This window comes from Camelus dromedarius, chromosome 11 (assembly GCF_036321535.1).
Source record: "Camelus dromedarius isolate mCamDro1 chromosome 11, mCamDro1.pat, whole genome shotgun sequence".
In the NCBI taxonomy this organism is placed as follows: domain Eukaryota; kingdom Metazoa; phylum Chordata; class Mammalia; order Artiodactyla; family Camelidae; genus Camelus; species Camelus dromedarius.
Window position 1 is genome coordinate 3,276,639 of NC_087446.1, and position 111,493 is coordinate 3,388,131.

A 111,493-nucleotide genomic window follows, 5' to 3' on the forward strand; every position below is an offset into this window, starting at 1 on the left:
GGACTCGGGGGGTGTTGGGGGCAGGGGGATGTGGGCTCTGAGTTAAAGTCCCGCCCAGGCTGGCTAGGTGGGACCAAGGGCAGCTGGAAGCAACACCCCTCCCCACATCTCGATCACTCATAATCCCACCCCAGCAAGTCTTGGGTCCTGGGGACTAAGCGCTTCACAGTTCTGTCCGCTCGCCCAGAAGTGGCACCCTCGAAGGCGTCCAGGACTGTAAACCGTGGAGCAGGACAGGAGCCTGGCCAGGACCGCGGTTAGGCATAAGGTCACCGTCCTGCCTTCTCAGGACAGGGCTTCAGCACAGCAGTCTGCGGGCCCAGGGGCCCACTCACCTGGGACGGTGCTAAATCAGACCACTCCGGTGTGTGAGGCACTGCGGTGGTTCTGACCTCGCGCTCTGGGCACTCAAGATGAATACTGAGCCGAGTACTGCGGAGGAGAGGGCGCAGACTGAGGGGGACCAGGGTTGGTGGGAGAGAGTCGGCAGGGAACCCCTGGGGTGGAAGCCTTCCACAGAGCCAAGGAATCTCCCTCAACATCCTCCTATCTGTCTCCACCATGGTGCTTAGCCAAATGGCTTCTGTAGGAGGTCATCCAAGCCATCCCCCTGCATCTGGCCAGGACTGTCTGTCTGTCCCTGCCCTGTCCTTACTCTGAGTAAGCGCAGCGGTACTGACAGGTGGGAGTGACCGTAGGAGCTGGAGGAGGGCTCCGATCGAGGTCTGTGGGGTTGGCAGCGATGCCTGGGCTAAGAGTGTGGCCCTGGGGGACCCCATGTGAGGAGGGGAAGCATGCCCAGAACAGCGATGGGGGTGGGTGGTCTCTCACTCCCTCACTAGAAACTGGAAGCCGAGTGGCTACCACAGCCTGAATCGGCCATTCCCCGTCTCCCCACCCTCGCCCTCGAGGGCGCAGAGGAGCGGCCGACCACTCCGCAGGTGTCTCTTCCGTGCCACCCCCTCCCCGGCGCCCCCTCCCACAAGAACCCAACTCCCTCCCTCCTCCCAGTCCAAGGGAGGCGAACGGAAGGGAGTTGGCCTGGGGAGGGGGGTCCCGGGGGATAGATGCGTTTGTGTGTCACGGGGGAGGGAGGAGAAAAGGGAGGGGAGAGCCCGGGAGCGAGGGAGAGAGAGCGTGCGGCGAGCGAGGAGGGCGGGCGGGAGGCGGATCCTCCTACCTGGGGCGCGCTCGCTCGCTCGCAGCTCGCTTGCCGGGGCCGCGAGTCACCTGGGGAGTCCGACAAGTGCGGACACATTGGCCGCTGCAGCGCTCGGCGAGGCGCGCACGGCCCCAGGCGGCTGCGCCCAGTGGAGGCAGTGCCCGCGCGCCCGCCGCGCTCGCGCCTCGGCCCCCGCCAGCGCTGGTGGGGCCCCGCGGTTACTCAGCCCGGCTCCGAGGTTGCGGCCCCGGGCCCAGGTCACTCCCCCAGGCGCACGCGGCGGCGGCGGCGGCGGCGGCCAGGGCTCACCATGGTGGCAGCGCGCGCCGAGTGCCCGCGCGTCGCCGGCCGCCGGAGCCGCAACGCTGGCTGAGAGCTGTCCACGGAAGCCCCCCTCTCCTGCCCGTTCCCCGCTAGGCCCACGCGTCCCTTCCGGCCGCTGCTGTCTATGGCGCAGACCCCCTCCCTGGATCATGCACAGAAACTTTCGCAAGTGGATTTTCTACGTGTTTCTCTGCTTTGGCGTTCTTTACGTGAAGCTCGGGTGAGTAGCCTCGTGGGCAGAGGCCGCTGCCCGGGATCAGAGCAGCCGGCAGGAGTCGCCTCCAGGGGACATGGGGACGGGAGGGGGACATAGGTGGATCTCTGGGATCCGGGACTGGCCTGTGTGTTGGACCCTCGTCCCGGTCCGGCAGAGACGCGGCTGAGCTCTTTGAGCCGCGGGTACTACGCAGGGGCACGCGGCCCACGGCTGGAGGAGGGAGAGCAGGACGCGCGGGCGGTCAGGCTCGCGGGTAGCGGCGAGCGTGCCCGGCGCGTACTTTCACCTGTTTGGGCTCCAGGCCCCGGGGGTGGGACGCGCCTTCCCTCCCCCGGGCTGCGCTGGGCGCTGAGCCCGGGCCGAGCGCTCGCCGCCTGGAGGGCGCGCCGGGGCGGGGGGCGGGGGGCTTGGGGCGGCCGAGGGCCTGGGGCGGGGGCGGGGGGCGCGCACCCGGGCAGCGAACGCGCAGGCCTGGGCACTCGCCATGGCCCTTCGTCTCTATCCATCACCCGGACGTGTTGAAATTATCTTGACAACTCGTCCGGCTGGCTCGGGATGGGCCGCGCGGCCGGCCGGGCTGCTTCGGGCTCCGTCCGGGCCCCGCGCCCCCGCCCGCCCGGGGCCCTCGGCCCGGCCCCCTCTCGCCGCGCTCCCCCTTTGCGCGGCCCGGCGGGCGGGCGGGCGCCCGGCGGGCCGCGCTCGCTGCTCGCTGCTGTAGCTGCTCCGAGTCGTATTTCCACATTCCTGAACCCAGCCGAGTCCTTACCTGTTGAGCTGCGATCTCCTTTAGACGGAATCTGTCTCGGCCTCGCTCGAAGTGGGATGGGGGGGGGAGCAGTGTGACCGTGGGGGGGTTTGGTGCACCCCGCCCGGGGCGCCCTCGGCTCTGGGGCTCCGATGCACCCTGCGCGCCTGCTATGAACTGCCAGCGGCGGGAAGGCAGGCGGGTCCCGGCCTGGGAGCAACGCCGGCGAACAGCCCCGAGGGCTGGCCGCACCAGTGCCGCTGGAGACGGGCCTCCCAGGCTGAGAGGTAGAAGCCAACCTGAGAATAATTTCATCCATCGCCACTCCACCCATCGCCTCCTCCGCCATTTTACAGATGGAGAAACTGAGGCCCAGGGCAGTCAGGGACTGAGGCCAGTGGCCTCAGAGACAGGGCTGGAAGCTCCCTGTCCTAGCCTCAACTCTGCAGGCCTGGGCGGGCGTGTCTGTGGCTGCTGGTGGCTCTGTTTATTGTGGGTCTGTGTGTAGGCTATGTCCCTGGGTGTTTGTTTATGGGAGGTGAGGGTGCAGTGCGTTGAGTCGGCTGGCGGGGGTGGGGTTGGGGAAGGAGGCACTGTTTTCCAGACTCTCCAGTAGCCCCTGCGGGTACTCTGCCTGGGCTCCCTAAAGCAGTAGGCAACACCTAATGAGGTTTGCTCTCTGCTGACTGGGCCTTGCTGTCTTCCGGCAGCCCTGGAGGTAAGTGCTTTTACTCTTTCCATTTTAAGTATTAGGAAAGATGGAGCAAAGATGTGGACAAGTCAGTTGTCCACAAGAGTAAGTGGCAGAGCTGAGACTTCCACCACGGACCCCTCTTCCTGTGGGAAGTGCTCTATGAATCAGCTCCTGCCTCCCCAGCCCCAAGTAGCAGAAGGAGCTGAAGGCTGGGGCCCAGCCCGGACTCCAAAGGCTGGGACCAGGGCTCGAGGTCCAGGTGACCACAGGCAGGTTCCCCCTCTCCGCCCCTTCCTGAGCCTCCCATTCTCCTCTGCAAATGTGACCGCAGCTCTGGCCACCCTAAACAGGAGGGTGGCCAGTGTCTGAGTAGAGAGGAGCCCAGTGGGTGCGACTCAGCCTGTGCACCTGGGCACCTGTGCCAGCCTCTCTGGGAGTGTGTGAGACAGCCTGACAGTGGCCCTGGCTCTATCTCTGTCCCCACCAAGGAGCCCTGAAGGGGGACTCCTCTCCCTGGCCTGCCTCCTAAAACACATACTCTCCCATGCCTAGGAGGAGAGAAGACGTGATCTCCAAACCCCCCTGTGGAACCACATCCCGGAAAGCCAGAGAGCCGTTCTGATCTGCTAAGAGGAGGGGAGAGGAGGGAGGGGCTCAGCCCCTGCCAGGACCACATTGCTGGTTCCCGTATGGCAGTGAAGGGGCCTGCTTTCTTTGCAAGTCATCTTGGCTGCACAAGGTAGGGAGGAGGGGCAGAGGAGCCCAAACGTGACTCAAGAGGTTAAGTGACCTAGAAGCCCAGTGCATCAAGGACAAGTTTTGGGGGGTCCAGCCTCCCCTGGCTCCTCACTGGGTGGCCTTGGGGGAGCTCTATAACCTCCCAGCCCACCTTCCCTCATCTGGAAAATGGGGTAATTACACTTCCTTCACTGGGTACTGGGCAGGTTGTTAGTTCGGGGCCTTTGCTCTGGGGGTGGAGGCTGTCCCAGTAAAGTTAAATCTCTCTGTTGTTAATGATATCACAGCGACTGCAGGCACCTGGGGACTCCTCCAGACAGTGTACTACGAACCCCAGGAGCTGGGATTTGGGGGACATAAAAGTTCAAAGCAAATATCTGAGATATATGTGTTGGGGGAATATTCTGTGATCACAGCCCTCCCCCCCCAGTCCACACCCACACCCCTCTGTTTATGAACATAGGGAGGTGCTCCCCCCTCCTCACCTCTGCACATGCAGCCACCACACATGCACGTGCCCCTCAGCCCGGGCGCCAGTGCAGATGTGCAGCCCAGGGGTGAGCTCCTGGGTGGGCAGGAACGGAGAACTCAGCCCTTGAAATCCTTTGGCGGATGCGGGCTTCAAGAGTGGATGCGCCTCTGATTTGGGGCAATTTCAAAACAAATGGCTGTGAGGAGTCACAGTTCCTCGCTTTGGAACTGAGCAGCCTCCAAGCCGCAGCCCTGGAGGAGGCCAAGCCAGGGCTGGGAGGAGCCATCTGGAGTCTGAGCACCCTCTGCCCAGTGGAACTGGGGTCATAAAGCCCCAGGACCAGCCTTGCTCCATGCCTGCCTCCTGCTCTTGGGGCCAGGAAAGGCAGAAGGGCCCATAGGGGCCTAAGAGGCCCCCTCCTCCTGGCCACTGGGGAGAAGTCTTCACGTCAGGTCTAGAAGCCTGGAAATCTACTCTCTCTGGGACCACTGGCCGTACTGCACAGACCTCTTTTCTTGTATCATCTACTCTATTTGTGCCTTAACTCCTGACTAAGGGTCTGTCTACACTGCACCCGAGGGACATTCATGTGCAGCCAGGCTCGGCAGACAGTAAGAGGTGGGACTCAAAATCTGTGTTTTGGGCCTAAAAAACTCACTGGAAGGAGGCTTGTTTGGAGAAAGTGTGTTCTTGTGGATCCACTCCTCCCCACATCTATCCCAAACAATCCCTCAAAGGAGAGCAAAAGAAGTGAAGGGGAAGCCAGAGTTGGGGGCCTCTGTGCCCTTGTTGGAGGTGCCTTCCCACTGTCAGCCTCTCCGAAGAGACTCAGAGGCAGGACCCTGCAGAGACACCAGTGGTCTTGTGCACAGGTGAGCCGTACCTTGCTGGGCCTGGTTGGTTATGGCAGTGAGTGCATGTGACACACAGCCAGTCTCACCCAGGGGCGCGCGCAGAGGCGCAGAAAACACATTGCATTTGTGCGCACACACCTGACCCCTCACAGACGCGCCCACGCTCCCACAGGCACACACAGGCACATGCAGGCACGCGCATGCACACGGGAGCACACATGTGGAGCATATTCCCCAGGAGCCGTGCACGCCCCCGTGCGGTTCCCCCGCAGTGCCTCCCCCAAGGTGCACCCTCCGAAGCAGGCCAGATCGGTGTGGCTCGCTGAAGTTGGTTGGGGTGGGGGCTGTTGTCTCAGCCAAGGCAGTTTGGGCAAGCCCTGGAGGCGGCTCCCGCCGCCGCACGCTTCGGTCAGCCTCCCCTTTAAAAAACCCGCCCGCGGAGGAGGCGGATGTAGGGGTGGCCCGTCCAATGGCAGCTGCGCGCCTCAGGAGACTTGAAGACGTGAGCCAGAGTGAGCGACAGAGCCGGTTCCGACCGACCGACGGACGAGGGGCCAGACGGCGGCCGAGGCGCACCAGCTACCCACTGCCCACTCTCCCGCCCGGCACTCCAGTCCCAGCGCCCACCGCAGCCCCAGCCCCAGCCCCATCCCCAGCGAGATGCACGGCCTTGGTTGTTGGGCACGGGTGACCACCGCGCCGGAGCCCGCGCGTCCGGGTCCCTAGCGCCTCGTGCCGCCGCCCTATCTTGGGGAGGGACACGGAGACCCCAGCCTCAGCTGGCCCAGGTGCTCTGCCCAAGGGGCCTGCCCAGCCCCGCTAGGAGCGTCGGCCCACCATGCTCCTGCTGTCACCGCGCAGCGCGCTCCTCTCCATCTATTGCCCGCAGATCTTTCTCATCCTGTCCAGCGGCAGCTACCTGTGAGTGCCGCGGACCACACGCGTGGGGGGCGGGCGGTGGGGGGCACCCTCCCCGGCCTCCAGCTCTGGAACTGGGCGAGCAGGGAACGCGGGGTAGTGAGGTCCCTGGGCGGGGCGCTGGGTGTCCGGCGGGCACGGGAGAGGGGGTACTTTGGGTCTCCTCGCCGGCCTAAGCGGCCACTGTTGAGGAATTAGGGGATTGGCCGAGGCAGTGAGAAGTTCTGGCTTTGAGCTCAGAAAAAGGGTGTCCCGCTAGAGGCCTGACAGTCCCCATAGACCTGGCTGTGCGCACCGAGCGCGAGGGCCCGAGGGCGCGCGGGCAGCGCGGAGATTCCCTGCGCGTTCCAGCCGAGTCCTAGACCCACGGGATCCCCCTCCCTGTATAAATAAACGCGGCCCGCATTCGAGAGAGCTAAACGCGCACGCCGGCTCTCCCGCGTACACACTGGCACACACGTGCCCGCTGCCTTCCACCAGTCAGAGCCCCAGCTGCCTTCCGAGGTTGCTGCGGCTTTGCGCGCCTTCCCGCCGAGCTGAGCGGCCTGCCTCTCGCCCCGGCAGGCTCCTCACCTGGGGCGAGGGGGGCGCACAAGCGCGCGCGGGCGGCCGGCCGAGGTGTGCCCAGGTGTCCCAGCTAAGGCAGCGCGAGGAGCGCGGGCGCGCGTGTGCGTCGGCTCGGGCCGTGCCCGGGGGGCTCGGGGAAGCTCCGGGCAGGGCCCGACCGGGCCCAGAGAGCCGAGGGGCGCGTCGGCGCAGCGGTGGCTTCGCCCGATTCCTAATGGGACTCATATGCTCTGGCCTCCGATTTAAAAAGAAGTTTGATTTATGGAACCGCCGTTTGGGGGAATTTAAGCTGGATGCTACTGATTAAACCTCAGAACCAGTTCTTCCTCCCCTTCTCTCCCCTCCCCCTCCCCTTCCTTTACACGCGGGCCACGTCCGGGGTCGCCTAACGCGGCCAGAGGGGGCAGCCGCTGCCTTCCCGCTCCCTGTGCCATCCCCTCCCCCCTGCGCGGCCGCAGTCCTAATAAATCGTCGCGCCCCCACCCCCTTTTAATAGAGACGCAGCCAATTTCTCCTCCAGCTCCTAGGAAATTACTATCCTACCAGTTTTCCTTCTATAAATAGTCGCGCATCTTGAAACAAAAGTTCGCAACCGCAGCCAGATGCTGCGAGGCCCGCGGTTTCCCGGGCTGTGGGACATAATTACAAGGTCCGGGCGCAGAGAGCGCTCCAGGCCCGGCGGGCAGCCCCGGCTGGCTGCGGAGGCATCGCCTGGGGTAGGGGCGGGGGGCAGGCCGCCGGGGCAGGGCGCGGAGCCGGGCGGGGACCGCCTGATCATTGGGGACGCAGGCTAGGAAAGTGCCAGGCCAGAGTCCTGCTTCTGGCGTCCCTCCTGGAGGGAAACGGCTCAACCCAGGAGGTCTTGAGACCTCAAACTGGTTCTCAGAGGTCGGAGGCTGAGGTCGGGAAGCCTCCCCCTCCCCAGAATCCCCAGGTTCTCAACCTGAATCTTTGCTAGAGAATCAGCAGCTCCTCTGCTTAAGAAACCACTCTGGGAGCCAGCTGGCTGAGGTTTGGCATTCATGGTGTGTGTGTGTGTGGGGGGGGGTGGTCCAAGGGTGGGAAACCAGGAGTTCTCCTGGGGTGGTTGGAGCAAGAATCACAGAGGAGGTGGGCACCGGGCTCAGGAGCCGCTGAGAGGGGGTCCCAGGGCAGCAGTGAGGGGCTCTGGGGCAGGTGGCGGGCAATATACCTCCAAGGGCCCCCAAGTTTTCCTTAGGGGTTGGCACCCCAAATTCAGGCCTGCAGGGACTACCATCTGAGCCCACATAAGCTCACTCCTCCAGTGTGCGCCGCCAGCTTTGTTGGCAGAAATTCTCCAAAGGCAATCGCTTTCCCAAACGTTGCTGGGCCAGTGTGGGGGTCTGGAGTGGGTGATGGAGGGGGAAGACAGACTCTGCCCCCTGCCTTGCCTTCAGCAACCCCTGCCCCAGTGCCAGTCCAGCCTGACCTTCAGCCCCAGGGGAGGAAAGTGCTGATTCCAGCTTTTCCTGAGCAGAAACGAACTCTGATGTTCTGAGAGTGAGCAAGGGAGGCCCCCAGACTCTCTGGGGTTTCCCTGCTTGCTGGTGGGCACGGGGCTAACAAAGTGTGTAAGATGCCACGGGTGGGAGCAGGGCCCCAGCGATGCCGGTGAAAGGGAGCGTGGTAAGAAGATCCTACTGAGGCCTGAGTGCAGGTGAGGCAGCCAGTGCAGTGTGCTTTGCTCACTGTTGGGGATCCCCGGTAAGCACCCCCTAGGAAGGCAATAATGCTCCAGAGGGTGGGCCCTGTGGAATCTGAGGATGCTGGGGCAGGAGGGGCCCTGGGCGGAGGCTTCTTTCTGCTCCAGAGAACTTTCCAGAAGGCATCCATTGCTGGGATCACAAACACGGGCGGACAATTGATCCTGCCCCTTTCATCTGGGCTGCTCTCCCAGCTCCCTGTCCTGGGCTGTGGTCCGTGCACAGCGAATCCCAGATGCATGCCTGGGCCCCTGCCACTGATCGGGTCGGACGGGTGTGCTGGCCTGGAAGAGCCCTGAGCTCCTGCCGGACTCTGAGCTTGGCCCGGCAGGCCATTTGGGGCAGCTCTGGCCAGTGCTGCTCTGTTGTCAGAGCAGGAGATCTTAGGGCCAGTGGGGGTCAGCCAGGGCTGAAGGGAGGGCAGGTGGGGGACCGCAGGCCAGGAAGAGGGCCTGTGGTGTGGGGTCAGCTGGTATGGGGGCCTGGCGGAGGTCTTGTGCCAGGACAAGCCCGACCTACTGTCCTGGGCAGGTCCCTTCCGGTCCTGGCCCCCCTCTCCCAGATGTGGGGGTTGGCTGCAATGATCCCCCCAGATCTTCCGGTACGAGTTTCTCATGGTGACCGCCCGCTCTGGGGAGCCGAGTGAGTCATGGTGACGGGGCAGTTACTCACCGACCACCTGGCTGTGGTGGGTGAGGGGCGCTCACCACTGCCTTGCCAAGGCTGGGCCTCTTCCCGGCTCTGCCGCTGTGGCTTTATTGGTGGTGCCAACCGCAGTCCCAGAAGCCCTGTGGGCATGACCTTGGTGGGGGGGTGCTGAATCAGGCCCACTCCCATGGCATCACAGCCCGTGTGGGTGCAGAAGGGGGCCACTGGCTCAGGCGTGGACAGGTCACCCTTGGGAGGAGCAGTTCCCAGCCTAGGAGACTGTGACTGCCCAAGTGTGGGAGAAATTCTGCTGTGTGGTCTCGGAAAGGTCCCTGGGCCTCTCTGGGCCTCTGTCTCCTCTTTGGTCACTTGGGGATGAAGAGCCTTCCACCGCGGGCTCAGGTCAGGCCCACACACCGTTGGGATTCAAAGGCACGTGTGGCTCTGTAGAGTGGTGTGCACACGGGCGGTCAGAGCTGGGGAACCTGGCAAAATCTCAACCCCTCAAGGGACCCCTAGCTCAAGATGTACGGACAGAGCTGCGCTAATCACAGCGGCCTCCAAGGAATCGTTGCTCTGTGAGTGAGACTCGTCAACCGCTGGTTAGAGGGGGAAAGGCTGTATTTTGGATATGATTCTCTCAACCCTCTGTGTGTGGGGCAGGCGGGCTGGGGTGGGGATGGGAAGGTGGGGCCCCGCATCCTTCCTCCTAGGGTTGCAGTAGACTCTGCAGTGATATAGATATATACATTTTTTATTTTATATTTTATTGAAGTGTAGTTGCTTTACAATGTTAGTTTCAGGCCCATGGCAAAGCAGTTCGGTTATATGTGTGTGTATATATATATATGTATATATATGTGTATATATATGCACACATGTTTTCAGATTCTTTTCCATTGTAGCTTATTACAAGAAATTGAACCTCGTTCTCTGTCTGCAGCTATACACTGAGGCCCGCAGGAGGAGGACCGGTTTCCCAACCAGGTTTCCCCTCCGTCCTTGTGAGGCCAAGCGAGGGGCCTGATGGTGACCCAGATCCTAGGCTCATGTCCCTGTCCTCCTTTTACTGCCTGGGTGCGTCCTGTAACCTCGGCTGTGTCCTCTGTAGGGTGGGTGCCATGGGAACATGCGCCTTCTGGGCGGCGGGGGTGTGAGAATTCAACAAGTAGGCGCTGAGGTGGGCCCAGCGGGTGCTTCACATACAGGAAGCGCTCAGAAGGTGGGGTCACTGTCAGCTATTAGGAACAGGGAGGCTGGCCACCAGTGATGGAGGGAGGTCCTGTGGCTGTGCTTGTTCAGGAGAGAATGATGAACTCTCTAGGGTATCTTGAAGGGCTTCCTGGAGGAGGTGACACCTAAACAGGGTTTTGAAGGATGGGTAGGAGATGCCCAGACTCAACAGGGGCTTGAGAGAGAGACTCACCGAAGAAGGAACAATACTCACCATCAAACACATTCACCCAGGGAGATTCACAGCATCTTGCTGAGGCAGGCAGACAAGAATGCTGGGGTCCAGTGGAGAGGCCATCTCCTCAGGTCACCCAGAGCCCAGGGTAGCAGATCTCCTGGCTCTGGGACCACCTCCACTGCCTGTGGTGGCCTGATAGGGAGAGGCACCCCGGGGCCCTGGGGCCTCAGGGCCGGTACAGGCAGCTGCTGGAGGGGCTCTGGACAGGGGAGGTTACCACGAAGGGAGGTGAGTTTTGAGGCCCTGGCTGCACATTATTTCCTTTGGCTTCTCTGGCGGACACTGTGGATACAGGCCTAGAAGGTCACTCTCCCTGCCTCTCCCCCCACCCCACTGTGTCCCCCAGAACTCTGTGCCAGCCTAGGGGATCAGGGGGCCAGGGTTGCTCAGCCTGCGGGAAGCCCAGACCCCTGCTGGGGATCTGGACCAATGCTGTCATCCGACTACCCTGGGTAGACCCTGAGGGTAGAGGCAGGAGAGGGGATGAGGTGGGATGGAGGTCTTGACTGGGGAGACGCAGACCCTCTGTCAGCTCAGGGCTGGGGGTACCCAGAACCCGGCCCCTCTGTGCAGCCTGCGGCCAATCCTCTAACCTCTTGGGGCTTCTCTCCTCCTGGGGCAGATGGAGGGGCTTCAGCTGGCTCCTCTGAAACCTCCATTTTGTGTGGCCCGGGGTCCGGCTCAGATAGGGCTCACCCCCCTCCCCCAGCAAGGGGACAGGAGGCCGGGCGCCCTCCCTTGTCAGATGAAACCCCGGCCCAGGGCTCCCTGAGCCTGATGAAAGGGTCATTGTGTGGCTCGGGCTGCCCGCTGGCCAAGGACAAAACCACCATTTGTCCTCCTTCTCTGGCTCGGGGCTGGGGCCTCCCCTCTGGCTGGTCGGCGGGGTGGGGGTGGGCACAGGTGCGCTCCCTCATCCCTTTCTCCATCTTCCCTGTCTCCATCACACAGCTGTTCCACTGGCCTAGGCCCCCTCCCCATCCTGCCTCCCACCCAGGGCATCCTGTCCCTCTGAGTAGGGAGCCCGAGGCCTGGGCCAGCCCTGCTGTTGGCAGGGAGGCAGTGAGCTCTCCGGCCCTGGAGGCATACAAGCAGATGCAGGGGTGAAGGCCAGAGATGATGGGGAAAAGCCTCACCTAGAAGGAAGCCAGCACTCGTGGTCCTTGGTGCAAGGCAGCCATGTGGTATGGTTGGCCTGCTCCATGGATGAGGATGCTGAGGTCCCGAGCAGGTCATCCCACAGCCTCAGCAGCTGAGCACAGAGCAGGGCTTGGAACCCTGCCCACTGATGCCTCTCCTAGCCTCAGGCTGGAGCAGGTGGCCTCTGAGGCACTGGGGATGCCAGAAGGGCTGTCTGTGAATGGAAGACACTGAAATTCTGCAGCCTCCAAGTAGTCACTCCTTCCGTAGACTCTAAAACCTGCCAGCTGCCCGGAGAGGGACCCAGGATGGAGGGGGACACCACCCTGCCTAGCAAGCAGCTCCCTGGCATCAGCTGTGGTCTGGATGAGCCCAAGTCATGAGCCCCTGGCAATCCCTTCCCAGTAACCCCTATGGGCCTCCATCGCTTTCCCGAACCACCCGCATGGCCATCCCTGCTACCAACGCTTCTCCACGTGCCTCCCAGACCAGAGGTATTCCTTGTGCAGGAAAGTCCTGCTGCTGGGCCCAGCTGGAGCTGTGAAGCAGCCAGGCCCCTGGAGGGCAGGAGCCTCGGGAAAGGGTGGCCGGCGTCTGGGCTCACCCTCTGGGTGGCATGCGGCTTGCTGCCAGGGTGCTGAGGGGTCCGGCCCTCACTGTCCCAAGTCACAAGACAGGTGAGACCCTTTCAGATGGTAATTCTTCCAGAAAGTACCGCCTGCCCCTGGGATCCTGACTGGGGACTTTGCCTTCCGCATCTGTGGGACCAGGTCCTCCTGGAAAGGGTTTCTCTTGCGGGGTGGTTACGTGCCTACATCCGGGGTCAGCTTTGCATCTCCTTCCCCCTGGGCTGCCAGCAAAGAGGAGCTAAGCAAAGGCCACCCACCTGGGAGGTGGGGGAGCAAGAAGCATGAGGGCCAGGGCACCGGTTAACTCCCCAGGGCACGCTCAAGGGGGCTGAGCCCAGACCCGGACCTGGGTCTGCTGACTCTTCCATCCCCGCTGCCTCTCAGGCCGTCCTGCTGACGCGCATTCCTCCCTCCAGCCAACTCCAACACCCTTGAATTCGCTGCCTGTAACCTCACAGGGATGGAGAAACCAGCTAACCCAGCTGGTTAGGGTTGTGTTGACCAGGAGTCATGAGGCTCCAAGTAAGGGCTTTCTCAAACTCAGGGGCTGCCTCCACATTTAGATTTGGGGTCAGAGAGGCAAATTTCCCAGTGGGTGTGGGGCATACCAAGAGGCCCTCAGACTCCTGCCACGGGTCCCTTCCTGCCCTGGGCCCTGATCTGTCTCCCCTGAGACCAGCTTGAGCAGAGAGGAGGCGGCCCCAGCTGGGCAGACTGTGACCTCTGTCAGGTCAGCATGAGTATGGTGCCATATGCCATGGATTTGAGGCAACCTTGTGAGCAATCCTCCCCTTCTCTGGACCTCAGTTTCTCCATCTGGGTGATGGGCCTAGAGGCTCAGGGGCCCTCCTTCTCTCCCCTGCGCTGTCCGCAGCGGCCTGAGCTTGCATCCCCTGCAGCCCTTGTGCGAGGTGAACAAGGCCAGTTGTGTGCGCAGGTGTAATTGGTAAACTTTCCTTTCTCATTCTTATGCAAAGCCCTGTGGTACCTATGGCAGGAACCCTAATCCATCTGCAGTGAAGGTGGACCAGGGAAGTCCTCCCTCAGAAGATGACCTCTGACCTGGGTCCTAAAGAATGTGCTGGAGGGAAGGCATTCCTGGCAGAGGGATGACGGGGAGGATGGAGGGGGGCTGGGGGAACTGGGAGTGGGTAGAGCTGGTTAGAGTTGGGCGGGGCGGTGGGAGGTGAGGTCGGAGTGGTGGTGGGGGCAGCTGCCCCAGGTCTGGGGAGCCCTGGGGGTGGGTCGAGCAGGGCAGGGATGAGCAGCTCCATCCAGAGCTAAGGAAAGACCCTGGGTGCAGGGAGGACAATGGGATGAGGGGAGGAGGCTGGTCCTGCCGGCCTCAGATGGAGGGGTTGCAGAGGGGAGGGGACGGACTTTCCAAGGCAGGATCTGCAAGACTGATGGGAGGCAGAGTGTGGGAGGGGAGCCCTGTCAGCACCCAAGCTCCAAGAGGCCAGGCCTGTGGTTGCGAGATTGACCGCTGCCCCCCTGCACTCCTCCAGCCCCGGCATCCAGCATAGCCCTCCGCTCTCAGCTGCTTCCCAGCAAAGCATGTCGGATGGTCAGACGGCTGCTCGTGTGTCTGGGGCCCAGTGAGGCCCACTGACTTGTCCAGGGCCCACCGCCCAGTGGTGGCAGAGGCCGCCAGGCCCCAGGTGTGTTGGTGCAGGTGGGCACAGGGGGTGGTCTCGGGGGCTGGATGACTGCCAGGCTCTCCTGGCTCCCTAGTCTTTCCACGGTGACTGGCCAGGAGTGCTGGGAGTTTCCAGGTGCTTCTGACACGCCCCCTCCAGAAGCAACTAGATCTGTCACCCGTCTTCCCGGGCCAGTCCTGTGTCCTCCGTGCCTCAGATTGGGCCCTGCAGTGGGCTGAAGTGCTGGCTTGGCCGCCCCCATGGACCACGCCCCTGGCACTTCCCTGACAGGGCTGTCACCCTTCATGGTGGCCCTGCCCCAGGGTGGAGCATGGTGTGTAGCATGCCCAGGGTCCCAGGGTGAGCCTGCTGAGCCTCAGGTCCATGAAATAGGCTAGGATGCCAGGCGGCCGAGTGTGCATGGGGAGCCCTGGGCTGGCGGTGCAGCCTGGTGTCGTGGTGCACTGGACAGGGAATTGGCAGCCTTGGACTCTGGTCACTCACCCTGTTCCCACTAGTTCAGAGCACACAGGGCAGGGGGAACCCCAGGGACACCGGCCTGGACGTGCTACATCAGGGCTGTGTTGGACAGTGTCTGGGGAGGGGTGCTTGGCTCAGGGCTGAGCGCTGCCCAGGGCCTCCCACCTGTTCTCTGTCTCAGACCCCGCCTGGCTGGCTGTGCGGTTAGGCAGGACATCACTCCAGGCCGCAGCTCGGGGTACTATGTAGGGGCTGGTCACCTGCCTCCCCAAGCCAGCCCAGCTCCTTTATTTCCTGCAGCAAGGCAGGCTATGAGTCTGATGACGCCATCGCTTGGGGAAGTCCCCCTCGATGTCTAGCTTCCATCCCGAGAAGTGGGCTGTGGAGGGGAGGCTCTAGCTGGCCCCCGGGCCACCGCAGGTTGCTTTCCCAGCCCATCCCAGAGACCAAGGGATTGCAGTCAAGTCTGAGTGTGAGCCTAGAGCTGCCCCTGGCCTGCCTTCTGTGGTGGAGACTCCTGCAGGGAGGAAGAGGGGGAGGTGGGAGGACGGCAGTGGGCAGTGGAAGAGTGAGGAAACTGACCAGCCTGGGGCAGAGCCGGAAGTGGGAGAAAGGCCTCAGAGCCCGGGCCTGCTCTTGGCTCTGGCAGCGCGTCCCTGCCAGGTGGCTGTCTGGCTGTGGACAAGGCACTGCTCCTGTCCTTTAACGGGGCGGGCTGGCCTCGGAAAGCAAGGATGGTGCTCAGGCCTGGGCCACCTTGGGCAAGCCCTGGGGACCCCTGCGCCCAGGGGGGTATTCTGAAGATACTGGCCCCAGGAAGCACTCACCTTGGATGGGTCATCACAGCCAGGCTAACGGGGCTGGGTGGGGTGGGGTGGGGGGATGGAGTGGGTTGCTCCGGGGGAGAGTGAACACCCTGTCCTGCAAGGCATCCAAGCTGAGGCAGTTGGTTTGGGAAGCCGTGGTGGCCCAGGAATTCTTGGAGGGAGCAGCCCAGAGCAATGGGACGCTTAAAAAGGAGGTGGGTGGTGAGGGCACTGCGCCCAGGGGATCTGGCCCAGGGGGGTCCCCTGCTTCGGTGAGAGCAGAGGGTGGGGCTGCAGAACTGGGGAGAGCCTGCGTGGGGCTGGGCTCTGCTCCAGCTCACACTTCGCTCTGAGGTGCTGAGTGGCGGAGGCAGGCCCCTGTCCTCGTCTGTTCCTGAAGAGGGACCCTCCAGCATGTACGCCTGAGGCTCAGTGCTGGGGCCAGGAGCTTGGCCCTGCAGTCTCCACAGAGCTGGTGGCTCAGTGTCCACTGTCCACAGGGGCTTGGCCCCATGCCTCACACCATGTCCAGAGTGGCCAGGAAGGCCGAGGCACTGGCAAAGCCACTAGGCGCCCGGACTCCCAGCCTGGCCACGGGCCAGCAGGGCCTGCCAGCTTCCTCCCACCTGCTCCGCCCGCCTGTCTGTCCATCCGTCTGTCCTGAGGTTTCAGACTGGCATCCTGGTCATCCAAGCCTGTAAGATGCCCCCATATTCCAACAGATCTGGGGCTTTGGGGCGGAGGCCAAGGCCGGGGCTGGGGGTCTGCTCCTTGCTTGGACCTCAGCTCACCACGTGGCTGTAGGTGCCATGGCCCCTCTGGGCATTGGTGTCCCCACCTGTACTGTGGGGAGTGAGGAGAAAACTCAGGGGTGAGGTCTAGGGAAGGTCAGGGTGCAGCAGAAGATGCAAAAGTGTGGTCGTGGCCTGGCCAGACAGGTGTTGCTCAGTCTCAGCCCCTAAAAGCCGCCTCAGAAGCCCGGCATAGACGTGACCATGCTGAGTGGGAGGAGGGGAAAAAAGAGGAGAGACCTGGGTGGGCTTCTTGGAGGAGGAGACACCAAGCTGGGCCTTGAATCTTGCCTGGCTCCTGGGGGTGGGGCAGTGCGCCCCTGGAGGGGGAATTGCTGGTCCAGTGTGGCCAGAACCCAGGAGTAAGATGATGGACCCTAAATGCCCAGCAGAGGTCTGGAAGTTTCTGAGGGTCAGAGGTCAATGTCCTGAGGTTTGAGGGTCACAATGACTGGGTGAGGTTCCAATTTCACAGATTTGGCAGAGGTGGGGGCTGGATGGATCCCCCGGCCCCCTGTGCTCCCTCAGCCATGAGCTCCCTGCACCAGTGCTCATCCACCTTGCGTGGCCTCAGCCCTGCCCAAACCCCCTGCCCACCACCTGCTTTCTCCCAGGCTGCCCGGTTTCTCTTCAGGGTGGGGTCCTGGGATGCCAGGCCAGGAATGCCAGCTATGTGGGGAGGGCGGGCGGGCGGGTGGACAGCCGCCCGCCCCGGGCCCAGGGAGCAGGCTGACTCTCCGCTCTCTTCCTGGGAACACTGCGGGGCCAGCAGAGCAGAGCAGTGGCCTGGAAAGATTGCAGCGGGCGGGACCACAGTGCGGGGAGCCAGCCCGCAGGAGCCGCCACCCCAGCAGGGTGCACCTGATAGATGGGCAAACTGAGGCTCCTGAAGCCAGTGGGAGTCAACGGCTGAGCAGAACCCGAACACAGGACCCCAAACCCAGAGACCCTCTTTAGGATACAGCTCCAGGTACCTAGATTGTCTCCTCCGCCCCTCGCTGTGGAGGTGGGAACCTGAGGCCCTGGCGGGGCAGGAGGGCCTGCGAGGTGGCCTCATTTCCCAGCTGGGCCCCTTCCTGCCTCCAGGCCTTTCTCCAGGCCACTTGGGACACCCTCCTCCCTGCCTACTGCCATGAAGCTCCCTTCTGGATCTCTGCTCAAGGCCTCAGTTTCCTCATCTGTAAAGGGGGCTGGAAAGGCCCATCCTGAAGAGGCCCCGTGGAGATGAGGTGGGACAGGGTCGGGGATGCGGCTAGGAAGGGTGGTCTTTTTGGCTTGTTGTCCCCCTCAAGTGCGGGCCCTGTGACTGGGCAGGGGAGGGACAGTTCAGACGGCCAGGGCAGTCTGCGATCAGGCTTGCCCTCTGCACACTCTCCCCACCCCGTTGTCCCATGAGGTTCAGGTACCTCCTGGCCATTTGCCAACCAAGGGCTGATTGTGTCCTATTTTCAGATGAGAAAACTGAGTCTCAGAACAGCCTTGGAGTGGCCTTCCTGAGTCTGGGGATGTCCCCAAGCTGCACACTCCCCGCCCCCAGGCTGGCCTGGAACCCCAGCAGGGGAAGAAGATGAGCAGATTCAAGAAAGCAGAGCAGGGACAGGTGGCCTGTGTGCCAGGAGGCCCTACGTCGGCTGCATCAGCCCTTCTGTTCCATTCTGTCCTGATCTGTCTGACAGGAGGGGGCTGTGGGGACCCAAGCCCTGGCACTGCGATCGCCCCAGGGGTCTGCAGTGGCCCCAGACCTGGAGGACGTTCTTAGCCCCATCTGACAAGCAGGAGCACTGGGACCGCCATTAACCCCTGCCCCTACCCTGCCCCACGGGACCCTGCGGGGCTTCAGAGCCGAAGAGCCTCCTCTGGCCCGTCTGTGGCTGGAAAGTTCTGGGCCAACTCCTGCCCACCAGAGGGAGAGGCTGGCAGGGACAGAGCCTTGGGTGGGCGTAGGGGCCAGGTGCTGCCTCCCAGGTATTTGTCGAGTTACTTCCTGGACAAGTGGACCCAGGCTTGCCTCCCTGGCTGATCACAGATAATTAGAACATTCTTCAAATATTTTGCCCGAGGATGCCCGAGAAGGAAGAACTGCGAAGTGCCCGGGGCCAGGAGCGTGGGCTGGAGGAGCTCTGGGCAGCTGGGCAGCCGGGGCCAAGCCAGGGATGGCGGCCTGGAGGGAGGCTGGAGATCTGGCCCAGTTCAGCCACCTGTCCCCACCTCCCAGGGAGCTGGGGCTGGGGTGGGAGGCTATGTCCAAGGTTGGCTCAGGGCCCTCTGGCTACTGGGCAATGTTGGGGACCCCGACTCTGGGGAGCCTACGGCTGGTGGTGGTAGACAGACCCGGACCCAGACGGCATCAGGAAAAGCCTGAGGGGGCCAAGCACAGAGTCCCGGCTCCCTGGGGGGCCAGTGGGTGGGAAGGCCTCCCTGAGGAGGGTCTCTGCCCTGGGGAGACCAGCAGGCCTGGGAGGAGGACCTGGAGAGAACACAGAGTGAGTGATGTAGGGAGTGTCAGAGTGAGTAATAAGGGGCGTGCCTGGGGCCAGCCTCATGACTGACACCAACCCAGGACCAATGAGGAGCAGCCTGGCAGGCCTGACTCAGGCGGCGAGGCCACACCCTGCTGGTGTTGGGGCGGGGCCAAGGGGCAGGCTGGGGGTGGGGGTGGCCCCAGAGGCAGGGGTCGGGGTGGGCTGCCTCTGGGGAAGTCCTCTCTCATCACTGCTCACCTTCCCAAGGGTGGTGCAAGCTTCTGCCCCAGGAGGAAGGCAGGGGTCAGATGTCCCCCAGTGACCCTCTCCTGGCTCCTGCGGCTCTGGGAGGGGTCTGGGGTGTTGAGGCCCAGCAGGCTGGGTCACAAGGCCTGGGTTCCGGAAAGTACTTGGATCCTAGTCTCCCCCATGGAGTGCTGCCCTGGTCCTAGCCTCGGGAACGTTTCCAGGATTCTGTGGTTGGTTAGGGGCAGGGGCTGCTCCAGCCCAGCACTGGGAGTGGGGTGGGCTGCATGAGAGCTGGTGCTCGGTCCAGTGAGAGGGAGCTCTGGGCCAGGCTGGGGAGCAAGGCTGTGGTCCCTGCCAGGGTGGGCCGTTCGCCCTCTGCTGGGCATCTCTGTCCCCGGCTGTGGTTTGTGGGGTGGATTGCTGGGGAATTCGTAGGAGAGAGGACATGCTGAGGTGGAGGTGCTGACTCCCGCGGCCGCATCCGTGGCTATACTTGAAGGCTCCGTGGACAGATCAGATGGCCCGAGGCTTCCTCCGGGTCTAAGAGGCTGTTCCGCTACGTGGACCTGGGCTGGCAATGACGCCATTTCTCTCTGGCGTTCTAAGCAGAAAGACACAGTTTGTCTTGTCACTGGTGGTGCCTGTGGATCAAAACCCTCTTGAGGGTACTTTGGGTGGCTACACCCCCATAATCCCAGCCCCTTGCCTGCCTCCTGGGACCTGAAGTGCTAGGCTCTCGTAAGAAGCTGGCATTTTCTCAGCAATATTACAGTGTGAATGAAAGCTGATTTTTATTGACCTGTACCAGTCTAAGAGCAAGTGGGGTGCACGTGTGGCCCCAGCCCCACAGAGGATGTCCTGCATGAGCTGGGGTCACCGCCCCTGGGAGGCCCCAGCAGTTGTGTCGAAGCCATGTCTCCATGCGTCCCACTGGCTCACCTGTCCATCTGTCACTTGTCTGGCTGTTCCATGGTGACCACTGAGGGTCAGCCGGGCCAGGCCAGGGCACTGACCAGTCTGGGTCCAGGAGGTGCGGGTCCTGGTCTCTGCTCCCTCCCTCCATGAGCTGCTTGGCAGGTAGCTGGACCTTTTGGACCTTTTCAGTTCTTATTCTAAGGAATAACAACAATAAGAATAATTATTGTTGTAACATCTGCCTTCCCACTGACGGGACCCCTGAGCCCAGGATCTAGCATACAGTAGGTGCTCACTCCGCCTTGAGTTTAACAGCATGAGGGATTTAGGTTAGATTCCTAGCTGTAGGGGCAGGTTTTGGCGGGGGGTTAGCTCCTGAACAAAGCAGGGTGTCCCACGCAGAGACAGGAGGACAGGATGGCTCTAATCCTGAGCATAGTTCCTCCAACTGACTGTCTCAGGTCCTCAGGGTCCCTGACTCTCGGGTGCCCCAAAAGTTCCCCACGGGTGCTGGGAGGGGGAGGCTGCCCCAGGAGCCCCCAGCCTGGGTCTCAGTAGGAGTGGGGCTTGGCCTAGACAGGAGTCCAAGCTAGAGTGGCCACAGGCCAGAGCTCTGACCCCTCCCAGGCTCAGGCCCAACTGGGAGGAGGCCACCTGATGGGGCCTGGCCCCACCGGGGGGCCCAGCTCTTCTGGACAGAGGACAGCGAGCAGGTGGGCAGTTTTGCCCACTGGCTCAAGTGCTGGGCTGGGGGCAGGCTAAGACCAGGATGGCACTGCCTGGCACAGTGCCACCCATGAAGGGCTCCCTCCACCCCCACAGTCCTCAGGGTCTCCTGTGCGCACCCCCCTCACTGCCTGGGAGCTGCCGAGGCAGCCTGTCTCTGCCATATGGCATTCCCAGAGGACCAAGGTGTGGTCCTCTGGCTGGGCTGCCAACATCTGTGGACAGAGTCCAGCTAGGGCTGGAGGGCGGCAGACAGGCAGGGGACAGCTCTCAGCAGATCCAGGCTGTGCTCTGGCCCAGCCCAGTTCTGCCTGCAGGGGGCGCCCCCCTTCCCCCGCCTTCCGCAGCCACAGCGGACCCCACCCACCCATGCTGCAGAAGGGGTCAGCACCCCTCGAGGCCGGGCACACAAAGCACACAGGAGTGATTTTTAGTGTTCACGTTGCATTTCTTCAGTGTGCTTTCTTTATTTTACTTTTTGTACGGAAGCTTGGAGTTTTCGTTCTTGCCTTGTCCTGCCAGCCCTGTAAAGTTCTGTATTGAAACAGTTTACATTTTGTCGAGGAATAACTTGCATCACGCGCAGGAATCTCAAGTGGGCCCTGACGCATGTTTACATACGTGGGCACCCATGTCACGACTACCCAGCTAGGGAGAGGGAACATTCTGGCACCCAGCAGGCTCCCTGGTGCCCTCTCTCCATCAGTGCCTCCCACCCAAGGGTAACTCCATTCTGGTTTTTATCTAGCTGAGTTCTGCTTGATCTGGAGCTTCTTCTACGTGGTAACATCCATGTTTTCCTGTCTTTTGCTCAACACAGGGTCTGGGAGAGTCATGTGTGTAAGCGGTTTGCGTCCCGCTGTGGGAATGTACCACAGATTTTCTGTCATTCTCCCGGTGATGGAACCGAGGTTCTTGTTTTCGGGTTGAGCTGGAGACACGCATGCATGTCCTTTGGCAAATGTAAGCGCTTGCTTCTGCTGGATGTATAGACCCCAGAGTGAAATTGCTGGCTCGGAGGGAAGAAAGAGCTGGCCCAGGGATGAAGCCCCTGGTGGTGATGGGGACCCCCACTGGCTTCAGAACTGCCTGTTGAAGCGCTCGTGCCCCAGATAGACATAGCTGGTCCCTGATCCCCACAAGGAGGCTGGATCCCAGGGGCTCAGTGAATGAGAGTCAGTGATGGGTCTCCAGTCTCAGGCCATGAGGGTTACCAGTGGCCACCATCGATGAGCTCTCCCCACAGGCCAGCTACGAAGTGCCCTGTACTTGGAATCATGCATTCCTCCTGGCAGCTCTGTGATGCATCATGGTTATTATTTTTTTCTTTTTTTTGTGGGGCCAGGGGGTAGGTAATTTGGTGTATGTGTGTATGTATGCATGTTACTTATTTTAATGGAGGTACTGGGGATTGAACCCAGGACCTCGTGCATGCTAAGCACTCACTCTACCACTGAACTATAACCTCCCCCATCATGGCTATTATTACTCCCACTTTATAGATGCGGAAACTGAGGCACAGAGAGGTTAAGAAACTTGCCTGAGGTCTCAGAGCCAGGAAAAGGCAGAGCCGGGGTCCCAGCTCAGCCGGCCCGCACCGACACTCCGGTTCCTAACCCCCCCGCAGGGCTGCCAGTGGGGGCTTGTACCCGGCTGATGCTGCAGCAAAGGCCCCGCTCCCTTGGCCACGTCTCTGCCCATCTGTTGCCTGGCAGTGGTCACCTGCCCCTTACCCTCACTGGAACCCCCTTGTCCTGGAGGCAGCCTCATCCACTGGACCCCTCTGGCAGGTGGAAAGATCTTCCCATTGCTCAGAGGCACCTGCCTCCTCGCACCATGCCGGCTCAGACCCGGTGCGTGCAACATGGCCGTGAAGCGCTCCTTGCTGGGCCTCTGGTCTGAGACGGGAGGGTCCGGTCCTCAGCCCTCAGCGGGTGGGGACGAGGCAGCAGCTTGTCTGCAGCACCTGAAACCCTCGTCCTCCAAGCTCCCTTTGTGGGACTGGCCCAGGCCAGCGGTGAGGAAAGTTCCAGACTTTCAGCTTTGCCCACACCTCCTGGCATCTTGCCTGTGTCCTGAGGCCCCTGAATAGCGCGGGGGGGATGAGCCGCAGCAGAATTTTCCATGGAGAAAGTCAGTGACAGAAACACGAGCTCCCCGCTTGGCTTCCCTGTGCTTGGGGACATGCAGGGCCTCGCTGCCGGCCTCTCCTGGGGCACCTGGGGTGAGAGCTGGGCCCACCCCGTGAGACAGCTCGCGGAGAGCACCCCTAGCATGTCCTCACCCCCAAACTGCCGGTTACCCCGGAACACCGCCTGGTCCGCCCTCCTCTGCCCTCCAGAGCAGCAGTGATGTAGTCATACTGTGTTACCCCTTTCCTACACTGATGTTCCCTAATGCCGGCCAGCCGCGGGCCCTGGCATCTGCAGCCCCCTCTCCTCCAGACAGGAGGAACAGCGTGGGCAGGTCCCAGGCGGTGGCAGGGCCAGGCCCGCACAGGGAGGGCAGAGGGCAGACTAGCCGGGCATGTGTGGGGCTGTCAGGGGGGATGGACACGGCGCCAAGATTGGTTGTCAGACCTCAGAAGCCAGCACTGGAAGCTGTCCATAAACCTGGACGAAGGAGCAAGTGATCTGGAGGATTCTGATCAAGGGAACCATGTCAGCTTGTGTTTTGAGCTGTGTTTTGTGCTGTGCCCTGAGCCACGGGGCTGCTTCCACCGGGGTTCTGGAAGCAGGGACCTGGCTGTGTGGCCTGGGGCAGGTCCACTAGCCTTTCTGAGCTCCAGTCTGCGCACTTGCAACGTGGAAATGGCCAGGCTCATCTTGCCTGGAGAGGCCTGAGACACAGCAGAGGAGCGTGTCGTCCAAGACCGGTGCTCAGAAGGGGAGTATCTGGTACCTTTAGGGGGAAAATCCTCAGGTTCTAAGGGAGACAAGTTTGAAGTCATTTCTGAATTATCAACCATACCTGCTTGTTTATGCTCCTGACTGTCTTCTCTGAAGCCTTTGCTTCACCTCTAATCCATGTGCTAGCATGCTGGAGCCGGGCTGGGGGCTCCAGCCCCCTACTCCATAGGCACCCTCGCCCTGGGGAAGCATTAAGTGAGTAAAAGCAGGGTGTCTGTGGGCAAGGCCCCTCTTGTCCCCTTCCACCCATCCCACCTATGCCTGAGAGTATGGAAGTCCTGTATATAGACAGAATTTTTAAAATCTGTGTTTCAAATTCATTTAACACAAAATTCGCCACTTTAACCACGTTCAAGGATATAATTTTGTGGTGTTAAGTACATTCACAATGTTGTGTGACCATCACCTCTCCCTGATTCTGTAGCTTTTCCGTCACACCAGTTGGAAATTCCACACCTATTAAGCAGTGACTCCCCACTCCCCCTCCCCCAACCCCTGGCAACCACTAGTCTGTCCCTGTCTCTGCAGATTCACCTTTGCTGGGCATTTCATATATGAGGAATCAGACAAGATGTGGCCTTTTGTGTCTGGCTTCTTTCACTGAACATAATGTTTCTGGGGTTCATCCATGTAGCATATCTTTGGACTTCATTCCTTTTTATGACCAAGTAATATTCCATTATCTGGGTAGACCACATTCTGTTTAGCCACTCATCCGTTGAGGGACATCTGGGTTATTTCCTCTTTTGGGCTATTGTGATTAGTGCTGCTATGAACATTTGTGTACAGGTTTTTGTTTGAACACCTGCCTTCGTTCTTTCGGATATACACCTAGAAATGGGATTCCTGGGTCCTATGGTCATTCTGTGTTTACCTTTTTGAGTTGGACTTTTCCAACTCTTGCCCACAGCGGCTGGACCATTTTACAATTCCACCAGCAATGCACAAGGGTTCCAGTTTCCCCACATCCTTGACAACGTGTGCTATTTTCTGTTGTTTTGATCACAGCCGTCCTAGTGGCTCTGCGGTGGCACCTCTCTGTGTTTCTGATTTGTGTTTCCCTAATGAGTGATGTTTAGAATCTTTTCCGTGATCACTGGCCATTTGTCCCTTTGAAGAAATATCTAAGGCCTTCACCTATTTTTAAATTGGACTGTCTTCTTGTGACTGAGTTGCAGAAGCTCTTTTAGACATAATCCCTGAGTGTTTACTCATTCGTTCATTCATCCATCCTGTCCACACACACTCATAGTTGGCTGCACGAGGCAGCCCGAGGCCCCAGGGTCAGCTCAGAGCTGGCACTGCCCTTGAGGTTTCTGTGGGCTGGTGGGGGAGCTGGGTGTGGAACAATGACAGTGAGACCAGGGGTGACAAGTGTCCACTGTGCATGTCCTCAGTGCCTGGAGGCTTGAACTTGGCCCTGGAAGGGAAGGAGAGTTTGTCAGACAGAAAAAGGGAGGGAGGGAGGCCTCCCAGGCAGAGGGACAAGCATAAGCAGAGGCGCGGCTTGTCAGGCCAGTCCCAAGAGGCCTCCAGGTTGAGGAAAGGAGCTGGGGGGGCTACGGGCGGGCTCTGAGCGGGATGGGAGGGGGCCTGCCTGGAGGAGGGAGACCAGAGCTGCAATAATCTGTTTCTGCCCCTAGGTCCGTCCCAAATCCCACTGGGGCTCCCCCATGGCCCAGTTTGTCTGAACTCTTGCCCCCAGGAGCAGGGGCTCTTACGCTGGCACCGGGGCTTTGCAGCCTAGAGCCTGCTGGAAGAATCTGGGAACGTGCTTTTAGCCTCGGGGCTCCCGCCCGAGGCCTGGAGGCTGGTGCCCGGCAGGGTTCCCATCCATCTCATTTCCCCGGGTTGGTTTTCTGAGCATCTACAATTACTTGGGGCTGAATTCCCCAGATCCCAGCCCCACCCGGCCAGATGCTCTTCCTCCACGCCAGCCTTGGGCATTTCTGCCCATTGTGCCCGTGGGAGGCCCGGGGGGGTCTTGGCCAGATTAGTGGGCGGGGCGGGCGGGCCACGGGGATTGAGTGTCACCGCGGCGTTCTGGTCGCAGCACGTGCTGTGGGCTCATGCCACACGGGGACTTTCCCATCTGGCTGTGGGTGCTCGGCTGCCCTGGAAAAACACTGACTCGTTTCTCTCAAGAAAAGGGTTGGCAGGCCGTGGGCAGAAGGAGGGAGCTCACTGAGCCAGGAGGCTGGGGCCTGGGCATCAGCTTTGGGGAGCCCCTCGTGGCCTCCCCACTCCCACCTTTTGCCCCCTGGTCTGTTGTTTGAAGCCAGACGCTATCTTGAAACCCACCTCATACCCGTAGCTCTTCAGGAACCAGCACCCCCCACCTCTTAGCTTACTGCCCCATCTCCTCTGGTGCTTAAAACCAATTGGTGCAGCTTCTGTGGGAAACCGTCTGGCAGTTCCTCAAAAAGCACAACCACCACGGGACCCAGCAATTCCACTCCTAGATACCTGCCCCGAAGAACTTAAAACAGGGGCTCAAAAACTTGTGTGCATGTGTTCACGGCAACATCATTCACAAAAGCCAAAAGGTGGAACCAACCCAAATGTCCATCAGTGATGAATGGACACAGAGAATGTGGTCTCTCCAGACAATGGAATATTACTTGGCCATAAAAAAGAAGGAAGTGCTGATTCATGAAACAACATGGGTGAACCTTGAGCGCACCATACTAAGTGAAAAGAGCCAGGCACAAAAGGTCACATGTTGTATGATTCCATTTATAAAAAATGTCCAGAACAGGCAAACCCACAGGCACAGAAGGCAGATTAGTGGTCGCCAGGGGCTGGGGGAGGAGGAGAGGGAAGTGACTGCTAAGGGGTATGGGGTTTCCTCCTGGGGAAGTGACAGCGCCTCGGAACTTGGCAGAGGTGGTGTTTGAACAACACTGTGAATGTACCCGGTGCTGTAGAACTTCACAGTGGTTACCATTCTGCTATGTGGATTTCACCTCCTTAAACAAACAAAGAACCACGCCGATAACACCCAGGTAAAGAGGGAGTGAGCCCAGCCTGTGCCCTCCTGCCTGGGGCCTCAGCTCCCGGAGGTTACCAGGAGGTTAATCACAGGGCACCCTCAGGGGACCGCATGAGGATGTGATGTTGCAATAAAGCATCCTGCTGAGTCCAGCACACAGTAGGTGCTCAGTTTGCGTCAGCCCTGCTTCCTCCCCTGAGGGCACCCAGTCATCCAGAAACTAGTGAGTATTAAGAGTCATCCGCACGCGTATCGCTTTCTCCCTGCGGCTCTCTGGTCTGAGACTGTGCGGCGATGGTGGTGGGAACCAGTGTTTGTACCCCACGTCACAGGTGTGAAAACTGAGGCTCAGAGAGGCAGAGTGTCTTCCCAAGGTCACACATGGGCTGTGGCTGGAGTCAGGACCTGGTGGGCATGGCTCCCAGTCTGGCCCAGGCAGCCCTGGGGAGCGGAGACCCAGGGGTTGCCAAGTGATGGAAAAGCCTCAGTTGTCTGGGAGTTGGGATGTGCTACTTGGGGGGGGGCAGCTGTGGACAGTTCCAGGTTAATGGTTGTCAAATCCCGGAAGGGTCTGTGTATCTGATTCCGAAGCGTGGAGAGCCATGGTTCTTGCATTCCATGGAACTGTTTGTTGATTCATGGTTCTTGCAATCGTGTTCTTGTGATTTTGAGGCTGAGAGAGGGCAGGTGTGTGTGCCTTTTCAAGCCAGAATCATGCATGTGGGTCAGTGGAACGTGGCCCCTGGAGGGCAGGGATCTGCGCTGTGTTCCCTGGAGGGCAGAGCTTGGCACGTGGTGGGCTCCTGGAACACGTTTGCAGACGGAGACCAACTAGGGGAGGAGGGGTCCTGCCCAGCCGTCTCACCTCCTCCGTGCCCTCCTCCCTGCAGAGCGCTGTCGTCCGTCGTGGCCTTGGGAGCCAACATCATCTGCAACAAGATCCCCGGCTTGGCCCCACGGCAGCGCGCCATCTGCCAGAGCCGGCCCGATGCCATCATCGTGATCGGGGAGGGGGCCCAGATGGGCATCAACGAGTGCCAGTACCAGTTCCGCTTCGGACGCTGGAACTGCTCTGCCCTCGGCGAGAAGACCGTCTTTGGGCAAGAGCTCCGAGTAGGTAAGGGAGCCTCTGGGCTCGCGGGGACCCTGCCGTCGGGGCTCTGGGTGCTGGGGGCCGGGCCACCCATCTGCCCACGGAGGGCCAGGCCAGGCTGCCCACACTCCCTTTTCTGCAACCGCTGGACGATGTCTTTGCTGTCGTTGCACTTCTCTGGGCCTGGCCTGCTGGACTCCCAGGACCCCAGGGAAACCCCGACCTGGCCTGGCCCTCTGGGACCCCGTCACGTCTGGGACAAGGGAGGTGTCGACAGGAGCCAGTCTGCGTGAATGGACAAGGGCCCTTGCTCTGGACTGTCGGGCTGGGGGACACCGTCCCGGTGTGGACGTGAGCGGGCAGGGTAGCAGTGGGCAGGGCGGGGCGGCGTTAGAGCACCTCGGCGTCAGGCTTTGTCTCTCTGTGTCTCTGTGTCTGTGTCTGGAAATGGGGTAAGAGTAACAGCTCCTGCAGGGTGACTGGTGCCCGGTCCCCAGGGAGTGCTGCATAAGTGTGGCTGCGGCTCCGAGAGTGGAAAGGATTCTGGGCAGAGGGAACGGTGTGAGCAAAGGCACGAGCGACGCTGTGGTGGGACGCCTCGGGGCAGCGAGGAGTCTGGCTGGCTGCGGGCGGGGTGGGTGGGGTGCACAGAGGGAGTCGGGACCAGGGAAGTGGGTGGGCCTCCATTTCCATGGGCGGTGGCAGCCACCAGAACACATCAACAGGGCGGCAAGATTTCTGCTGGCTGTGCCCCGCTGGGCTTTGCACAGCGCCTGGGCCACACGCCCCATTCCCTGTCCTCACGGCCCTGGGGAAGGCTTCATAGCGCCCATTTTCCAGGGAAGGAGACTGAGGACTTAGAGGGAAATTGGGACTTACTGAGTCTGACCTGCGTGGAAGCCACTGTGTGGCCTTCAGGGCCTCAGTTTCCTCATTTGTAACAGGAGTTCTGCTCCAGCAGGCCTCCATCTGGGTCCCCAGGGCCTGTATGCAGTAGGTGCCTAGTCAACGGCTGTTGCGAGAGTGAGAGCGGGGCGGGTGAAAGATCCTGCCCCTCCAGGCCGCTGTGAGGGTCAGAGGGTGGAGAGTGGTGACAGGGCCCAGCACCGGGCGTGCAGGGGGTGCCCTGTTACCCCGACACCAACCTGCGGGCACAGGTGGGCCTCCAAACGTGTGGGTACAATGTGTCCTTCCGTTCCCAGAGGGCCAGGGAGCCTGCCTGCCGAGCAGAGCCACAGCTGCCGGGACGCAGGCCAGGGCTGAGCTCCTCAGGGCTTGGAACGCCTGCGTGGGGCTGGGGGAGGCACAGGGGGAAGCCCCCAGGGGCCCCTTTGCGGTGAGCAGCCTGTGGGTGGCACCTGGCACAGCCAGGACAGTGGCACCGCCCCCTCCCTGGGGCCCCACCACCCAAGTGCAGCTTCCTCCCTCCAGGTGCCAGCGGGAGAGGGTGGGGCTGCCTGCCCCCTCCACCGCAGTTGGGAGGGTGTCGGCACCTGTGCCCGCTCCATGCCAGGTGCCCACTTGCCTGCATGGTGCCCACCCCCCCTGCAAGACTCCGGGGCTCCGAGGCAGCTGTGAGCATCCCCACTGCGCGGCTGTGGACGCTGAGGCCAGGGAAGTTGTGTGGTTGCCCGTGGCCCCACGGTGGAGCTGGGTTCATATCCAGTCTCCTCCCCGTTTTGGGTAGCCCTCACTGCCTCACTGTGCAAAGGAGGGCGGGCAGGGGAAATGGTCCCGTGGCCTGAAGAGAGGTGTGAGATCGCCCTTCATGCAGGACCTTGAGACCTAGGCGGTGAGGGAGACCTGGCTGCTCTGAGCCTCTCCTCAGGGTCAGGCCCCAGGCAGGGAGGTTCAGCAACAGCGCCTCAGTAAATGCCAGGCTCCTATGAACCCTCCAAAAACCAGAGGAGCAGCGTTGGCCCTCCTGCCAGTTACCGGCCCCCAGATAGCGAACACAGGTCACTTTTTCTGAGCATCCCTTGGTGCTATAAGGATCTCGGCTCCCGTCTCACCGCTGTTCCTTCTTGGAGACCAGCCCTCTGCCCACAGGGTTGCGGAGGTATAAAGCCCCCTTGTGCAGGAAGGCGGGGCTGCACTGTGATGCTCCTCGCGGGCTCCCCGCGGGGTCGGGCATCTCAGGCTCTGCTTCACCCAAGACACCCCCTCTCACTTGCATGAGCATTTCAGGGGCAAACTTTTCCACAGAGACGGCCACACCCACTGTCCCCGTCCTTCATTTTCTTCCTCCCACCACCCTCGTTCAGGCTGTTCGTGACCTTCGTGTGGCCCACTGAGCCCTCCTCCTTGGCCGGGCCCCAGCCGGCCTGGGCCTCCTCTCTGGTTGCTCCTCCCGGCCCCGCCCCAGTCAGCTCTCCCCTGGGGCCGAGGCCAGCGCGGCCACCCCCCGTGGACCACTTGTCAAGCTCACCCATGGGAGCCTCTGGCTTGACATGCTCAGCATCTTACTGCTTAAATCTCCGTCCTCAGCCTTCCCCACTGGCCTGCCCACCCAGTCGTCTCAGCAGAAACCCGATGTTTCTCCTCCTGTCCATCCTTCCACTCTCTCTCCTGGCCACCGCAGGGCCTGCCTCACTGGCCCTCCTCTGGCAGCTATCAATTCCTTCCTCCGACTCCTTCCCAGTCCCGACCATGCTGTGTCACTCCCTTCCTCCAAAACCTGCAGTAGCTCCCTATTGCCCAGGATAAAGTTTTTAGCTTGAAGTCTGAGTAGCTCCTGCCATACCTCACCCCTGCCTCCCGCCATCCCTTTCAAAGCTAGGGCTTCAGTCACAGCCAACCTTCCCCTTCCCTGAGCTTGCCGGCTCGTTCCCTCCTGGGGACTTTGCTCCTGTTGCTTCTCACCCCGGGAGGCCCTTCCCCTCTGCTCTGCTTATTCACATCTGAGTTCCCCTCTGGGCAGGCAGGGGAATGCCTTTTTCAGCCCTCCTGGCTTTTTCTTGTCGACAACCAGGCTGAAGTCACATCGTGGTGCCTCATCCTCCCGGGGTCTCTCAGCCCCACACCAGCTCTGCACCTGCCAAAGCCCCCCCCCCCCCTGCGCTCTGCCCCCCGGGGTCTCCCGACCGGCATGAAGCCCTCCCTGGCTCCTCACTACCATCTGAGGAGGGCCCCGCTCTCCGCTAGGAGGGCTCTGGCTGCAGGCTGAGCTGGGCTGGGTCCTGTAGGCAGCAGGAGTCCCGCTGGGTGCTGTGATGGTGGTCTGAGCGTGCACCTTGCCCTCCCTGGGCTCAGCTGCTGGGAGTCACAAGCAGGAAGTGGGGCCGAGCTGTGAGGCCGGCCCACGTCAGAGGCATGCGGGTGCCCCGGGCACGGGATAGGAGCTGGGCCATGAGCTGGCAGGCAGCCGGGGGCACTCGTGGGAGCAGCCACTCGAGCGGTGCCAATTAATGATTGGCCCTGAGAGGGGGGATGGCCTGGGTGTGTGGGACAGGCCCCCTTCAGGCCTTGCCTGTGACCTTGGACCATGCCTAAATCTTGAGAGCTGAAGGGAAATGCTATAAAGGCTCAAATCAGTCCCTGTGCATGGTTCCAGCTCCTTTTCCTGCACCTGTGCTGTTGCTTGCATGCCTCCAGGGATGGGGAGCTTACTACTCCATGTAAGACAGACCTTTCTCGTGACGACCCTGCGCTAGCTTTGCTCTGGCTCTGGTGCTCTGTTTCTTTCGGGGAGTTGAGGCCCACCCTAGGTCCCCTCTCCACCATCATTGTCCCCCCTCACGCTTGGCAGCCTCCACCCTCTGGCCACCCGAGCCCACCCCAGGCCTATTTCCTCATCTACAGAGCAAGGCTGGGCCACCCTGGCCCCTCCTACCTGTCTCTTCTGTAACCTGGAACTGAGCTTGTGGGGAGGGGGTGCATGGATGTGTCCCTGACTCAGCTGTCTTCTTCCATGGGGTGGGGGAGGAGGCAGGGAAGACAGGAGAGTCGGGGGTGAACCTCATATTCCAAGGACAACTCAGGGCCCCCGGGGACCCCGAGCAAGGCAGGACTTTCTAACAGTCACCGTAAAAGAGTCAGGACTCTTGTCGAGGGTTTCGTGATGGTGTGATGTGTAAGCTGAGACCCTAGGGAGGATCAGAGTAACCCAGACCAGGCTGAGAGCAAGGAAGGGGGCTCCAGGTGGAGGGAACAGCATGTGCCAAAGCCCAGAGGCCAGAAAACGGACGGGATTTTCCAGGAACGGGAGGGGAGTGTCCAGAGCAAACCATAGGGAGGGGAGACATGAAGCTGGAGAAGGGGTCAGGGCTGGAAGGCTGTGAGCGCTGAGAAGGCCTGGAAGGCACAGATGGCTCTGAGCAGGAGAGGGGCTTCCTTCCGCTTGCTGCCCCACCCCCGCCCGAGCCCAGCTCCCAGGCACCGGGCATGGGGACCACGGCCGTGTGCGCTTGGGCCCCTGCCCCCAACCCGAGCTGACATGGAACGCTGAGTCCTGCCCATCATGTGCCACTTGGACATGACCAGGCATAGGGGCCGCGCCTAATCCAGCCTCACATGGCTGCCTGGGCTGGCGGCGGCACCACTGTCTCTGCTCCCATCTGCTTTGGGGGTGAGATTTGCATTGGGAGCGATCCCTGAGCAGCGGGAGCTCCGCAGAGGGCACCAGTTTCTGGACAATCTGAGGGAGCAGTCTGAGAGGGGAGGGTCTGGAGGCTTCCAGACCGGCCACTGGTGGGTTCTTGGAAGAGAAAAGGCAGCTCCCGGGCCCTGTGCACCTGCTGTGTGCCCAGCCCCTGCCCAGCTTTGCAGACCAGGCACAGGGAGGTGCAGCATTACTCCCCAGGAGGGACAAGGGCTCTGTCCCATTTGGAAACACAGCTGGGGGCACTTAAAATATGGTGCGTGTAGGCTGAGAGGAGCCATGAGTGTAAGACACACAACAGTTTTCAGCAACTTGGAAGGAAAAAAGCAAGTCAAAGATCTCTTTAATGATTTTTACACTGAGATGCTGAAATGGTAATATTTGGGTATCTTGGCTAAAGAAAATGTTACCAAAATTATCACCCATCTTTATGTGGCTACTAGAAAATTTGAAATGACCTATGTGACTCGTGTAAGACGTCCATTGGTGGCACTGTTCTCAAAGGGGTCAGGAGCTGCCCGGAGTCACCTTGCTCAGAGGCTGAGTGGATGTTGGAACCCAGATCCAACTGTCTCCTCCCAGGACACTGTCCTCTGGCTCAGCTGAGGGCAGAGGGTCACTGGCGATGTCAGTGCGGAGTGTGAGGGTGGCTCCCTTTGGCGGACCCTGTTACTGTTCACCAGGCTGTATGGGCAGGCCTGGTGCGGCGGGTGGGGAGAAGGCCACCAAACCCTGCACTTGGAGCCTTGTCCCCAGGATGTCCTGGGTGAGCTGACGGCACTGGCCTGGGAGGCCGGGCTGGGCCCTGGCTCTGGGGGCTGCTGTCTGTCTTGGTCACTCCCGACCCCCACCCCAGCCCGGAGGCCCAGCCTGAGGCAGCAGGACAACATTTCCAGGCTCGAAGCTTAGTGTCCAGGCAGCTAGGACATGAGGGACAGGGGCCTCGAATGTCAGGGTGGGAAGGACTTTCCTGAGCAGGGCCACCCAAGCCCACCCCTGGTTTGGGTGCGACGAGGCCCTGGTCACCCCAGGTGGGCACTGGCCCCTGCACCAGAAGGCCAGCTTGCTCCCGGAGCGCCCGTTCAGGAGGGGATCAGGCTCTGGCCCTCCCGGGGGGCCCGCTGGGGGCTTGGGCTGGGCGGTTGATTCTTCCACACGGCCCCTTGGAGGCTGCCTGGAACTCGTCCAGGATGGGAATTTTCCACCCTCCCGGGCAGGGCCGGGACAGACAGGACAGACTGTGGGGTGGGGACGGGGCCTGGGAGGGGCGAGGGCACTGCTGGGGGAGCAGACCCCACTGGGCCAGCTGCCTGAGGCCCCCGGTGTGACCTTGGGCGCAGCCGCACATTCTAGCAGGGCTGAGGCTGGGCCGGGCTCCACCGGGACTTGGGGTCTGTCCTTAGAATAGCAGTAGGAAGGCCCTCTGCTTCCTCAGCCCTCGCACTGGGGTTCTGCCCCGGGCTCCATGGACAAGGGGTCCAGGACTCTGGGCTCTGGTCCATGGAACAGGACACAGATCACACGGTGGGCGGGCTCCACCTTCACCTCCAAGGGCAAAGCCTGGCTGGGACCTGAGCCTGTTTCCATGGGGAACCCCTCCTGCGACCAATTTTGGGAGCACCGTTTCTCCCAAGGCTGCTGTGGCCAGGCCTGTCACAAACATCCTTATTCCAGGTCCCAGTGTCCACCCATCATATATGGGGAGACTGAGGCTCACAGAAGGCTGACTGGCCCAAGGTCACACATGAGTAAGGACTAGAGATTCAAACCCGCAGTTCAGCCCTGTGCGCTGGCAGGGGTCCAGGTGCCAGGTAGGGGCAGCCACTGGGGGGGCGGGGCTCTGGGTCCACTGTGTCCCTCCTCACAGACAGTTATTGGTTTTGCCACCAGCCCTGACGAGGGAGGGAGCGTTCCGAGGGCCGGCTGCTTGGGGCTGCCCTCCCTCATGAGAGGCTGCTGGAAGCCAGGGCCGAAGGAGAGGCCTTCCCAGCCTCCCCAGAGCCACAGGGCAGTGCTGGAAGCTTCTAGAAGGACAGTCCAGCTTGGGACGCAGACCCCTGGGCTCCGGCCATGCTGCCCCTTGATTCTTGGACCTCGGCTAGGCTTTGCCCACTCCAGACCAGGGCCCCCGAGCCCAGCAGGACCACGACCCACTGGAGGGCTGCTGGGCAGCGTGTGAGGGCCCCGCTGGGTCAGAACAAAGGCTGCGGGTGCGGGTGTGCCGGCGTGTTTGGACCTGGCGTGACTGTTTCCGATGCTCTGTTTATGACAACGGCAGGGAAGAGCTTAGCATGGAGACACTGACTCAGCCGGGGCCCAGCTCGGGTAGGGGCTGGGGTGGGGTGGGAGAGAGCCAGCGGGACTGAGAGGGACAGAGGGACGCAGAGAGGCAGGAACTGAGAGGGAAGGACAGAGACATGCAGAAAGAGGGGCGGAGGGAGCGCAGCACACACACATGCACATGGCACACGGCACACACACACACGTGCGCACACACACACACACACACACGGCGCACACACAGGCCTCCGCCCACCACTGGCCCGCCCAGCCCAGGGTCCGGGCCTCTCTGGGATGGGTAATAAAAGCAGCGCCCGCGCACTGAGTGTTTCCTGCGTGCCAGCCCCTCTGAGCCTCCCCCTCGCCGCCCTGGCCCCGGCCAGGTGGGCCATGTGCTTACCTCCCTTCGGCAGGTACACAAACAGGCACAGGGGTGCAAGGTAGCCTGTCCAGCCGTCACTCAGCAGAGCCTGGATGGGACCCAGGTGGTCCAGGCCAGGTCCCCACCCAGAGCCCTGGGTCAGGCTGGCAGGGGGTGAGGCGGGGCGGGGCCTCTGGGCTTCCGATCTTTCCAGTGCACAGACAGGGATCTGATGCATCTCTGGGCTTGCTGGCTTCCCCTGCTCCTGCCTACCCCCTCTCCCAGGGCTCCCCAGCCTGAGCCCCGTGTGTGCTGGGAGGCAGCTCAGGCAGAGGGTACTTGCCCAGGCCCTGTTGCAGAGCCACGGGTGGGGCGTGGGCAGCTCCAAGGAGGACATGGGCACTGTACCCACTCCACTGAGTGACACCAGGGGCCCCTGGTGTGGCCTGGGGTGTCTCTTGGCCTTCCTGGCCTCCATCTCTCCACCTATAAGTGGTTGAGGGGTGCGCAGCACTCCCCCACCCCCTTCTAAGCTGTGGGGGCCTGAGGGCCGGGTGGGGTGGGGGTGGGGGGCTCAAGGAGCCCACTAGCCGGCAGCGTCCCACTGGCTGGGCCTCAGGCCTGTCTCATGTCCCTACCCCACTTCAGCCCCAGCAGCCCCATTCTGATCTGCTCCTTGGGGAGAGCCTTCTGGCAAAAGCTCCCATTAAAAAGGTTTGGAACCCACTACGCTGGGCTCACTCCCATGTTATGTGGGGAAACCGAGACTTGGGAGAGTGAAGGATGGGGCCCAGTCCCCCTGGAGCCCCAGCTCCATCTGCCCCTGCTGTCCCTGCCTCCCTTCTGTTGCCCCCTGGGCACCCCGAACTACCATGGCCAAGGGAGTTCCTGGGTCCCCCCAACCTGACCCTCTCCCTCCTCTCTTGGTGACACCCCCACCAGCTGCCCAGGCCCCACTTAAGGCATACTTTTGGGCTTGTCTTTCCCTAAACCTCCTCACCCAGTCCACCTGCTAGTCTCATTGGTTCCACCCTCAGACTGTGTCCCAAGCCTGGCCACTCACCTCCTCCCCTGGGAGGCCATCAGCATTTCTCACCCAGCCTCTTCAACAGCCTCCCTGTGGGTCCCCCTGCTTCCACCACCCCCTACTGTCAGCCAGAGGGTCCTTTCCAATGTCAGCCAAAGCAGCACCCTCCAGGGGCTCTTCATCTTTGTAGAATAAAATCTAAAATCCTCCCCATAGGCTCCCAAAGACGACCCAGTGTGACTCTCCTGCATCAAACCACACATGCCCAGCTCATTCCCTCCTCAGGGCCTTAGCATTGCTGTTCCCTCTGCCTGAACACTGTTCCCTGCACCCTTACATGGCTCACTTTTGTCATTCAGGACCTGCCTTCAGCATCCTTCTTATGAAGGGCCTGCACTGGTCACCCTCCACCCAAGTCCCTCCCTACAGCCTCCCTGTCCTGCTGACCCCTCCATGGTTCTGACTGAGGCCCTCTGCCTGCACTCCCTGTGAGCCTCCTCCCAGTCCATTAGTCCCCTGGGCTGTGATATGTCAGTCTTGCCCTGCTGTGTGCTTGGCCTTGGGCTTGAGGATGGATAGGTGCCACGGCCTCACCCCTGGGACTCTGGGGTTGGCCAGGAGGGCTATGCATGGTGCTATGCATGGTGCTGGGGAGACGTGGATGGTAACAGGGGAGTGTGGGAAGGAAGAGGAGGTGAGCAGGTTGCCTGGGTCCCAGGCCTGGTCAGTGAGGTCGGACACAGACCATGCAGTTTCCCTGTTCTGGTGGGTGGGTGGGTGGCCCAAGCATAGGCTCTGGGGTCCTGGGTCAGACCCCAGCTCTGTGGTTAGCCTGCCATGTGACCTCAGGCCAGTCACTTGCTTCCTCTGAGCCAAGCATTCTCACTGTGCTGTGGGGCCCCATGAGGGTCTAAATAGAGTAGGACAAGTTGTATGGAATTCCCTAAAACCATGAGATGCTGTGTTTTTATAACTGCTTTTATTGAGAGATAGTTCACATACCATACAACTGATACATTTAAGTGCACAGTTCAGAGATTGTTAGTGTAGTCACAGGTTGTGCGACCATCACCGTAGTCAGTTTCACAATATTCTCATCACCCCCCAAAGTCCTCTGCCCCGTGGCTATCTTCCTCCAGTCCCCCTTGTCCTTGGCAATACTCATTTGTTTTCTGTCTCTGTGGATTTATCTATTCTGGACATTTCACATCAGTGGAATCATACAATACGTAGCCTTTTGTGTTTAGCATCTTTCACTGAGCACATTTTCAAGGTTCGTCCGTGTCGTACGTAGCCAGTGTCAGGACTCCGTTCCTTTGCATGGCTGAATAGTGTTTCATTGTGTAGAGACACCATGCTGTCTTTATCCATTCATTCACCCGCTGATGGGCATTTGGGTTGTTTCCACCTTGTGGCTCTTGTGACTGATGATGCTGTGAGTATTCACGTACAGGTTGCTGTGTGGGCACGTGTTCACGTCTGTTGGGTATATACCTAGAAGGGGGATTGCCGGCTTAAATAGTAACTCTGTATTTAATGTTTTGAGGAACTGCCAAACTGTTTCCGTAGTGGCTGCATGACTGACATCCCACCAGCAGTGTGTGAGGGTTCTGGTGCTCCATGTCCTTGTCAACACTTGCTACTGTCCCTCTTTTCAGTTTAGCCACCGTTTTAGTGGGAATGAGGTGCTAGCTCATCATGGTTTTGATCTGCATTTCCTCGGGGGTCAACAATGTTGAGCATCTTTTGGTGGGCTCAGGGGCCATTTTTATACCTTCTTTGGAGAAACGTCTATTCAGATCCTCCGCCCATTTTTAGTTTGGTTATTTGCCTTTTTACTGGTGAATTGTAGAAAAGTCTGCTTTTTTTTTTAAAGAGGGACAAGTCCACGTTGGCAGAGAGGCAGGTTTGACAGCATGAGCTGTGTTGGCCACAAGCCCGGGCACACACACAGGTGCACACCACATACAGGTGCACACCACACAGGTGCACACCACACACAGGTGCACGCACACAGGGGCACACACACAGGGGCACACACACAGGTGCACACCACACACAGGTGCACACACACAGGTGCACACACACAGGTGCACACACACACACAGGTGCACACCACACACAGGTGCACGCACACAGGGGCACACACACAGGGGCACACACACAGGTGCACACCACACACAGGTGCACACACACAGGGGCACACACACAGGTGCACACCACACACAGGTGCACGCACACAGGGGCACACACACAGGTGCACACACACACAGGTGCACACACACAGGGGCACACACACAGGGGCACGCACACAGGGGCACACACACAGGGGCACACACAGGTGCACGCACACAGGGGCACGCACACAGGGGCACGCACACAGGTGCGCACACACAGGGGCGCACACACAGGGGTGCACACACAGGTGCGCACACACAGGTGCACACCACACACAGGTGCACGCACACAGGTGCACACCACACACAGGGGCACACACACAGGTGCACACCACACACAGGGGCACACACACAGGTGCACACACTTGCTCAACTCATGGGAGCTGCATTTCTACGCAAGTCCAGGTACATGCCCAGGGACACATGCATAGCGACGCATGGGTGACCAAACCTGTGTACACCCGCAAAGAGCCCATGTGTGGTGTGTGTCACACGTGTGGACATGAAGCTCAGTTCAGCAACCCTGTGTGCTGGGGTCAGGCCTGCCTCCCAGGACCGCGGCCGTATCGGAGCAATTATCCTCACTTTGCAAAGTGGGGACGTTGAGACACGGAAATTCTCCTTAGCTGGTCCAAGGTCACCCTACCCCACTCCACCCCACCCCACCCCAATTTTAGGGACTGGACTTGAACTTGAGGTCTCAGTCTCTGAGCCCCATCTCTGGGACTGTGTGTAGCGCCGAGACCTATGATCTCACCTCAATCATTTCAGAATGTCAGGCCTGGGCTCCCCCACTTCCTGGGCTGCTGTGTGATCTTAGGCAGCATGCTGTCCCTCTCTGGACCTCAGACTCCTTGTAGGGTAGCACAGGATGGTCCCTGAGACCCTCTCCAGCACTGAGATTCCAGATTCCCAGTTCTCCTACTCAGAGGGAACCAAGTGCCTTTCTCACCTTGCCTCCCCAGGTCTGCAGTTAATCAGGTCGCTATGAGCACAATTAGGTCTTTTTGTGGCTTTCTAAAAATAGTGCGCCAGCTGCTGTGGATGCTAGGAAGTGGTAAGTAGCTTTGAGTGGACAGTGGGGGTTGGTGCCTGGGGCCTGGGAAGGGTGGGCACAGCCCCCTGTTCTTCCCTGGGAGGGTGAGGGGAGCCCTGTTCTGCTCAGGCCCCTGTGTTGATCGGGGGCCACATTTGTCCCCTCTAAGAACTGCTCACAAAGATCTGCCTGGTCCCCAGCATCCCCTCGAGGTCAGAGTGAGGGGATGGCAGGGTGGGCTAGACCCTGCTGTCCCAGGCAGGACCCCTGTCCCTGGGTCTCGGGTCAGGTGGGCACAGAGCAGGGCAGGGGGCTGTCCTCAGTGGGGGCTTAAGTTTGAATACCTAATAGAAAAGAGATCAGAGCTAGATGGTCACTGAGTGGCCAGTGCCTCGGTTTACCCATGGGGCAGTGGTCTTGGAGGGCTCTGCTGCTCCAGATTTGTCCAGAATATGCATGACGGGGTGCAGCTGGACAGGCTGCCTGGGAGGACGCTTCGGATGGCACGGAGAGATGCCCGGGCCTGTCCTAAGAGCCCTGCATGGTGCCTGGTCATCCCTGGCCAGCCAGGCCCACTTGACATTTGGTGACAGTGAGGATGATGCCTGTTTGTCCTGTTTGCTCTTAGAGTTGCTCCTGGGGCCATGGGGCAAATGGGGAAACAGGCTCAGAGAGGGTCTGTAACTTGCTTGGGGCCACACAGCAGCTGTGAGACTACAAGTCCGGGGCCTTCCCAAAACCTTGGGCCAGGGGGCCTCTGTGGCTAATGGAGCCCATCTTGACCTGCTGGGCGCCAGACACAGACTGCCCTAGAAGCAGTGGGGCCTCAGTCAGGGCCAGTGCACCCAGGGACCCGCTCAGGGCTTAGGAGGGCCGTGGACTGGGGAGGCCATTGTGTGGCCTGCCTGTCTGTCTGTGACATTTTCCAGGGAGACGCGGGGCACTGCTGCTGGGTCTGCTGTCTGAGGGTGCACGTCCCTGCTGGGAGAGGCTCTGGTTCCCAGAGGGGCCCCTAGGCCTCCCAGACCAACGTGTGCCCCCAGAGCGCTGCTGGCCCTGCACAAACCATCCCTGCTGCCTTCACCCAACTCCCCAGCCCCATCACCAGACACATCTGGAGCAGTGCCGAGCTCAAGTGGCCGTTACCGCCCGGAGCAAACCACTTCCTGCCTCTGAGGCTCTGTGTTCCCACCTGTGAGATGGGTCTCATTTAGAGGAACTATTCCATGGAGTGCTCAGGGAGATAAGAGAAGGTGATGCATGTAGTGTGTCCAGCCCCAGCCCTGCTCTTGTGTGGGCTCAAGGAATGATGCTGCGGGGCAGGGGTACACAAAGAATCAGACATGGAGCCTACCCACCACCCCTGCAGCCCACCGGGCACCTGGCAAGAGCCCAGAGGAGGGCGCTTCACCTCAGTGGGGCTTCTGGGAGCAGGGAGCTTCCCTGCTGCATTCAGAGCCTCGGTGAGCTGCAGACACGTGGGAATGCAGGCAGGGGGTCCAGGCAGAGAGCGGGCCAGCGCCCATCAGAGCGGGCGGTGGGAACCAGGCTGCCCTCTATCCCAGAAGAGCGGTGTGTGCAGGAGGTGGCGGCACCTGCCTACAGGCGGACCAGCTACTGGACCTGGCAGAGCCAGGCTCAGGGAGTGAGTGGCGGGTGGGATGGGTGGGGTCAGGCCTCTGGGGCTGGAGGGCATCTCGGAGGCCCAGGGAGCCATCGACGTTTGCTGGGCAAGGCCCACGGGTTCAAGGGGCTTCTTTCTAAATCTAAACACTCACTCATTCTCGCCCCGGAGGACATGTAGGTGACTTGTGGGGGCTGCAAGACAGCCCCAGTGGTGATTTTGGCAGGGGACCGTCTCCTCCCTCCATGCCCGGGCGCACTGTGACCCGGCGAAGTGGGGAAGCCCTCTGAGCCAGCATTCAGTTCTATGAAACGGGGCCCCGGGAACCCCTGGATCCAGGACCCACCGCTGTCCTCACTGATTCTCCCCAAACTACGACTCTCACTGCTCGCCTCCCCCTCGTCTCCATGGTGAGACGAGAGGGTGTGGCTTATTAAAGCTAAATAAAAAGGGAATTAGCGGGAGTGGCAGCCCAGTGAGTGACTCATGAGTAACTGGGTCTGAGCTGGGCATGGGCAGAAACCCTGTGGGAGCAGAAAGGATGGGAGGGAGGGCTTTGTGAAGTGCCCTCCAAACTCCCGGCCTGACCCTGTGCCTGCTGGCCTGCCTGCGGGGCTGGAGGATGAAGGGCGTGGGAGTCCCCCATCTGGCTGCCGCTGGGGAGGACGGGCATTCAGGGGAGAAGAGGGTCGCAGGTGGTGGTGGGTCCCGGGCCTCTGAGGGCACGCCCCCATCGCCCTGGCTGAGGCAGGGCTTGGTTTGGGACTTTTAGCTCCATCCGCCTGGCCCCTTGGTGTGAATTCACAACTGGTGGAGATTTCTAACCCCTTCTGGGGGCCTAGCTTGTGACACGCCCACTCGGAGGCTAGCTCCGCCTCTCCAGGGCTCCCAACCAGCCTTCACCTGCCGGTTAGCGCCCCGCCACTGCACACCTCAGGTCCATGGATGGTCCAAATGCAGCATCTCCTTCCCGAGGGGGCCGTGCACACCTCTTCTCCTGTCTCCTCCTGCCCAAGGTCACTTAGCTGCAAAGGGGCCAAACCGGGGGTCAGGGAGGCCTCCGATGACCTGCACCCCAGGCCCCAAGCCCCTCCCTCTGCCTCGCTGGGCTTTGATTCCACTGCCTGGGTTCAAATCCTGCTTCAGCCACTAACACCTAGTTTCATACTTTCTGTGTGCCTCAGTGTCCTCATCTGAAAGAGGGGACTGAGAATGAAACTTGTATTGCATGATTGTCGGGACAGTTCAGTGAGAACAGGTGTTAAGGGTCAGAGAGCTGCTGGCACTGTGAGAGCAGGGGGCTGGCAGCGGTGATGACACTATAGGCATGGCTTTGCCTGTCTGCTTTCTAGATAGTCCCAGGGTCCCCATCCCTCATGCAGCCAGACTTAGGTCCAAATCCCATAGCCTCTTGCCCCAGCACCCACACAGAAAGTGCCATCTGCTTCACAGGACATCTCTGGCCACCCACAATCTGGCGCCCTTGGACTTCAGCCACCTCTTTTCCTATCCCGTGATCTCATACTTCCAGCACCAGCAACACCAAACTGTTTCACACCGCTGCACCATTGCTCCTGCCTCATGTGCCCCAGGAGCAAGCACCACCACACACATACCATATACATATACGTATACACACACTGTACACACTCACATGCTAAGTCACACACTCACAGGGAGTTAACTCACACTTCTCATTAAGACTTACTTGAAGAAAAAAAAAAGACTTACTTGAAGGTGTCACCTCCTACAGGAAGCCTTCCTTGACTCTACCCCCCCAGAGAGGGAGGTCCAGGCATCCTTTGAGGTTCCATGGTTCTCCGTGCCCCTTCTTGCAGAGCTCTGTGGTCACCTCCTTTCCTCGACACCACCGCCTCCCTGCTCATGCATGCCCGTGTGTAAGCTTGTCGGCTGGCCCTGCTGGGCTTGGAGTTCAATAACCCACTTCCCACCATACTCTCCCTGTCCCTGTGTCTGGCTGGTGCTCCCAGCTGGTGGCCTCAACAGCCCAGGGACCAGGACTCCTCTGTGCTCCTCCAAGAGCCACCCACTGCACTAAGAGACGGCTTCTTACCGGGTGGTGCCCGCGGAGTGGGTCCCATGCTGTGGGCAGGTCCCCAGGCCGGGAGGCGGGAGTGTGGGCTGAAGGGCCCATCGGGGAGGGGAGACTGGACGTGCAGCCAGGCCCTGAGAAGGCAGTGCCGCCCTGTGCCCTTTGCAGACCCTGGTCTTTCTGGGGAGGAAGGAATGCCCAACACCAACCCCCCCCCCCAGCTCTTTCCAGAGGATGGAAGTTTCCAGGAAACCACAGCCCCCTCTGTGACAGCAGAGGCCAGCCAAAGCGTCCTCTGCCCTGGGCCCCAGAGACCAGTGGGTCTCACCCTAAATGGGAGAGACATCGAGAACAGGGACCCCAGATAAATGACCCCCCAGGGAACAAGGACCCCACTGAGGGTGAGGCTCCCACCCTGGGGAATAAGGACCTCCCTGAGGGTGAGCCCCCAACCCTGGGGAATGGGGACTCCATCAAGGTGAGCCCCCTTCAGCCAATTGGTGGGTGAGGAGGGGGACCTTAGGACACAGTCAGAGCCCAGCACTGGGCTGGGCATGCAGTTGGTGCTCAGTGGATATTTGTGGAATGACCCTCAACCATCTCTCAATCTGGGGGAATCACGCTGGTCCCCAATAACAGGGAACAACAGCCAAGCACACAGAAGGGCCTGTTGGCATTTGTGGGGCACAAGCACAGAGCTTGTGCAAGGCTAGGGTCTTGGGTTTCCAATGGCCCCTCCCGAGACCGACTGGGCCATGTCCCGCTATTGCTGAGGGCGGTGGGATTCCCTCAGCAGAGCTTGGCTTTGGTCCAGCTGCCATCTCTGAGCTCCGTACCCACAGTGGCAGGTGCTGGGAACCACACAGACCTGGCCGTGGTCTGCAGGAAGCCTCTGTGCTCGTGGGCAAGGCAAGAGGGGCCCGAGAGACAGGGGCCAGGATGGCAGGATGCATAGGCTGGGGGCTGTGGAAAATAAAGAATGAGAGCTGGACCCGTCCGTCCAAGGGGCCCCTGGCCCACGTGGAGCCAGGAAGTACCAGGGGAAGGGCTTAGCAGGCACACAGCGTCAAGAGCAGTGGGAGAGCTAGGTCTGCCACGGAGGCAGGCCAGGTAGCCCGTCTTTCATCTGGCTGGTGGGCGGGGAAGGCTGCCTGGAGGAGGAGGCATTGGCATTGGCCTTGGAAGGCTGTTCAAATTTGGGCATGGAGGGGAAGAAAATTCCACCAAAAAGATCAGGAAGCTTCCAGGAACATGCGAGCAGCACTGGAATTTGAGTTGTTTTGGGTGGAGGATGGGGAGAGAGGGCTGGGGGTTCCAGCCAGGCATGGACTTCAGGCTTGGACTGCAGACTTTCCCTTTCCACCTCAGGCGGAGGAGAGCGAGGGAAAGTTGGGGGGAGGGGGCTGGCCAGGGATTAGAACTGCAGTCTGAAGCCACCTGGATGGTGGCTGGGGGGTGAGGGAGGCAGGGAAGAATGGCTCCTAAGCCTGGCAGTTCAGAGGCCCCTGAAGCAGGCAGGGGTGTGGGAGAAGGGAGATTCAGGAGGCCCAGCCGGGTGATGGAGTGATTGGTTAGAAAGAGAGAGACAGCTACAAAGAGCCCGTGGTTTGCTCTGAGTGGCGGGGATCCTGCCTGGCTCCTGGCTAGTGGGTGCGGAGCCCCCAAAGGGGTCAGCACAAGTGGCTGGTGCGTGAAGAGCAGCACTGGGAGGCTGGCAGAGGTGCGGGCACCAAACATCCCCTCCCAGGGCCCCCCGCTGCTGTCTCCCAGGAGGAAACTGGGCCCCTCCAGCCCAGGCTCCTGGGACAGGAAGAGAAGTGTCTTATGTGCCGGTGGCAGGGCCGTGGCATTCATTGAGTGCCCACTGTACACTGTGTTCACCACAGCCCTGCAAGGTGGGTTCCATTAGCCTCATTTTGCTGAGTCAGAAGCTCAGAGAGGGCACGTGCTGAGCCCAGGGTCACACAGCCGGCCGGCAGCAGGACCAGGGCCCAGCACTGGGTCCTCTGAGCCCACCGGGTAGAGACTGCGGGGCTTCACCGTCTGCACCGTCCCCTCCCCACAGGGAGCCGTGAGGCGGCCTTCACGTACGCCATCACCGCAGCCGGCGTGGCCCACGCCGTCACCGCCGCCTGCAGCCAGGGCAACCTGAGCAACTGCGGGTGCGATCGCGAGAAGCAGGGCTACTACAACCAGGCCGAGGGCTGGAAGTGGGGCGGCTGCTCCGCCGACGTGCGCTACGGCATCGACTTCTCCCGCCGTTTCGTGGACGCCCGCGAGATCAAGAAAAACGCCAGGCGCCTGATGAACCTGCACAACAACGAGGCCGGCAGGAAGGTAGGGCAGGCGCTGGGCGTGGCGTGGAGGTGATGGGCGGGGCGGGGCGGGGCATGGCGGGCGCTGGGCGGGGCGTGGCAATGCTGGGCGGGGCGGGGCGGGGCGGGGCGGGACTCGGAGGGGCAGGCCTGTGTCAGGTGTGACTGCAGCATCACCCAGGGAGGGTCTTGACCTCTCTGAGATTTGGGCACCTCTCCTAGCAGAGGGAATTGGTGAACTGAACCCAGAAGGTGCGGAATGGGTGATGCTGAGCACAGTCCTTCACCTCTGTCTGTCCCAGCAGCTCTAAGAGGGGGGCCTTACTGTTCCCATTACAAAGATTCGAAAACGAAGGCTGGGAGTGATGAAATAGTATGCCTGCGGCCCCCAGCTGGTGGGCAGCAGAGATGAGATAGGGACCCTATTTACACACAGAATGGGAGCAGGACCTGGCCGGGGACAAAGAGTTGGGGGAGGCCCCTGGACCACAGTCCATGTCTCTGCTTTGGTTCTAGAGGTGCCGTGACAATACACCGGGAAGGGCTTCCCGGAGGAGGCGGCCTTTGGCTCGAATTGCCATGAGACTGGAAGAAGGGGTGTTCCCAGGAAACAGGAGCAGCCTGAGGAATGGTGGAAACTGAATGGGGGTCTTAGGGAGCATCCGGCTTCATGCATGAGGTGGGATGCAGTGTGGTGCCATGATAATGGAGGACATTCAAGCCGAGACACACTGGGGAAGAAGTCGGGGCGAGCCCAGCTCCGCCTCAGGGAGATGAGGGCCCCAGATACTGGGCTGGGAGGAGAGGCCGCCAAGGCGGCAAGATGGCCAGAGATAGGGCAGCCAGCTGAGCGGAACGCCTCTGGGTCTGATTTTCCAGCCTGAGGGGCTGCACCGGGGCTCCAGGGCCTGAGGGGCCCTGCAGGCACGGGGCAGACTTGCCTTTCTGAGCAAAGAGGAGGTGAAGGTGCCCTCTGTCCCCAGGCCCACAGCTGAGCTCATTTACTCAGCCAACGCTCCCTACTCTTTCTGCGTGCCAGGCGTTATGCTGGGCACCGGGGACAGGGAGGAGTAAGACATAGCCCTGGCCGTGGGAGCTCTCCAGCACCGACTGGGTCCACATGAGGGGAGCAGGGCCATACCCAGGGACGGCAAGAGCCCAGGGACCTGAGGGAGGGGTAACAGCAGCTTCCTGGAGGCAGTGAATGTCCAGGTGAAGGACATACCAGAGCTGTGAAGGGCAGAGGCAAAGAGAGCTGACACTTGCGAGGTGGGGGGTGGGGGGGGCACGAGGGGTGGGTGTGACAAGGCTTGAGAAGCAAGCAGGGGCCGGTCCAGAATGGGCCTTGAACACCAGGCCAAGGATTTGGCTTCATCTTATAGATATGGAGTTTGCCTTGCAGCAGGTGGTTATTAAATTATTGTCAAATGAAGAAATGGGTGACCGTCTTTGCTTGCAAGGAGCTCACAGACAGCATGTAGGCCTCCTTCTCTAGACACAGGCGAATAGTCATCTGTGTCTGAGAGGGCAGAGGAAGGAGAGATTCACTTACACAGAGGCGCCAGGAGGGCTCCCTGGAGGAGGAGGAGGAGGTGCGTCTAAACTCTCAGCTCAACCGTGGAGCTTTGAGTCTGTGCAGTGGCTTAGGTCCTGAGCAGGGGCTTTCCCACAGCCCCGGGAGGATGGTCTCTCGGACCCCATTTTACATGTGGGGACTCGGTCGGGGGGAGTGTCTGGCAGTTGACAGGTGGTAAAAAGGCACAGGGAAATGGAGACAAGCAGGGTCGGGCCCTGGGGAGACAGGAGGCATGAGAACAAGGCAGCTGGTGATGGGGCCCGGGCCTGTTCAGGGGGACGAGGATGGAGGAGCGTCAACGCGTTGGGGGTTTTGGACTGGGGCGAAGCCATGAGCTGAGGAGAAGCAGACTGTCGGGGGGCAGTGGGGGAGCCGCTGGGCAGTGCGAGGGCCTGCAGGGACAGGGCAGCCACAGGAAAGGCCTATAAAGTGGACAGCAGCCAGTGCTGTCCCCGATTGTCCGTGGGGGGCCCTGGCTGGCCCTGTCCTTCTCCTGAGTCAGTCTCCTCACCTGCACAGCGGCTGTAATGCCCCTTCCCCCAGTGTCCCTCCGATAGCCCCAAACCCATGGAGCTGCGGAGCACACGTGTGGTCTGAGTTTTTGGAAAATGCCAATGGTGGTGGCCACACAGTGACCCTGGGGGCCAGGGTCCTCCCAGAATCACGGTGCTTATTTTGTCACGGCGGTGGACATGGGGTGGGTGTGACTTTTGAGGTTTCCTAGAGAAGTGAGTACCAGGGCACCCTGGCCCCGTGACAGCGCGGCCAGGCCTGCCCCCGCCCCCACCACATCCTCAGGGCCACGGAGTTTACCAAGTCAGGTGGAGAGGAAGCCGATGTTGCCACGATGAAGTCCCACAAACCAGGTGGCTTAAAGCAGGAAAAATTCATTCTTTTTTTTTTTTTTTTAACATTTTTTATTGATTTATAATCATTTTACAATGTTGTGTCAAATTCCAGTGCTCAGCACAATTTTTCAGTCATTCATGGACATGTACACACTCATTGTCACATTTTTTTCTCCATGAGTTATCATAACATTTTGTGTATATTTCCCTGTGCTATACAGTGTAATCTTGTTTATCTATTCTACAATTTTGAAATCCCAGTCTATCCCTTCCCACCCTCCACCCCCCTGGCAACCACAAGTCTGTATTCTCTGTCTGTGAGTCTATTTCTGTCCTGTATTTACTCTTTGTTTTTGTTTGTTTGTTTGTTTTTGTTTTTGTTTTTTAGATTCCACATATGAGCGATCTCATATGGTATTTTCTTTCTCTTTCTGGCTTACTTCACTTAGAATGACATTCTCCAGGAGCATCCATGTTGCTGCAAATGGCGTTATGTTGTCGGTTTTTATGGCTGAGTAGTATTCCATTGTATAAATATACCACATCTTCTTTATCCAGTCACCTGTTGATGGACACTTAGGCTGTTTCCATGTTTTGGCTATTGTAAATAGTGCTGCTATGAACATTGGTGTGCAGGTGTCATCCTGAAGTAGACTTCCTTCTGGATACAAGCCCAGGAGTGGGATTCCTGGGTCATATGGTAAGTCTATTCCTAGGGGGAACCCTCCTACACTGCTGATGGGAATGCAGTTTGGTGCAGCCACTATGGAAAACAGTGTGGAGATTCCTCAAAAGACTAGGAATAGATTCATTCTTTCCTAGAGCCAGAAGTCCTAAGTTAAGGTGTCAGCAGGGCTGAGCTCCCTCCGAAGGCTTCAGCGGGAGGATCTTTCCTTGTCCCTTCCAGCTCCTGGGGACAGCAGGCACTCCTTGGCTTGTGGCTGCATCATCTCTGTCTTCATGTGGCCTCCTCCTCTGTGTCTGTGTTCCCTCCTCTTCTGTCTCTTATAAGGACATGTGTCCTTGGATATGGGACCCACCCTGACCCAAGGGGATCTCATCTCGAGTCTTACCTTAATCACATCTGCAAAGTCCCTACTTCCCAATAAGGTCACGTTCTGAGCTTCTGAGTGGACAGGAGTTTTCAGGGGAATGCTCTTCAGCCCACCCCAGACTGGCACACGGCCTACCTGGTGGGCCAGGGGCAGACAGTCTGAGCGTGGAGAGCTGCTCAACTCTGGGCTCCCGTGGGACTCTGGTCCAGCAACCTGGTGACTCCCCCTAACTTGGTCATAACTGAACACTGTTCCCAGAGTGGGGGCATTTCTTATCCTGGAAAGAACCCCAGTCGGCCCTTTCTAGGGCTCTCCCACCTACCCCTCCACCACTTCCTAGGGCGATGGGGCAGGGGCGAGGCCCAGGGGAGGGCCCTGCTCAGGCACCAGTTCCTCTGGGCAGGGTGGGTCACTCTGCACCCGCCCAGGTGGTCTCCTGGAGCAGCAGGACTGGCGCCACCGGCGCTGTTGCTCTGATCATGAGGGGGCCGGAGATGGAAACAGTGCATTCTTGAATCGTGTGATCACTTCCCAGGAGAGGCTCAGACCTGGGGGACCCAGCCAAGCGAGGATTCAGTCCCTTGCTCTGCAAATGGCTGCCCAGTTGGCTTCATCTGCTGACTGTCACTGGCCTGGCCACACAGATCTGACTGTGCAGGGAAGGGGTGGAGGAAAGGGGTTCAGGGCAGGAGCAGAGCGGGGTGGGGGCAGCTGTTCAGGCGGCCCAAGTGCGCACACCAATGTCAGTTAAGCCTGGACCACGTGGCCTGCACAGACGCCAGCCTGAACACAACACTCCTGCCAGGTCTCTGGCCATCACCGCCCATCTGAGGAGGAACCTTCTAAGCCAGCGGTATGGGTGGGGTGAACTGCTCCCCAGGCTAGGGGCTTGGAGAGGGTTATCCATCTAGCCAGCTCCTGGCCAGGAACATCCATGACAGGTGATGTGGCCAGAACAGAGGAAGCTTCCAAGCCTTGAAGGGCAGATTCAGGGAGGGAGGGGCTTTCGGGGGAGAGGATGGTCCTAGCAAAGATGAATATGGGACAGGGTTGAGGGAGAAGAGCGACAGCTAACTGGGATGAACAGGAATGGGGACGGGGGCAGGAGGCAGAGAAGGGGCCCAGATATGCTTTTCTAGGGTGGGAGGTCCTACCCTTCACCCTGACCCACAGACCAGGCTCTTGGCCAGGGCCCTCGACCCAAATACCCCGCAGCACAGTCACCAAGCCCTGAATATTCCCCAAACCTGGCCCCCTTTCCCTCCTCCGGACATTGGGGCCCACCACACCTTGGCTCTCCACTGGTGAAGCCTCAGCCTTTCCTCTCCTCTGTCCTCCCTCCTCCCCAGCTTCTCCAGACTCCACCCCAGGACATCATCCAGGTGCAGAGAACCTCCCCCCCCAGAACTCCAGGCTGCCAGCCTCAGGGCCCACCCAGCACCCACATCACGCTCATTTGAGCCAAATCTTCCCTTCGTGATGATGGTGACAGCTCTCTGGACCTTGCTCATGCTGTACCCCTTCTGGCACACCCCCCCTCTTTCTCTAATGAGCTCCTACTCCTCCATCAACACGTAGTGCAGGCACCACCTCCTCCAGGCAGCCTCCCCCTGGGCAGGATCAGGCTCTCCCGGGTTCCCACAACCCCTGCACTTTGGGCAGTTTCCTTCTCTGTTTCCCACTTGGACTGTGAGCTCCAGACATCCTCTCCTTGGTCCAGGGGCCCATGCAGTCAGGGCTGGGAAATTGATTGGGGGAGTAGTTGATCCCCTGGGATGTTTCTCTCTCTTTTTCTTTCATTCGTTCATTCATTCATTCATTCATTCATTCACCGAGGGTTAGGGCTGGGGTTCTGGGCAAAGGGGCAGAGGGTGTCCAAGCCCCTGTAGAGCTGGCTGTCAAAGTGAGGCCAGCGGGAGCCTCGACAGCTGACAAATGGCCCTTGTGCAGCCGTGGGGCAGCAGCTAATGATTCCCCATCTTTAATCAGCCCTGGCTGGCAGGGCCTTTTCGATCCGGGTAAATGAGTGCCTGGGGTCAGGGCTGGCTCTGGGAATTGGCCTTCCGGGGCCAAGGAGGGAGGCCCAAGGAAAACACACGGCTGCACCCATCCCTGGCCCTTGGGGAGCCGGGGAGAAAGAACAACACTGGTCGGAGGGCGGCTTCCCGGCAGACGGCACGCCCGGGCCTCACTGACCCATGCCCTCACCTCCCGCCCGCCCCCTCTCTGTCCTTCAGCAAAGGTGCACAGAGCTCCATGTGCATGCTGGACTTCCGCTGAACGGCCACTTATTAAGTGCCAACTGCGTGCCAGGGCCTACACCAGGCATGAGGGTGGGGAGTGGGAGAGACGGGGGTGGGGGATGTGCACGTATTAAGCGCCTGCTGTTGCTGGGCTGGGTACCACGGAGAGGTGCCTCCCTGAGCCAGGATGGGTGCACACACTGACTTCGCCACCTGCTGCTCTGTGAGCTGCAGCAAGTCCCACTGCCCTCTGAGCCTCAGTTTCCTCATTAGGCCATCGACCCGCAGCTCCCTGAAGGGTGATGGGAATGTAGCGAAACACATTTGAGAAATGTACACCATGCTCTGCCAAGTACTGGCTTCTCACTGACCCTCACGAAGCCCTCTGTGTAGGGACCTATGGTCAGCAGCCCCATTGAACGGGTAAGGATACAGGCTCAGGGGGGAGGAAACACTGATGCCTGGTCACACAGTGGGAAGAGGGGAGTGGGCTCCAGGTCAGGTGGAGATGGGGGCGGGAGGGAGCTGGGAGGCCCCAGGCCCCCCACCCAGACTGAGCCTGCCCTGCGGCCCGCAGGTCCTGGAGGAGCGCATGAAGCTGGAGTGTAAGTGCCACGGTGTGTCGGGCTCCTGCACCACCAAGACCTGCTGGACCACGCTGCCCAAGTTCCGCGAGGTGGGCCACCTGCTGAAGGAGAAGTACAACGTGGCGGTGCAGGTGGAGGTGGTGCGGGCCAGCCGCCTGCGGCAGCCCACCTTCCTGCGCATCAAACAGCTGCGCAGCTACCAGAAGCCCATGGAGACGGACCTGGTGTACATCGAGAAGTCGCCCAACTACTGCGAGGAGGACGCGGCCACCGGCAGCGTGGGCACGCAGGGCCGCCTCTGCAACCGCACCTCCCCCGGCGCCGACGGCTGCGACACCATGTGCTGCGGCCGCGGCTACAACACCCACCAGTACACCAAGGTCTGGCAGTGCAACTGCAAGTTCCACTGGTGCTGCTTCGTCAAGTGCAACACGTGCAGCGAGCGCACCGAGGTCTTCACCTGCAAGTGAGCGCCTCCGCCCCGCCTCGCCCGCGGCCCCGCCCACTCCCCCCGCGGCCCCGCCCCGCGGCGCTTTGCACATCTGCTCCCGGCCACTGGGCTGTGGGCAGAGGTGGGTGGAGAAGGTGGGAGCCCCCGGCGCTGGAGGGCTCCCACGGGCCGATCACCCTCTCTCTGCCCTCTAGGGCCTCCCTCCTGCCATTCCTGTCCCTTGCCATGGCGGAACAGTGCCCATCACCTGGCCGAGAGGGGGCATGGGTGTCCCGGGACCCGCCCAGTGAATTTTTTTCTTTTCTCGGGGAAAGTGAACCTCAAGGACACACACATACCCCGGAAAGCAAAGCGACAAGACTCTGAGTGTTCTCCTCCCCCACCTGGTGGTATGGACACAGAAAAACTGCTTCCCAGGCTGCATCAGTCGCTGGGCTCTGGGGTGGTCTGGGCAGATGTTGACAAAAATTATTTATGTTTTCTTAGTATCAGAAGAGGATTTTAGCATTAAGGCGTAGCCGGTCCTAATTCCGTACTCTGTTGGCTCATCCCCTGGCCACCCTCTGCTTCCTGTTCTGGCCTCTGGGTACCCGTGGAAGCATCTCTGTGTATGACTCTGTCCCAGGGGGAGGTGGCAGTGCATGTGGTCCCCAGGTGAGCTGGGCAGGGGCTTGGTGGCCGACATGACCCAAGACAGCCTCTGAGGAGCACCATGGACAGGGATCTCTGGCCCTCTCTTCCCTTCTTTTTGAAATTCATATCTAACAAATCAAAATGTCACCCACGTCAGGTTTCAGGGGTCCTGCATCCCCTCCCTAATGCTGTTGCCCTTCCAAACCCCTCACTGGCCTGGCACCCCCTAGTTTACGAGCCCCCTCCCACCCTGGAGCCAGTCGGACCCCCAGGACAGTGCTGTGCCGAGGCAAGCTGGTGGAATGGGGGATAGTTCAGGGTGTTTGCCTTATTTGACAAATGCAGACAGTGAGGCCCAGAATGGCTCAAGCATGAGCCAGAGATCCCCAAGGCCGTGAGTGGAGGCTCCTGCCTTGGCTCAGGCTTACTGACCCCTATCCCAGGGCTCCTGATCTTGAAGGATGTGCTCTGGGGATGCCCAGGTGAGAGGCAGCCCCCAGGCCTTGAAAGATCTGGCCACGCCCCCTCTGCTGCCAGCCTCACTGGGGTCCACGCCCCCTCGAGGTGCCTTTGAGGGTTTCTCTGGTGGTCTCCTTACCCAGTCCTGGTCCTCTCGTCCTGATCCAGATGCTGAGGAGACTCAGATCCAGGGTGTCTGCTCTGCCGGGGTCCCACTTGCTGTCCCAGCAGATACCTGCCCTCCAGACTTCCCCACCACCACAGCCCGCATACCATGCAGACCCTCCCTTGGAGTCTGAATCACCCCACAACCTGGGGGACAGGCATGGAAAGAGGTCCTGCTTGGTTCTAGACCGTGTGTGGGTTGGGAGAGCTTGGGAGCCTGGAAACTCCGGGCTGGACGTCTCTGCCAATGCTCCCACTCTCCTTGGGGTGACTGAGGCGCAGAGAGAGTGACATGTCCAGGGCCAGAAACGATGGTGTGCAGCCGGCTTATGGTGCACCCTGCACTGCCCACACACTCGTCCCCGCCCTGAATTTAGGGTATTTTCTCACAGAAGCCCATGGAAATGTGTCCTCAAGCTAGTGATCAGTCAAGTGGGCTGGACGTTAGCCTGGGTGACTGACACTGGGCCCTGGACCTGGCGTCCATCCTGCCTGCATTGATGATGCCAGGACACTCCACAAGCTGCTGTCCTGGGAGCTTCCAGGCCACTGTGAATGCCCCCCGGTCCCCTTTCCCCCAACCTTGGGTCCTAGGACACCCCTGCCTAGCATCCTCTGCCAAGGAAACTGGTTAACTTATATTGTTATATAGCGTCGAAATGTCTATAGTGTCTTTTAAATTATTGTGACCTACACTGGGTACTGGGGGCGGGGGGGAATGGCCGAGCTGTTCCCGAGCCAGGTCCCTCCTTCTGCTTGAAACAGACCCTTGGACCCTTGGTGGCCCCTGATGCCACCAAGTCATCCCACTGTCCCTCGGCCACCAGGTGCCCCTGCCAATACCCCACCCTCCCTGCAGAGTGTGCCAGCAGCAGCCCTTCCTTTGGGTAGGGGTGAGGGTGAGGGTGGCACTGTGGCCCAGGTGGGATGGTGGTGGCCGAGGCGCTGCGTGTCCCTGCAGTGTCCCTGCAGTGTCCCACTCCAGGAGACCTGGCGGGTTTCTGACGGGCTGTGTCTGGCCTCCCCGGGAGGGGAGCGCTCAGCTCCAATAAAGCTGGAACCAGAGGAGTGAGTGTGTGTGGAGCCCCCGCGATTTCCCTGCAGCGCTTGCCCCTGGGAGGGGGGACACAGGAGCTACCCCTCCAGGACAGCCCCCCACCCTCCTCAGCCCTCATGTGGCTCCCACCCTTCAGACTTCCTCTCCCCTCTCTGTGGGCTGGGCTGGGCCGTGCTGATGGTCCCTTCTACCCCGCCCCCCCCCTTTCCCAGGTCCCATGGGTGGGGGGGAGGGGGCACAGGGGAATCTTGTCCCACCTGCCCCCAGCTACTCGTGGGGGCTGGGTCCAGATTCTGAGGCCTCCTTAGACAGCCTGTGTCAAGATGCAGGGACAGGAGGGCCTTGGCCTGGTGCCATGGGGCTGAGTGGGGGCTGCTCTCAGGAGAAGGGGGAGCCCAGGGGTAGGCGAACCGCAGCCTGGAGGCCCCAGCCCCAGCTGTCTCCCTCTGTGCCTCCCTTCCCCTTCTGACCCCAGCTGGGCTCTGGCCTCAGGGTCCCTGTGGGTCTGTCCCAGTGTGGCTGGTGGGTTTTGACTCAAGTGCCCCCCCGGGGCGCTCCTTGCCCTCTCCAGGTATGGGAAGGCAGCCTGAGGCTCCTGGGAGCTCAGAGGCCCCTGACTGGCCACCAGGCCTCGCTGCTTCTCCCCAGAGGCCAGGCCTACGCCTGTGGTAACTGTGTGAGCAGGGAGGATGAATGGCATTCCTGCCGAGGGCCGGAAGGCATGCGGCGGGGCCGGTTTGGCCACTGCCCACTGTCCCGGCTGCCTGGCATCGGGCGGAACCGCTGATCAAACAGCCCCTGTCTGCCTGGGCACCCACGGAGCCTGGCCCCAAACCCAGGTCTCGGCAGAGGGGCCACCAGGCGGGCTTTTGGAGGAAGACGCACCCTTCCAGGCTGTGGTGTGGGGGAGATGGACGAGAGCCCAGGGCTTGGAGGCCAGGTCCTGCCCGTCCCTGACACCCAGGCACCACAGCCTCTGCTGCGGCCCTCTCCACGTGTGGCCTCAGTTTTTGGGAGCAGGAGGTGGCTGGGGCCAGGACTCGGTGGTCGACAGGGTTGGTGGGGCCTGAGCCAGGCGGGGGGCGGTAGTTTGGCAGGAGGCCCCTGTTCCCCGCGAGACAGTAAGCAAATCCGCGGTGGTGGCTGCAGCGGAACGCCAGGGTCCGGCTACTCCCACAGGGCCAGGAATGAGGAAAGAGCTCCGAGAATGCCCCGGCCCCAGTGCCCAGACTGCACTTATTTCTTGGCCACGGTTCAACTCCAGCCCCGGCCTCCTGGGGCTGCCTAGCACATCCACCAAGGGGCCCAGCCCGAGACGTTGAGTCTACACTGCCTGGCCCGTCCTGGGGGCCCACCTGACCCCCCAGCCCTCTGAGGCTAATATTTCAGAAGCATTTCCCCAGGCGGCCCTGCACCCCTAACATGGTGGCTCATTCCCCCAGAGTGTCACCTGGGCCCCTCGGCTCCCAGCTGGCCCCAGGCACGCCAGGTGCCTTCCTGCCTCTCTGAATTTGCCCAGGATGCACCTTCTCCAGACTCGCCTTCCCACCGCGCTCCAAGAGAGCATAGGATCCCCAAGGCAGGAGGGGGTCACGCAGGCTTCCCTGGTAGGATGTGGGGATGCTAGCATGGAGAGCCCATTCATTCATTCACTTGTTCATTCACTCATTCAGCCTCACTGGAGGCCAGGCCCTGGTCTGGCCTCTGGGGACAGGGGGTGTTCATGGCCCCTCCAGAGGCTCCAGATCTCCTTCCCACTCCTGCCCTATGCAGGCAGCCCCTTCTGGGGGTGCAGCTGCTGACTGAGGCAGCCTGGGAGACAAGAGAATGCTTTGGACCTGCTCTTCCGCATCTCTGAGCCTCAACTTCCCCTCTGTATAATGGGCACAGGGGAGTAAGCTCTGTCCGGCCAGGCCCAGGTTCCCTCTTTCTCCATCTGGCCACACTCTGCTCTCAGGCTGAGCTTTTGCATCGGGGGGCTCCCACCCTGTCCCCACACAGGGCTACCCAGGCTGTCCACTCAGCTGCTGTCTGGTGGCCAGAGCTCACAGGTGGCCCTGTGGCTGTGGTGGGCAGATGCTCTCTCCTTGCTGTGGCCTTCAAAGTTCTTCCTGACCCTCTGCCTCATCTCCTACAGCCAACCTCTACCGAGCCCCCACGCTTAGCCCCCAGCCCTGCCGGCAAGCCTCCCCTCCCCCGAGCAGCCCATCTCACACCACCCCCCCCAGCCTCTGCTCCTGCTGCGCCTTCTGCCTGGGACGCCCTGTCCTCCCCCCTCTTTCCCCTAATGCCCACCTTCCCCAGCAAGCTCACCGGGGCTCCTGCCCTCCCTCACCCTCTGTCCTGGCTCTCATCCTCACGTGCAGAGGTCCCACTGCAGTGACTGCCCTGCCCCTGCCTCCAGCAGGCTGAGGGCCCCTGGAGGTGAGCAGGGAGCACCACCCCCCACCACGCCACTCACCGGGTCCGGTCCACGGGCACCCACAACCTGCACAACACCCCTTCCCCAGATAGGTCAGTGCTAACACTATTTTATAGATGGGAAAACCCAGGCACAGAGAAGAAAAGATTCTGTTTAAGGTCATGCAGCTGGTGAGAAGCAGAACCAGGATTTGAATTCAGGCCTTCTGGTGTCTTCCTTCTACCCAAGTCAGAGCCCTCCTCCCACGAGGGGAAACGACGGCCCCAGGGGTCTGTCCGAGGCTGCACAAAGATGAGTGGGCAGAGGCCACCAAGGTGGATCTTGGGGAGGGGTGATAGCAACACTTACCTTCTACCAAAGGCAGAACAGGGAAGACGGGGTTAAACATCGGCAGGTGGATCTGGGTTAGACACCTGGCTGAATTTCATGACTCCCAGTGCTCGAAGGTGGGGAGGGGGTCAGGAGGACGGGGTTGTGGGCCTGGTGAAGGGAAGAGGGGACGGTGATCTGGTTTGATCAGGCCTGGGGCGGCTGGAGCTGTGGTTCAGGGGGCCTGAGGGGCCCAGGACGGGGAGGAGAGGCGAGTGAGTGCTAGCGCTCCTGGCCCCCAGGCAAACGGGGAAAGTGGTCCCCTGAGCAGAACAGCCAGTGCCGTTCGTGGGAGGCAGCCCTGGGGCAAGACCCCCAGGAGCCAGGACGCTCAGCTGGACGTCAGCTTGGGTCTCCCCCCCGCCACCGGTACTGTCCTCCCCTCCTCTCCCTCTGACCTTGTGCCCACCTTCCTTCTCTGTGATGCCACCTCCCTGCTCAGCAGGCCCCTGGGCTTGCAGGACCTGGGGACTCAGAGCTGCCTGCCTGGGCATCCGGGACTCATAGGTCTTGGGGTGTCGCAGGCCTGGCACCCATGGCGGTGCCCAGCAGAGGCCTGAGAGGTGGGCAGCTGATCCACCGAAGTCCCTGGTGAGGGGGGGTTCAGGGCCCGCCTGCAGCTTGCCCAGGGGGAACACTGCTTCTAGGGTGTCAGGGGCGAGCTGCGCTCAGGCCAGAACGGCGTGGCCTGTTCCCCTGGCTGGCTCGTCCTCTTCTGGTCTGGACTCCATGCCCCTCTGAGCACAGCTGCCGTCCTTGGCCACCTGGGACACTGGAGAACGGAAAGCCCTCGCAGCCTCACAAGGAAGCCGCCCAGATGCGGGCAAGGCCGGCCCAGGATCAGGAGTCCTCTTACTCCACCTGCAGGCAGAGGCCGGTGGCTGGCAGGGCGGCCAGGGCTGGGCTGCCCTCCGGGAGCTGGACACAGGCGGCCTTGCTCGTCCCCCACAGGAGGCCAGCCCACCCACCCTGCAGCCCGAGGGTGGCCTCTAGGAGCCCAGTCCTTCTGGACTAGCCCAGTGGGAGGGAGTGTCTTGCGGGCAACACTGGGCAAGACCCCTGTGAAGGCGTCTCCAGCGTCTGCAGCTCTGGAAGCCCCCTGCCTGAGCTGCTGGGGCTGGGCTGCAGCGGGGGCCATTCTGCTGCCCCGCCATGTGCTGCACTTCACAGCCCCAGAGCGGGTGGGGGGCTTTGCCCAAGTCCCTCCCCTGGCTTCTGGCTCAAACCCTCACTTCCGGCTCCTGAGACCCCCTTTTCCACCCAACAGGTTGGGAGAGCACATCTGTCCATCCCCACATTCCTTCTTTCCCTCATCCATCACCACTGATCGCCTCGGGGCCCAGAGCTTGGCTGGGCATGGCAGAGCCCCAGAGCTGAATTTGCAGTGAGGTCCTCCCTTCATAGCCCCAGGCCAGGATGGGGGACAGAGTGATGAATAACAAGTCCCTTAGTGTCCTCCCACCCCTGTCATACCCAAGGCTGCCATGGAGGGAGAAGGGGCTGGGAGCTCAGAAGGGCAGGGAACTGACCTTGCAGGAACATGGGCGGTCAGCAAAGCTTCCTGGAGGAGCTGGCATCTGGGCTGATGAATTAAAGAAAAGGAAGGAAAGAGGAGGGTGGGGAAGGAGGCATGAGGGAAAGAGCTGCCTCTGGCTCAGGAATGGAGGAGAGTGGGGGTCTGGGCTTGGACTGGGGGTCAGCTGGAGGGACACGGAGCACGGAGTTTGCAGGGAGCTGGGTTGTGTGTCATGGGGAGAGAGGAGCTTGGAGAGCTGCCCCATGGCTGACAAGGTTCCAGAGGGTTCTGGAAGGATAGAAGGGAACTTTGCACTGGAGCCTTGTAGAAAAGTCTCTCAAACAAGAGTCATCAGGATGGGAGGGGTGTGGGGAGGAGGGCTGGGCACTGGGGCCCTTCCTGAAGCTGCTCCTCCCCGTCTCCACCCCTCCACTGGGCCTGGTGGCCAGCGCTGTCAGTTGTCCTACTTGGCTGGCTGCTCCTAGGGTCCTCCTAGGGTCCTGGTGGGCACTGAGCTGGCCGCCTGGGCTCCCCACACCTCCCCCTTTGAGTTCCCAAGGCCAATGCCGGAACATTGATCTCCTTGTAAGCCAGTCTGGGGAGGGGTCGCCCTGCCCACTGAGGAAGTGGGGATGGCCTTGTCGATGGGTCCTGACAAAGAAAGGGTGGCTAATGCCTGCTTCCCCTCCTGGGTTCCCAGGGAAGGAGGATCGATTAAATCTCAACACAAACACTCTAGGAGAGGGAGGGCAGCAGGCGGCGACAGATCTGAGTCACCAGGACTGTCTCCAGGCGCTGGGAGTGTGCCCACTGCTGGGAGGGGCACTCCCTCATCTCACTCAAGTGGAAGGGCCTGCGGGCCATCAGGGTCTGCAGTGCGACTCCTCGAGGAGACTTTGGGGGCAGCCCTAGGAGGTCCAGTGGGGGGCAGGCCTCCGGCCACACTAGAAGGACTTTCTCACTGCCTCAGCTCCTGGAAGGAGGGAGTTCCCTGTCACTAGGGAATTCAAGCATGGTTTGATCTCTATGTGATAAAGAAGGAGGTGTGTAGCCCCCATAGTGTTCTGATTCCATGATTCTCAGATGCTGAGAGTCTGCACTTTCTGTCTAGGGTTCTGGAAGTCTTGGTTCTATGGTCGGAAGAGGTCACAGTTCTGGGCCAGGGTCCTGGGTTGGGTGCGGATGGGTGGTGTTGGGCTCTGGGAAGGCTGCCTTGCCCAGGCCCTCTTCTCCTGTGCCTGACCCTGGAGTTTCCTCTGGAGGCGAGAAGCACTGTGTCTCACCCTTATTCTTTTGCTCCATAAATATTATTGTACACCTCCCATGTTAGGCAGCAGGGATGCAGCAGAAGTCTTGCCCATGGGAGCTGACAGTTTGGAGAGACATAAGAAAACAAGCATCTATTAGAAATGCAATAAACATCATAAACCATAAAGTATTTGGCATGGAAGAAGGTAATCAGGGCTAAGGAAGAGCCAAGGGAAGTTATGTAAGATGGGCGGGTGGTCAGAGTGGACCACAGTGAGACGGATGAGCTACCACTTTAAGGAGACAAGGGAGGAAGCCATAGAGGATGTTCCAGGCAGAGGGACCAGCCAGGCCAGAGGCCCGGAGGGGAGAGAATGGTTGGTGGGTTAGGGGAGCTGCAAGAGGCCGGAACAGAGTGAGGGTGTGAGGGCAGAGGACAAGTGGGAAGACAGGCAGCAGGCTGGGGCGCCCATGGGCCACCGTGAGGACTTGGGCATCCACCCGGTGACAGGCACTAGAGGTTTTCTGCAGACAGTGCCGAAGTCCGCCTTCATCTCTGACAGGATTGAATAGGATCTCTCTGCTGCTGTGCAGGGAAAGGTAAGGGATGGGGGTGGTAACAAGGTGATGGGTCAGGAGGCTACTGTATCCGTCCGGGAGAGCTGCAGTTGTGGGAGAAGCCGTGGATTCTGGGTGTAGTTTTGTAGTTGATCAGGCCCTAGACAGTAACCCTGGGGAGGAGAGGGCTGGAGAAGGCCCAGGAGTGCCTGGCCAGGCTGGGCACCCAGCTGCCCCTCAGGTGCAGGGGGCAGGGATTTGCCCCAGGGCACACAGGGTTGGGGAGGGACCAGGACACAGGCCGGCCTCCTGCTCAGCAGACCTGGCCCTTCTTCACCCCTGTGGCCTGTGGGTGGAGTGGGTGGCTGGCTGATCCTTTGCTTTGTGACCTTGGCCCACAGTGCCTCTGGAAGACAGGACAAGAGTGCCTGCCTAGGGGCTGTGAGGAGGGTCCAGGGAGATGGCCTGTGATGCTCAGAAGACATTGTCAGCCTTTCCTTCCTCCTCACCCACACCGTCCAGTCCAACTGAGGGGCAGAGGGTAGATGTGCCCCCCAGGCTGGCAGCCAAACAAGGACACCAGGAAATCCCTCTGACACTCACCTTGCCAGTCCTCCCTTCTCTAGGGCGGCTCGTGGGTGGGGTAGGGGATGCTGTAGGGGTTGGTGGGATATGCTGTAGGGGTGGGTGGGATATGCTGTAGGGGTGGGTGGGCCCCTCGGGTGGACCCCTCCCCTCCCCATCCTCTCTGCCCTCCCCCTCGAAGGCATACGTCTCCCTGGGGAATTCTCCCTGCGGACCGACCCTTGCCAGCCCCAACCAGAGCAGGCCCCACTGGCTCTGGAAAGATACCAGGGCCCCCACCCTGGTGTGCCCACAGCTCCTTACAATGTACAAATTTCCCTGTGACCATTATCTGGCTCAGCTCAGGCCTCAGGAGCCCCTGTCCCCATCTCCTTCTCATCTTTGGGGGTCCCCCTCAGCTGGTGCCCTTCCCCCTCTCTGGTTCCTTCAAGGGCCCCTCACCCCTTGCTGGCCTCTGACTGAGGCTGGGCCTCAGCGGCCCCAGGGGTCCTTTCTGTCTCCCTCCTCCAGGTTCTCATGGTCACAAGGTGTCTATGACTCCGAATCTCTGCCTCCCTGGCCAGGGTGGCCATCCACCTCCTTGACCCCCCCACCCCGGCTCCTGCAGGTGGCACCCAGTGTCTCCCCCAAACTGCCCCTCCCCACTGACTCCCCAGGGCCACTGGGCTCCTCCTCACAGTCTGGCAGACCCCCTGCCTGAGGACCCCCAGTTTCACACCACAACTATACCCCTGGAACGCTGCCCAGGGCAGCCGGTGCAGCCAGGGCTCCAGGCCACCTGGCGGCACCCCCCATCGCTTCACAGACCCCTTGAACCCACCGATCACATTTTCCAGATTTGCCCTCCACCCTCACCCATCTCCACAGCCCCTCCCTCACCCCTCCTTCGGGGCCCTGCTCCCTCTGTTACTCCCCCTCCCCCACTGGCCCCTGCCACCTCAGCTGGGACGTGGCTTCTTCCAGGACCCCCTGGTTGTGTTAGTGTTGTCTCTTTGTGTGTTGGTGAGGGGGGGTTATTATCGCCATTGGGTGAAGGGGGGCCGGGACGGTGTCCGAGCCCCTCTGGGGGCCCCCGCCCCTGATGTGGCCCCTGGCCTGGCCGGCCCAGCGCTGACCTGCCTCCCGCGCAGCCGTAATGGGCACCTTAATCCTATAATCGTTTTCTGATACCTCTGTGCTCCCGTCACCGGCAGTTAAGTCAGAACTTGGCACAAGACCCGGAGCGCCAGGCCAGGCCGGGCACAACTGGGCGGGCGGGGCAGGGATCCCCGGGGGGACGGGAGATGAGCCTATTTTTAGCCTTGAGGAGAAAACTAAACCCCAACACACACAACAGGCAACACAAATATTTGTTTTTATTCTTAAAAGGGCTCGGGTGGCGGGTTTGGGGCCTGCCGCACACGCTGGGCTGAGCCACGCCAGCTCAGAGGAAGCCTCGCCTGTCCCCACACGCCCCAGCCAGCACTCCTTCCGCGGCCCCCACCCTGAGATCCGGAGCCTCCCAGGTCCCCACCAACCAGCGCAGTCCCCTCCTGAGCGGGAACCGGGGAGCTCGCAGCTTCCCACCTCCAGCCTCCTGTCCAGGCGCCACGCCCCTCTCCCTGCTGCAGCCGCAGGCCTCCTGGGAGCACTTCCTCTGTGGATGTCTTCCCTGCTCGGGACCCCCTGGCACCTCAGGCTGGCCCTCCATCAGCTAGGTGGGGGTCAGATGTCCTCATCTGGGGGTTCCACCCTGCTCTGGTTGGCTCCTGCGCTGTTTCCCAGGCATGAGGAACACACTCCGAGGTGCTCACACCCCAGGGGAGGTGCAGGGACGTCTGCGCTGCACTGAGGATGCCGCCCAGGCTTCCTCGGGGGCTGGGAAGGGGGCAGGGCCCTCTTTCCTGGGGCTGCTCGAATGACCACAATTGGTGGCTTCACCCAATACACATTTAGCCTCTCACACTTCTGAACCCAGAAGTTCAAAGTCGAGGTGTGGGCAGTGCTGCCTGCCTCGCAGGGTCTAGGGGAGGATGCCTCCTGGCTGTTCCCATGCCTGGTGGCTGCCCGCATCCCTGGCTTGTGGCCACGTCACACCGGCTTTGTTGGCCAGCGTCTCCCCACCTCTCTGCTCCGTCTTCACATGGCCTGCTCCCACGTGTGTGTCCCAGCCCCTCCGCTCCCTCCCAGGACACCTGTGACGGCGTTTAGGGCCCACAGTCAATACAGGATAGTCTCCCATCTCGAGATCCTTCCCTTAATCACATGTACTGTTTAAGGAAACATTTATGAGCTCGACACTAGGACCTGGACATCTCTGAGGCCACTATTCAGCCCGCTACACTGGACTCCTCAACGCCTCCCAGAGGCAGCTCCTTCTGAGGAGAGGGCAGAGCGTCAGGCACACAAGGCGGAGCACGGCTGCTGCAGCCAGAATTTGGGTTTTGGGGGAGAAGCGCAGAGGTGACGACTGCGTCCCAGGCCACCAGGTGTGACTGCTGGCTGGCTGGCTGGCGAGGACCACCCTGGGGTGGAGCGGGCCTGGCAACTCGGCTCACGCTCGCGGGCTGTGCGCCAACCAACAAGCTCTTGCCTGAGGCTGGTCGGGGTCACCATGGTCCCCGGCTCTGAGGGCCCTCCGTCCTGAGCGCCAGCAGAGTCTTGGTGAGGCATGAATGTCCAATAAACAGAGGCTTTTACCACTCTCCTGACTCTGCTCTGTCCCTGCCCAGCCCTTCCTGCCCAGGACTGTCTGGTTGACCTCCGTCTTCCTCAGGGGCTGCCCAAGACCCCTGGAATCCCTCCTGTGCTCCGATCTGCCTCTGGGGCAGGGGACGTGCCCTCTGCCTGGGATGGTCTCCTGAAGACCTGAATGGCTGCCCTGTTGCTTTGAGTCTCAGCTTGGCGGTCACCAGCTGAGAGAGACCCTCCCAGGCTCCAAACTGCAGAGGCTACCCAGTCACTGTCTGTCCTGTCCCCAGACCTGGCTCGTCCCCAGGCTTCCAGTTGGTTCTTCCGGCACGTATGCCCCAGGGAGGGGACCACTGCTGGCTTGTCACCACCGCGGCCCAGGAATACAGTGATGTTTGTTGACCCGATCAATGGATGGATATTTTCCAGATGTTGGTTCAATGAGAAAATGCCACGAATACCAGAAAACAGCAATACCCAAAAGCAAAAGCAAAACGGCGAGCGGGCCAAACCAGACCATTCCAGCAGCGCTGGGACACAGTCCGCCCCTCCCCCCGGGCCCAGGCCTTGGCTGGGTTCAGGTTACTACAAGACTAGGAGTTCAGGTGGGGCTTTTGTCCAGCGAGTGCATCTGTTGGGCTCCCACTGTATGCCCGACTGCCCTGTGAACAGAGTGCTGGTTCCAGGGACACTCCCGGGCTGGGGGACCCTGACGAGGCCCTCAGCCTGTCCTCAGGGTCCAGGGGATCTTTCTGGGAGAGGAAACGTGGCTGGACATTGTTCTGTCATGTCCGGGAGCCAAGCACACCCTAGGGCTCAGCGATTACTTTTGAATCAAATCAAATAGAATACTGAGGCGAGATCTCGCCACACAGAACTACAGGGAGTGTTTGAATCCCAAACCCTCTTCCCCGACAGCCAGCGTGTTTGCAGGGAGAAGGGTGTGGGGCCTGAACCACTGGTGTGGCTGACTTGAGGGCGGCCACAGAACCAGCAGTACTTTCCCACTTACACGGTATTTCCAGGTGGGGGCAGAGAAGGGAGGACACTGGGATGTGTCCCCTGTGGCTCTGGGCTCAGGGCGGGGGCTCCTCCGACCCACCTCTGTAGAGCAGCTCTGCTGTGACGGGTTTTACAAGCTGGGGTTCCACAGAAGGCTTAGTTTGGCAAAAGGGCTCTGCTACTCAGAATGTTGGAGCACCACGGAGTGAGTCCTGCCCCGCAATTTCACGGAGGGTGTGTGAGGCTCAGAGAGGGATGTCATCTGCCACGGGCCAGACAGGCTGCACGGGTGCCCTGGCCCCTGGGCTCCCCCTAAACAAAGGCTCCCAGAAGCTGGGCTCTTAGCTTCTGCAAACCCATGGGGCGGCCTGCGATGGAGCAGCCCAGCACCCGTCCCATCAGCCTGCACTTGGCCTGGGACCCTGAGGGTAAGTCCCTGCCAAAAGCCAAAACCAGGAGGTTTTGTGCTCAAAGGTTCCTAAGTGCAACTCACATGAAAGACAAGCCCCAGAAATGCTCGGGAGCCTCTAAGCATGCTGATTAGTCACTGAGGTCGTGGGTCGGGGCAGGCGGCACAAGGGAGCTTTGCTACTGGGTGCAGGCTGGCTCACCTGGGGTGGCGGGGGTGATCCACCTGCCGGTTCCCGGGAGGCCTGGTGCTCTGTCGCCCCGTGGAGAGGGGAGGTCTGGACAGAGCCAGGCAAGTCAGCGAGTCCACCTGTGCCCCATGGGGGAGCCTCGAGGTGGATGGCTCTCAGGAGGCAATGGTGCACCCTGCCAGCCAACATCACCATGACCCTAGACCTCTTGCTTGAACCCTGCTGGGTGAGAAAGGCTTGGTCCTGCCTGATCGAGCTGCCCAGGGAGGAGACCAGACCAAGATCCAGGGCCCAGAGAGAAGGTCCGGGGGAGGCAGTGCAGTGGGACTCAGAGGGCCAACTTCAGATTTCTGAGGCTGAATTCAACTTTTGAGATCTGACTGGCAAAGATGGGGAGGGGCTTCCAGAGCCAAGGCCAAGGGCTGGAAAGCTCAGGGAGCTCAGAGCAGGCAAGGAGAGCACTGGAGGCCAGTAGGGGTTGGGTCCAGAGTGTGCAGGTGCCAAGCTTGGACCACCGACTCTGCTTCCACCAAGAAATGCGACAACCCCCCGGCACGGCTGATGACGTCGGGGTGTCCGATCCGGGGGACACTCTCAGGCCTCTGACCCTGGGCTCTAAGGGCGTCGGCCACAGCTGGTTTCAGCTTTGTCAGGGAGATCTGTCCCCTGTGGGCACATAGCCAGCACCTGCCCCCAGGCCTCCCAAAGGTAGCGAGTGAAAGAATGAACTATGGATGGCTGCACAGAGGGATGAGTGAGTGATGGATGGAAGAGAGAGGGAAGGAATTGGTAAGGGAAGGGTGGGTGAAGCAGGAATGAATGGATGCGGGAACTCCCACCGGGCAGACCGCCTGAGCCGGACAGGGGAGCCCCACACCACACCCAAGCAGGCTGTGCTGGCGGCCAGACAAGGGTCAGCCCAGGCCTCCATCCCCAGGGCCTTGATGGCCACTGGGTGTTTGAACACCCCAGCAGATCCCTGGGTCCTGCAGGACCTGTAAACATGACACAAGTGCCTATTCTCAAACCCATGGTACCTCAGACCCCTTCCTTCTTGGTGCCACTGCTCCCTCGGCCCCACAGGCTCACTGGTCCTTGCCCAAGGTGACCTTCCAGTCCTCTCCGCTGGGAAAATGCTTGCACATCCTATAAGAGCGGTTCATCAGTCACCTCTTCCAGGAAGCCCCAGGTGCTATGCAGACAAAGGCAGGAGCAGGGGCTTTGGGTGGTAAGCCACTGCCACCTCACCCCAGTGCTGTGCCCTCCTCCCGCCAGGACCAGCCCCAGGGGCTCCCCCAGCATCAGGCCAGGGTGGGACGGCGTGGCCTCTCTTGGAGCCTGTGTCCTCCTCACCACCTGGGGCTAGGGCTGGGCAGCATACCTCTCCCGGCCTCGGTCTCCTCCTCTGTAAAGTGAGGTTTGTCTCACCTCTCACTCTGTGAGGACTAGAAGGCCCGTGTGGAGAAGCCGGCCAGGTGCACAGAAAGCGCTTGGCCCCGTGTTCGCTGCTCAAAAATGGCAGCTGTGAGCAGGGCAGTTAGTCACGAGGCGTGCTGAACCTGGGGTGTGAGTGAGCCCGTCCAGGCTTGAGTCGGCCCATTGGAAGCGCCCTCCTCCTCCCGGCACCAGACCTGCTGCCCTCGGCGCTGACAGCTCCCAGCCTCATCCCGGTCTGGGCCCCTTGGGGACAGGTTCCCGTCAGCCTCGGGTCCGTGCACACCCATGGGCCTTTTCTTCATCTGTTAGTGGGGCTTGTGCCCACCCTGCAGGTGACGTCAGGGTCCCATGAGGTCCTAATTGCCTGGGGTGATGGCTGCTGCAGGAGTGGCATTTGCAGAATGAGACGTGGTTTGATCTCTGTGTCCTCAAGCCATTCCCCTTGAAGCAGTGAACACTCTCTGACGTTCTGGGTGCTCAGTAGGGCTGGGGGCTGGGGGGGACTCACTGACTCTTGCCCCTCAACCCTCGGGTCTGGTGGGGCCCAGGAAGTGGCCCTGCTGTCTCAATCTGGGAGAGCCCCTGTGTGACTTCACGGCCGTCACAGCCATGACCTCACTCCTGCAATCCGCTGGGGCTCCCGCCTTTTACCAGGGATGCCTCGGAGCTCGGAGGGGCCTGGAGAGCAGCGCTGGTGGGCCTCTGGCCTCAGCACAGAATCTCCCCTCTGGGGCCTCAGCTTCCCTGTCTGCGGGCGGATAATCCCAGGCCCTGGGAAGATGCCCCAGACCCTCTGCTTGGGCCCAGGAGAGTGACCCTGGGGTTTTCACTGGTTGCCCCACCCTTGGGGTAATTGAGAAAGCGGCTTCCTTTTAATTAAAGCTCTGCAAAGGGCCTGGGCTCCCCAGGAAAGGAAAAGTGGAGACGCAGAGTAATTAGCCGGACAAAAGGCAAGTCCTCTTAGCACCTCCCTGGGCGACTGCAGGTTAATTGGTTGATGCGCCTGCCACCCGCCCTGGCCAGACACCGGCTTTCGCCAGCTTTCCCCAGCCTCCCGCCGCTCGCTGACCCCGAGGCCACACCTGCCCGCTGTCCAGCGTGGGAACCCAGCAGGGACTCCAGTTGCCCTCTGATCCGCCTGGCCCCGCCAAACCCTCTGCTCGGCCTCCGGCCCCTCCCTCATCACCCCTCAGAGCCGGGGTGAGCAGTTCTGGCTGGCCTCCCTGGAGCTCCCTTGGCCCTGGATAAGCGTCCCACACTGCCCCAAAGGCACGCTTCCCTGTGGCCCTGTTCCAGCCGCAGCAGACCTCTGAACCTTTGCCCCCGCCGCTCCCTCTGCCTGGCACGCCCCCTCCCGGCTGACACCCCCCAGCCCCGACCCCTGGATGCCACCTCCTCCTGGGGCAGGACCAGCGGAGCCTCTCCTGAGACCAGCCTCAAGGTGGACAGCCGCCCATAGGGCTGTCACAGTGGGCAGCCTTGCAGGCCACACACCCCAGCTCTCCAGCTCGTCCCTGTCCTAATCTGTCCCCAGGCAAGGTTGGGGTCCTGTCCTAGGACTCAGAGTTCAGCACGCAGTAGGCATGGAGGGACGGCCAGGTGCCCAGCCTTTAATGCAGTTGTAGTGATGAGGAGGGAGCCCGCTCAGAGAGACTGGGAGGTTATCCATGGACAGAAGGAAGGAGGGAGGGAGGTGGGGAGAAAGGCGGAGGAGGGAGGGAGGGGATTTGGAGCCAGATGACCCGGCTGTGGCACCTCGGGACCCTCAGACCCCTGACTGGGCCAGGCCCAATGGGAGGTCCATGCCATTTCCACCTTCGTTAAAAATCATTCTGAAAAGTCCATTTTCCTGCCCTGCCACGTGAGGCCTTTTGCTGGCTGTGGCCCCCGGTTGGATCCCAGAGCCGCAGGCACTATCGCCACGGCCCACATCTGTGGACAGAACGAGAGTGTCCGGACCTGCCGCTGGTTCAGGCAACAAGGCCACGGAGGCCGGGGGAGGTCAGGGCCGATGGTCACCAGCCAGCCTCGGAAAAGCTGGGCTGCGGCGGGAGGGGTGAGTCCCCCGCCTGTCGTGCTGGTGCAGTGAAGAGTGTGGGGCCCAGGGAGGGGTGGGCCTGGCCTGAGGTCACTGCAGGACTCCCCGGGGCAGCCCTGGGCCCCTTCTTGCTGCCCCCGCCCCGGTGGACGGTGAGTCAGCCCCACAGCTTGGTCTGAGGCCACGGGCTGCGGTGGTGTTTCCAGTTGCGGAGAGGGGAGGACAGCTGTTTGTTTTTCTTGCCCTTAAGGGAGGTGGCGGGGGCGGGGACCGAGGGAGCTGACCCCGCTGGTTCTCACACTGGTGCCGGCTCCACAGGAGCCCCCGAAGGAGAGGGAGGCCTCAGAGACAAGCCGCTGGGGGCTTGTGGGGCCGGGGCCTCCCTGCCGCACTCCTGGGGCAGCCGGCCAAAGCCAATCCACAGGCCAGTTCCTGGAGCGGGATGTTGGGGTTTCCGAGGTCGGGAAGGAGTTGCCAAAGCTCAATTCATGATGTCACCGGCCCAGCCCCAGCCCTGGCCCAGGCCCCGGCCCTGCCACTGCCTCTCAGGAGACAAGGGGCACCCTGGCGTCCATGCAGAGCCTCTGCGGTGCCCAGGGAGGATTCAAGTGCCTGGCCCAGGGCAGCCCTGGGCAGCCCTGCCCCTCGACACCCAGATCCCCGCTGCTGGCGCCGCCAGCCCTGGGAGCCCCTGGGGGATGGGAACCGAATCTCCCTGTCCCTGGGCCTGGCCTCAGTGGCATCGAGGGGGTGTTTCCCGAACCAAGAGAACATCCTTCCAAGATGCAGTGATTCACCCATGCTGGGAGGCTCTCCCAAGGACAGCTGACCCTCCTCCGGGCGGGCCTAGAGCTTGGCCCCCAAAGAGACCCCCGCCCGGCCCAGAGCCCAAAGTGCTGGGCAGGGGGCGAGCCGTCTGCACGAGATGTCCCTTCCCCAGCCTCCCAAGTCCAGGACCCCTCCCGGTGGGGAGCATATGGACGGGAGGAGCCACCTTCCTTCTCCTTTTCTGGGATTTCCAGTTTTCCGCCGCAAACACTATTTTTTCTGGAACTTTTAAATGAAGTATAACCCACAGGAAAGTGGACACAGAAGTGAACAGCTCGACGAATTTTCACAAACCAAAGCCTGCATATAAGCGGCTCCAGATCAGAAGCAGAACGTGGCAGCTCCCGGGGCCCCTGGAGCTCCTCCTGGCCATGGTGCCCCCAGGGCCGCAGCCCTCACCCCCCGCCGGCTCTGTACCTCCCAGGGATGGGTCGCACAGCCTGTCCCCTCGGCTGTATGGCTTCTGTGTTGACTGTGTTTGTAAGGGAAGGTGACCGCGTGAGGTGAGGGATCTGTGAGTTAGCTGGAGGGCGGTAATCATCGCACAGAGTGTCCATTATCAAAGCCTCGAGTTGTGCCTTTTAAATACACACACTTTTTTAGTGTCAGTTGTATCTCAGTCGAGCTGGAAACAAAAGGGTGCATCAATAAACAAAAATTGGGAGCGCCGTCCATGCTCTTGTGTGTGGCTGTAACTCATGCCACTATTTTTTTTTTAATGGACTTTTTTAGAGCAGTTTTGGTTTATTCAAAAAATTGAGGAAAAAGTTCAGAGCTCCCATATATTCCAGCCCCTCTACAGTTCCCCTGTCACTAACATCTCCCATTAGTGGGGTGCACTTCCCAAAGCTGATGAGCCAACATTGACACCTTTTTATTCATAAAGTCCCTAGTTTACATTAGGGTTTACGCAGTGTTACACATTCTGTAGGTTCTGACAAATGTATAGTGACACGCACCCGCCATGCCAGTATCACACAGAGCAGCTTCACTGCCCTAAAAATCCTCTGCGCTCCGCCTGTTCACCCCTCCCTCCCCCAACCCCTGGCAACCACTGCTCTTCTACTGTCTGCATAGTTTTGCCTTTTCCCAAATGTCCTAGGTTTGGAATCATACAGTATATAGCCTTTTCAGACTGGCTTCTTTCACTTGGCAAAATGCATTTAAGTCTCCTGCATATATTTTCATGGCTTGATAGCTTATTTCTTTTTAGCGCTGAATAATATTCCATTGTCTGGATGTATCACAGTTGGTTTATCCATTCACCTGTCGAAGGATATCTTGGCTGCTTCCAAGTTTTGACAATTATGAATAAAGCTGCTAGGAACATCCACATGCAAGTTTTTATGGGACATAAGTTTTTTACTTCTTTGGGTAAATGCCAAGGAGAGTGAACACTGGAATGTATGCTAAGAGTATGTTTAGGGGAGGGTATAGCTCAGTAGTAGAGTGTGTGCTTAGCATGCACAAGGTCCTAGGTTCAATCCCCAGTATCTCCGCTAAAAAAATGAGTAAATAAATAAAGAAACCTAATTACCTCCCCACTTCAAAAAATAAATAAAATTACAAAAAAAAATTTTTAAAAAGACACTCTCAAGAATCTTATTAAATGGAGAGGCTATAGTTCAGTGATAGAGCATGTGCTTAGCATGCACAAGGTCCTGGGTTCAATCCCTACTATGTCCACTAAAATAAATAAATAAATAAAAATAATCACCCCCACCCCAGCAAAATCTTCAAAAAAAAAAAAAAGTGCATTTAATTTTGTCAGAAAGCACCAAACGCTCTTTCAAAGTGTCTGCACCATTCTGCTTTCTCAGCTGCCATGAACAGCAGTTCCTGTTGCACCACATCCTCGCCAGCATTCGACGTTGTCTGTTCTGGAGTTTCAGCGCTCTAATACGTGTCTATTGGTATCTCACTGTTGTTTGAAGTTGCATTTCCCTGGTTATCTATGGTGATGAGCATCTTTTCATATGCTCATTTGTCATCTTGGGTGAGGTAGCTTTTCGGACCTTTTGCCCATTTCTCAATTGAGTTGTTCACTTTCTTATTGTTGAGTTTTAAGAGTTCTTTGCTTAGTGAGGACCCCAGGCCCTTATCAGACGTGTTTTGCAGGAATTCTCTCCCAGTCCGTGGCTTGTCTCTTCATTCTCTTGACAGTGTCTCTCACAGAGAAGTGTTTGATTTTAATGAAGTCCAGCTAACCAGTTATTTCCTCCTGGATCACACCTTTGGTGCCATATCTAAGCAGTCATCACCATGATCGAGATCACCTAGGTTTCTCCTGTGTTGCTTTCTAGAAGCGTTATAGTTTTACATTTAGGCCTAAGATCCATTTTGAGTTAATTTTTGTGAAGGGTGTAAGGCCTGGATCTAGATTCTTCTCTTGCATGTGGATGACCAGCTATCCCAGCGCTGTCTGTTGAAGAGACTTATCTTTGTTCCATTGTGTTGCCTTTGCTCCTTTGTCAAAGGTCCGGTGCCTGTACTTACGTGGGTCTCTTTCTGGGCTCTGTGTTCTGCCCCACTGGTCTGTGTGTCTGTCCTTTCGCCGATACCGCACTGTCCAGACAACCGTAGCTGGACAGCCTCGTGTGTTGTGTGTTACTGTAGCTTTCTAGTAAGTCTTGTGTAACTTCCTGTTAATTCAGAAAAATGGCAAATACTCTTTGTAAGCGGCACCACAGTAGGAAGGGCTGCCTGCAGTGGCCCCACTGTCTGGGGTGTCTGCTCAGCTCAGCTGGCAGTGCCAGGCCCCAGTGGGCCCCTGGGTGGCAGGGCAGGTGGGGGAGGGGCACCTGTCCTCCCCTCCCCATTGTCCGTGAGTTTGGCTCTGTTTCTCAGGCTTGTGGTGAGTGTGTGTCTGTTGGGGGAGTGGGGAGGGGGGAATTCCTTGCTGCGGGTTGACCATTAACCACTTTATCAGCCAGACCAGGCTGGTGGCAGCCAGGGTGGGGGTCCTTCTTCCCCCAAGGCGGACATCTCCTGCTGCTGGTTTCCCGCAGCCACCCTAGAGAGAAGCCCCCATCAGCGCTACTGCAGGCTCGGGGTGGGGGGCGTGGGGAGGAGGGGAGCTGAGTCCCTGTGGGACCTTGAGCAGGTCACCCCCACTCTGAGCCCCTGTGCCCTCATCTGTAAATTGGGTCTCAGCCCTGCCCAGAGAGAGAGTGAGGCCAGGTCAGGCAATGGGCAGAAAGCCCTCTGCAAACTATAAAGTGCCAAGTGAAGGTTAAGGTCGGCTGGAGCATGGGCATGGGCCAGGCAGCACCGTGTGGTGGTGGGCCAGGAGGGGAGCTTTCCAGGCACCTCTGTCCCTAATTCACAGGTGTCTCCCTTCCTCCCGAGGGACAAGGGACTTGACATGCCAGGCACGCAGGGCACAGCTGGTCACGGGGGCCGCAGACCCCGGTCTTCCTGCCTCCTGGCCCCAGCTCTCTCCCAGGCCAAGCCATCCACCTGGGAAGAGCTGTTGCTGAGCAGAAGGAGGAAGGAGTGTATCCTGGCACCCCAGGAATGCCAGACCCTGGAGTTTGGACTCCATTCTCTGGGCAATGGGGAGCCACAGAAGGTTCCTGAGCTTGGAGGAGGAGGGTGGTTGGAGGGAGATCCCCCTGGGGGGCCCTCCAGATCTCTGTAATTTACAGGCCCCTCTTAGAGCATCTGTTCACTTGCCTAAGAGACAGCCATCCGAGGCTGGAGCGAGGCTTCACCAAGCCAGGGGCGTGAGACTCCTGGTGGGTGTGAGACCCCTTGGTTGGGCGCTGGGCACACGGTAGGTGGAGAATCAGCGCTGGTTCCTCTCTAGCCCTGGGCGCCAGGCCTTGTCCCTAAGTGGGGGCTGCAGGGCTCTCGGTGACTGTGGGCAACTCCTCATTTTACAGACCCGGAGATGAAGCCCAGGCCAGCCCAGGGCCGAGTCCCCTCCCCACTAAAGTGTAGGCTGGCTCATAGTAGGCCTGGCAGAATCACTTGTCAGGTCCAATGAGCCAACCCAGGCTCGAGGAGGACATTAAGAACTGGCCAAACCAGTCGTGGGTGTGGGTTTAACGACCAGCAGGTGTTCCTTCACTTTTTAGCAGAAGCTGCGCCCTCCCTGCCTCTGAGGCTGGTGGCCAGGCACAGCCCCGCAGGGGTCTGGTCAGACATGGGCCTCCCTCTGCCCACGGGCCCCGGCCTCTCCTCGTCCCCTCTCTCCAGTCTCCCCACCCTCATCCCCCAGCCCCATGAGGAAGAGCCATCATCAGCCCTTGTCCCAAGGAGGGTGTCTCCCCTCAGCACTGGGGACCTGGGGGCCACTTGGTTAGGCGGCTGCCCACCCTGGGGTCTCCGGCAGGCCAGTTACTTCTCTCTGGGCCTGTTTCCCTCTTTGTAAAATAGAATTGGGAGGACACAGCTCTTCCAAAACCCAGTGTGACAAGCCCCCATGACTCCCACGTTGGCCAGTCGTGTGCCAGCGTCCCCCAAGGGCAGGGGCTGCTCTGCCTGCCAGTAGGAGAAAGAGGCAGCCCTGGGGGAAGGCAGAGCCCCGGAGGATGGGGGGCTGAGAACCCCCGGCTCAGCGCTCGCTCCCCCAGCCTGCAGCCCCAGGGGCTCTTCAGGCCCTGCTCCGAGGCCTCTGTGGCCCAGCTGTAACACGAGGGTGCACGGACCAGCCCCTGCTCCACCTGACCCGTCCTGGGCCATGTGGCAGCAGGCCTGGCACCGCCCTCAGGGCGATAAGCCTTGTCCAGCCTCTCTCCCGGGTCTGCAATATGGAACTTCCCCTGAGCCTCGGGGGCTGAGCTCAGCATCCTGGGAGAGAAGGGTGGAGGCAGGACTGGTCCTCTGGTGCCAGGAGGCTCCTCCTCTGTGGCCTTCAGAAGTCTCTCTGTCTCCCTCCAGGCCCAACGCAGGGAGAGAGGTTGCTGACTTCCCTGCTGCGCGGACCACGGCTCTCTGCCCACACCAAACCCCCCACCCACCATGGCCCTGTCTGACCTGAGACTCCATCTGGGTCCTCGCTTCCCTCCTCTGCCAGGCTGACTCCTGCTCACCGTCTGAGACAAAGCTCCTGCTCCCTTCCTCTGGGAAGCCCTCCCTGCTTCTTCTCTGGTCAGGGCCCCGATGACGGAGACGTAGGGGTCCTGGAGCCCAGCCTGAAGGTCAAGAGGGCTTCCTGGAGAAGGTGATGAGGGAGCAGAAGCTTGTCAAGAGGAGACAAGGAGGAGTTATTGGAGAAGGAGGGCCAGGTGGGCCTGTCGGAGGGCCCTTGCTGCCCCAGGAGATTTACTGGTTTACGTTGTTGTGGCCCCTTTGGACTGGGAGTCCCTGAGGGCAGAGGCTGAGCTGAAAGCACTCCAAGGGCCCAGCGCGCACACAGTAGATGCCAGGCCCACCGGCTGCATGGCGGGTGAACGAGGGGGGCAAGAGTGAGTCAGACGTTCTGGGAGCCCCTCTCCAGTGGCCCATGCCCTCTGGGGGGCCTGCGGGGCACAGGGAGTCACGTGAGCTATGGAAGGTGGACCTGACAACCGGCCACTCACGTCTCTGGACAGGGTAGCTTAGTGGTCAAGAAAGTGCGCTCTGGAGTCCCCACTGGTTCAAAGCTCGGCTCTACCCCTCCCTCCCACTGAGACTGTGACCTCAGTTCTGAGCTTTGCAAGAGGAGAGGAAGCCACAGCAGGGCTGGGCTTGAGGACCGGACAGTCGACATAGGGGAAGCGGTAGGAGCAGGGCTGGCACAGCTGGGACAGGGCTGCTTGGCCATCGTGTTGCAGACTTTCACACAGTGAGGTTGTCGGGTTCCGTGGCAGGGCTGGCTGGAGGGCTATGCGACCCCAAGTGCCCATTCTCAGGCGACATCAGGAGCAGATCCAGACAGTCCAGTCCTGGGTGAAGCCTCCAGACCCCTCATTCCTGGGCACTGCCCGAGAGGAGGGACAGAGACCCCAGGGGAGGGCGGAGACCCCAGGGGAGGGACAAGAACCCCAAGGAGGGACAGAGACCCCAGGGGAGTGTAAAGGACCCCAGGCATCCATGGACAGAGCAGGGCGAGGGACCGTCCAGGCCCTGGGAGGAGCAGAGGGGCCAGCTGGTGGCAGAGTGAATGTGGGGCTGGGGCCCGGGCAGCCAGCCAAATTTGGGGAACAAGTAATTTATCATCCAAACAAGGACAGTTTTTGAAAGGGCTGGGGTAGGCACTAAAAATCATTTAAATTATCAGTTGTTTGAACTAACAAATTAGTTTTCTTTTAATGGTGGTTCTATAAAATAGTTATATTCAAAAACTTACAAAAAATCCAATTATTTCTGAAATAATTTCAGTAAATTATATCAGGGAACATTAAGACCCATTAAAAAAAAATTAAGCCTCTCTCATTTATTGATTATGAACACTGAAGAAGTAACATATGTAGAGTGTCGATTCTTAGGCACATCTTTGAGTCCCATCTGTTTCTGTCTGTTCCTGGAATTTATCTCCGCAGTGCATTTTAAAAAATATAGTCTTACTATTTCTAAGGTTTATTTCCATCAATTTTCCAATAATCTTCAAAGCTGCATATGATATGACTGTGTTGATATCTTCAATCAATGCTTCTCTGCAAATCAACAACATTTTAGTTGAGAAGACTCTCTCTCTGCAGGGCTGGGGGCACCCGGTAAACTCAGGGAGAATTCTGCAAACAAAGGAAGTTCTAAATTCTAATATTTTGCATTGAAATGTGTAAATATTTCGGCTCGTTTTTACAAGCACTGTTCAAAGAAGTTGTCTCTATGTATGACTCTTCTCAGTGATGCCGCCAATCACGTGGGCTTTCCTTTTCCACCCCATTTCCATCCCGAATATAAATGTACCCAATTAATAATAGGAACTCCATCAACAGATGCTTCCCACATGTCAAGCTACTCCAGCGGGTAATTGTACGATTCCAGAATGAACTCTTGTCACCTTCGGCTCCCTCACGGGTGAATGCGATCAGCTCCTCCCTCGCTTTTGTCAGGATGAATTTTAATGTCTTCAGGTTTGCAAGTTGCGTTTTGACTCCTTGCAATTCTGTAAAGGCTTCCAACATGGAAGATTTTTGGTGCTGTATTTGTTGAAATATTTGATTAAGGATTTCTGACAATTTTTTTTTCTTTTTTTAACAAATTGCAAGTGAAATCTAGCAAACTCACTTCCCAAACACTGGTGAACATTGTAGGTCTCTTGGGCTGATTCAGGAAGCAAGGCTCCGGGGGGCTTGGTGCTGAGGGCGAGGGGGACCGCGTGTGCTCTGTGGGCAGGGGCGCTCCGTATGCGATGCCATGTCAACACAGGGCACGTGTGAAAGCACACATGAAGGCTGGTCACTGCAGCTCCTGACTCATGGCTTGGGGCAATTACGAATTCTATGTGCACCCCAGCCAAGTGCATCTCGACTCCATGGGTTTGTGACTATAGTAGGAATGTAGCTTTTACTACTGGAATCTGTATCATTATGATCCCAGCAAAAAAAATCACCTTGTCTTCTTGCTGAACTTCTAGCTGAATTTACATGCATGCCCACAATTGTGTCACCCAAGTCACCTTGTCAGAATTAACTTCTGAAAGTTTTACCTTGATCGCATAAATGCAATGGGATGTCTACTGTTGGACAGAGTGATCTGTTGGCCATGTTGGGGGAGCGAGGATGGTCGGCCCCCAGGTGTCCCAAGTCAGGGCGGCTACAGCCCCAACCACAGGACTCGCGCCAGCGGCTCTGATAACCCACTTCTATGCCCTGCCCAGGCCAGTCAGGTCTGGGGGACCAGAGGCTGAGAGGTGGGCCCCGTGCAGACCCCTGGGCTACTTTCACTGACTCATCGCCACCCGCGGATCAGAGCACAGTGCTAGGACTTAGAGAGCAGTGGGAAAACTGAGGCTTTGAGTGTGTGGGTGCCTCACACAAGATGAGTGAGGACAGAGCCCAGGGTCTGGCCACACCTGCCTCCTGGGGCGGGGGGAGGGCAAGGGCACGCCCTGAACTGCTGCCCGTGGGGAAGGGGGCCTGCAGGGTTCTGCTGGGAGCTGATGGCTCCTTGGGGACGTCCCAGCTCCTAAGCCACTTCTCCCACAGCCTGGCACGCCACCATCATGGCTCCACACTCACGGCTCTGTGCTCTGGGCTGTGTTTCCCTGAACCTCCAAGACCACTGAGCCCTTTTGTGGTCCAGCTCATGTGCCTCCACAGTTGGGGAACCACTGGGCAGTCCCCACATTCGACACCATGCGGTGAGAGCACTTGGAGGCCTGGCCCAGCAGAGGGCCCGGTCCACGGGGTAGCTTCTGGGTTTCTCACCGGTGGAGTGCCACTGTCCCGCTGTTCAGCCTCCAGCTGTGCCCTGCCCCCTGCCTCAGTTTCCCCACTTGTACAATGAGGTCACTGACCTGCAGGATGCCCCTTTCCCGCTGCCAGGAGCTGCTGCCCTGGGGCCTTGGGCACATAGTGCAGGAAGGGACAGGGTCCTGGGAGGGTCTGCCGAGCCCGGGGGCTGCTCACAACACTTCAGACCCTGTGGGGCCCAGGTCCTGCCCACCTCAGCCCCCAGACCACAGCTGCCCAAGGCCAGGCCCAGACGGGGAGGCCTAGGAGCGGGTGGGAGAACCAGCCCCCACGGTGCTCAGAGAGGCTTCTTCAGGCACAGGTGGCTCTTGGGAGGCTGCTTCGCATGCTGAGGGTCACTCCATCCAGATCTTGGGGCCCTGTGTCAGCCCTCCTCTTCTCTGGGCCTCAGTCTCTCTGTCTAGAAACAAGAGCCACAAAGGTTTCCTGGATAGCCCAGCAGATGAGATGGCTACTATGGGTGCAGTGACCGGGCCTCAAAGTCCCCAGGGCCCAGGCTGTGGCGGGGGAGGCAGAGGGGTTAGTGCCCATTTCAGAGATGGGGAAACTGCGGTCATGAGAGCAAGGGAGGGGCTGGGGCTAGAGCAGGCCTGGAGGCCCTCAGCATCCCAAGGTCCCCCACTGGAGGAGGCACTCACTTCTCAACATCTGTCAACTGTATGATGGTGCAGGTCTGCCGGGTGCCGGGGACCAGCAGCAAGAAAGACAGACCAGTGAGCAGGGGCCACCCAGACTTGCCACTCCATTGTGGGGGCGGGAAATAAACCAAAGAGGAAGTGTCGCTCTCGGGGGCCCACAGAGCAGCTGAGGCAGGAGGGACCGATCACCACTGGAGCACAAGGGGACCCATGCGAAGCTTATGATCATCTCCTGCTGGCCAAGGCTGGGGAGCCGGGGAGACTGAGGGTGCAGGGAGGAAGCGAGGAGCAGGGGCTGCTGCAGCCTCCAGGGGCCAGACGGTGGTGGCTGGGACCAGGTGATGGGGTGGGAACTGGGAGCAGTCGATTCCAGACCCCTCTTAAAGGTAGAGCCAATAGAACTTGCTGATGGATGGACTGTGGGGTGAGAGAAAGAGGAGGCAGGGAGGTCTGAGGTTTTGGTCTGAGCCCTTGGGAAGAAGGAGGCCTGTTTGCTGAGTGAGACGGGGAGGGCTGGAGTCAGAGCAGGGGAGGATGGTGAGTTCAGGGGTGAGGTCCTCACCTGAGAAACGAACGTGGTCTGGGGCTGATGGGGTCACGAGGGAGGAAGTGTCGGATGTAACCCTCCGGGCCCAGCGCCATCTCCCTTTCTCTCTATGGCAGCCTGAGTACTGGATGCGTCCTAACCCCTCTCCTCTGCTCCCTTGTGTGCGGGGCCGGCACTGTCGCGCTGTCTGCTGGGCACAGAGAGGCCTGTGGGTGTAGGTAAGGGCTGACATCCTCAAGCCCGCAAAGTTTAGCCCCGATTTTTGCAGATTAGAAACTCAGCTGCGGCCAGTGAGAGGGAGCAGCTTGCCCAGAGACCCATGTCAGGTAACAGGGAGAACGCCCACTACTGCCCTGCGGACCCTGGTCTGCGGTTGGGAGGGCCTCACCCCTGTTCCAGGGGGATCGGGGCCCGGGGTGGAGGTAACGAGCCCCAGGCCTCAGGGCCAGCGCTGGGGTGTGGACGGGGCTGTTGGGGGCCAAAGCCGCCGCGTCTCCAGGGCTGGCGCCGCCCCGGGGGCCTGTGGGAATCTCCTCTCCAGAGAGCCCTGCGAGGCCGCTCGGGGCGGGGCTGCTGGGTCCAGCTGATGGAGGCGAAAGGGCCGCGTGCTTTTTGTGGTTGAATTATCCAAACACTGAATCGCTCTATCGGCCCGGGCGGCTGTGAACGGGCCGGCTTTGTGCAGCCTGAGAACAGCGGGGCGTGCAGGGCAGACAAAGCGGGCGCTGACGCGGCCTTTTCCATGGTCCGGCAGAGAAAGAAAGGGCTGGCGGACAAAGCCCACGGAGTCAACGGGGCGGGGGCCGGGGCCCAGGCTTTAGTCACGGGGGGCGGGGGGCGGCGGGAGGGGCGCGGGGCCCCCACCAGAGCCTCCCACCAGCCGGCCCTGCCCAGAGTGGTCAGGTTGGGGACAAAATGGCAGGAGCCGACCTGCCCCTGGCCCTCTCCGTCCTGGGAACGGGACGGCTCTCAGGGCTGCGAGGTCACCCCCAGAGGAGGCCTGACAGGGACGCCGACAGATCTCCCAGGCTCCCACTGCCATCAGCAGCCACCCAGTCGGCCCCAAGGCCTGGCCGTGCATGCTGGACATAGTGGGGCTGGTCTCCCCGCGCCCGGGCGGGCAAGGCCTCCCAGCTCAGCAGCCAGCACCCCCTCAGGGGAGCCCAGCCAGCAATGGGCCAAAACTGACCTCTTAAAAAGAATGTGTGCGTGGGGCGGGCAGGGTAGGGGGAGTGACTGTCTTCAGGGCTGCAGCCCTTAGGGGCTGGGTGACAGGCACACGGAGCTGGGGCTGAGAACCCCCTTGACCTCACCATTCTGTTTTCCGGATCCCAGCTCTGCCCCAGGTATGAGTGGCCATAGAATGACCACAGGCCGAACGCCAGGCCTGTGGGGATTAGAGCGAGGCCTGAGATGCAGGAAAAGCCAGGCAGACGGAGTGCCTGCAAGCGGAGGGGACCCCAGCGGGAAGTATGACCTGCAGAGCCAAGCCCAGCTCAGCCGCCTCTGGCCTGGCTCCCCAGGGTGTGCCTCAGGGTCTGAGACTGTGCCCTGGGCCCAAGACAAGCAGGCAGCCCCCACATCTGTGCCCGTGGTCCCGGAGCCTCAGGGAGCCTCAACCCAAGGTCAGGAAGACGTCGGGGCAAGGAAGGTGCTTCCCCCTTAGGCCGAGGGCATCTTCAAGGGAAGGAGGAGCAGACAGGGACAGAAGGAAGGAGGGGCTCTGGAAGGTGGGTCCGCGTGGGCCCGGCAGAGGGCAGGGGTTCCCACAAGCACTGAGGTCACAGAGGTGGGAGGTTGGCATTTGACTAGAAATGAGCGTGCAGGGTGACCGGCTCCTCCCTGCATTTTAAGCAGCTTTCTCGAGGCTGTCCTGAGAAGGAGCTGGAATGGGGAGGCCCAGTCCTGATCAGGGCAGGCCAGTGGGAGGCGGCAGCGGATGGTTCAGGATTGCATGTAGTCGAGGTGGGAGATGGTGGTGGTGGCAGCAGGCAGTCAGGGTGAGCTGGGAGGAGAGTGGAGCCCCGGGCCAGTAGAGGGACTGTCCCACTATGGAGGGGGGTCCAGACACCAGAAGGATACGTCCTGGAAAAAGGGGCCTGAGCTCCCAGGCCTCAGACAGCCCCTTCACACACCAGGATTACATCACCGGCTCCTCAGAACTGCCCGTGGGCGTTGCTTCATTTATACCCACAGAAACTGAGGCTGGGAGGGCCTGGGAGAACCAGGGACAGGCCCAGGACCAAGGTGGGCCCTATTCACCAAACCTGATGGCTCCCTTGACTAATCCCAGCCCACAGTTGACCCTGAGAACCCCATGCCTCTGCAGGAGTGCTTGCACTGTCCCTGTAGGTGGGGCGGGCTCACCCCAGCACAGAGCCCACCTGGGGACCCAGGGAGCACATTGGACACCGGTGTGTGGCCTGCTGAGAAGGCCCCTGGGCCTTGGCCAGGGTTGGTGTCATCCCCCTTGAGGCAGAGCAGGGCCCTGAAACCAGGAGGTGGAGCCCCCAGCCTCACCCGGCCTGCACAGCCCTCTGAAGCCTGCCCCAGCTCCCATCTGGGTCCCATCAGCTTTGCCCTCGGCCAAGAGCGTGTGGTGTCCGTGGGAGTATGAGAAACAGCCACAGGGGCCCGGCCTGCTGCCGACAGGCCTGGCTTCGCCCCAGCTGGGAGGGCGCATTTCTGATGAGGAAGCAACTCGGCTGATCCGTCCCCCGTCAGGTGGTGCCCGCCCGTCCCTGGCCACCAGGCTCCGGCCACGGTCTTCCGCCAGGATGTGACTAAAAGCCTGACCGAGGTCTGTGGGGCGCCAGGAGGGCACAGCCGGGCACTCAGAAGGTCAGGAGTGAATGGGTGTGAGTTTGTGTGTGTGCATACGTGTGTGTGTGTGTGTGTGTGTGTGTGTTTGTGTGTGTAGATCAGGGCCAGCCAGGCGCCTCCACCGCAGAACAGGCCCTGAGAGGCCTGTCTGGGTTCCAGCCCCCGCCAGACCCTGGCGGCCCCCTTTGGGCAGCCCTGGGTTCAGGTCTCTGGTTCTGTGGAGTTTCTGCATCATTTGGCAACTGAGCCTCCACTTTCCCAACTGGAAAGTGACAAGTGACAAGTGACATTGATGATACACACTCTGCAAGCCTGCTGTGAACAGCCGGAAATGACGTCATCTATACAAATCCCCTAGCTTAGCTCTTGGTCTGTAGCAAGTGCTCAGTGAATGGTACCTTGCCCTCCAAATAGTCCAGAACCTTCAGGGACTTGGCCAAGGGTATCAGAGACACCTTCTATGAGGAGGCAGGGAGGAGACCTCAGCATGCTTCACGGCCTCTGCCTAGGCTCTGGATATCCCACCGGACTCAGCAAACTTTCCCAAGGTCTTGCAACAGACCAGGCCTTGGATCCAGGGTCCAGGGCTAAGGATCCCAAGATGATCAGAACATGGTCCCTGCCCTTGAAGTCTGACCGGCCCCCAGCACCAACCTCACTGCATACAGGTGCAGTCAAGGAGGGCATCATGGAAGAGGAAGCATTTGCGCTAAATGTATAGAATGGGCACACGTCAGCCTGGCTGATGAAAGAGGGGAGAGCGTGCCCGGAGCGGGACCAGCATGGGCAAAGTCCTGGAGGAGAGACAGCACATCACGTCCACATGTGGGATGGAGTGACCTGCAGGGAAGAAGCAGGAAGGAGGGTGAGGTGGGTCAGGCGGGGCAAGGGGTTACACAAGGCCCATGTGGAAGATGGGCTCTGGAGTCCTCTGTGCCCACTCCTTCCCTTCCAACCCCGTGTGCCCGCTGGGAGAGGTCTGACGGCAACCCCCCCACCCTGAAGCAGAGTCTCCCGGGGCCTCCTCTGTGGACAGTGTGGGCAGACATGTGAGTCCACAGGTGCTGGGTGCACGCAGGGAGCAGAGCTACCCTGGACGAGGAGGCACCTGGCCCTGCACGCCTGTGAGTTGGGTCCCCTCTGTCCCCTTCGAGGTGGGGGATTGACTATTGCTCCCCGACTCTGCAGATGGTCCAGCTGCTGGAGGCTGGGACCCGTGGCGGGCGCTCAGCTAAGCCTGCCGGCCCGGAGCCGCCTGGGGATGGCATTTGTGTTGTGGACGATGAGGGTGGAGGGAGTGTAAATTCCCAAAAGCTCTCTAATGTGTTTGGAGAGAACAAGTGAGCGGCCCGGAATGCTCGGTCACTGCTGGTCACCGCTGGGCGCGGCCTTTGTTTCCCGGCCTTTGGGAGCTGGAGTCTGGGGGTCGGGGGCCTCATCATAGTCAGCAGAATTGGGCAGATCCTGTCCAGACTGGAGGCGGGGTCTCCCCTGGGCTTCCCTCCCCCACCCCTGGGCGGGTCCCCCAATTCACATCAGTGGTGGGCTGACAAGCAGGGAGACCTAGAGGCCGATGGTGGTGGCAGTGGGGACAGTTGGGGACAGAGGGGACACCCTGCAGGATGAGCATGAGGAGCGGGGGGAGCAGGAGACTGAGGGGCCCTGGAGCAGGGCAGTGGGCAGCACTCACTGCCTGCACAAGCCTCACCCCTTGTGCAGTGAACACAAGGGAGGCCCCGGGGTCTGTGGTTTACCAGGGTCTTCTGGGTGGGGGCCAGTCTGGCTCAAGAGCCCTGTCCTGGCCCTCCACACCATGACATAAGGTTGGGAACAACATCGTAACTTGTTCTAGGTTGTTTTCACTTCTATAACATGTTCTGCTCCCTCCAACACCTCCCATAGCTCCCCATGGCCCACAGAATGCAGAGGACATGAGCCTGGTGTCTGCTTCCCACACTGTTCCTGAACATGGCACGGCCGCGCCTTTCCCTGCTGTTCCTGCAGCGCGAGGGCCTTATACAGTGTGTCCCCCATCAGGACCCCACCGCTCTCTCCAGGGCTTAGCTGAGTGCCAAGGCATCCCCAGGCCTCCCCAGGCCCTGGCCCCGATATGCACTCATTTGAGCCTTTAATGGCCCCGGCCGTCAGGCGTCTCACTCCTCCAGGCTCGTCGAGGAAGGAGATTGCTGTTCACCTGCGTCCAGCATCTGGCCCTGGTGACCCAGGCTTGGCCAGTGATCAGGCGCTGCTTTGGGAGCTGGCTTTGGGAGTCTCGCTGGACTGTGAAGCAATGTGGGCCGGACCTCAGGCTGGGCAGGCGTTGGTATCAGGAGTTCCCTCTTGACCGAAGCAAAAGCTGTCAAACCCAAGGACACGGAGGAACCCGGTTAGCGGTCATGACGCCACACTCCCTGTCTGCCTCAAGTGACGCCTCCAAGCTTGGAATTATGGTTCCCAAATATGTACTTACTTGGGTTTGCTTTTGTAAAGGTTAGGATTTAAGCATCACCCGATAACACACACATGCCCAGCGACATCTGAAATTACAGAGCAGTGGGTCCCAGGGTCTGGCGGGTGCCCACGGCGGGGGGAGGAAGTACCCCTGGCTACGGGCCGCTCAGCCCAGGGAGGGGCCAGTCTGAGCAGCACCACATACCTGGGCCATCGCGGGTGAGCTCTAGGGGCTAGCTCACCAGGACGACGGAGGGCTTTCAGGGCACCCTGAGGGCAGGAGGGAGGCGCCCCGGGCTGCACCCACAGGCTATGACAGCAAGTCTTCTGTACCTGAACACAGACACTGGCCCGACACCCCGCCCAGTGCCTGGTGCAGAGTAGGGGTTCTGGAGATCTCTTAGGAGTTTGGATTTCCGACACTTGTCAGCTCTGGGGCCCCAGGCAAGTTTCTTAGCCTCTCTGTGCCTCAGTTTATCATCTGTAAAATAGGGATAAGGCTGTTGCAGGTGAGGGAAGGTGTGCACAGACCAACCCCAGTACCCATTGGCGGCAATGCCAGGAGATCTGGGGGCCAGAACAGCTCAGAGCAGGGCGAAGGCAGCGAGCCCAGGCCTGCACGTCCTAGCACAGGGCCTGGCGTGTCCCACATGCCCAGTAACGGCGGTGATGAGTATTATCATCAACAACTTTATTATTCTTGGCCACCTGAAGACCACCAGCAGGAGCGAGGGAGGCAGGGCAGCGTGGGCAACGTCAGGGGAGCGCTCTGCCGCCGTGGATGTGGGGGCTGCAGGAATAAGTAGGGGGCTGTGGGGAGGAGCCCTGGTGATGAGGCCGTGCCTGGAACACGGGAAGGTGCCATTCCTCCCTCCCCTCTGCCAATGGAACAGGGCCTAGGTTCTGCCTCTGGAAAGCCAGGCTCCCCAGGTCGAAGCCAGGCCCCCAGCACTGGCTCCCACCCCCACGCGCGCCAGCCGCCTCCCTCCCCTCTTCCGTTCCCGGGCCTCCCTGCCTGCCCTGCCCTCGCCCCTCGGGCACCCTCTCCCTCCTCATCCACCAGCTTCAAGGAACCTGCCCTTTCACTCGCAGCTGTGGGTCTTTGGGAAAGTTAGTTAGCCTCTCTGTTCCCGTGTTTCTGTTACTCACGGTAATGCTGTCTCCCCCAGTACCTGAACCCCCAGGCTCCCTGGGCCTCCTTGGCCACTTTGGCCAACTTGTTGAACACAAGGTGTGTGCTGGTCAGTCTGTCGGCCCCTGGTCTGAGAGCTACCCCAGCCCAGGAACCCGAACAAGGGGTAGTCCCGGAACTGGTGTTGGCCCCCAACACCCTCAGCCGCCAGAGCAGGGGGGCCCTTCCCGGGATCAGGAGGGTGGGCTGTGTTTGGAGGAGGTTTGCCAGCTTTCAGTGTCCGGTGTTTCCTCATCTTAGTTGAACCTCTGGGAGCAGCCTGACCTTCCCTGCCCTGTGGGCTGTACAACACGGGCCTGGGGGGAGTCAAGAGGCCAGTGGCCCGGCCTCGGCAGGAGCCTCACCCTGGGCTGTCCTGGCAGTGAGTCAGGGTGGAGGTGACCGTTCACTTGGGTTCACTAGCCTGTCTTGGGCAGTTCTGGTCACAGTCTGCAATGGACGGATCCCTGTAAGGGGTGACAGACACCAGGGAGGTCTGGCCTGGGGGTGGACGGTTTCCACGGCCGCAGGCCCTGGGAGGATGGGGCTGGCTGGAGCCTTGGCAGCTGGGTGGTCCAGGTTCCCCATCCTGAGGATGTGCTAGTGCGAGGCTGAGCACAGGGACACACAAGAGACAGGCGTAGAGCCGGGGAGCAGGGGAAGCCTGGTTCAATTCCTGGCCTAGAAGCCATGGGGCTGCGTGAAGCTGGAGGCCTCCCTGAGCCTCAGTTTCCATCTCTAATGGACTCCCACGGAGCCCTTGTGGTTATCATCACCGTTGTTCCTGCGTCACACCTACTGCCATCGTCCCCCGGGAGTGCGGCACCCAGGAACACCAGCTGGGGACATCCCAGTGGTCTGGAAGGTCACTCGAGCCATCTTGGGATGGCAGCTGAGGGGGCAGCTGGGAGCTGCCCGGCGGTCAAGTTTAAGCAGAGGCTTCCCTCGCTTCACTGGCTTCGGCACGAGAAACCCAAACCCAAACAAAACACAACACCAGCCCCCACCAGGGCCTTTGTGTCTGCAGAGACTTCCCCGCACTGGGACATCTGTGGCTGCCCCGGCAGGGGACACAGGGAGAACAAGGCCCACGCTCTGAATGGGGTCTCAGGGCGTCTGCACTCAGCAGGGGCCCCCTTGGCCCCCAGGACCCCGGGCTGCCTCAAGCACTCTCTCCCCGGGGTGGTCCCCGGCCCTTGCCATCCCCAGCACCTGCCATCGCCCCTGAGGGATGCCCAGGGGCCTGTGGGTATTGTCCACAGGCCACCTGTCCGGTCCCGGGCGGGCACCAGGGTCACGACGGCTCCGGCTCATTCACACGGGCCTGAAAGGAGGCCCTTCCAGGCAGCTGCCCCCCTCCTCGGCCGCATCGGAACTGCGCAGGGGGAGGGGCCGGGCAGAGTCAAACAGTATTTTTTCTGTTCTCTCCTGCACAAACGGAATTCAATTAAGAAAGAAGAAAGCCAGCCAAATAGTGCTTTAAAAAAATCCTGCAGGAGAGAAATGTCTTCCCGTGTCCTTAGCAGATCAGTGAGATCCATGGTTCCTGTGCACTTTCCTCCCCAAACACACAGGGCACAGCCAGCGAGTTCTCTCCCGCACCCCCGGGGCCAGGCGGTAGAGCTCCCCCAGCCTCTACCCACTTCCTGCCCCACAAGCCCTGGTGCGAAAGCAACACTGTCTCTGAGAAGAGGGGCGGCCAGCAAACCAGGCCAAGTCTGCCCCCTCCCAGTGTCGGACCCAGGGCAGGTCACAGGTGTCACTGGGCTCTGAGTGAAGACAGCTTCTCTCCAGCGCTCAGCTGCCTCCTCCACTCCACCTCCAGGACTTGGTCACTGCCCAGAGCTGCCAAAAGCCGGCAGGGATGGCCTGGGGCCTGGGCCCAGGAAGTCAACGCAGGTGGCTGGATCCACGGGGCCTGCCTTCCCCAATGGCCTCTGTCACCAGGTCCCTTCCAGGCTGTTCCCAGGGCCCCAAGAAGCCATCACTCCTATACAGTCACCACAGTGTCAGGAGGTGGCTGTACCTGTCCCCCCACCCCAAGGAAGCGACCCAGAGCCACCCCAGAGCTGTTCTGCTGGCCACGCGCCTCCTTGCCTGGGCGCGGCCCTCCTGGGGAGAGGACTGACGGCTCCTCAGAACGTCCGGCCTCATTCCTAGAGGCTGCGCGTCCCCGACACTTACTCTGTCTGTAGTGTCAATGATTTTCAGAATATCAATACGAAACCCAATGAGAAACCGATCAGCCCTTTCAAACAAGAGCCCCGGGGAGGAGGCAAAGGCCATCTGTGACCCTGTGTTGTGGGAAGACCACGGAGCCAGAGCCCAGGTGTCTGGGTTCTAGTCACGGTCCCCCCACCGTGCCTTCCCCCCAGGCTCAGTGCAGTTCAGCAGGTCCTTGACGAGTTACCCGATCTGGGAAGCAGGCAGGTTGGGGCCAAGCCCCTGAGCGCTGGGAGAAGACAGGGCACAGCAGTGGGGAGAGCCCCCCCCCCCAGCCTGCTGGCAGAGTGGTGGTCTGCACGCCAGCTGCTCTGCGCCTTTGTACGGGTTCTTTCCTCCTCCAGGGGTACCACCTGCTGGTCTCCCCAGCCCCACCCCAGCTCCTCTGCCGTCTCTTCTAGAAGGGGCCCATTTTGCCCCAAGTCCCCTGGCACTGTGACCTCCCCAAGGCTGCAAGCTCCCTGAAGGTGGCAGCCCCTCCTGTACCACCCATGGGCCCCCAGCCCCGGCACAGAGCTGGCACAGGGAAGGGCCTTGGTGAATCTTCGCTCCTGCCCGATGACAGCCATGTCTTCTCAGCTGTGTGGCGCGTGTCCTCGAGCACCTCCCCTGCGTTTGCCTCTGCGGTCTCCCCAAGGATGCTCCTGCAGTGCACAGCACTGAGGTGGCAACCCCTAGGGATGAGCAGGGGCCAGGACCCAGCCACAGAGCGCAGCTGGCCGGGCGGTGCGAGCGCCACCTCCCCCCGCCCTCCCCGCAGCCCATTCTGCAGATGCAGCCGGTCCAAGGTTGCCCAGCTGGAAGGGACAGAAAACACCCGGGCATTTCAGCAGAGCATCGGCTCAAGTTCCTTTCCCTTTGATGTTCTGAATCAGAGAGCGACTCGGCTGCTGGTGACTGTCTCACAGGTTGCCTTAGCACTAATTAGTGCTAATTAGAATCTGATCCACTCGCCAAGGCGATCTGTCCTGCTGGGGCAGGCGGGATCCCAGAAGCACGTCTGTTCTCGAAGAGAGTGGAGCCTTTTCTGTAAAAAGACCCTGTGGGTTGCTTTGCTGGGGCAGGGGCGGGATGTCTTTGTGCCTCAGTGCTGGCTTTGAGGAAGTCACTGTTAGAAGTGATTCTGTTCAAACGTGTCTGACATATTCCAAGGGGAGATAAGACAAATGCACACCTTTGAAAGATGGGCGAGGAGGGCCGGCGGCAAGGCCGGCCAAGCGTCATCTGCAGCATTTTGTGCAGAGGCACCAACGGGGCTCCACGGGCCAGGGTTGCCATGGGAACATTCTCCGAGTGGAAGGGAACGGCAGCACCCTGAGTCTTCCCTCCCTCCCTCCCTCCCTCCGCCTGGGGCTCACTCCGGAGCTGAGCCGGGTGGCCACAGACATTTGCATGGCCCTTGCAAGGCCTGGAGAGGGAGCTGGAGTTGGCAGAAAGAGGTCCCCTGAAGCCTGGAACTGGCAGAGGGCAAACAGTAGGTGAGGACGTGGCTGGAAACTCCTGCCAGCCACAGTAACGCGTGATTAACAGGCACGATGCCACCCAACCTTCACAGCGGGTCCTGGAGGTCGGCGCTAGTGTCTCCGCTTGACAGGTGGGCTAGGAAGAGGCAGGGTCAGTGACAGACCAGTGCCCAGAGCTGCATCCTGTCGCGGGGGTGAGCCGAGGTGAATTCCAAAATCACGCTGGGTATTGGGTGATTATGGCTACCACTCTCGGCACCCCTCCCAGCGGCTGAACTTCTCCAGTGTCTTGGAGTCCGTTTATAGGTGGGGGGTTGAGGGGGAGCAGGGGAGGGGGCTCACCTAAGGCTAAAACCCAGACTGAGCAATGCGTTTGCTTCCTGCTGCCTCTGCTACGGTTGAGCCGGGGCACTTACTTTCTGAGGCTTTCATAGAAAATACCCACCTGCACGTACGCCCCCTTTGTCTCCACTGACAGGTGGGTGAGCGCCGAGGCCACGGACACGGAGCCTCAGGACTGCAGGTCCAGTGCGGGGGGGCAGAGCCTCAGGGGGCCCGGGGCACACGCGCTGACCGGGTGCGCCGGCCCGCGGGTCGGCAGGAGCGCAGCTCCCAGGGGGCTTCTCCAGGAGCACCCTTAAGCTTCTCTCCCTGGGCGGGGGTCCCGTGTGTGCACATGGGGTGGGGCTGGGGGTCTGACTGTGCTGGCCTCGCCAGCCACAGGCAGACCCTCCTGGGTCGGGGAGGATTCCACTTGGCCAGTTCCCGACCGAGGCCACTCTGCAGAAAGGAGGGAGTGAAAGGTCAGAACCTCGGGGTGTCCGAGGATCCCAGGACGGTGGTTCAGATTCTGGGTCAGCTGCTCAGCATCAGGTACCTCTGTGCTGTGGCCTGGGGAGGAAAGGGCCTCACTTCTGGAACATTCCTCTTGCTCTTTTTTTTTTTTAAAGCAGCTTTGTTGAGGTATAATTGTTGGACAACGGACTGCATGTGTTTAAAGTGTAAAATTTGGTAAGTTTTGACACACGTATGCATCCTTGAAACTACCACCTCGAAATCAAGATAATGAACAAATCCATTATCCCCCGAGGTGTCTCTTTGTAATCAGTCCCTCCCTCCGGCTCCTCTCACCCCCACCCTGTCCCCGGGCAACCCCTGATCCCCTTTCTGCCACTCTAAATTAGTTTGTATTTCCTAGAATTTTAGATACATAGAATCATACAGTGTGTTCTTTTGTCTGGGTTCGTATGCTCAGTCCAATGATTTCAAGATTCACCTACGTTGTGGGGCAAGTTGACAGTACATTCCTTCTATTGCTCAGTGTCTACACCATAGTTTGTTTTTCCATTCACGGGTTGATGGACATCTAGGTCCTGTCCAGTTTGAGGTGACAGATAAAGCTGCTGTATTCACAGCTCATCTCCAGGCCTCTGCGTAGAGGTGTGTTTTCATTCCCTTTGGGTAAACACAAGGGTGAGATGACTGCATCCTATGGTAGGTGTGTGCTTAACTTTTTAAGAAACTGCCAAACTGTTTCCCAAAGTGCTTGTACCATCTTACATCCGTCGCTGCCAGCAGTGGACTAGAGTTCCAGGTCCTCCACATCCTTGACAGTACTTGCTAGTGTCGGTTTTCCCAGCTGCTGCCACTCCAACAGAGGTACAGGGTATCTCACTGGGATCTCGCGTTGTTTATTTCCCTAATGAATAATGATCTGAGCAACTTTCCACGTGTTTATCTGCTCTTCGTGTATCTTCTTTGGTGAGATGCGGCTCAAATCTTCTGCCCACTTAAAAATTGGGTCGTTTGTATTATTATTGGGTTTTGAGAAGTCTTTTTATATTCTGGATACAAGTTCTTTACCAGATATGTGCTTTAAAATGATCGTCTGTCTGTCTGTGGCTTGTCTTTTTATTCCTCATAACAAGGTCTTTCAAAGAGCAAAAAAAAAAAAAAAAATCTTAATTTTTGTAAAGTAAGACTTACCAATTTGTCTCTTAATGAATCATGCTTTTGGTGCCATAGCTAAGAAATCTCTGACCAAGCCAAGATCACAAAGGTCTTCTTTTAAAGTGTTATAGTGTTAGGCTTTCCACTGAAGTCTGTGGTCCGTTTTGAGTTACTTTTTGTCTGCAGGGCCAGGATGGGTTGCCCCGCAGTTTTTTTGGTTTTATTTTTGCAAACAAATATTCAAATGTTCCAACACCACTTGTTAAAAAGACTATCATATTTCTTATATCATATAATATACTGTATTTCTCCACTGACTTGCCTTTGTACTTTGTCAAAAATCACTTACCCACATATGTGTGGGTCTACATCTGGCCTCTCCATCTTGTTCCATTGATCCATTTATCTTGTCTTCACATCAGTGCCACACTCTCTTGATTACAAAAGCTCTCTAATAATTCTTAAAATTATACGTTGTGAGTCCTCCAGTTTTGCTTGTTTTTGTAGTTGTTTTGGCTCTTCTAGGTTCTCTACATTTCCATATGAATGTTGGAGTCACATTTTTCACAAAAAAAGCCTGCTGGAAATCTGATTGGGATTGTATTGAATCTATGGGTCAATTTTGGGGAAAAATGGTGTCTTCACAATGTTGAGTCTTCTAACCCATGAACAGCATATACCTCTCCTTTTATGTAGCTCTTTAATTTCTGTCAACAATGTTTTGTAGTTTTCAGGGTACAGGTTCTTTATATCTTTTGTTAGACTAATTCTTAAGGATTTCATATTTTTTTGGATACTATTGTAAATAAAATTGTAAAGTTTTAATTTCTGATTATTTGTTGCTGGTATATGGAAATACAATTGATTTATGTGTATTGATCTTGTTCCTGCAAACTGGTTAAACTCAACTGGAAAACATGCAATCTTCCATCATTAATATGGTGTTAGCTGTGGAGTTTTGTGGATGCCTTTTCTCAGGTTGAGAAAGTTCCTTCTACTTCTAGTTTGCTAAGAGTTTTTACCAAGAATGGATGTAGATTTTGTCCAATGCATTTTCTGCATCTATTGAGATGATCATTTTTTTTTTTTTTTAGTTTGTTAATACAGTGAATTACATTGATTAATGTTCTGGTATTAAACCAACCTTGCACTCCTTAGATGAACCTCACTTCGTTCAACCCTCACGTTGGTCAGGATGTATTATCCTTTTTATATATTGTTTATATATCTTCAACCTGTTAAAGAACTTAGAATCCTTGATCTATGTTCATGAGAGATCCTGTTCTGTAGTTGTTTTGTCACTTCTTTGCCTGATTTTCGTATCATGGAATAAACTGAGAAATATATCACCTTCTTTAATATTTTGAAAGTTTCTGTGGAATTCCTTAAGTGTTTCATGGAATTCACTACTGAAGACACCTGGACCTGGAGTTTTCTTTGTGTAATTTCAATCTCTTTAAAAGAGTAAAGTATACTCAGGTTAGCTATTTCTTCTTGAGTGAGCTTTGGAAGTTCGTGTTTTTCAAATAATTTGATAGTTTAATCTAAGTTTTTGAGTTGATAGGCTTAAAGTTGTTCATAATATTCCTTAGTATCCTCTTAAGGTTTGCAGAGTCTGTAGTAAAGGCACCTTTCTCATTTCTGATTTTGGTAAGTAGCGTCTTCTCTCTTTCTTTCCCAAATTAGTCTGGGTAGAGTTTTATCACTTTTATTTATCTTTGGTTTTATTTTTGCCCCTCTATTATTTTTCTCTTTCCTATTTCATTGAATTTTCACTTTGCTCTTTATTGTTTCCCTTCTTTAGCTTACTTTGGATTTAATTTGCTCTTCTTCTAGTTTCTTAAGGTGGAACTGAGGAAATTGATTTGAAATCATTCTTCTCTCTAATATAGGCGTGTAGTGTCTAAAGCTGAGTTAATCTCTGTTTAGCAACATCTCACAAATTCTATGTTGTTTTCATTTTCATTCAGTTTAAAATATTTTCTAATTTTACTTTTGATTTCTTCTTTGACTGATAGAGTATAAATTGTTTAGTTTCCAAATATTTGAGGATTGTCTAGATAACTTTATATTACTGATTTCCATTATGACCAGAGAACACACTTTGTGTAACTTGAATCCTTTTATATGTTATGAGTCAGAATATAGTCCATCTTGGTAAATGTTCCATGTGAACCTGAAAAGAATGTTTATTCTGCTTTTGTTGAGTGGAGTGCTCTATACCTTTTACCTGGGTCACGTTGACTAATAATGTTGCTCAAATCTTCTCATCTTTACTGATTTCATCTACTTGTTCTACTAATATTGAGAGAGCAATATTTAAATTTCCCTCCATAATTGTGACCTATTTCTTCCTTCAGTTCTATCATGTTTTGCTTCGTATATTTTGAAGCTCTGTTATTAGGTAACTTTAAGATCATTACATCCTCTTATTAATTGCCATCTTTATCATGATGAAGTGCCTTTTTTTTTTACCCCCGGTAATACTCTTTCCTTTGAAATTAACTTTGACTGTGTAGCTACTCCAGCGTTCTTTCGGCCACGGTTATCATGGTGTATCTTTTTCTATCCCTTTACTTTTGACCTATTTGTGTCTCTACATGTAGGGTGCATTTCTTGCAGGCAGTATATAGTTGGACCTTGACTTTTTAATCTAATCTAATAATCTCTGACCTTTAATTGGGGTGTTTAGGCTATTTATATTTAATGTGATTATTAATACATTAGGTCTCTTTGTTTTCTGTTTTTTGGTCCCATCTGTTCTTTTTCCCCCTTCTTTTACTGCCTTCTTTTGGATTACCTTTTATTATTCCATTTTATCTCTTTAGTTGTGTCTCTTTGTTGAGTTATTTCAGTGGTTGCTTTAGGGCTTACAGTATAATCTTTAACTTATCAGAGCCCACCTACAGGTGACATGACGCCACTCCAGCTGCTACAGTACAATGATAAGACAGTGCACTTCCATCTTCCCCCTCCTGACCTCTATGCTACTGCCATCTGTTTTGCTTATAAATGTTTTGAACCGTCAATTATTTTAATTTAATTAATTAATCTTTACAATTAATTTAATCTTTAAAAAATTGAGGTGAAATTCACATAACAAAATTAACCATTTTAAAGTCAATTCAGTGGCATTTAGTACATTCATAATGCTGTTTAACTGTCATCTCTACTGAGTTTCAAAACATTTCCATCCCTCCAAAATTTACCTTTTGGGGCACTAGATATTATTGTATCCCAACAAATTTCCTTGAACTGTGATCTGGGACGCAGCTAGGCTACTTGGAACCAGTTTGATGCTTTTGGGTCTTGTTTTCATGATACATTAGGTGGCTCTGGGTAAGTACTCCGTCCAGGGTTAATCATTCTCCACTTCTGAGGCAAGATCATATGAATACACCACCCTCTTCCCCCAAATGTCTCCCTCACCAGAATCACAAATTTTTCCAGTCTGGCTGCTGGAAAGAGGCATTGTTCCCAGCCCCGTGAGAGCAGTGGGCAGTTTCCTTTAATCCCTTAGGGTGATTCTCGCACACACACGTGGTGCTCAGTCCTCTGGGAACAGTTGAGGGGGCCCGATGCACATCTCCGGGTTCTCTCTAGGTAGCTCCCTCTTCTCTGATGCTGAGTCCTGACCACTCCAGCCACCTTGGCCTTCCTGGACCCTCGGCTCCACCCTCGCCACTCAGGGTGTCTCCCGGGCTCTGCCTGGGCCCCCTTCCCTGTGCTGTGCCCCGGGAGCTCTCAAGGCAGAGAGCTGGCAACACTGTGCGGCTCACTTTGTTGTTTTGGTATTTTTTTGTCTCGGGGATCATTTCATTTCATTTCATTGCCTGATGTTGAGTGTCTTGAAACTGCTATTTAATACAGTCTGTCTGGTTCTTTTGGTTGTTTCACGTGGTGGTAAAAATAGACTGTTACTTCATCTTGGCCGGAGGCAGAGGCACTCGCTCTTTTTAAACCAAGCATTGGCCACCTCCTCCTTGCTGGGTGTGTGACCCCACACAAAGCTGGACAAAATGCCAGTCCTCTCCTGACTACGAGTCCTCCCCACGCCTCCCAAAGGACAGCAAGTTTAGGGGGTCAGGGAAGAGGAGAGGGAAAACTTAGAGACAGAGATTTCAGCAGAAAAAGACAGAACTGCGATTTGACACAGGTTGCTGGGTCCCTGGGCTGGTCAGGCAAGGACCCCTGACCTAGACCGAGGCAAGCCAGCCAGAAACAGCCTCCTGGTAAGGATGCTCAGGGCCTTTGTTTTTGCAGACAACAAATGGTGCTCACCGAGAGATCCGAGAACCGCAAGTTCTGGTTCCACTTGGGGATCGGAGAGCAGTTTTCCTCTGAGTTGGAGAAACAGACTTGATTGATGACATACCAAAGAAGAATCGGGGTGGGAGAGGTCAGGAGGAAGGTGAGATCCAGCCTACCAGGTGGGGGCAAAATAAAATAACAGCCCGTCGAGCGGCTCATTGCAGTTCAGGGAGCATCGAGCTGAGCCTCGAGTCACGGGGACAGCGGCCACAGCCGTCACCACCCTGGTTCTCAAGAGCCACTGTGCTTCGGGCATGTCCCACTGCTTATCTTGTCTGAGCCACACAGCCACCAGTGGGGACACTTCTCTCCACGCCCTCTCGGGGGAGGTAGCTCCTGAGGCTGGTGCTTGTCCCGGGAAGTGGGGCTCTCCCTCACCAAGACCAAACTAGGCACGGCAGAGCAACGCTGCCCTCGGAATCAGGAGTAAAAGGTGATGCGAACCACATCCTCCCTCTGGGCAGGGTCCCTGCCTGTGATGTCAGATGCTGGACAAGACAGTCTGGACAGGGAGGGCCTACCAGTGCTGGCTCTCTGGGGTCCAGTCTGACACCTGGGCCACGATAAGTCTTAGCCAAGTTGAGGACTCCTGGCTCCCGAACCAGTGGCAGTGCCAACAAGTGCACGCGCAGGCACGTGTGCGCAGGCACGTGTGCGCAGGCACGTGCGTGCGCGCATGCGTGTGGTAGTGGGGACTCCCAGAGGTCTGAGTCTAAGCCTGAGACTGTGGCCGCGGAATCTCCCCAGCCTGCATCTGTCAGAAGAATGTGGCAGCCGGGGTTAAGCTGGGAGCTAATCTGGCTTTGATGCTGACCCACTGAGCGTCCAGGGCGCTAGGGTCAGGACCACCTGCTCTGGTCCTGGGTGAAACGCTGAGTGTGAATCTAGCTCACTCAACCTGACCTGAAGCCTCTTGAAGGCTGAAGGGTGGGGGCCAGGGCTTCCCTGGGAGCTGAGAGAACTTGCCCCCACACCTTCCTGCTGGGACTCCTGGCTCTGAGCAAGGGGCAAAGGGCCTTCCTTGTGCGTTTCCCTCAATGGACATTCATTGGGCACCTGCCATGTGCCAGTGCGGTTCTGGGCACAGGGTTTGGAGCGGTGAGCAGACAGGGAGAAATCCTTGCTCTCGTGAATCTGACAATACATGAAATCCACACTGGGCTGGCTAGATAGCTGTAAGCTGAGACAAACACAAAGCAGGGAAGGAGCAGGGCTGTGTGGAGAAGAGGCCGAGAAGGTGACACTTTAGCATAGACTAGGAGAGGGTGAGGGAGTGAGCTAGGGAGACAGCTGGAGGAGGAGTGCCTAGGCAAAGGGAATGTCAGGTGCAAAGGCACTGAGGCAGGAGAGAGCCTGGCTGGCTTAAGGAGCATCGCGGAGCCTGTGGAGCTGCAGGAGAGCTTCAGGAAGGGAAGCCAGAGGAGAGAAGCCCTGCCAACCCTGGTGCTGGCTGTGCTCTGAGCAACAGGAACAGAAGGATGATGTGAGCAGGCAGTCACGACACCCCTGGAGAACAACGATGGTTCGTGGTGGCTCAGACTAGAAGGTGGTGAGAAGTCGCCAGGTTGGGGACACATCTGGAAGGTGGAACTACAGGGTTTGCTGACAGACTCAATGCAGGTTTTGAGAGAAAAAAGGCAGCCAAGGATGACTCTGGAGATTTTGAGCTGAGTCCCTGGGAGGATAAAGCTGTCGTTTCCTGCGTTTGGGAATCTGGGGGCAGGAGGTCAGGGCCGCCGTGGGTGCGTGCATCTGGGAGACTCCTGCCCGCCCCCTGAGTGCGACACCCAGCAGGCAGCGGGGTGCAGCGCCCCGGGGCCGGCGGCCTGGGCCGGGCGTGTTTGGGGGTTGTCAGGGTAGTACTGGTATTCAAAGCCCTGAAACTGGGTGGATTTCCAAGGAGTGAGTAGATGCAGGAGAGAGAAACTCCACCAGCTCCGCCCTGGAGACGTCCAGGGTTTCTGGGCTGGGAGAGGAAGAGCCAGCAAGGGAGGTGGCCAGAGGGTGGGGAGGGAGGGGCAGGGCTGGGAACCCCGGCCGCCTCTGAGGAGGAGAGAGAAGCCCACCACGGAGGGGGACTTCTGTGAAGGCCTTCCGTGGCCTTGGTAGGGGGTTTCTGGTTGCTGCTGTTTCAGAGCTGGGACGGGAGACTCCGAGCTGACAGAGGGGGGAGCACGGGGTAGCGTCCGGGACGGGAAGGGTGCAGGTGGCGGCAGCGGGGCAGAGACACTAAGGCGGCAGGGGCACGGTGGCGCCTGGGCTACCCGCGAAGGGAAGCTGCTGCCACGGAGAGGGCAGGAGGCTGGACTCGCCGGGCTGGGGTTATGCGAGCAAAGAACTCCCTCTGGGAGAGGGGCCGGGGTGAGGGCGTGGGGGAGGTGACGAAAAGGAAGGGCTCTCGGAGGCGAGGCTGCGGAAGTGCGGCCGCGGTTCTGGGGGAGCTGGGGCCGCGGGGAGGAGGCGGGAGGCGTGGGCTTCGGGGCCCCGGGGGGCCAGGGCCTCGCTGGGCGGGGACACGCCCCAGGCGGCCCGCGGACGGCAAAGGCCGAGCGGAGCCCCTGGAGCCCCTGTCTGTGCCTCAGTCGCCTCGTCTGTAAAACGGAACCCGACCCCAGAGACTGCCGAGGGGTGAGTGCGGCGGGAAGGGCCGGTCCCCGGGCGCTGCGCGGGCGTCACAAGCCCTGGAGGAGCGTCAGCGCTGCCGCCGAGCAGGGCCTCGCGCCGGGGTGGGGGGTGGGGGTGGGTGCCGAGAGCTCCCGCGGAAGCGCAGGCGCGCGGGCGGGGCGGAGGCTGCGGGGGGGGGGGGGGGCGGGGTCCGGGGGGGGCGGGGTCCGGGCGGGGAGCTGGGGGTCCGGGCGCCCGGAGGGCGGGCGGCTCCCTTCCTGCGCGGCTCCCCCAGAGGGCAGTGCAGCATCGCCTCTCGCCCCGCGCACTCCTCGCGGCGCGGAAGCTGGCTCTTTCTGGAATCCCTCCACCTGCCGGGGTTGGATTCTACTCCGAAAGCTCCCGTTTTTCTCCATTCCGGGGTCCCTAGCTCCGGATTTAAAGCATCCAGGGCCCAGCGCGGCCCTGAGCTGCTCTGTGCATGTTGTCTGACGGAGCGTCACAGCAGCCCCGTGAGGTCCGTACTGCGATCACCTCCGTTTTACAGGGAAGGAAACTGAAGCCCCGAGAGGTCAAGCAACTTGCCCAAGGCCACACAGCTAGGAAGGAAAGGGCTGAGGTTCAAATCAAGGAGGATTTGCTCCCAGAGCTGGGGTTCCAATCCCCCCACTCTGCTGTAGGCATGCACATGCTCCCTGTTACTGAAACGGGGTCCCTGTCCCCGCTCCCACCTACCTGCTTGTTTCCTTCTTGGCCCTGGCACCATCGGTAATCTTGTAATCTTTATTTGTAGTGGGCTTTACAGCCAGCCCCGCCCCCCGGCCATCAGCTGCAAGACAGGGACCTGGTCTGTCTGCGCAGGGCAGCCTGTGACCACCGCTGACCGTGGTCGGGGCTCACACCCTGGACCGGCTGACGGCACGTGTTCACAGGAGGAGAGACCCGCACTCCTGGCACACACAGGGCTCCCTCGTCCTTTGGATCTGCCCCTCCTGCCTCAAGCCACCACTGCTGCGCTGGAAGTTGGAGATGCAAGGATTCCACCAGGAGGGTGCAGCGCTCACACCTTTCCAGGCCAAACGTCGTGCTCCTGGGAGCCCAGCCCCTGACAAGTGGGAAGAGAGCCATGGGTGGCCCGGGACCACTGTGTCACGTCCACGTCCTCGCCATGTCTCTGGCTCCCCCACGACCCCTGCCCTTCCTCTGGGTGGTGGCTGGTCCCCTCCATGGTCCAACTCCCAATGGGGCCCTGCGCCCTGGCAGAGGGCAAGAAGTGAGTGTGCTCGGTTCCACGTGCCCCCCAGAGGCTCAGGGCCAGCTGGGAGAAGGGAGAGGGGAGAGGGGCAGGGACCCCTGGGAAGAAGCAGAAGAAAACAGAAGGCGAGGCTGGGGGAGGGGGAGGAAAGCAGCTGGAAGGACAGAGCGCTCCGGAGAGGGAGAGGTGAGCGCGAGGAGGCACTGAGGGCCTCAGCAGCTTGGCTCCTGAGTGGATTTATTATTTACAGGATATTAATTGCTAGGAACAGATTGCAGCTGTAAACCCTCTAAGTGCCAGCTAAACGCCTCAGAGCACACCCTATCCGTGTAGGACTGGGAACAAAGCCCCACGTAAACACCTCCTGAGGTGTGGAATCTCTGGGTGACTCAGGGACCGCACATCCAGATACCGGAGTTGTGAAACCTGAATCCCTGAGTAGGCTGTGCAACTGTCTCCCGGCCCATGACAGTGGAATGTTGACTTACTGAGCGTGAGTCATCGGCAGCAGCACCTCGGAAAATACCCAAGTCACCCCAATTACTGCTTTATCAACGGCCACCATCGCTCCATAACCCAACCCAGTGAAACTGGAGAAAAGGCCAGCTGAGCCTGGCCGGGGGCATCTAGCCCTTGGCGCAGATGGTCTTCCTGGCAGGAGCCTCCACCGTCATGCCAAGCCACAGGCCCTGTGTGGTCGATGTGTGCAAGGTGTCGGCCCCATTTCACAGCCATGGACACTGAGGCCCACTGGGGCCAAGGGAGAGAACACCGAAAGAGGAAGGCTGTCTGGAAGAGGCAGTGGCCTCAGACAGCCCAGGGTGGGAGGGTGTGGGGGCAGAGTTGCAGTCAGCCACATGTCACCCTCTTGGCACAAGGATGGTGACCACCCGTGGGGGTTCTACTCAGTGTGGGCACCTGCCAATGACGACACTTGAGTTATATCACCCACCTTAGCCAGTAGGTGCCCCATTTCTGTTTCAAAGATGGAGAAACTCAGGCACAAGGAGATTGTCGCTTGCCTAGGGTCACTCAGCTAACAGGCAGCAGCCCTGGGTCAGACCAGCCCTAACTGACTCCAAGTCCACCCTCCTTCCAGGATGACCCGCTGCCTTTCTGTCCTGACGTGAAGGTGGAAAAGCTGAGCAAAGGAACATCCCTGTCTTAGCGGATCCGCACCAGTGCTTGCGTACACGCGCGCGCGCACACGCACACACACACACACACACACAGCCGTGCGCATCCGCAAAGATGTGCCCTGGGAGCATCTGCACGGCCTCCTGCCTCCAAGCCTCTGCAGGCGGCGAGCTGGGCCTGGCCTCGGAGAGCCGGGAGGCTGACTACGGCGGGCCCACCCACGAGCCAGGAGCTCTCCATGCTCTTAATCAGTAAGATATGTTTCTGGAAGAAAAACCACATCAGCATTTTTATTTTCAAGTTCAGACAAGGTTTTTTTTTTTTTTCCCCTTCCCAATTTTCCCTTCGCATGGGTGAGGCTAATCCTCTTGCCTTGACTGGCAGGTCTTTAGACCTCGTCGTGCACGGAAAGGAGCAAAGAATCAGTGACAACAGCACAGGGACTTCTCTCCTTCCTCCCTTTCCCAGATCTCAGTAAGAACAGTCTGTAATTACGATGCAGAACGTTTAAAAAGTGAGAGCGAATCTGCAGTGGGCCCGGCAAACACCTGGGACGTTCGAGGAGGGCTCTGGCCCTTCCCCTGTTTACCCTACAGATTCTCACCTCTCTTCCCAGGGATGTGCCCCGTGGGCTGGGGACAGGTGGTCCACAGGTAGACACCCCCCGCCCCGGGAGCGGGGAGGGGAAAGCTCGACACCAGCCCGACCTTGGGAGAAAGATGAACCAGGATAATAAAAGCAGAGGTAAACGGGGTGGGGAAGCGGGGAGTGGGAAGGCGAGGGAGCTGGGGCGTTCCCGGAGGGCCCAGGTGTGGGCCAGGGCTCCCAGAGAAACCGCACAAGCAAAGAAAATGAAGATCGGGAAAAAGCCTCTCTTTCAAGAGTAGGGAAGACTAACCATGGTTACAGAGTAAATATTAGAATTTCCTCCGCTGCTTCGTGCGTTTCGGAATATATTCAAACTAAAAGTCTCTGCTTCTGGAACTGAGCCTGACTTATACTTAATAAAAGCGGTGCCGGGGGAGGGGGGCAAGTTCCTCGCAGTGAGTTTGTTGGGTATATGTTTGGAAGCAGCCCCTTCACCTGGGGCAGAACTAACCAGGTGAAGACAGAAAGGCAGCTGCAGGCAGAGCTCCTAGCGTGTGTAACTCCCCGAGGTGACACAGAAAATCCAGTCCGGCGGGGGTTCTTCTGGGATACTCAGCAGGGTGACTCTTCTTTGTGGGGCCCGTTCCAGGCATTGCTGGGTGTTTGACACCCCGGTTCCTGCCCAGTAAATGTGAAGGGACATCCCTTAGTGGTTGCCAACGACTCAGGCTCCCACGCGTTCCCCAGCGCCCCCTGGTGGGGGTAGAGGGTACTGCCAGCTGAGGATGTGGGGGGGATCAGGTGTGTGTTTGTGTGTGTGTGCGCGCGCGCGTGTGCGTGTGGTGGGGAGGCAGGGAGTCGCGAAGGATGGTGGCTAGAAATGAGGGTGTGGAGAGGCAGGCAGAGCCTAGCTCAGACTGCCTTGAATGTCATCCTGGGGAGTAAGCCACCCTCTGGGGGAGGGGAAGGACGTGGCCGACTTGCACCCGGGAGAGAGCACTTTGGCTGCCAGGGGCGGCGAGCGTAGAGGGCATTAAAATTGAAGACAGAGGCCTGGGAGTTTCTTTGTGGAGAGGCTCAATCACAAGTTCAATTTATTTAGTAGACATAGGGCTGTTTGGATTTTCTATTTCTTTTTGTGTCCATTTTGATATTTCATGTGTTTAACAGAAATAATTTGTTTTCCATTTGGGGGGGGCATAAAGTTGTTCATTTTCCCTCATAATCTCGTTTCCCTTTTAGTGTCTGTAGGAGCTGTAGTGATGCCCCGTCTGTCTTGCTGATGCTGGCAGTTTGTGGGTTTTTCCCTTGAGCAGGCTCACCGGCGGTTTATCAACTTCATTGATCTTTTAAAAGAACTAGCTTTTGGCTTCACGGATTTTTTTCTACTGTTTGCCCATTTCCTGTTTTATTGTTATTGTTTCCTTCCTTCTACTTACTTTGTGTTTCATTTGCTCTTCTTTTTCTAGCTTCTTATGGCGGAAACTTAGGTCATTGATTTTAAATCTCTCTTCTAACAAAGCAAAAAGCCTCCAAATTTCCCATAAACACGACTTTAGCTGCGTTTCAAGCATTTTCACATACAGCCAATCCTTGAACAACACGGGTCTGAACCGTGGCAGTTCCATTTATACTGGGATTTTTTTTTTTTTTTTTTTAGTAAATACTCCAGTACTGCAGTATCCTTGGTTGGTTGAATCCACAGATGCAGAACCGTGGATACAGAAGGATGACAGTGGGACTTGAGCATCCGTGGGTTTTGGTATCTGAGGTGGGTCCCGGAACCAATGCCCCATGGGTCGTGGATACCAATGGATGACTGTATCATGTTTTACTTATTCAGACATTTTAAATTTGCTTTATAATTTCTTCTTTCACCCACATGTTATTTAGAATTATGCTTTTTAATATCTAAATATTCATATATTTTCCAGGTATCTTTTTGTCATGGGTTTTTAACTCTGTTATGGCCAGAATTTAATTCTGTGTGTGAAATTATACCTATTTTATATGATTTCAAGCATAGAAATACTACATTAGGATAAAATTTTGTGAGTAGAATGAAATGGAAATGCAGATTCCAGAAGAAAAAGTAAAAATATTATTTCCTAACATTAAGAGAAGGCACTTTAATTTTTAAAATGGATTGTTGGGAGCCACATTTTTCTTTTTTCTTTTTTTACTGAAGTATACTCAGTTACAATGTGTCAATTTCTGGTGTCCAGCACAGTTTCAGTCATCCATATGCATGTGTATATTCATTTTCATATTCTTTTTCATTATAGGCTACTACAAGATATTGCGTATAGCTCCCTGGGCTCTACAGAAGTTTGTCTTTTATCTATCTTTATACATAGTAGTTAATATTTGTAAATCTCAAATTCCCAATTTATCTTTTATCATCTTTCTCCCCATAACCATAAGATTGCTTACTATGTCTGTGAGTCTGTTTCTGTTTTGTAGGTGAGTTCATTAGTGTCTTCTTTTTTCTTTTTTTTAGATTCCACATATGAGTAATATCATATGGTATTTTTCTTTCTCTATCTGGCTTGCTTCATTTAGAAGGACAATCTCCAGGTCCATCCATGTTGCTGCAAATGGCATTATTTTATTCTTTTTTTATGGCTGAGTAGTATTCCATTGTATAAATACACCACAACTTTTTCACCCAGTCATCTGTTGATGGACATTTAGGTTGCTTCCATGTCTTGGCTATTGTAAATAGTGCTGCTGTGAACATTGGGGTGCAGGTGTCTTTTTGAATTAGAGTTCCCTCCGGATATATGCCCAGGCGTGGGATTGCTGGATCATATGGTAAGTCCATTTTTAGTTTGTTGGGGAATCTCCATACTGTTTTCCATAATGGCTGCACCAAACTGCATTCCCACCAATAGTGTAGGAGGGGGAACCACATTTTTCTATATTTCACTTCTATTAAAATCATTTAAAGGAGTCATGCGACAGTTCTCTTCACAGCATCTCTACTGTTTGTTGCAAATTAGATAATTTGTAACTATAAAGACTTAAGGTGAAAAAAGATATCAACTTGAAATGTTGTAGGTTTTTTTCAAAGTTACTTTAGGGAAATGCGAACAAAAAATTTGAAGACAACTGAGCTAAATATGACTAAGAGGGTATCTGGAATTGCAGAATTTTTTTAAGGTGAGTGAAAGTTTGGCCTGTTGGAAAGGAAGCAAGAACGAAGGGGAGGCTGCAGATGTGAGAGGACCGCCTGATCCTGAGATCCCCGTGGGGTGGAATGGATGGCGTGTGTGGAGGGACCCAGGTGGGATGGAGGAACAGGTGGGTGCAGGAAGGCTTGCGGTCTGGTAGTGAGAAATGTTGGGAGTTCCTGGGCCCTGACGAAGCAGAAAGTGAGGGGAGGTGGTGGGGCCGAACGCTGGCGAGAATGAAGGTTTGCAGAGCTGCCGTGGGTCCAGGGTGCCGACAGTAGTGTGCGTGTAGTGAGATGGGACACCACTGATGCTCTCTCACAGGCCTGGGTGTCCCTCTGGGCACTTATCACAGCTGCACCTGCGCTTTTTTGATGATCTGATTGACATCTATCTCCCTCAGCAAACTGGGAGCGGCATGTGGGCCACTGTCTGTCTAGTCCCAGCACCCAGCCCAGTGTCCGGCTACCTGTTGAAGGGAGGGACGGCTGACAAGGTGTCGGTGTCATCAGAGCACAGCCCTGTGAAAGCCACGATGAGCCCTGGTGACTGTTTCCGAGATGGCAGCTGCTTTGCAAAGGTACCAGATTCACCTCCCTTCCCTGGCACCTCTCCTGAGTCAGTGGTCCCGACACATGGAACGATCTAGGGGATGGCTACAAAACCCAAGGATTAATGGAAGGTGCAGATTAAGGTGAACCTAAGTCCCTCGAAGGCTTCCTGGAGGAGGAGAGTGTTATGGTGGCTCAAGAACATGGGCAGGACTCAGGAGGACAGTGAGAGGAAGGACCTACAGGCGTCCCGTGGGAGGAGGCGGGGGGGGGGGGCTGGAGCCTAGCTCTGCCCTCTGCTGCCCCAGCGATGCCCCGCTTTGCTCCTGGCACCCACCCTGCGGGCGCCCTGGGGGGACTGCTGCCGTTTGCTGAGCACCCTGTAAGAGCAAACTCAGAACTGGGGACGGCTCCTCGGTTCGCAGCTTTCCGCTCTGCCCGGCTGCCTCCTGGGCCCTGCGCCGTTGGTTTGCCTCATGTAACGCACCTGCAGCCGCCAGGGTGAGGATCTCCTGCTGGGGGCTCCCCGCCGTCTCAGGCCGTGGCCCAGACTTCTCTGGGAGACACACGAGGACTCCGCAACAGGTGACCCTTCAGCATCGGTGAAGCAGGAAGAAGTTCCCAGAGGTGCTCCTTCCCGGCTCCAGGCTGGTGCACACACACTGGCTCCCTCTCAGAACAGCCTTCCAGCCCACGCCCACCGTGAGCTGCCGCCAGAAGCCTCCTCCAGGAAGCCTTCTCTGAACACCCTTCTGCTCCCACGGTCGCTCTGGGCCCGGAGCTGTAGCTCCCTTGCTCACACGTCTGCCGAGGACAAGGGCCGAAGCGTCTCATGGCTTCTGCCTTCCGCAGATGCTCAGCGCTGAGCTTGCCGTAACGCAACACCAGACGGGTGGCTTAATAACCGCAGAAACCCATTCTCTCTCAGTCTGGGATCGAGGTGTCGGCGGGGTGGGTCCCCTGCGGCCTCTCTCCTGGGCTTGCAGGCGGCCGCCCTCTTGTGTGACCGTCCTTCTGTGCACACGTGCCCCTGGGGTCGGTGTGTCCACATTTCCTCCTCTCACACGGACACTCCCGTTAGATTGGACTAGGGCCCACCCAACCGGCCTCACTCTATTGAAATCACCTCTTTAAAGGGCTTATCTCCAATACAGCCACATTCTGAGGTGCTGGGAGTCATGGCTTCAACACTGAGTGTGGGGGTGGCGGCTTATTCACCCCTAACGGTGCCAGATCCACAAGGGACAGCAGACACCGTCCCTGCTCTTACTGGCCTCCTAGCCCAGTGGGGATGCAGACGGTCAAACAAGAAGCTACCCTGGGCCGGGTGGGCAGCAGTGCCAGCTACGGGTCCCTTGCCCGCTGGCCCAGCTGCTGCAGCCCCTCCCCCGCCACTGCGACTCCCTCCCACCCCGCTCTCCCGCAGCAGTCAGGGTCCGTGGTGACAAGGCCCTGGCACGTCCCTCCTCCTGGACCCTCAGATAGGGTGATGGTTCATGCTGCGTCAACGTGACTGGGCCTCGGCGTGCCCAGACAAGGGGTCAGACATGACTCGGGGTGTGTCTGGGCGGGTGACTCACGCTGGAACCGGCAGTCTGAGTAAGGGAAGCAGGTGGCCCTCCCCCCTCCCCAGGGAGGGTGGGCCCCGTCCAATCGCTTGAAAGGCCCGAATAGAACAAAGAGGGCTTCTCCCCCCCCCCCCCCCCCGGGTGCCTCGAGCTGGGACACGGGTCTTTTCCAGCCTTTGGACTTGAGGTGAAGGCGGCTCTTTCTGGGAGTCGAGCTTGCAGGCGTCCGGGCCGGACCTTACAGCCCCAGCCCTGCTGGGGCCCCCGCACGCCGCCTGCAGATCCTGGGGCCTGTGAGCCTCCGCGACGCGGGTGCCGACTCCTTCAGTTCACCTCCTCCTGCGCGTGCAGGCATCCTCTGGTTGTTTCTCTGGATGACCCGGAAGCAAAGGTGCCACACCCGCCTTGCCATTTTACAGACAGAAAGACTTAAGGCTCACAGGGACCTACCCCAGGGCATGGAGGCTCCCTCGCTCCTTTCCTGAGCCCCAGGGCTGCACCTGCGGCTTCGTCCCGGCCCCCAGGAGAGCGAGCCGCTCCCTGGGTAAGTCGGTCCTGCCAGGCCCTGGCCTGGCCACAGCGCATGCACATGTATTTCCACCAAGGGCTTCCAAAGCCCCCTGCTGCAGGGCCCTTTACTGAAGGGAAGGCGCTCCGGGCCCCACACCCTCCTCCCTCTCTGCTCCACGGCCCCCTGGCCTCCTGCTCAGCTCTGGAATCCGGTGACGGGTGGGCTCCCTCAGGTCTCCCCCAGGTCTCCCCCCTGACTCCCTCCCCGGATGCAGCACCACACGTGTATCCCCAGACTTCCTTATCCTTTAGGACATTTAAGCCCAATGCATCTGCCCAGACAGCCCTCGGCCTTCACAAGGGGGCTGGGAGATGCAACGCAGCCCCTCTAGCAACCATGCAGGGCTTGACATCACAACTCTGGGTGTTGTGACAGCTCCTGCCAATTGTCCCCCCATCACCCACACTTCCTTCTTCCTGTGGTCAGGGACCCACGCACAGCCACCCAACTAGATACCACGTGGCCCAGCTCCACGCAGGACTAGACGTGGCTGTGGGGCTAAATCCTCGCCCGCAGGAGGGAGTAAGAGATGTGTGCAGACCGCTTCCTTTGAGAGAAAGTGCCTGCCCTCCACTCTTCTCCTTCCCAAAGGCAAGAAATAGTCACCCAACTTCAACTGTGCACACAGAGGTGACACCCCAGGAGACGGCAGAGCAGCAAGGCACGGGGGAGCCCTGGGCTCTTGGTACCCACCCCCGCTTGTCTGTCTGCCTCCAATAACAGGCCATGTATCCTGTGAAGAGAAGGAAGCTTCACTCCTGCTGGGCCGCCATATCTGGGGGTCTCTCTCTATAGCGGCTCAACTTGCACCCAGGTGAGCAGGTGAGATTTTTTGTGTGGAATATAAAATACAGAAAAGGATACAAAACGTAAGGGTACAGCTCAGTGAGTTATCACACAGTGAACACACCGTGCAGCCACTATCTAACGTCTCGTCTGATCTGCTTATGAACTTTATGGAAATAGTCACACAGCCGTCATTGGCGTGTGGCTTCCTTACTCGACACTGGCAGCCTCACCCACTGGGAGCGGCTGAGGTCACTGCCGGAGCCCCACGCCACGAGTGTATCACCACCGCTGTCACCAGGACACTGCCGATGACACGTGGGCTGTTTCCATGTCTCGGCTGTCACAAATAACGAACACTCATGCCTCATCTGTGTCTCCGGGTTCACATACGCGTAGATTTCTGTGAGGTATGATCCCTGCGGTGGAATTGCTGGGTCTTACGACGTGCTTATCTTCAAATTTAGCAGCCAAGGAACCCCAGACTGTTTCCCTAAGTGGTTACGGGCGGCACCGACTCCCACTCCCACGGCGGGGTTTGAGCTCTGTCTGCCCTACATCCTCATCAGCGGAGCACATGGCATTGCTGGTCTTTTTATTTTCAGTGCTCTGGCGGGCAGTCGTGGCGTTTCATCATGGTTTCGGTTTTCATTTCCGTGATTACTAATGAGATTAAGTACTTTTTCCTGTGTCTGCTGGTGAAATGGGTGTCTTCTGGGTGAAGTGCCTGTTCAAGTCTTGTCCCCATTTCTTCCAACTTTTTAATTGATACGTAGAGTTCTTTACATAGTGGGGATATGAACCCTCTGTCAATCACAGATGTTTCAAATAGCTCCTCCCACTGCCTTTTCACTCTCTTAACGATGACTAAATTTTTTAAAAAGCCCATTTTAATAGCTTTTGTCACATGGTTAAGAAATCTTACCCTAAGGTTGTAAGGCTCTATTTTCTAGAATTTTTTTTAGCATTTTTGCTTTTTCATATTCAGATTTACACTCTGTCTAGGAATTGGTATTTTTGTATGGTACAAGGTAGGGGCCAAGTGTCCTTTACCCTCTACAGACGTTCAGCCATCTCAGCAGGACGTGTTGAAGAGCTGATCCTTCCCCGCCGTGCTCTACAAGCCGCTTAAAAAGCACACCCAGTGTCCACAGGTGAGGGTGTTCCTGGACTCTGCTCTGTCTCCTTGCTCTGTGTACTTATCCTTGGGCCAACACCACACTTTTTAAGGAATCTTACCCATCATTCTTCTTTCAGGGAGTCCTGGCTGTTCTTGGCTTTTTAAATTTCCTTATCCATTTTAGAATTTACTTAAAATATTTAGTTTCTAAATGTTTGTTGCTGGTCTGTAGAAATTTAGTGGAGCTTTGCATATTAACCTGGTATTCAGTAACCTCCCTGTATTCGTTTATTTGTTCTGATACTTTATGCACAGGCTTCTGCACTAGCCACATAAGCGATCCCGTCCGAGTTCTTCCTTCCGATGGTTACCCTCCCCCCTCCTTTTCTGGATGTATTTCGTTGGCTGTTTTAAGCTTCCCAGTGTCAGGGTGAGTGTAAGTGCTGAATTGTGACTAACCTTGCCTTAAGGTCAAGCGGAAACATTTCAACATTTCTTAATCCAGTTTGGTATTAGCCGAGGGAGTTTTTGTAGATAATTCTCTATCAGAATAAGGAACCTCCCCCATTCCTAATTTGCCAAGACATTTTAATATGATTGGATGTTGAATTTCACTGTAAACTTTTTTCTCTGCATGAGTTATGACTTTTAATTTTTTTTTTCCTTTTAGAGGGGAGGTAATTAGGTTTCTTTCTTTTTTTAATTTTTAGAGGAGGTTCTGGGGATTGAACCCAGGACCTCCTGCATGCTAAAGCATGTGCTCTACCATGTGAGCTACACCCTCCCCGATTTTAATTTGTTAATGCAGTGACATTTACTACTTTAAAAAAATGTTAAACCAGTGTTGCATCCCTGAAGTATACAGTTTGTTTCTGACGTGTTTAGGGTCTTTGGTCTATGTTCATGCATGAGACTGGCCTTGCCTTTTCTTTTCTCCTAATAAACTTTTCAGGTTTTGAAATCAAGATTATTCTGGCCATGTAAAGGGCTGTGGTGTCCCCTCTTTTCCTGGAGGAGTGTGTGTAGGGTTAGCAGTGCTTCTAAAATGCTGGTAGAACTTGCTGCTGAGGCTTTGTGAGCCTGGAGTCTCCTCTGTGGAAGTTTTAAAGATTAAATATTTAAAGTAAGATATTTTGTGTGTTTTGCTTTTTTTTTTTTTTTAAAGGAATCTGTCCATGTCCCCTCAACGTTCAAATTTATTAACATAAAATAATCACAATATTCTTTTACGGACTTTTAACGTCCACAAGCTCTGAAGTGACCGTGGTTTTCTGGGTGCGCTGTTTTCTGCGTTGGCCTCAGCACAGCTTTTTCAATTTAATGTATTTTTCAAAGAACCAATTTCTGGCTTAATTTTTTTTTTAATATTGCGATTGTTTCCTGCTTAATTATTTTCTGGTGTCCTATTTATTCCTTTATTTCCCTGCAATTGTGGCTTTAGGGTTCTTTTCATAACTGCTTAAGATAATGCCTAGCTTATTGGTTTTCCGCCATCGTTTCTCACATGTGCACTGAAGGCAGTGAATCTCCATCTGAGCATGGCTTTCGCGCAGCCACAGTCTTTGATGTGCAGCATCTTCATGAACAGTCAGTTAAAAGTATTTCCTAGTTTCCAGTTCTTCATTTGGACCCTTAGGCATTTGAGAAACAGTTTCCTTTCTTAAGTTGTGGGGATCTTCCAGCTGTCTTCTTGGTACTGACATGCAGCTAGCTGAAATGGTAAGGAACCTCTACCCTGATTTAGGGTTGGAATAGATTACGTATGACTCTGATCCTCTGAACTCTGCTGAGACTTAACAGCACAGCAAAAGGACCGGTTTCGGTAAACGGTTCCACATATATTTTAGAAGAACGTGTGTTCTGCACTTGTCGAGTGTAACGTTCTACACGTGGCAAATACGGGCAACCTCACAACTGCACTGATCTAATGTTTACTGTCCTCACTGACGATTAGTGTCCGCCCAGCTCATCAGCCACTAAGAAAGGACAGACCCCTGCACGCTGATCGTGTGAGGACTGCAGCCCATGATGCAGATCGCGGCACAGACACCCACACGTGGTGGTCTCCAGGGGGCTGGCTGGGAGCAGGTGACGGCCGAGGCCCCGGGGTGGGGGTGGGGGAGACAGGCTGGCAGACAGACCCGCCCCTGGAAGCGCACACAGCTCTCCTCCCCTCTGCTGCTCACAACCCCTGCTTCCAGGAAAGAAGAGAGTCTTCGAAGGAAGTGGTGGTTGTGTGAATTTTCCCTCGCTGCTGCCTTCTTGGTGACATTTTCAACCTAAGGCTTAGTTTTGACTTTCAGGTGTTATTACCAAAAACTGCAACACTCACCTTTTCCTCTTAGGCTGTAAATATGGACCTTAGAGCATGTCACTGTGCCCATGTCTCTTAGTGGTTCATTTCAGATACTTTCAACTAATCCCTTTCATTGACGACTCCTCTCCTGTGGCTGAACGCAACCACTCATTTCTTCATTTCAGTTATGTTTTCTTCGGTTCCTGAGTTTCCATTCAACCCCCTTCACAGTGTGTCCCGTCTTCTGCTGACATCTTCCCTGTCAATTTTCAGTCGTGTCTTTCGTCTCTTGGAACGTTTTCAACACAGTCACGCTAAGTTTCTGTCGCTAACTCCGTTCTCTGCTGCCCCTCCACATTTCTTTTGTTCGTTGCCACGCTGGTTTCTTCTGATTTCCCTGTCATGCTGTCTCCTCTCCTCAGGGCACGTTTCACTGAGTGCTAGAGAACATGCAGGAAAAGTTATACGAACACTCCGAGATCTAACACGATGTTATCTTTTTCCGAGGAGACTGGAGCCGTCAGGAACCTGGGGCGGCAGTGCTCCGGACGCTGGATGGCAGGGCTCACCCCGGTCACTGAGACCCAGTGTCTGGGAGAAGCTACTTCGGCTCCACTATTGTTCTTCCCAGGCAGCCCCCTGGGGCCCCAGCCTAGAGAGAGGGAGGTCTGCCAGGCAGTGGTCGGTCACCTGGGCCCCTCTGGCTGCGACACACACGACCCGCAGCCTCTTTGATT

General features: G+C 58.4%; 1 protein-coding gene and 1 long non-coding RNA gene across 6 annotated transcripts; both read left to right on the plus strand.

The window, feature by feature from the left end:
- The first annotated feature begins 1,456 nt into the window (after positions 1–1,456).
- WNT7B (Wnt family member 7B) lies at positions 1,457–53,924 on the plus strand. 5 transcript variants are annotated; one of them, XM_031463435.2, is made up of 4 exons: positions 1,457–1,706; positions 27,164–27,386; positions 44,590–44,861; positions 51,139–53,924. In XM_031463435.2, the coding sequence occupies exons 1-4, from the start codon at positions 1,611–1,613 to the stop codon at positions 51,616–51,618; spliced, it is 1,071 nt and encodes a 356-aa protein (XP_031319295.1). In that variant the 5' UTR covers positions 1,457–1,610; the 3' UTR covers positions 51,619–53,924. The 5 variants fall into 5 exon arrangements, with proteins under 5 accessions (XP_031319295.1, XP_031319297.1, XP_031319296.1 ...); XM_031463437.2 differs by having other exon boundaries at positions 1,462–1,706; positions 27,164–27,390; XM_031463436.2 differs by lacking the exon at positions 1,457–1,706 and adding an exon at positions 6,000–6,127 and having other exon boundaries at positions 27,164–27,390.
- A 49,074-nt stretch (positions 53,925–102,998) lies between these two features.
- LOC116156536 (uncharacterized) lies at positions 102,999–105,590 on the plus strand. The gene is made up of 2 exons (XR_004140387.2): positions 102,999–104,444; positions 104,841–105,590. It is a non-coding gene; the product is annotated as an uncharacterized LOC116156536 (long non-coding RNA).
- Positions 105,591–111,493: the final 5,903 nt, after the last annotated feature.

Coding starts and splice junctions, on each gene's coding strand:
- WNT7B (XM_031463435.2), top strand. CDS start 1,611: ATGGCGCAGACCCCCTCCCTGGATCATGCACAGAAACTTTCGCAAGTG. Junction 27,387..44,589: donor TCTTTGGGCAAGAGCTCCGA/GTAGGTAAGGGA, acceptor CCCTCCCCACAG/GGAGCCGTGAGGCGGCCTTC. Junction 44,862..51,138: donor ACAACGAGGCCGGCAGGAAG/GTAGGGCAGGCG, acceptor TGCGGCCCGCAG/GTCCTGGAGGAGCGCATGAA.